At 42.8% G+C, this 114409-nt stretch overlaps 3 protein-coding genes and 1 long non-coding RNA gene across 10 annotated transcripts; 3 read left to right on the forward strand and 1 right to left on the reverse strand.

Moving 5' to 3' along the window:
* The first annotated feature begins 3622 nt into the window (after positions 1-3622).
* Positions 3623-19364, forward strand: LOC132579717 (A-kinase anchor protein 17B-like). 3 transcript variants are annotated; one of them, XM_060250302.1, is made up of 6 exons: positions 6112-6655; positions 7704-8484; positions 10166-10296; positions 13153-13396; positions 14487-16023; positions 16301-19364. In XM_060250302.1, the coding sequence occupies exons 1-6, from the start codon at positions 6576-6578 to the stop codon at positions 16384-16386; spliced, it is 2859 nt and encodes a 952-aa protein (XP_060106285.1). In that variant the 5' UTR covers positions 6112-6575; the 3' UTR covers positions 16387-19364. The 3 variants fall into 3 exon arrangements, with proteins under 3 accessions (XP_060106286.1, XP_060106285.1, XP_060106284.1); XM_060250303.1 differs by lacking the exon at positions 6112-6655 and adding an exon at positions 3623-3770 and having other exon boundaries at positions 14487-19364; XM_060250301.1 differs by having other exon boundaries at positions 6113-6655; positions 14487-19364.
* A 1909-nt stretch (positions 19365-21273) lies between these two features.
* Positions 21274-30746, reverse strand: PGRMC1 (progesterone receptor membrane component 1). The gene is made up of 3 exons (XM_060250074.1): positions 30303-30746; positions 24300-24455; positions 21274-23604 (listed from the first exon to the last, which is right to left on the reverse strand). Exons 1-3 carry the CDS (start codon positions 30616-30618, stop codon positions 23501-23503), a joined length of 576 nt encoding a protein of 191 aa, XP_060106057.1. The 5' UTR covers positions 30619-30746; the 3' UTR covers positions 21274-23500.
* Positions 30747-38123: 7377 nt separating this feature from the next.
* LOC132579595 (uncharacterized) lies at positions 38124-39685 on the forward strand. The gene is made up of 2 exons (XR_009555979.1): positions 38124-38381; positions 39168-39685. It is a non-coding gene; the product is annotated as an uncharacterized LOC132579595 (long non-coding RNA).
* A 7628-nt stretch (positions 39686-47313) lies between these two features.
* KIAA1210 (KIAA1210 ortholog) lies at positions 47314-106240 on the forward strand. 5 transcript variants are annotated; one of them, XM_060249374.1, is made up of 13 exons: positions 63028-63271; positions 75506-75567; positions 79086-79257; positions 81243-81369; positions 85376-85534; positions 87359-87424; positions 88855-89064; positions 90227-90332; positions 90461-91990; positions 92721-92905; positions 95336-95441; positions 97198-97377; positions 106156-106240. In XM_060249374.1, the coding sequence occupies exons 1-12, from the start codon at positions 63237-63239 to the stop codon at positions 97359-97361; spliced, it is 2922 nt and encodes a 973-aa protein (XP_060105357.1). In that variant the 5' UTR covers positions 63028-63236; the 3' UTR covers positions 97362-97377; positions 106156-106240. The 5 variants fall into 5 exon arrangements, with proteins under 5 accessions (XP_060105358.1, XP_060105359.1, XP_060105357.1 ...); XM_060249375.1 differs by lacking the exons at positions 63028-63271; positions 106156-106240 and adding an exon at positions 47314-47446 and having other exon boundaries at positions 97198-98847; XM_060249373.1 differs by lacking the exon at positions 106156-106240 and having other exon boundaries at positions 63030-63271; positions 97198-98847.
* Positions 106241-114409: the final 8169 nt, after the last annotated feature.

The following is a 114409-nucleotide window of genomic DNA, read 5'->3' on the forward strand; positions in this document are numbered from 1 at the left end:
ACACATATTTCCCCACGGTTGTTTCTGGTCAAACGGGTTTTGCTGTTTTAAAAAAGCAAAACCCTGCAAACGCTTTTTACCAAAGTGGATGAGGGGTCCACGCTTGGAACAGCAATCTCTTCTTTCAGGCCACCTTCAAATACTGCCTACAGTAGACATTCTTACAACATTATAAGGTAGATTAGCATTATTATCCCAGTATTGCAAAGCCGGGGGAAGGGGGAGAGATTGAGGCTTGTTTTAGACTGCTGTCCTCCGACAGATGAAATTTAAACACCAGAATTCCTGGTTTAGAACATCAGGGGGCATTCTCTTAGCAGCACAATACAATGGCTGGATCATATGTCAAAGTTCTCATCAAGAATTGCAAGTGTACTGTACTACCTTATTCTGTATGCAGGAACTCACATGACTGACAGCTTCACTATACAAAACAAATCCATCTACATAGAAGATTTCAAGACTAGTTGGCCTAGTTTATGAGTGCAATCATGTGCATACTTATTCCACTGTAAGCCAACCAAAATCAATGGACTGGGACAGGAGCGATTCACCATAGCAATTCACCATAGGAACAATGCACTATTCTCCACAATGTGCTTGGTTTGTCTGTGAGGGGATTTTTAAAAAAAATCGGGAACATGCAACCATATGAGTCTCCACCTGCAAATGAAAGTAGTTCACCCAGACACAGGTTTACCACCACAGTGAGAACTAGGCATGTCTCTCTAAGAAAAATTATCCTTGATGGTTGCATGATCTGTCTGGTTCAGAGGTAGCACAAGATATTACAAGGGGAAACAATGCAGGGGCATGAACATTACTTTCCCCTCCTGTTTCCACATGTATCTCACTGGCTGAGACCAGTGACTGATAGGCCTTGGTTTGATCCCGCAAGACTTATTTTACCTGCTAAAAGCACTAGAGGGAAAAAAAGTATGGCTTTTCAGCACCTTCCCATAGACAGAAAAAGCTGCAAGAGTGTGGGTAGCAAAGTGCCCAGAGCACTGGAAAGCAGGAACAATTAGGGGTAGTATCTCAATTTGCAGCAGTTTACCCCTGCTAGAGCTTCAGCAGTAAAATATTTTGCTTTTGCAGTGGCTCCAGTTCAATGCCTCTGCACTTCTTACAGAAATGAATGACTTGATTGCTGATAACACAACAAAGAGTCTTGTGGCATCTTAAACATATTTTTCATTAACAAGCTTTTTTTTTCAGCTCAAGCCCACTTTGTGAGATACTGCATAAATGTTCAGTTAACAGAAATATATACACAAGGACATAAACTGGGAAGGCGGGGGGTGGGGGGTGGAGAGCAGGGGAAGCATTCCGAGCAGAGGCTACAAGGACCCATAGATGTAAAATGGTGCAGCAGTGTGTGAAGTTGAAAAAGGACACAGCTGTGCTACTTTGTAGACCACAGTTTAAAACAATCTGATGAAAAGAGTAAACAGTCAAATCAGCATGAGTGTGGATTACCCGCAATCTCTGATGAATTGCCAAATTCAGGGGTGGCCAAACTGTGGCTCAGGAGCCACATGTGGCTCTTTTACACATATTCTGTGGCTCTTGAAGCTCTCACCACCTCATTGGCCAGCTTAGAGAAGCCATTTCTCTCTTTAAATCACTTCTCCAAGCCAAGCTAGCCAGCAGCTTGGAGAATGCATTTAAAGTTAAAGTTGTTTTCTTTTCACTTCCCCTTTCCCATCTATTTCTCTTCCTTCCTGCTCTCAAACATCGACATTCATGCCTTGCAGCTCTCAACCATCTGACATTTATTCTATTTGCCTCTTACATTAAGCAAGTTTGGTCACCCTTTGTGTAGGCCATACTAGAGGTGCTATAATTATTTCATAAATGGGAACAATTTACAGTATAGAAAAGGGAATTGTTTCACAAAAAGAGAATTAAACAGAGTCTATATAACCTGCCTCCAGTATTAAAATCCCTTGCTATATTCAGGAAAAGGTTAAACTCAAATCAGAAGAGGATTGCTTCCAAATCCGTGATTTTGAACAGGGAATCTGCTTCCAGATATTAATACTCAATAACCTTTAAGGCAGTCTAGCTTTAATCTGCTGATGATGTTAGTATTTAGCATTACATAATATGAACATAATTGTATTTTTATCCAAACATATCCTAAGCATTGGTTTAGCAGCTGAATCTACTGAATATTGCCCTGTTCCTTCCAGTAAGGTGGTATACAGGGAAAGCTTGAGACTTGGTAAGTCTCTGGTTCAGCATTCTCAGGACTATTGAAAAGGACAGTCTTTAACAAAGCCACTGCTTCTGAACCTTGTAACTCAAAAATATGCATGATGATATTGACCTGTCTTACAGGATTGTTGTAAATATGACTTATATTGCTTTGAATATTTTGAAGTCTTAACTTCTGAATTTCTCCCTTGATTTGTTGAGACATAGCAACTGAAACTTGTATTATGTGCCATTATACCTGTATATCAAAATGAGTGCCCCAGCAGCACTAACTGTCATCCATCCATCCATGTGCAGGGAATCCATACAGGAGTAATCAGATATGGTATAACTGTTGATGTCATCAGTTATTATAATTGTTATTACTGCTATTTATTGATGTTTTATTGCAGTTTAATGTTTGGGTTGAAGTTTTATGTGTTCATTATTTGTTGTAACCTGCCCTGAACCTGTTTGCAGGGTAGAAGTCCAATGGTAAATAAATAAGAACATTAAAAGCCAACCATTAATTTGAAAACATTCAACAGTTTATCAGTTTCATCTTTTGAAGACCTACAGTTTCTGTGCTAAGTCATGTTGCTTGACACACTGAAACAACTGAGATTTCTAGTATCAAAAACTGATTCCTACCACCAAAAACATTTCCTACCACAATATTCAGAGTAAAAACAAAAAGGATGCTTATGGCACCCTAACAACTCATAGGTCAGTCCTATGTAGAATTACTCTAATCTGCATCCATTGATTTTGGTTGTGCATAGGACTGCAGGATTGTTGACAGTGGCAGAAACTCTTGTGGCAGAGCCTGCTTTAACATGTATGAAATATGCCTTCAGCGGGCAATCTCATGTAAAACAGTTTTTCACATTATTTTTGTTTTATTGGATTTTCAGTAATGGATATTACAAAACCAATTCAGCATTAAAATAATTCAAAGAGAATTCTGCCGTGTTTGATTGCTCCTTTCTGCAAAGCAAACTGAAAAACAGCCCTCTTTACCCTTACAAATAATTATTTGCACATCTGGAAGAAAGATCCTCTAGCGAATGTATCGTATTTCAGTTTCCAGAATCACTAGGCACGGGATGGAAAAAAGATGCAGAAAATCACTTAAAGAAGCAACAGAATAGAGCTGCATTTAACATGGGAGCAGGTCCCGCTTAACACAGTGGGGCTGACTTCCGAGTAAAAGACAGCGGGGGCGGGTGCAGCCCTAAACACTCACAAGGGTCCATAAGTGAGACTTCCCTCTGAGTAAACACGCTCTAGGATCCCGGCTGCTCAACCCGGCTCGCTTACTTAGGACTAAATCCCCTGGACTCCTCTGAGATTTACTTCTGAGTAAACACGCCTGAGGGACTAGGCTAGAAAGGAGAGACGGAAAAGGAAGGAAAACCCTGGAAACAGGCGCGAAGCAGAAAAGGCAGGCCGGAGGGTCCCGCAACGGCTCCGCGGTCGGAAGCGGCTGAGTCTGCCGTGCTCCGCCCCGGGGAGGCCGGACCAGGAAGCGTGTGTGGCCGGCGGGGGCTGCTGGAGCCGCGGCCTGAACGGTAAGAGAGGCAGGGCTCGGAGGACAGCTCGCCCTAGCAAGGCCCAGCCGGGGCTGCTGCTGCTGGCTTGTCGGCAGAGGGAAGGATGGTGTGTAGGGTAGGCGACGGAGCACTCGCGGCCTATGGCGTGCTTGTTTTTTTGGCGGGAGGGGTTGGCTTTTCGCGGGGGGGGGGTCGAGCGCTGCACCTTGCTTACGGGCATATGGGGGGAGCGAGGCCTGCTCGTGGGGTGGGGCGAGGGTGGCTTTCCCGCTAGGGCAGGTATGGGGGGGTGGGGGGAGCAGTATGTCGGCTGCGTGAGGAAAGCTCAGTGTGGAAAAGCAGAGGCTGCTTTGTGGGGTGAGGAGGAAGGAAGGGGCATTCTGGAAGGCATGACTGGGAGGTGGGCAGAACTACGTGGATTGAGCCGAGGGAATCCGAGGCCTATACTTGCGTGGTGGTAGCGATGGGGTTGTTTGTGTGGGATAACAATGCTGTTTCGCGCGGTGTGGGGGCGGGGAGAGAAGGGACGTTGGGGAAAGCACAGGGTGTGTCTTTATTGTGGGGTGTATGCGAAGTGTCTGTCTGTGGGGTTTGGATGAATTGTGTTTGGGTCAGAGGTGCCTGTATGGCATCTTGAAGGCAGAGAGAAAACCAAGCCAGGAGCCCAGTGGGACCTTAAAGGCTCACAAAATTTAATTCTAGGGAGTCAGAATTCAAGGGGCTGGTTGAAGAGTCAGTAATGTGGAGGGCTCTAGGGGTGGGGAGGGAAGCAGAATGTTATGGAAAGGCGGAGTTGGTCAGAGGCCTCTGCTTGGGGCCAGGTAACTCTTGGGTGGGATGGAAGAGCAGATAAGGTGTAGGAAGCCTCTGGGGGCTTTCTGTGGGTCACAATGAGTGGCCCAGTTCTATTTAATTCTGATATAACTAGTTAAAAGGTTTCAGACAGCAGGGCTGAGGGGAAAAAACTATTTTTGCCTGAGCCCATGAAAACCAACTGAGCCAGATGGCTCAACCATCAGATTCAATATGGCAGCTTCCTGTGGGTTGCAGGAAGCTGCCAGAAGCCTGCCTGTGCTGGTGAAGGGATGAGTGAGCTTGGGATGGGAGTGGGGAGAAAGAAGAGTGTTTATGAAGACCATTACATGGCAATTCTAGGGCAAGCCAGTATGGTGCATGGACACAAAGTGTTGAACTTTGCATAGAAACTGGTTCAGATCTCTGTGCATCCATGAAGTGACCGTGGGTTCTCTCAGCTTCTGGCATAATGTTGATCAATGCTGCTGCTCCATAAAAGTATATCTATTTATGCCAGTCTAACCTACTTCTTAGCTATTGTGATGGTAAAATAATAAAAACTCAGTACTATGCCCAAAGCTTGTTGGGAGAACAGCAAAATATAGATATAATGTAATGATATCTTGAGAAGGGCCTGAATATGGGATGGTGGAAAACAAACAGTAGGATCTTCTTTTACCAGTGCATCTTTCCAAGATTAAAAGTGATGTAAAAACAGTATACCAGTTACATGTGCACATAAGATTAAAATCGCCCTGCACTTGCTTAACCTCAGCTGTTCAAAGTCAGCTTGGCTACATTTCTGGAGGATGTCTAGGCTTGGACTTTCACAAACTTCTTGTGCAAATGGGATTGCAATTGGCAGCAAAATAGTCATCATTTGTATTTGCTAAGAAGAGGCTGAGTGTTAGTTCCACCTTTCAGTGGTGACATGATGATGCAGTTTCTCTATGCACTTTTGGCAAAAATGGTTGCATCAGTTGCATCATCCTGTGCCAAAAATGGGGCAGTTACTCATATTACCCCGTGAACAGGATTGCTCCTGTCTCTGTCAATTACATTTTTAAAATTTCACCCTTCTCCCCAGGAACTCAGGGTTCTTCTCTCCCTTATTTTCCTTACAGCCTTCCCGTGAGATAGGTTAGATGGAAAGGGAGTTACTGGATCAAAGTCACTTATTGAGCATCATGACAGGAAAGGTAACTGAATCCATATCTCTCAGATCCTGGTGACCTTGTCTAATATGCCAACCACTATATCACAGCTAAGGTACTGTGGTAAACCTTATCTGGGGCTTTTACCAGCTGCCCTCTTGTAGTCCATATCCCTGCCCTCTTGTAGTCCATATCCACTCTGTAAAGAGCAGCTTATACCATTTTGAGGCTTCATCAAAACTTCTGCTTTGATTAATTATTTACTTTTAGTCCAAATGTTGAGGCTTATCAAGCTAAATTTGACTGTGAGGATACAGTGATGAGCTTCATTGCTAAGTATCTGGCAGCTTACTCAGAATTTAAGATCTTATGTAGATGTGCCCCGATGTAGTTTTTTAAGATGCAATGCTCTTTGCTTGAACTTGAGAGTATTCATTGTATTTGGTTGTTTATCAAGAAAGAAACTAACAAAGGAAAAGTAATTCTCCAACAGCCACACAACTCATGGATGCACATTTGGGATCAAGCTGTTTTGTAAGAGATGGAAGGAAACAGGTGACAGCTTTGCCTGCGGCTTCATTTTATTATTTACTTCAGTCTCCCTTGAGTTCTGCAATTTGGGCCACAAGGTCTCAGAAGGAAGCTTTCTAGAACTTGCCATCCATCTTCCTCTGTTAATACAGAGAAAAGGCAAAGCAGAGGAGTATTTTGTTATCTCTTTCCTTGTGCACAAAAATACTGCCAAGAAACAATGTTCTGGGGAGAAACTGAAATATACAAATTGGAATATCATAAATTCCAATACAGAGCTTGAAGATGAAATTGGAAGACCAGGGAGGAGGGAAGCATACTAAAGCATGGAGGAACAAAATTCATGACTGATTCTGAAGAGCCAGAAAATGTCAAGACTCTTAACCCACTTTGGTTGTTTTTCAAAGTATGCTGTATCCAAAGGTGTGTAAATATATAATTTCTGTATATACTTTGAGGAATGGTGCTAAATTACAGGTTTATGTTAAGCGTAGACATTTTTTCCTGTACTTTATCTGTGAAATGAATTGAGCAAGAAATACAAGTGAGAGTCCTGAAATTTGGTTGTGGCCGAATTATATAACCATTTATATGCCACATTAATGAACAGTAAACTTTTTGGAAAGACATTATGATTATGTAGCTCTGTTTATCCTTAGGAAACAAGCTTTTCAAAAGTAAAGACTTTTGATTTGTGCTTTTCATTTTTTCTGAAATATCTAAAATTGCTAATTTGATATAGCCAGTTTCAGAAAGTTCAACTTTTGGCATGGATTTTTATACAGGTTTTTTTTAGGTTGTACTAACAGAATGTTCAGATACATTAATTAAATTGCTTTCGTAGCTGATGGAGTTTCAGTATGTATTATTTTGTTCTGCTATTGTTAAGAGGCCTTTAAAGCAGTTGTTGGGTAGTGTTCCATGGCATGCATAGTGATTTATCTGCCTGTGCTGTATTTTTCATCTGAAAATACATATTTGCTATTATTCACAGACACTGCTTGCTGTGAGTTTGGATTCAATTTCAGCCCCTCTTTGATTATTCAGTGAGAGATTCAATGGGTGTGTTTAGACAGTGTATAAGGAAGTTTTTTCCCCCAGCTCTCATTTCAAGTGATAGTCATTTAAAAGACAGATGTACTATTTGAAGTTTACTTTAAGGTAATTTTAAGAGGTTCAAATCCTATTTATATGGCAATAAATCCCATTGAAATAAGAGGAAATTACTTCCAAGTAAACATGGGCCCTGGCTTAGTTTGGAAATAACTGTACCTCACCTGTTAGAAGTCTTGAGAAATTCTGGAATGGACTTTTCCCCAGCCTGAAAGATAAATGGCAGCTGTGTTTATTGTCACCTTAGAACTGAATGCCATGTTTGTTGGGGGCAAGCAGCGATTCCTTGTAACCCTGTAGGATATAAGGAACTTTATTTGCTCTTTAGCATAACTTCCTTTTAATTGTTTTTCTAAAGGGCATTGGACGTCATGACTGTCACTCTAGTATGTGATCCTTCGGAAGCTATGGAGCTCTGTGCCTCTCAGCAACTCTATCTTAAGCCAATAGCAAAATTAACTATCAGTGTGGTGCTTCCAGAACACACCGGATCTACCCGGGCATTCTCTAAATGGGAAGTGATGGACAAGCTGAAGAATATGATTTGTCCAGACCAGTTCATCAGTGTTAAGGTTTCAAAAAGAACAAAAGGTTTCATTCGGTTTGAGGGAGAGGCAGAAACCAAGCATTTGGTATGTAGCCTTAAGGAAAAGCTCCATGGCAAGATGATAAAACTGAATGGTTTTAAAGATGACTTGCAAGTGGTTGCTACAGAGGCATCTCCTGATTTACCAACTCCTCAGGAGTCGGAAGCCATTTTGACTGATAGAGAAATGATGGAGGAAGATCTTGCTGAGCAAAGCAGTGATGTTCCCAATTGCATCCATTTGGAAGGATTGCCGTGCAAATGGTTTGCCCTAAGAGGCTCAGGTAGTGAAACACCAAACGAAGATATCTTGAGAGCAGTGTTTGAAAGTTTTGGAAAGATCAAGAATGTAGATATTCCCATGCTTGATCCTTATAGGCAAGAAATGGTGGGAGGAAACATGACTAATTTCATTTTTCGTGGCCTGCGAACATTTGAAGCTTATATCCAGTACCAGGAGTCCACAGCTTTTGCAAAAGCTATGGAGACACTTAAGGGAATGAAGCTGATGTTTAAAGGGGATGATGGAAAAGCTCTGGCATGTAATATTAAGGTAAGAAGCATCATGCAGGTTCCAGTGTCTCTTACCACCTTAAAGGATAATAGATTTATTGTAGCATATTTCATGGATTAGAGTACATGTTATTAGCTGCAAGTGGGTGTTGAAGTGGGTCTTACTCCATGAAACTTTGTACCTCAGTCTGGCATGAGAATCTTCGTTGCTGTCACACTCTTCTAAGGATTTACTGAGTTTGGTCTTCCTTGCATGGAATGTCTGCTCCTGCGTATTGAAAGTTTGGTTGGTTATTAGAAATTATTCTTGCATTATGCAGTCTCTTAAAATATACCTTAGCACAGGGATGGCCAAACTTGCTTAAAATTAGAGCCACATAGAATAAACATCAGATGTTTGAGAGCCGCAAGGCATGAACATCAAATGTTTGAGAGCCGCAAGGCATGAACATCAAATGTTTGAGAGCCACAAGTCATGAAAGAAGGAAGGGAGGGAGGGAGGGAGGAAGGAAGGAACAAATAGATGGGGGAGGGAGAGGTGGAAAGAAAGCAACTGAATTTTAAATGCATTTTCCAAGCCACTAGGTGGCTTCACTTGGATAAGTGATTTAAAGAGAGAAATGTCTTTTCCAAGTTGGCTGACGGGTGGTGGGGGCTTTGAGAGCCACACAATATGTGTGAAAGAGCCACAGTTTGGCCACCCCTGCCTTAGCACATCTAATTACTATGCTTTCTGATATTATAGTCATGTTTAATTATGTGAATAATTTGCCTTTGTGTATTTTCTGTAAAATTATTTATTTTTATGCTGTGATATCATTATACATGATCCTTTACAGAATTACATAGGGTAATGTAGACAGGCCCCCTGCTCCAGGGAATTTATAATCTAAGATAGCTGGGAAATTATATTACAACTGACTTTAAAATAAAGGGTTTAAAAAAAAAGTTTGTAAAGTACAAATGACCCCACAAATTTCTTATGAATGCTACTTGAATAGATTTAATTTAATTTTTAAATTATTAATTAATGTTGTTTAGTTTCCTGGACAATCTTAAGAAGAGAGTTTCAGTCATATCAAATTACTAACCTAAAAAACTAATTTTTATGGGTTTTGCCTTCTTGAATTGTATTGGTATGTAAAAAAATATAGTTCTGAATGTTTAAGAGACATCTGAGCTAATGAAGACAAATACCCTAAGTAGTCACATTTAGAATGTAAAACTTAATAACAATTTTTAAGACATTGTCCATCTGTATTCTTTTCAACAAGTCTTGCAGTGGAACCTATCAGTTGCATTTTTAACTTGTTCCTTCCTCCTCCCAGTAAAAAGTGATTTGCAGTTTGGTAAATGGATCAACTGAAGTTGAAATAGGTGGAGATTCTTGGGCTGGAGCATGCTGCCAGTCATGGATATATCATTGCTGTTTCATGGTCACTGGCATTTGTTTCTCTTGAGACAAATAAAATTGACTTTATTGAAAACAGCTGGATTTTAGTGTTTCAATAGAATTGTGTGGAAGAAGAGAATGAATTTGCCAGCAGTCAATTGTCTACATTGGGTTTCTTGGAAAGGTCTGTACTGGACATATGTGAGCCAAAATAGTTTGAAGGACAGAAGGATCTCTGTTTATAACTTTGAGACTGGATCTGTAGACTCTGAGTTTTATCTGAGACAGTGAACAATACTACATTTTTGTTCTTCTTATTTTGAAACAGGTATCAGCTGATACTACCAATCATTTCAGTGAGAGTGCTATAAACCAGAGGAACCTGGAACGATTAACCCTGCAAGGGCTAGAGCGAGAAAGAAAGAGGGAGGAAAACAGAGGTAAAAGAGGTACTGAAAGGTGAGGAACTTGACTTCTTCAAAGTTGACTGAAAGAAGAAAAAATTGCCCAGGGTGCATGAGTGCCATATAGAAAAACAAAATAAAATAAAATTATGTTCAAATGCTGTACCAAGACAGGATAAATTGAATAAATGTGCATAATTTCCCTGTTTTTGCCACTCTGCATAATTTGCGTTGCGTTTACGAGTCATTGGGAGTGGTTGCAAGCTCTGCCAGGCATTGCAGCCTTGCCTCCAACTACTGAACTCTCATTTAGCCAACTTGCTGGTTTCTGAGATTCTGGCAGATTTGCCTACAGAATGTATACTTGGACAGCCATAAGGAAGCTTATTACTGCTTTTTTAAAAAATGAAAGCTGTCCTGCACTCAGAATCAAATTCTGTTTGGTTTGGATGTATTGTTAACTAAGGTTGTTATCTAAGACTGCTTTTTACTTGTCTAGCCAATCAAAACATTTTGTTTGTGAGCCCTGACCTGGAAGCGCAGGCAAGCCCGATGTCATCATATCTCAGAAGCTAAGCAGGGTCAACTGTGGTTAGTATTTGGATGGGAGACTTCCTTGAAATACCCAGTTGAGAGGACAGGGGCAGGCTTTAGGAGCCAGTTTGGTGTAATGGTTAAGTGTGTGGACTCTTATCTGGGAGAACCGGGTTTGATTCCCCACTCCTCCACTTGCACCTGCTGGATTGGCCTTGGGTCAGCGATAGCTCTGGCAGAGGTTGTCCTTGAAAGGGCAGCTGCTGTGAGAGCTCTCTCAGCCTCACCCACCTCACAGGGTGTCTGTTGTGGGGGGAGACGATATGGGAGATTGTAAGCTGCTCTGAGTCTCTGATTCAGAGAGAAGGGCGGGGTATAAATCTGCAATTCTTCTTCTTTATTCAGCCACCTCTCTAAATATCCTCCAGGACCCCAGTAGGGATCAGTCATCAGAGGTCAACATGATTTCCAGGTGCAGACACACACACACAAAATATACAAAATACCAAAAAGCCCCCACTTTTTTATGAGATAATGGCAGCGTGGCTTCAAATTCTGCCTTAATTCCATCCTGACTCTGACCTAAACAATAATACAATGAGGTCATTGTTAAACTTTCAATTGTTTTCTGTGTAAGTTTCTGAATAATACAGCAGTGCTAAATTTTGTCAATAACCTTTGCTTAATCATTAACCAACGAAAGGTTGCCTATGATGAAAGTGCAATATATCTTTTATTTCTAATCTCTGACAAAGCAATCAGTTGTAAATATGGAAATAAGATGAGGATGAATGGCAAGAAAGTAGTTATTTAGTATCTTTTTTGCAGTTCACTTTGTTTTTTGTTGCTGCAATTTGGTAAGACAGTGTTACATTTGCCTTAAAACAAAATTAATTTCTGAGAAAGTACATGTTGTAGTTTGGGTTCCAGTGTTGGTTGCTGAGCCAAATGTAAATGTGTGTCCCTAATTGTTTTTTCAACCTTCTTTAGTTCTCAAGAGAGCTTCTTCAGTGCCAGAGTACACCTGAGCACCAAGTACACCTGAGCCAATGTTTTAGTTCCATAGGGAGGTCTAGGCTCCACCTACTCTGTTATATTTGAAACAAAAGTTATTATGCTAAGGATAGACATTGTAACTGGATTTTTTAAAAAATCTTTCAAGGTATTTAGCTCCTGCAAGATTTCTCCCCCTCTAAAAATAATAAAATAAAGAACACTATAGCTGTGGGATTTCCAAGCATCTACTTAAAGGGGGGTTGCATACTCTACCTCCTAGAAAATAAATAGGAATACAGTTTATATTCCTCAGGATTGTTCTGTTTCTATAGAAACCTTACTATGGGCAAAATTCCTGTTGCAGTGTTTCTAGACTTTTTATAGCTGAAGCATGCTTCCGCCCCCCTTAAAACTAATGTTCTCCAGAAGATTTACTTTTAGTGTGTGTGTGCAATTACTTAATTTCAGAAAATCTCTCTTCTCTGCACTAATCTCTGATTGGAAGGCAACTATCATAGAGCAGTAACTTGTGGGGAAATGCATCTGACAGCCTGCTTTGTGAGCTGAGTGTCAGAATGATTAAATTGTACCCAATGCAGAGAATTATCCACTCCCAGCAGAAGCTGCTGGATAAAGCAGGAAGCCACCTCTGGTTGGTTACTATGAATTAGATTACTATGACACACTAGTACTTTTCACAGCATCCTAGAATACCTCGGCTCCTCAGTTTCTGTGTTACTGGCCTATTTAATAGGAAATTATCACATTTATTCCTTGTTTTTCTTCAGATATGCTGAGAGCTGCTTACATATGGTCCCCAGGAGATCCCCCTTCCAGGCAGTTTTCAAGGCCAAACCTGCTTACAACTGCAGACCGTTCTCTGAGTCAGTACTAAAATGTGGGAGATTTGAATGTTGGATGGCAGTTAGGACACCACATAACTGTGAAATCAAAGTGAAACAAATGAGTCAGTAGGTCGTCTGGGAAAAGAAGAGTTAAATTCTGTATTCATTCAGTGCAGTCTACCCACAGATGTGTTCGTCCCATTAATAGAACTGGGAGTTAACATACATGTAATTATGAGATAGTTGCTGCTGCAGTGCATGACTTTAGATTTTAATATTGTGAAAGTTTTAGAAACATAAGACATTTCAGGATCTCATAAAATATTTTCGATTGCCCTGAAAATATATGATGTTTTGGTTTGAAACAGACATTTCTAGGAACTGCTAGCCTCTTGTTTGTAACCACAAATAGATTCTGAGAGTGAACGTACTTAATATTAATACCTTTAAAGAAAATCATCCCTCCTACCCTCCAAGGGTTAAAACTATCTGAAATGATTTTTCATCTAAATTGTCCCATATTAATAATTGCCTAGAAAAAGACGTGATGATGGTGATGAAAAAAAAGTTGGAGAAGGAAAGAGGAAGTCTAAGATCAAGAGACGAGAAAAAAGACAGATAGATCGGGATGAAAAACGCCCAAGAAAGCAACAGAAGGTAACAGCTGAAGAAGAGCTGTGGCCAGAGAATATGCCTGAATGGGAAGAGAGGAAATACCTCCTAGCTCAGAGAAGAGTGGAGTCAATCAGGCTGCTTACAGTGCTGTTAAACCAAATAAAAGTAAGAATATTTTTAAAAATATTCTAAGTTCTAAACATTTTTGTCATGGACAATTATATAGGCACATATAAGAAGAGACTTTATCCATGTCCAGGGCACCTCATTTTGATGGGCCAGTCTATGCCTGCTGTGAGTTTGGGGTGGGATCACATGTTCAAGAGGCAAATAGAACATTGCTAGTGAGTCCTTGGCAAGATCAAGGGCTTTTGATTAATCGCTCTAGTTCTGGTTCACACCCTGTGATAAGTGATTATAGAAACTCTGGTAGAATTTTTTCTTCTGATCATTGGAGTTCCCATTACCATAGGGGACTCAGTAACCCACATTAGGATTCAATATGTCAGGATAATAATCCATAGCCATTGAAACTTGATGTTGAAATGTGTAATTTTTATGTGCAATAGAAGCTACAAAACCACAGCCCTTGAAAGGCAAGCCAAGTTACTTGATGTGATTTCGTGATCTTTTAAATACTGTTCCTTTAGAGTGAACTGGCAGTAAAAATGCATTTCCTAACAGAGAAATTGGGCTACCAGTTGAGAAAGCAGCTCCCAAAAGTTGTTCTGCCATGGAGGAAGGTTCTGTTTCTTGCCTCAGGATATGTGTACTGGGACCAGGAGACATTGACCCATGGGGCACAACCCACTCGGAAGCTTTCCTGTGCAAGCCTGTTTTGGGAGAGACAGGAAGGAATGGAGGGACCAGGAGTTGTGCATGAGCACAGCTGTGCTTTTACACAACTCCATTTGACTGTTTTCTTCCAAATGGATACTGCTCTGTTAATTGCCCAATTAACAGGTTTCATTTGGATTGTCTCCCTCTAGCACCAGAAGATCTTGAGGCTAACCTCAAATTCCATGGAACTTAAGAACATAAGAGCCATGCTGGATCAAACAAAAGACCCATTATGTGTGAGCAGCATTGTGTTCACACAGTGGCCAACCAGGTACCTCTAGGAAAACCACAAACAGGAAGACTGCAACAGCATTATAAACTTTGCTTATAGTTAGGCTTCTCTCAGTTGTTTACTTTCTGCTGGTATTGCTTGTTCAGTTTGTTGTAATTCTGTGTCTCTAATTTTATTTTGAAGGATTTTGTGCTATCATCCAGGCAACTAAGGGAGCCTCTATTGGAAAGTGAAAATGAAAGGGAAGATTGCTTTCCTTCACCTAAGATACAAAATGTGCTAAAAGAGACATCCAACTCTAGTAGTCTTGGATGCAAAGAAGCAAAGGATGAGAGAGACCCCCCTCATCAGTTAGGCCGGTTGGATAACGCCTATATTGAGGAGGAGGAGGAACAATATGTTTCATTTGGCTTGCCTAGATCACCTTGTCACCTTGTGAGAACTGTTTTGAATGAGCCAGCTGCAAGACCAGTTAGTAGACACATAACGGACAAGGCTACAGACTGCTATCAGGACAGTGGCTTGTTGCAAGTTACAGTCACTCAAGATTGCAAAGTCAAAAAATCTCCTGCCAGGGAGTACTGCCGAAGCCTGGACTTGGGGTGCTCCTCCAGAGTCTCTAGTGCAGGAAACTGCAAGAAGCAAAAGGTTTATGAAACAGAGGAATTCATACACTATTTACTAAACTACTACCAAACCCCAAGATATGCACGAATCTGTCCGGTGACACAAAACACAGGAACTGAGTCCTGGTGGCAGAGGGTGGTGTCCCATAATGGGAATAACTTTCAGGTCAGCCTGAAAAACAAAGATGGACAGTGTCTTACAGATGTGAGTTTTATACCAAACTTCGATGAGAGGGACTTTCGAGGCACTGATAGTTACGTGTGGGAAGTGGTAGATGAGGAACCTGAGCCAAAAGAGGTTGTGCCCAAAAGTCAGACCTGTACTAGAGAGTTCACTGGTCAATGTCTGGTGTGGTGTAGGGATTCACTGGATGAAGTCAGTCATAGACTTCCAGGTGATAAGCTGAATAGTCCTTTTCTAGTAAGCACCAGTACTAATTGTGATAACAGATCCCAAGAAGAGACTATGGGAATGAAAGTTTTACCACCACCGATCAAGTCATTTGGCCACGTTTATAAATTGAAGGATTTATTGGAAGAGATCAGCAGTGATTCTGAATATTTTAGTGATGCATTTGATGAGTCACAAACCAAAATGGAAAGAAGGAATGGGGGTTGCAGAAATAGTTGCAAGGCTTGGCCTCTCAGCCAGGAAAGAGCAAGAGAATTGCTGATTTGTGTCCAAAATGGTGATTGCAGCAAACGCAGTTTTTGTACAAACTCTGAGTGCTTTGACTTGGCGAAGCATCCCAAGCAAAGGCTTAAGACAGCATTCAAGAGATCTAGCAGCAAGTTAAGACATGAAGGGCAAAAATTCAAGTGCTCATCCAGTGAAGAGGAGCAAGCTAGCAGGAAGAAGAGGAGAAAGAAGAAAAAGTCCTCTGATAACTGTTTGCGTGACAATGAGCCACAATTTCTTGAAGCAAACCATTGCGGAGAGCTGGAGTCCCTCAGCAAGATACAGAGAAAATGTAGCAAGATTCTACACCACAAAATGAAATGTAAAACACTCCATGCCATGGCAGAAGAAGTAAAAGCAAGAGATGTCATTCATTTGAGTGACTCTCAGCTTCAGGAACCCCACCAGCAGGCAGGTAAGGGGAAAGCAGACACCAGTGTGATGGGTGAGAGATGGCGTGAAACTGAGGGGCAGCTGAGAGTTTGCAAAGTAAGAGTGAAAAGGTAATTGTCAGGTGAGTTCAGGGAAGTGGTAGAAATAGTGGAATGTACAAGTAGAGGATGACACAAGACAATGGGCATATAAGGGTGGAACTGCTTTCAATTCTGCAAGCTCCTTTTGGATGAGCAGCTGCTGTAACTTGGGCATTCCTGAGTCTTGAGATTCTGCTGCAACTCTTTCCCCGTTTCCAGGGAACTTGCTGTTAAGAAGAGAAGTGGAAACAGATTCTGATGAATGGCCTTTGTTTCCTGTTGAAATAGACAAATCAATACCCTGACTCTTTCCGTGGAGTAAAACTTGGAAGATGTTAATTTCACCAATTTTGGAGGACAATGGGGATCTTGAAACTGTTGAAGGTGGAAGATCAAGATGGGTCCTTTTTATACAACTTTTTGAAAACTTAACTATAAAGCTAGACTTACAATGATAGAGGTGTTTGCTTGGGCCCCTTTGTTTGCATGCTAGGAAAGCTAGGATAGCTCTAAACAACCTGCTTGGTAAAATAGGTGGCAAAAAGTCTCAGTGGTTTTGATGGCTACAACTAAGGACCAGAAACATGTTACTGGAGTGCATGATATAAGCCATTTTGAAGAATTTGCTAGAGGTTTGGACTGAGCAAAAATTAACAGTCCTCTCAGAGTTTGTGAAAAACCATGGAATCTGTGGGTTCTGCTCTGTAGTTCACTGTACAGTTAAAGGAGTTTTGCATAAGCTAATTGTATGCCAGTTGAGTAAACTTTAACTTTAAAAATTGAAAGATTTAAGGAAGTACTTCCTTAGTAAGAGGAAGGGGCTGATGGTGCAAGTAAAAAAAAACACATGATGGCCAAGACAGAAAAGGAACATATTTATAACTAACTGCACACTTTGCCATTTGAGACACACATTAGGTTGGGTATTATATGACTTTTGCCAGATGTCGTTTGCTGGTCCCGCTGTTATTGCCAGCCTCCATTGGGGTTTTTTGAATACAGTGTGTGACTAAGCCCAAGTAGTTACCATGGTTTCAAGGTTGTGCTCCCCTGTTATTCCACCTAAGTCTGTTGCCCCTTGGTGTACAGCTAAGTCATTGTCAATGTGTTATTTTTTGTTTGCTGCAGCTTACTAGAGCTTATCCACAATCAGTTGCTATATGTTCTGTTTGTTGAAAACCAGTGAAAGCCATGCCAGTTAGCCAAAATATTTCCACATTTAATTGGTTCACAAATGTTATAAAATGGATTACTCCTCCTTAAATTAGGTCTAAAAAATGAGAAGACCTCCAGATCTTGAGAGGCTAGTGACATTTTGCTCCACTTCTGCTGGGCTTAGTAGTGCTGAAATGCTGAATGGGGAATGATCCGAACAAACCTTTGAACCTCGGGAGAGGGTTTGAAATATTCTTTAGTGCTGGCTGGAATTTTGACCTTCAAGTAAGTGACCTTCTAAATTATAACTAGATTGTCTGAGCTACATAAGTTCATATTGTTGTTGTTTAACATTTGTATAGAAACCTGGAAATAGGTATGATACTGCTGATGCAGTCCATGGCTATAATTTGCAAATAACTTTACTACAGTTGGACTACTCAAGAGTAGGTAGTACTGAAACCCACAAGCAATGCTATCAAATTATCTTACCAGATGGCCAACAGTGCTGTGGAATACTATTCCATATGAAGAGGGACACAGTGACATATTTTAGTTAAATTTTAAAAACTGCATGGTTTTGCTTTCATTTTTACATACTTTTTATTACATGTCACAATAACTTTCACAATACACATTCCCTAGCATATCATCCATGTTTGTTAACTTCTGCTCTAATAAAGTAGTAATGAACCACAGTATGCAGGCAGTCTCTGTGTTTAATGTTAAAAGTTGGGCAGTGGTGGACATTTCCAAGGGTCTCTAAACCCACTCCTTCAGAACAATTCTTTGTGAATGCTTTTTCCCAGTGTAGCAAGCAAAGTGTTTTGATCTGAAAATTACACACTCCCCCCCCCTTTTTTTTTTGCACTTGGTTGCTTTTTGTTCTGGAATTTTTAAATGTTTACTTAGAAGTGTTTTATAGGAAAATCCATTCTGCAATTCTAGCTATATCACTAACATTTAGTGTTCACAGGAACAAAATCAATTTCCTGTGAGTTTTTTTGTATTTTTAAAACCAGTCTGTGCATGTGTGCATATATGTATCATCTTAAAATGTTGATGCTTAAAGGAACGGTATTCCTTCCAATGAAGAGACTTGCATTCATTTTATAGCTGTAAACAAGACAAGCAGTGCTAGGAAAATGCTATAGCTCTACTCTATGAACAGCATGTGAACTTTGACCCTCTGGATCGGAATATGGATTCAGACTTAATGGGTTTTGTGTACAGCAGTTCATGGCATCAGTATAGAGCTGCAACCCATGCTTTATATCACAGGGTAAATATGGGAATGAGTTTCCTCCCGTAGTGTGAAGGGACTCAAGTGAGAGGAGAATGCACCCCAAGGTAACCCCAAGCCTTGGAAAAACCACAACCATACTAAATCTATGGAAATACGACATACTTTGTTTGGAATTGAGGTTTTTTCCATTTAAATAAAAGCTTGACAATGAAATTGAGTGAATTTTCTACACCGCAGATATTAATGCTGCAAGCAAACAAAAGCTATCTGTTGCCTCTTGAAAAAAGCTCATGATAAATTTATCACAACTGTCAATGTCCCATGAATTCACTGGCCCTTGACTATACATGAGAAGAAAAAGTGGGGCCCCATTTATTCCTCCTTTGCCTTCACTAATGGAATAATGAAACAGGAAGATCTCATGTTTACATAAATAAAATTTCCCCACTTAATTTCCTCACTTCTCTGATGAGAGGTGTAGAGAGCTCACAAATGAGCTGAGGTAAATAGATTAGAGCTGACCATTTTGGGGGAGGGGGGGGGGTTAGTGATTTAGGAATATGAATTTCTCTCATTAAATGTCTTAATATTTCCCCCAGCCTTTCTCTTTGAACAACTTGCGCATAAGGACTGGCAGCATAAGTTTAAAATAAAACTAACTGATCAAATTCACATGAATAGATTTGTGGAAAAATACTATGGATGTTTCTAGTAAGCTTTCTCAAATTTTTGAAAAGCCAAGTTTGTAGACATGTTTCTGATTCAACTTGTACTGTTCAGGAAAAAAAATGTGACTTAATTATGAAAAACAAATAAAATGTATTTATTTTATGTAAAATTGTTTAAATGTTAATTTATGATGTATTAAACTGACAAGTAATATCCTCCTGGTTAATACTTTTGAAATTAAGCTTGTCTTGTGAACTAAGTTAAAATTGGGGAACATCTGTAAGATTGGATGAGGTAAATTCATCAAGTGTGATACTCATTCAGTTTTGGATTCTGCAGAACGTAGAGGGCTTCATCCTGTGTTCTGCCACATTGTGTCCACACAGGAGCTACCTCCCTAGCTGAGACTAGCAGTTGAAGGCCAGATCGGGATGTCCCATTGAAGCAGATGCTAGTGTTAATTTTATGCTTTGTCGGAGAGTCAGTTTGGTGTAGTGGTTAAGTGTGCGGACTCTTATCTGGAAGAACCGGGTTTGATTCCCCACTCCTCCACTTACACCTGCTGGCATGGCCTTGGGTCAGCCATAGCTCTGGCAGAGGTTGTCCTTGAAAGGGCAGCTGCTGTGAGAGCCCTCTCAGCCCCACCCACCTCACAGGGTGTCTGTTGTGGGGGAGGAAGGTAAAGGAGATTGTGAGCCGCTCTGAGACTCTTTGGAGTAGAGGGCGGGATATAAATCCAATATATTCTATCTTCTATGTCATCTTCTTCCTTGGCCTGAAATGCCTGGTTTGCTTAAAAATTAAGCTGGAGTCTGGCATGTGGTAGGGAAAGAGAACTCTGCCTCAAGCAGTCTGCCAGATGGTTGACTCTCAACAAAAAGATGTCTGAGCCTTGCTGGCCCCCGAGGCCACATGCCTGATTCAAAAGTCTTGTTCCCAGATGTGTAGGGGTTGCTGTCATGGTAGAAAGTTCATTCTGTATATATTCAAAAGTACTCTCTGATCTCTTGATGTTCTTAAACCAAGCTCTGGATTTGAAACTAATTCCTTAGAGTGGATACTCCTTCAAACTGCAGAGCTCACATACCTTTCCTAAATAATTTGCAGGGTAGCTTGGTAGGATGGTTTTTCATTTTTTTTTAAAAACCAAAATACAAAAATCCCTTATTTACTCACTAACTGCTGTGTGGGGATTGTTCAGCCCTTCAGTTTGCAACTGCTTACATAAATGTGCTAAAATCCACATTCCTGTAAAGACTGGTTATGTCAATAGTTGGTTACAGATAACTGATATACAGCGGCATTCCTGGAGGCTTCATTTATTTTCTGAATGGCTTGCAAAGAAATGACGTTGCTTTGGATTGTTACAGAAACTTATTAGCCACAGGAATCTGAGGCATAACTAAGCATCTTCCACACATTTCCATTAGGAAAAGAACTAAAAAAATTACTATAACACTGTACAAGTTGGAGAAATTGAGTAGTTTTTTGCTCTGATTTTGACTCTGTGATCTAGCACAGTCAGTATCGTAAGTGTTCTAGACTAGAACTGGGGCAACCTTGGTCCAATCACCACTTGCCAAAAAGTTCAGCAGGTGACTATGGGCCAGTCAGTCTTAGTCTCACTTATCTCACAGAGTTGTGAAGAGTTACACTGCTCTAAACTTCTTGGAAGAGCAGAATAAAATGTAATAATCTTTGTGGAGGAATTAATTCCCCGCGTTTAATCTCTACCTTTACCCCTTTAGCTGCAGTCAGGGGATGTGTGTGCATCCCAGGTTATAATAGAAACTCAAATAGGTCATTTTTATTTACCCTCCCTAATCTCTTTCCAACTGATTCCATATTCCATGGCTTTTGAAGGGCAATGAACAGGTGTTTCTGTATATTGCTTATGTTGGGCTACCTACCTGTAAACTCACACTTAACCTTGTTAGATTTGTCCCTTTCATGGAGTGTAAAATGAGAAGATGATTCCTAATACTTATTTTGCTGTTGATGGCAGGATCAAAAGTGAGAGAGACTATAATTAATGCATCACTTGCACACCTTCAGAGGACTGCAGGAATACTACGTTTTGCTTTTATCTCACACAAAGAGGCTCCATAGTCTAGGAAGATTGTTTTATTTATTTTAATCAAGTACAACCCTGTTGTCCTTGCTTTGAAACAAAGCGATCCAAAAGTTTGCAAGGATTACAAGTGACTTTTAAAGGAGGAATGCAGCAATACTAAAGATTTCATTAGCCTAGAATTTCCAGAGGTAGGTCATAACACTTCAGCCAATAAAATCTGTCTTTAAGGCGCAGTGTTACCAACAGACAAAAAAAATTCTGCAAAGTGTTTCTCATGTTAAGAATGAGCCAGTCAGCAGTTATCATTAGAAAAGTCATTTCTGAGCCAATGAAATTATTTCAAGAACAGTATTATTGCTTTATGAGAAGAAACTGGGAAGAGAAAGCAAAAGGACCCATTAAAACAACAAAACTTATTGCTATACCATAGTAACAAGTCACTTAATACAACTTCCACCACTGTGAGATTCCCTAGACTCACTTGCTATCTTGAGGATGGGGGTGGGGAAGAGATTATACTAATTTGTCATGTGAGCAACCACTGTGTAGGGTACACAGTGCATAGGTAACACCCATCTGTTGTACTGAACTCTCACAGTATGCTCTGGGGTTTCACAGTGCAGGCTACAATCCAATAATGGAGGACAAAAAAAAGCTTATTTGCATTATTCTCTTAAAAGAATGAGCTTTAAAGAACTGAAATCAATGCTCCCTTAACACCACTATCCTAGATCTAAACCAAATATAAAACCAGTGGTTACCCAGATGATTTAGCCACCAGCAAAGCAAGTTCTACAACTTACCTTGGCAATTTGTTCTGTTGCCCAACTAGTTCTCAGAAATATGTTCTTCCATCCAATCTGAATTGTCCCTACTGAATGTTTTGAGTTTGTGCCTCCTTTCTGACTCCACCCCCAGCTGCAGAATTTAATATCCGTGTTACAAGTCCAGTGCACACTTAACCTGTGCAAGTAAAACAAAAACGTAACTCTTAACTGGATCCCACACACCATGTTGAAGTGGTAACCATGCTTGCCTGATAGAAAGGATAAGGGATCTTGTGGCACCACTAGTCTCCTGTTTCCCCAAGGCTCAACTCATTTGCTTCCTTTCATCTCTTCTCAACTGTGTGTTTCAAGATGCTGGCAAGCAAAATCCAAGTGCTAACAGCAAAAGCAGAAAGAAACCACTCTAAGCATTCTGCTTTAGTGTACCATTTTTGGAATGTGTAACTGCTGTATATGACTTTTGAGTGAGAGAAACCATTTAAGGTTGACTTTAACTGGCTGACTGCTCTATGGCAATCCAGGCCCTTTGAACTTGGTGGACATTTTACTTTTTAAAATATGTATGCACATTATATTTGGCTGCATGCATCCATGTACTGCTTTAGCAGCCACTGATTATAAGGTCTTAGCAACAAGTATGTTCAAAGAAATGAAGCTATCACTCTCTGCTTAGTTTATATGGCTCTCTATGTCAGAGGCATTTAACCTCATTAAGCAAAAAAAGTTTAAAACCAGTCTGGTTGACTACACTAATGCTTCGATGTAAATTAAATTGCTATATTGAAAAATGGCAAGTTTAAAAATTAAAACCCCATATTCATTTTGTACATTATGAATAAACCATGTCATTCCTTCTCCAAAATATTTACAGTGATCTGTACTCTGCTTTAATCATACAGATTTTAAAAGGAACAAGTTGCAGACAGTATTCATTTAAGCATTTATGTAAGGGGAGAATGGAACAGCAGTTGATCAAATATTCCCTTGTAAAGAAATGTTAATTGTGATCCAGGATATTTCAGGAAAGTTGTCACCTCTATGAAGTCGTGTGTGAGTGTGTGAGAGAGAGGGGGAGAACTTCTTAGCATCCGCTTGTTTGGATGCCATCCTGCTTTGCAGTGACCCCTGTGGGTCATATGTGGAAGCCCCTTTGTCATGTACCAGCAAATGACTGGAAACTGCAGAGCATAGGGCAAATGTACTTTCTTACCATAATATTGTGTACTTTTTGGTTGACATTCCAATTTGGACCCATGCAGCTTGGATTTAAGTAGCTCAGCACTGTCTGGCAAAGTTTCTTGGAAATGAAGATTAAAATATGTTTAGTAAACAGCCAAATCAACAAAAAGTGCTCTCCATTTCTAAAAGAGAGCTGATGGTCAAATCAGTAAAACAAAACTGGAACCAGAATGTAAAATAGAACCGGAATGTGACAAAGAGTCCTTTAAAAATCCAAAAACTCTCCATATTTTTCTTTTGGGTGTTCACTAATCTTTCTTGCGTTGGTCAGGATCTTTTGTTGTTTCTTCATCTGAATAGACTGTGGGCTCTTCACCATCCTTCAACAGCTTGCCTACATAGTGGTATTTAACTGAACAAGACAAAAAGAAGGGGAAATCAAAATATTATTTTACTAAATACCAGGATTTTTTTTTAAAAAATGTTTCACTAATATCAAAGCAAATCAGAATGACTTCTATTTGGGTTTTAAAAGAAAATTTGGAGTTAGTGCATCTTCAAAGAAAAAGGCAGATAGTGTTTCTTATGCAAATAATTGTGTAAGATCATAGTGAGACTCACAGAAGTGACCTCTCAAATGAATAGTACCTATTAGTACTACTGTTTTACTAGGGAAATACAAATATTTCAGAACATTTTTTGTTTGTGCATCATTAAGAACTTTTCCATCCTACCCATTTTCTTTGCCAAATTCCTCATTTTCTTTTGTTTTAATGCCATTTTTATAATATGTATCAGTCTATGAATACCACTGAGGCAAAAACAGGCATAAAGGATCCACTTCTAGCAAATTTTGTTAAGAGGTTTTGGGGGAAAGGACAACTGCAATTTCAATCCAAGTGTTGAAACCCCACAACAGAAACTTGGAACTTTTGGACTGAAGCAGCGTTATTATGAAATTTTTAACATCCCTATTATCATTGCTGAAAGCATAATACAGCGTGTGTATAATATATGTGAATGAGTCACATTCAAGTCCTGATGTGTAATAATTATATGGATGTGATTTTGTAGATTTGAAAAAAGCACAAGATTAGGAATGCTTACATGTGAACTGCTGTTCCCAGTCATTCAAGGTCTCTCTCTGTGTGGCGTCCAGATCAGAAAGGTCATCGTATCCATCCTTCAATGCTTCTTTATCCAGGCAGAAAGTAGCAAGACCTCTGGATGCGTCCCTTCCAGCGAAAATTCCATAAGGGCCATCTTAAGAGAAGAATATTAGCTATTAGAACAGTATCTTCCTAACTTTAAGGACTTGATAAGATCAAAAACACATGATGTGCTCAAGTCCCTGCTTGGAGAAGAAGACCATTGATTTGACTTTCAAAACAGTCTCTTAACACTTTATACAAGGTAGTTTGCACCCCCCCCTAAGTGTTGTACATCCTGTACCCTGCATACACATCTCTGCCAAATATTGCTATACTTGGTTTCTAACCTTGGCATTTTTACACAAGATTACTTGTACAAGGAAAAGGAGAGGGGGGGGGAGGCATAGCGTTAGGAGGTGGAAAAGCAGACAGGAGAGAAAACAGACATGGGCCAGGAACTACACTGAGAGCCAGCATGGTATAGTGGATAAGAGCAGCAGACTCCAATCTAAGGAATCGGGTTTTCCCCACTCCCCCACGTGAGGCCTGCTAGGTGACCTTGGGCCATTCACAGTTCTCTCAGAACTCTGTCAGCCCCACCTACCTCACAAGGTGCCTGTTATAAGAGGAAGGGAATGTGATTGTAAGCTGCTTTGAGATTTCTTAAGGTAAAGCAGGGAATAAAACCCTATTTTTCTTGACAGAAATACCTGATCTGTGCTAAAATTTTACACTAATTGCTAAAAACTAAGTGGTAGGGACAGCCACTGAAACTGGTGATCTGCAGAAAGCCCAGTAACTTATACACACTATATTATTTACTTAGCTAAGGGTCATGGTGGAAGTCTGTGTGGAAGTCACACCTTCCTGAGCAGAAGGAAAGCGAGAAGCTTGCTGTCATATGAGAGACGCCACAACCTAAGCTCTTCCCATATGATCCTAGGCATCTCATGTTACCCCAGATCAGGGGAAAGAATGGCATTCTGGGAGCTCCCACACGGCCAAACTATGAGAACCAGAGCACTACAGTAAGAGACCCTGGTTTTTTTGTAGTGCTTAAGAGACATTGGAAACGTGATTAAGAATAAAGGATCCCATGCATGAAGACGGTTGAAGTTCTTTGAGTAGCCTTGCACATTTCCACCCATAGTTTATGACCATATTAAATGAAGCAACGGTCATTTCTGGTGCAGTTACTATGAAAGTCCTGGTTTAGGAATTGGTTTGGGATCAGATACAGCCAAGTCCTCTGTCCCCCCAGGCCTACACATGGGGACCACCCCCCATACCACAATTTACTGTTAAATGTGACTTTTGCTAACTGATTAAGAGTGCTCCTAAACTCAAACACAAAACTGTGGTTTAAACCAGAGTCCTGAAAGGAGTTAAAGAGCACTCTTTACCATGGTTTAGTGATGTTCAAATGTACTCTGGCACCAAGCCCAACAAGAACAAAGGAACTTTGGATACACATAGCAAAGTGAACAAATGAATTATTCCTAAACCATGGTTAGTGTTCTGTAGAAGAATATTTTTTTTGTTTTGGTTACCAACCTCCAGGTGGTACCCAGAGATCTGCTATTTCAACTGATCTACAGAGGACCAAGGTCAGTTCCCTGGAGAAAATGACTGCTTTGGAGAGTGGACTGTATGGCATTGAACCCTGCTGAGGCCCCTCCCCAAATCTCAGCGTCCTCCAGGCTCCACCTCCTAAATCTCTCAACCCTGAGCTGTCAGCCCCATGGTCACTCCTACGAAATCCTTTCAGAGAAAATCCCGAGACAGCAAATTTTTTGTCTGTTTCTATCACTGGGCTCCTCTAAGGACTTTAGACAGTAAAAAAGGAAAGTAAATCATTAACGTTATTTAGCTTGTCACTCTCTGCCTCCTACTAATAAAGCCGCTGGGACAAAGGAATTTTAATATCTTTAATATCCGTAGCAATCAAATTTTCTTTGCCAAAAAACAGAAGTCCTGCCCAATCTCCATTTTGACTTCTTCTCCCAAGACTCTTTAATTGTAAAAAAAATTTCAGTCCTCATGTTTAAAGTTCAGATTCTCGATAAAATGAACCAGCAAATGACTGGAAACTGTACCAAGTCACGTAGCACAACATCATTGTGGCCACTTCTTCCTTGCACAATGGCATAGCGCAGGGGCGAGGAACCTATTTTCTTCCAAGGGCCATTTGGATATAACATCATTCGCGGATCATACAATATTATCAACTTAAAAAACAATGCTCTGCCAAGGGAGAATGATTCAGACCAGCAAAATTAATGCAAATAACTGTTTTTCTATTTGAAGTCAGTTGGGTTAGCCTAATTTAGTGCACCCCACTCCCCAGCCTGCTGCCCTAGCCAAATGCCTAGGTTCAGGGCTTTTTGTTATAGAAAAAGCCCAGTAGAAACTCATTAGCATATTAGACCACATTCCCTAATTTTAGCATATTAGATCACACACTCATTAGCATTTTAGGCCACGCCATCTGGGATAATCAAGCGCATCCCTCCCTTCATGCAAAAACTGCAGCTGCTCCCAGCAGACCTTTAAAGGCACCCACATACCCCAGCAGCAGTCCTTCACAATGCCCACCACTCAGGCTCCACAGAGAGAAAGAGAGAGAGGAAGGAAGGAAGGAACAAAGAAATGGAGAAGAGGCCGTGCAGCGTGCTGGGGCCCTGCAATCCCTGCCAGCCAGCCAGGCCCTGTGGAGGGGGGTTGCTGCACAGCGCGGCTGGGTCCCACAATCCTCACCGGCCCCAGGGAGGCCGCCATGTGGTTCGGCTTGGCCCAGCAATCCCCAAGGGCCAGACCAAGTGATCTCGAGGGCTGCAAACGGCCCTTGAACCTGATGTTCCCCACCCCTGGCATAGTGAATGGCCAATTTGCAACACTGGGAGCAAGAAGGCTTTCTCCATTCCTGCTGCTTTTGTGCTCTACTTCTGAACTACTTCTTCCAAACTGGGTTTCAGATGTTTCCTGGCAACACACATTCCTAAAACCCTGTGTGTGGAACAGAAGAGTGGGAGCAGGAGACTTGGGCACCCCTTTCCTTTCCTCATTCCACCTCTACATAATCTCTAATATAATGTGCTACAGTGCTTCAAGCTCCTAAAGGAAGGTTGGGACTGAAATCTAGAGTTACACATAACGAGAGAGCTGCGCAAGAGAAACTGTTTGCTTAAGCTGCCATGTGTGCATCTATGTATCTGTTACTTCATACAAATCCCTCTGTTCTGGTCTTTAACCTTGCCAAAATATTATGGGGAAAAACCTCCAGAGGAACTTGGGTCTTGTGTAACCATATAAACTCTACTCCTACACAGACTGCATACAAAGCAAAGCAATCCTTTGCAATCTAGCTAGGAGGAGAGGCTGGGTCATTTCTCCCTCTTTCAGTGCCTGAGGTATCCTTTACAAACAAGATAGGCTGGTTGAGCAGGGAAGCAAGGTGGAAGGGGACTGGGAGGTGCCCTATGTCTCTCTCTCTCCCTCCTTCAGTCTACATGTCTCCAGTGTGTGCTGTGCTAGCTCTCTCACCTTTTCCCCAACTCTGATCATAAGATTTGTTTCATCTTTTAATTGTCCTCAACATGTTTAGAGCATTGCCTGTCTTGCATCCTTTGTTCTTTCCTTTCACAATGCAAGCACACATGTCCTACAAGCAGGAAAGAGACCCCCCCCCCAATACGTTTAGAGTCCACTATGACAATTTAGACAACCATGAGTATCCCAAAAAAGCACAGCTGTGTGAATCACCTATCATGCAGTGGATGCAGCTTTCTTTACTGGATAGACCAAGGCAGGCTCAGTTTCACCCTACAGCTACTATTGTATTAACTAAAAGCTAAACTAAAAAAGAAAAAAAAAGTTACCTGTGAGCCAGCAAATTCAAATCTCATCCACAAACTGAATGGAATGACATCACTATCTCTTCCCTGTCTCATATGGGAATGGTAATGCTGGCATATCTTGTGAGCATGAATAACGCCCTTTCAAACATCCCACGCTGAACGTACTATAGACTCTAATATGATCTCAAATGTGTGGTTTTACATTCCCCATAAACACCGTTGCCATTGTACTTTTGCCACACTAAATGTGCTATACACATGGCCAGCCCTAGACTGTCTGGCACCCTAGGGAAGGCTAACTTCTGGTGCCCCCCGCCCCCCCGCACTGATAACGTCACCAAGTCACATGGGGGCATGCAATCTAGGCTGGCACCCTAGGCGATTGTCTAGTTTGCCTAGTGGAAGGGCCAGCCCTGGCTATATAGACTCTAATACGATCTCAATTGTGCGGTTTTACATTCCCCATAAAAATTGTTGCCATTGTACTTTTGCTATAATCCTTTCTGTTTTCTAGTGTCAGAAAAAAAGGACAAAAAGAAAAGTTTAACCTTTCTACTTGAGTTTCATGCCCAGCCTTTGCCCCACTTCTCTTGGGAAGTCAAGATAGGGCCCGGAGCAAATTTCCAAAACCAAATGGATGATTGTTCAGCAAGTACTGAAAATTCAGACTGCAACCTTTTCAGGGCAGGGATCTTCCTCATTTGCTTATTAGTTAGCCCTTAGCATAATTAAACTCCCATGTACGCCACCAGGATGGCTGAAAAATGAAGAAAAGGGTCAGCTGTCCAGTTTCTATTCAATTATGCTTCTGCACTACTGCCCTTTTAGCACCAGCCAGTCAATGCTTTTCTGCAATCAGCTAACCATGCTTCACACCATACAGGAGATTTTGCAACACATTCCTGCAATGCCTGTCCACTCCATAAAGCTGTGACAAATGGGGAGTACAAAAGGCAGGGCCAACAATGCTGCTTCCTAGGGAACTGCCAGCTAAATAACCAACCTACTTGGTTTCAGTGAGGTTAGACTGGAGTAACACTGCAAAGAGTTGCATTTAGATAGTTTATCTTAAGAGTAATTACTGCACAAGATTGCATTAAGATTGGAGTAAGAACTGCAAAGGATTGCATTCAGATTGTTTAGACTGAAGTAACACTGCAGGGGGGTGCATTTAGATTAGAATAACACTACATAGGGTAGCACAGAACGCAAAAGACTTTCAGAAGAAAATTAGCTTGTTTTTCATAGATTACAGCAAACCTTTTGATTGTGGGGATCATGAAAAGCTATGAATGATTTTAAAAGAAATGGGTATGCCAAAACATGTGATTTTGATGCACAATCTATACTCTGAACCAGAGGTGACTATTAGTGCAGAATTTGGAGAAACGGCATAGTTTCCAATGGGCAATTGTTCAAATTATGGATCTGCCGTTCTGCAAATTACCACATGCAGAGTGGTGCACATGTGATCTCTCTACAGAGCACTGTGGCTAAAGTTGATTCCATACATGCTTACTCTGGAGCAAGTCCCACTGAAATTAATTCGGGGTTATTACAGGCGTGGGCATTTGGAGCTGCCAAGATCCCAGCTTCAAACCTCAGCCACCTACTCACTCTCTGGCTTTAAGCAAGTCCCACAGAAATTAATTTGGGGTTACATGCATGTGCACTTGGAGCTGCCAAGATCCCAGCTTCAACACCCAGCCACCCTCTGGTCTTAAGTAAGCCACTCCTTGCTTCATTTACAATACAGGGAATACTGGATGACTTGACACATATCACTAGATATTCCTTCCCCCATTTATCCCCCGCCCCCACCTGGCCCTGGCTTTGTTCGCCTTCGTAGCAGACCGTGCACCGGACAGAGCAGGCACCCCCCCCCTTGCACTAGGCCATGCGCACCAATGGACGCACTATTTAAATAAATATTTTCGAAGTCTTGGAAGGCTTTACGTTAGTGCAAAAAATCCTTACACCTCATAATCCCCGGGGATCTCGTGCCCCTGGAAAATAGGCCTGCATGCCTCAGTGTCACCACCCCCAGCCCCATCGGCCTCCTCGCACTCCACCCCCAGGCAATGCAGGAACCCCTCTCTCACCTGGCCCATAGAACTTCCTGCCGCGGCTCACGTCGAAGACTTTCCCGTTGATGGCCATCAGGATGCGGGGGTTCTGGATGCCGTCATAGGGGCTCAGTTCGGCCAGCGTGAAGTCGCGACGCTTGAGCTTGGGCAGCGGAGCGGGCTCTTCCTCGCCGTCGGTCTGGGCCCGAGGCCGGTCGCCCCGGACGATCTGGTAGAGGAGGAACAGGCAGAGGCCCAGCAGGCTGAGGTTGAGCGGGGAGCTCACGATCTCCATCAGCAGCCCCGGGCTGCTCGCCTCGGCCGTCTCGCTGGCGACGTCTTCTTGCGCCATGATGGCTTTGCTGCTAGAAAGCCCAGTCCTTGCTCGATAGGTTCCTGTCCAAGAGTCCAGGCCGAGCAACGCTACGAAGGAGGGAGGCGCTGCGGGGCGGAAGATGGAAGTGGGTGGGGCGAAGACAGGAGGGGGCGGGGGCAGAGCTGGAATCTCTGCTTTTCCCGCCGCCGGTAAGTCCAGTTTGCATAGCAAGGGAGGTGGTTTTGGTGGGTGCTTGGGCGAATTAACGCGCCCAGAATAACCAGCAGTGCTGCTGCGAGTGGCGCCTGTACGTTTCTTGATTACATTTGAATTTGACATAATTACGTCTCATCCTGTATTAATATTTCCAGCATTTCGTGGACCTATTTGCAATTGTTTTCTTTGGCAATCTCCTGTTTGCATGTGATGACGTGGGCACCGATTCACGAACGCTTAGAATATCCAGGTGGGTAGCCGTGTTGGTCTGAAGCAGCAGAACAAAGTTTGAGTCCAGTGGCAGCACCTTTAAAACAAACAAAGTTTTATTCAAGTTATTTTAAGGTGCCTGCCACTTGGCTCAAACTTTGTTCGGCTTAGAAGAACACGCTGCGTTTCTCTACCTTATGGGGTGTCAAAATGGCTTACAATCGCCTTTCCTATGTTCCCCCGCAACCAGCACCTTTGGGGCTGAGAGGGTTCTGAGAGGACTGTGACTGGCCCAAGGTCACCCAGCAGGCTTCATGTGGAGGAGTGGTTCTCCAGATCTGAGTCTGCTGCTCTTAACCTCTGCAGACTGCAGTACTCTGGAATAAATGCTTTTTTGAAGGTTGCCAACTTCCAGATTGTCAGGTACAATCAGAAAAGCAGGAGAGAGCTGTGCAGGAGCATGCAACATGATACAAAACGCAACTCTATATAACGAAATAAACTATACCCACTATCAACAGGTAATTTCAACTAACAACAGATAATTTCACTGAATAATAACATGTCAAACAGAATCAGTCTCTCTAGATAAATATCTTATGTGAAAAAGAGTAAGTCCAACCAGAATACCAAAGGACAAAATGAGTACTTACCTGGATGGGACACTAAATTTATGTGACTTTCTGACCTAAGGACTGCTCTGAGAAGGGACAATGTATTGAAAAATTTCTCCACCTAAGACTTCTTCACAGGAAGAAGGTTTTTTTCCTCATTTTGTCCTTTGGCATTCTGGTTGGAATTAACTGGACTTAATCTTTTTCACATAAGATATTTTCCTAGAGACTGATATATATATTTTGATATGGTGATATTCGGTCAAATTACCTGTTATAATTGATAGTTCATTTCATTATATAGAGTTGTGTTTTGTATCACGTGGCCAGAATTACAACTGATCTCCAGTCTATAGAAATCTGTTTCCCTGGAGAAAATGGCTGCTTTGGAAATCCATGGGAACATTTAAAAAAACAGTGGGGGAATATTTTAACCTTCCAGGACATTCAGTGGGTGGCCTAAAAGTAGCAGTTATTTCACAAAGGAATTCCAGAGAGATTAGAAAGAGAGACTGCTGAATTGCAACTGATAATGAAGCTCAAGACAATGCATCCACCCGGACTGAATTGAGACCTAGGTTTCCTGTCTCATTACCAATGCTGATTTCTCCATGCCTATTGTCCCTTTTTGACTCTTCAAAATCTTGATGGTCTCTGAAGTGCCTTTGTTGTTGTTCAGTCGCACAGTCGAGTCTAACTCGTTGCGACCCCATGGACAAGTCACGCCAGGCCCTCCTGTCTTCCACCATCCTTCGAAGTCCGCTCAAATTCATGTTAGTTACATCAGTAACGCTGTTCAGCCATCTCATCTTTTGCCGTTACTTTCCTCTTTTGCCTTTTGTCTTTCCCAGCATCAGGGTCTTCTCCAGTGAGTGCTCCCTTTTCATTTGGTGGCCAAAGTATTTGAGCTTCAGCTTCAGCATCTGACCTTCCAGGGAACAGTCTGGGTTGATTTCCCTTAGGACTGACTGATTTGATCTTCTTGCAGTCCAAGGGACTCTCAAGAGTCTTCTCCAACACCACAGCTTGAAAGCATCTATTCTTCTGCGCCTAACCTTCCTTATGGTCCAACTCTTACAGCCATACATTACTACTGAGAATACCATCGCTTTGACTATACGGGCTTTTGTTGGCAGGGTGATGTCTCTACTTTTTATTATACTGCCTAGGTTCACCATAGCTGTCCTTCCAAGGAGCAAACATCTTTTAATTTTATGGCTACAATCACCATTTGCAGTGATCTTGGATCCCAGGAATGTGAAGTCTGTCACTACTTCCATGTTTTCTCCTTCTATTTGCCAAGGAGTGATGGGACCGGATGCCATGATCTTAGTGCTACTCGACTCAAAGCTGGTTGTCCTTCAGGTTTGGAATTCTTGGCTTTAAAAACAAAGGTAGAAAGCCATCTTGGTTTTAATTTTAAAGCACTGAGCCTAAGGACAAGATTGTCTCTATCAAATGCTGAAATGAAGCATTATTAGCAGCAATGACTTTACTTTTCATTTTTAAATTCCACTTTTCTCCAAGGTTATCCAGTAAACAAATTTAATTGCCAACAAGGATTCAAACTCAGGTTTCTCCAGGTCTATACTTCTGACTCCTCGTGCAGCTGGAAGATGATTAGGGCTGCCATATGCGTAATTTTGATTGATTAATCTTATGTTTGATGTCATTAATATGTACATTGGCCAGAGTCTTGCAGTAGCAGGGATTGGGTGATTCACAAGTCTAATAAATAGTAATAATAATACATGCTTTATCTGAAATCTTAGTTGTTAATTTGCATGCGAAAAAACAATAGTTTTGAAGCAAAAAGTGGCACTTATTTACACCCCCCCCCCTAATTATCCATGCATATACAACTGCTCTTAGGCCTGGTTCACACATGCAAGACAGAGGCCTAGGGTTGTCAACTCTAGGTTAGGGAAATCCCTGGATATTTGGGGGTAGAGCCTGGGGGGTAAGGTTTAGGGAGGGGAGAGACCTCAGCATGGTATAATACTATAAAGTCCACCCTCCAAAGCAGCCATTTCTTCCACATGAACTGATCTCTGTAGTCTGGTGATCTGTTGTAATTCTGGGAGATCTCCAGGCCCCACCTGCAGGTTGGCAACTGTAGGCTGAAGGTGGTAGAAAGGATGGCACCATTTCAGACCATATTTTAGAATGCTCCCCTATGTTAAAAACAACAATAACAACTGCAAAGAGGGGGGGGAAAGCCCCCTACACAGCAGGAAGAGAGGAATCTGACTTGTCTTCTGTATTGGTTTTCTATTTTTCTGGATTCTTTTGTGGAGGAACAGCATTCAAAGCTGGAATTTACCACCTGTGCTCTAGAGCAGTACAGTCTATTCTTACAATCTCATTCTGCTACATCTGTGAACCAGGTGGACTTATGCAAGAGAATGAAGAGGTGGATCCTTGAGGTGTACCTGCTATCATTAATATATGGCATGCACAGCATTTCAAATGCTGAAAGCACTTCAGAGGTCTTTGCTACACTGCAGTATACAGTATAAAGAAAAAAAGAGAGACTGTGGCCCCACAGAGTTTATTGTCCCAAATGGTCAGGGAGGGAAGAGGTCAGGATCACATCCAATTGATTACAACGTGTATGTGTGTGTGGATTGCACAATGTGTTCTAAGGAGATAGGAATTGGTCATGGTGGAGTGAATGATTTGAAAGTTCATAAGGACACTGACTCTCACAGGAGTGCGGCAAGCCAAGCTGGAACTTCAAAATCCATCACAAGTTTTTTTGCCTACCAAAAAGACACCGCTGCTCAGGCCAAAATTGCGGCTGCTGAACTAACCTGGGCATACCACACGAACAGGCATGCGTTATCATACCGGTCTCTTGATTGCGGTGTCAAATTGTGCAAAGTCACATTTTCCGATTCCGAGACTGTGACCAAGATGACCTGTGGGAAAACAAAGGGCGCAGCTTTGATAAGCGATGTCTTGGCACCTTACTCTGTAGAACTGATTCTGTTAGATCTTGACACAGCACATTGTTTCTACAGCGTTTCCAGCGACGCATCAAATCATGGCAACAGGAAAATGTTCCCCCTATGCCTTAAATACTTCACTTTGAAGGACGGCATTTCAAATCGTCTTCTTGATTTCTATGAAGATGCCAATGAAACGGCAGAGAATGTCACACGAAGGATTTTGGATGTCTTGGCAAAATACCAGCTGGACTTAGCTCGTCTGTCTGCATACTCAGCAGACAGCGCGAATGTAAACTTTGGAAAATACCATTCTGTGTACACACTTCTGAGTAGAGGCCGTGAAGACATCGTGCCCGCCAGGTGCCCTGCACACATTGTGCACAATGCTGCCAAAAAAGGATGTGATATGCTCACCTGCGACATCGAGTCTCTCATACTGAAGGCTTTTGGTCATTTTTCTGTTTCTGCCAAACGCTCAGAGGAACTTCAGGAGATGTTTGATTTTTTGGAGATGGAGGGTGATCACCTGCTTCGACATGTACGCACAAGATGGCTATCTTTCTTGCCTGCCATAAACAAGATGTTGAAGTGTTGGCCAGCCGTTAAAGCGTACTTTCAAAAGCTGGGAGAGGACCACTGTCCTCCTCTGATATGGCGCCACATTGACGATGAGTCTGGAGAAAAGGACTACAGTACATCGCAAACTTACATGATGTTTCTCCAGACCACTCTGACGCCTATTGAGGAGACTGTACTGATTCTGGAGCGGGATGCACTGACAGCACCTGAATTGTTTGAGGCCATGCTCAGGTTGCTAAACAGCCTTAAGCAATGCAAAGCTGACTCCTTTTTTGGAACGGAGACAGATAAGGCGCTGCGCAAAATGCCACCTTCGAAGGCAAGGAAAGTGAAGCAGGACTTCCTCAAGTTCTTTGAAAGAACCACCACATATCTGGAAGAAAAGTTTGATTTCTCTGAGAAAAATCACCTGTGTGCTTTGACACCATTTTCTCTTTAAAAAACTGTGACTTATGACCACCTGCGGTGTGCTGCTGAGCAGCTGAAAATGGAGAAAATAATAAACCTGGATCACCTATACAGTGAATACACTGATGCCAAGAGCCTGCTGGATGAGCAAGTGGCCTGTGTTGACCCAGAAATCACTGTGGATAAAAAGTGGGTGGCCATATTCTCTGAGATGGGAACTCGGTCTCAGAAGTGCGAAAACCTCTTACTTCTTGTAAGCAAGATCCTGAGTATCCCATGCTCAAACGCTTTTGTGGAGAGGGTATTCAGCCTCATGTCAGCTCACTGGACGGACACCAGGAATCGTTGTAGCATAGACCTGGTGAAAGCAGAGCTGCAAGTCAAATTGAATTTTAATATGGATTGTGATCAATTTTATCACTTTATTAAGGAGAAGAAAGATATCCTCAAGGCTTCAGGGAAATCAGAGAAGTATAAATTCAGTAAAAAAGCGAAAGACTGAAACCTGTGTCGCTCCTTCCACACCACAGCCCTTCGTCCAGCGTGGGAGTCGGGATGGCCCACACCTGCGGGCCCACCGCCTGGGCCCACAGCACGCAAGTCCCATCCTACCAGCCGTGTTCTTTGTCCAGGGAGAAGTCGAGGTCCAAGAAGCTCCACTGTGCGGGCGTATGTTAATGTAAGACCAGAATTTAATAGTAATTATAAAATGAATACAAAACAAAACTGGGGATTAGGGCTAATGGCGATACCCCCCCCCCCAAAAAAAAACGACACTAGGCAGCCACCTCCTGGGTGTGTTGGAAGAGCTGCCAAGATGCAAAGTAATTTTAAACTGCTGACAGTGTGTTTCTTTTTTTTCCAGATAAGCTCCATTCAGGAAACTAGCAACCACAGACAACAGTAGATCGCTTCCATCACACAACAGAAGGTAAGGAACAAATTGGCTGTGACTTGACAACTCGTTCCATCGCTTTAATAATATGAAGAGAACTTGGTTTCCTTTCTCTTTTGCAATTTTTAGTATTTTAGTGACACCTGAACACCTTTTTCTTTTTGTGTGCTGCTTGGGGAGGACCTGCTTTTCTAGACCTGTATCCGCCTGCCTTCAGGCTGGGCTACGGGGCACAGACTGGCAGTGGTGGTTTTAGTTCTGATCTCAGTTTGATTGTAGATAAGGGTTGCTTTGTTGATCAAGACCCTTTGATATTGTGGACAGTCTTGTTGAAATGTTTGTGAGCACAAGCAGGTATCAAGGATAGTGGATTGTTTTCCTGTGAATCTGACTCAAGAGGGATTGCTGTTGGAGCCTTTTTTTCTTTAGCAGGGAACATCGTGAAGTTTCTCTTCTTTTTTAAAGTTGTATATTTTGGGGGTGGTAATATTTGGGGGAAATGACATCACAGGAAGTGCTGTCAAAGGAAGTGATGTCACTTCCTGCTTCCGGCAGGTGGCGTGGGGGAAATGATGTCACAGAAAGTGATGTCACTTCCTGCTTCCGGCAGGTGGCGCAGGGGAAATGATGTCACAGAAAGTGATGTCACTTCCTGCTTCCGGCAGGTGGCGCGGGGGAAATGATGTCACAGGAAGTGATGTCACTTCCTGCTTCCGGCAGGTGGCATGATGTCACCGGAAGTGCCGTCACCGGAAGTGACGTCACTTCCTGTTTCCGGCGGCGCGCACGCACCCCTACCTCCCCCCCCCCCAAAGTGTCCCTGGCTGGCCTTCAGACATTATGGCCACCCTAGTGTGGAAATTTGGGCTTGTTCTCAAGCCCCTCTGAAGGCAGCTCTGCATGTTTTCAGCCACAGGGACTTGTGTTACTGTCACTTTAAAACCAGACCCATGTTACAGAAAGTAGAGGACTTTTGCTCAGTTAAGACAGAGGAGGAGGAAGATGATAGGGAGAGCCATTTTGTCTGGTGTCTTAAATAAATGGCACCTAAAGCAACCTGCTTCAAATCTGATCTTTCAAATAATGGTAGATTGGAATAGTGATTGTAGTGTAATGCAATGAATAGTAGAATCATGTAATATCTTACTTGGCTCCCAATAGGGGATCTTCTTCACATGTGCTTTGCATGTGTGGTGCAATGATGTCACCCAGAAATGATGTTGTTGCACCAGGCACATCATGGGGGGAAGTTCTAGCATTTTGGAAAAAACTGATTATCATAAATTTTTTTCCAAATGCTAGAGCATCCCCCCACAACATGCTTGGCACGATAATGTCACTTCCAGGGGACATCAATAATGTCACTTCCAGGGCTCCCCCTGCCACCGAGTTCCATGGCAGTGAGTTGGAAGCTCCGAAATCAGGGTCGAAAGGCTGGGAACCCTAAATGTAACTTTGAATGGTAGATTGGAATGTATTTCTCTGATCTAGTGGCAAAGGAGACATAACATTGCACAACCAATTTCCCCAGAAAACGATGCTGTTAGTTATCTCCATGCTTGAGAGGAGATGGATGGAGTGTAACAACAGGGTTTCAGTTATTTACTCTCAACATTCCACAATTAAGGGTGTGGAGAAACGCCATTTTGTTTGTGTTTAGCTGTCAGTTGGGTGGGGAGAGACTGTCAAACTCTAGGTAGACCTTGGCCTAGTCTCCGCATTCCCCCCTCCCCTCCTGTGTGTAACCAGTAATCTGAGGGCAGCTGCCTGGAGAGAACAGGAAGTCCATCAGGAGGGTGGGCCAGTTCTTGGGCAGGAACTGCAGTTTATATTAGTGTTTTTTGGGGTGGGAAAGTACAGTTGTTGGTTGGTGCTTGCAAGAGGAGGAGCTTGCTCCTAAGCCAAAGGTGGTGGCCATGTTGGAAAGTAAGTGCAGTCATCTCATTCAGAGAAGTAACTAAGGTACCTTGCCCTGCATACAATCCAGTTAGGGTATGAGTTTAAAGAGGGAGAGAGATGGCTTGTGAAATTATGTTAGTTGTTAAAGAGTTTATTAATCCAGCTACGGGGGAAATTATAACGCTCAAAACTCTTACAAACTGGTTCTAGACAATTAGTGTGTGCTGCTATTTGTGGATGTGGTCTGTAGTATGCTGGAATGACAATGAGAGCTCGAAAAGTTAGGGTGCTGGAGCATGTCAAGATTAGAGAGGGAGGTGGTTGAATCCCCTATGTTTGCGCATTTTAAGGAGACATGCTATTAATGATTTGAGTTTTTTTGTATTATATAAATACCATTCTAAACAATTCATGAAGGAAGACATTACTAAAGTTCTATTACAACAAGAAACATATTGGATGTATAAGCTCCAGATAGAAACACCCAAAGGGTTAAATGCTAGTGTGGAATATTCATCCTTTCTTTGAATAGTAAGAGTTCTCTAAATTTGTAGTCATTGTGTAATTCAAGATAGTAGACTTGCTTTATAAAATGATATCACTTTAAGACAGGTGCTAAAAGGATCTATTTATTGAGCAGACATGGTATTTGGGTTAAAAGCCGGTTTGCAGAGACCTTGAAAGATATGCATTGATTTTTGCCAGAAAATATGTAATCTGTGGGTGAATGTTTTATTGGAAAGAGGGTATGTAAAGCATAATAGTAATCTTGGATGTATGTTTTCCATTATTATGTTTTTTACATTGCAATAGCTCCACCTGGAATGATTGTTTACTAATGAGAGATTGCTCAAGGAAGAACACCAAAACTGTCTTGAAGTTCCGGAAAGGACAAGTTTGAGCCTCTGTGAAAAAGCTTCTCAGTGGACAGTTCTAGAACAGGAGGCGAACTTTGAACTATTTTTATTGAAGTTACATTGCTTACAGTTAAAGAGCTTTGCAGCATGTGATTTAAAGAGATATTTAAAGAGACATTGACACAGAGTCCTGGAAGTCTGGCTATTGTAATTGTGATTTTTACATGAATTTTGGCACTTCATTGTGATACTGTATTATTTTGATAAGAATATATTGTTTCATTGTGACTTGGTGCAATTTGTTTCTATTGCTATTTACACTGAAGTCTGTCAGAGTTCTACAATCCAGTTTGGGCATGAGTTTAAAGAGGGAGAGAGATGGAGTGTTTTTGCCTGATTTTATTTAATTCTTCTGTTCACTTATAATATGCCTGTGTATAGTTATAATGTTTAAATAAATCTTTTGAATGTTAAGAGATTGAGTCCCTCTGTACCACATTGTTCCCACAACTGCTTGGAATGCTAGGAGTGGGGCAGAGAAACCCTAGGGTGGAGAAAAGTGGCAAAAGGGCCAGTTGCCAATGCTCCAGGGGAGCCCCAAGGCAGGTTCATGGTAACACGGGAGGGAGGTTAGGAGGCAAACTAGAGCTCAAGACAGGGATAGTGGTGGCAGCAATATGCTGAGGCAGTGAAGTGGAACAGCTCCTTCAGGTCAGAATCCCAGGAAGGAGTAGGCAGAGCCAGGGCCCACCAGCTGATGCAGGCCCAGTCCATCACAAAGGGTACAATTACACATCAGTATCTGACTTTGATATATTTATTTGCTTCACTTCCCCCTTCAAGAATTAAATCCAAACAAATGGTGACCCTATAAGCTAAACCTGCTATTCTTGTTTGGTCCTTACATGTGTTATGTCGTTTGCTAATATGCTGCTCACTCTCTACCTATATGGACTGGTAACTTTCATTTCAATATATCTGAAGGAGTGTGCACGCCCACAAAAGCTTATACTTTGAATATAACTTTGTTGGTCTTAAGTGCCACTGAACTTGAATTTTGTTCTATTGCTTCAGAACAACATTGCTACCACCTGAATCTACCTCAGTGTAATTGTGCCTAGCTCTCAGTAGTAATTGAGCTGCAAGCAACATATGGTATCAGCTGAAGTTTTTAGTTTGTCTCTGAGGGTAGACCCATGTAGAGTGCATCACAACAGCCTAGCCTCCAGCTTACTGCATATGAATCCATGTGACCTGATCAGCTGGTTCAAGGAAGGGAGCCATCTTGTGGACTAAATGAAGAGCTAAAACTATACCTCCTTTCTTTCAGAAATTGTATTTACTTTATTGTCTGCCTTTCAAGCAGGGGTCATTTTGTAGAAAGCAGTGCCAGAACACATTAGCACAACTTATTTGCATATGCTACACACTCCAACATCACTGGCAGGTATACTAAATTATATCAGCTCAGCATCTACTTTAAAATGCTTCTTGAATTATAATTGTTTTAAGACTTTACTCCCATCATACTTTTAAAATTACTTTCTCCTATGTGGCCACAATGGCATGATGAAGATTTCCATCTGTCTGCTTTATATGTTTTGGTTATTTCTCCATTTTTTGTGGAGAAAGGTATTTGAAAGTTTGTCAAATCGTAGAGTTCAGCAAAATTCTCACAGGGGGTTTGAACAATGGAGCCCAGAAAGGAGTATTTTTTGTGGGGCGGGGGGAAAGAAAGAGCACAATAAAATTTAGAGGTTCCGGAGCTCTGCTCCTGTGAACACCTGCCCCAAATTAGGCCTGCTTTCAAATCACACTGTCTGAAACCAGTGCAGAAATGGAACAGGATTTGATATATCTTAAAATACTTAATAGCCTGCTTTGGTAAAAACAACCACCACTTTTTAACCGTGTGATGAGATGAATTCATAATACATTTCAAGGCACTTCCCAGATAGACAAGCAAACAATCACTGTATTTTTTAAAATATAAAAGACACCCATTAAATTCTTTTTGCTTCTCTGTTACCGTTCCATGATGTATCCTTAAATGCCTTGCACCCAGCTCTATCTTATGTAATTAACTGAGGAATCCTGAACAAAGTTTTACCCTTCTAAACCCATTGACTTAAGTGGACTATAAATCCACAATAGCTCCTGGTACCCATTTCAGCAAAGTTACACATTGCTGTGTTTGGGCTTTTTTTTTTTATCATACTTTGACATATCGCTTATCCCTCATTTTCTATAGAACATCCACCCAGATGAAGAGGAAACTCAAATCTTGCTCACCACTTTGTGACAATGTGGTTGATCCTAAAAGCTTGCTCATTCATTGGGGAGAGGGAGCATGTTTATCATAGTCCAACATGGTTACCTGCAATGTTTGCTCACTCATTAGAGGAGTTAAGCATATTAATAACATGCAGATTTTACTTTATTAGATTTCTATTTGACATAAATATGTTTAACCTGTTCTTCCTGCATTCCATGACTCCCTCACCCTGATTTTTTTTTTCATAACCCTACATAAAATGACTGCATAGTGACAGTCAACTAAAGAAGTCAGCTGTAGTTCACACAAATTTACACTGGGATTTTTTTTAATCTTTAAAATGTAACACTCCAGTTTATATTTGCTACTCTGAGATCTGTAATTCTTGGTTCTATCTTTCACCATGTGGGGGAGTGCTTATACAAGGATTATCCACAGAAGAAAAGAGTAACAGTCCAGTAGCACAATCCAAATAGACAACCCTGTTGGTCTGAAGTAGAACAAAATAGGAGTCGATTTCACCTTTAAGACCAACTTAGTTTTATTCAGAATGCGAGCTTGCGTGTGCATGCACACTTCTTCAGACGAGGAATGAGGTACAGTAAGCAGAGCTACATATAGCTGATGGGGTTTGGAATGGCAAGTGGTACAAAGTTAAAAACCAATAGCAGAACAGTAAAATTAACAAATTCAGAAAACCTTTGATCTGGGTTGCCTTAGCGTGGGAAACCATAAAACAGTAACATATCAGAATGTGAGAATGCCTGTTAATTATTCTATTGCTAATAAACCTGGGTCATAATAATAAGCCTTTTTGACCCAGGTTAATTAGCAATAGAATAATTAACAGGCATTCTCATATTCTGACATGTTACTGTTTTATGGTTTCCCACGCTAAGGCAACCCAGATCAAAGGTTTTCTGAATTTGTTAATTTTACTATTCTGCTATTGGTTTTTAACTATTGGCATTCCAAACCCCACCAGCTATATGTAGCTTTGCTTACTGTACCTCATTCCTCGTCTGAAGAAGTGTGCATGCACTTGGAAGCTTACATTCTGAATAAAACTAAGTTGGTCTTAAAGGTGCAATCGACTCCTATTTAGTCCAGTAGCACCTTAAAGACTAATTTAAAGAAATCTTGTTAGTGTTTAAGGTACTACTAGATTCTTACTGCTTTCTACTGCTATGGACAGATTAACACGGCCATCGGCTACCCATCTTGATCTATAGCCATAGAAGAATTAGAGATTTCTAATGGGAATTAGGAATCTGTAAAACAGTATCTGTGTTCATCTTTTGATTTCTACAGTATTTCACAATTCTACAAAGCCTGCTGTTTCTGTCAATTAGACTAATTTAAGTTTTTTTCTGTTGCTCCACATCAACAGATTGACTAAAAATGCAATACCTTTCAATATATCCAAAATCTTACATAGGTATCTTTTTGAAATTCTGAAGGATGTATAATAAAATAACATACGTTAATAAATTGGTATAAGGAAAGGCCATCTTTATGGATTTTCTTTTAGCTTGTTCACATGTGCAAATATATAGCATGATTTCTTTATACCTGATTGCACATGAGACTGGAATGTGAATTGGAGTATACAGATGTTAATGATGTCAACAAAATTTAATTCCTCTCAAAGCTGCTTTGCACACACTGATTTTCAATGGAGGTGATGTGGCAGGGTTGGAAATTGTATCCTGTATTTCAGAAGCTCTGCTCTGTTGAATCCAGATGTGGGTTGGCTGTCAGTGAAACGGGAAAAGCTTTTTTCTTCCTTATAAGAATTTCACATGTTAGGGCTGAATCTTGTAACTGAAAACAACTTCTGGGACTAAAATCTGGTGATCTAAATAAGAACAAAAATGCTGTTAGTTTCACCCAGTGCTCCATAGAAAACATCTCAGCAACCTTTTCATTCTGTCTTGCCAAATTTCCTTCGTATTACATATCATGTCATATGACTTTGACTTTTGATCCGTAGCATAGTATTTTTGGATGGTCGAAGAAGATCTCGGCAGAAAAGCTGATTGGATTCTACCTATTAATGTGATACAGTGGGGTCAAAGGTAACCTATGTAATTGGTTCTTTTTTTCCTTTCAAGCTGCAGAGATGTCTTGGTGACATAATCATGATGGCAAGTGACAGGATGGAACTGATCAGTGACAGGACGGGGCTATGCTGCTGTCAGCCAAGGAAGGGTGAGATTGATAGGACAGGCCAGTGATGTTCACTGATAGGATAGAGTGGTGGTAGTCAGTGATGGATGGCCCTGTAAAAGGAAAAAGGATTCTTGTTTTAGTACCTAATTGCAAGGAAGGAATTTCTCTCCATGATATCAGGCTATTTTTTGAGGCTGCTTTTGTCCTGACATCTCCTGTATGTTAAATTTCTTTCCTGCCCCACAGGCACCTTGGCATTTCCCTCCCATTTTCAGTTTGTCATCATTATGTTGGACAGGATGTGTGAGGAGGACATTGCCCAATGTGACAATTTTCACCCTCCACCCTCATAGGCTCCCCAATAGGCTGTCCATTGCCAGGGATGACAGACAAGTTTTCCTGTAACTTCCTCATTATCTCCAAGTAAAATATTTGACTGCCTTCACCCTTAATTTTCCTCTACTTAGAGCTGAGAATAGAAGAGGCAGACATGCTGTCATCCTACCTTGAACAAAGGAGCAGCTAATGTTCAAGATCCTGACACAGCTGTTACTCAGTCATTAAGAGCATGGCACAAACATACCACATATAATTTTACTATTTCTTTAAGCAAAAAAAGTGGCAGCATACAGACAAGAGAGCTTAACCCCTCACAAGATTTTGCTGTTAATATACCAAAGTGCTTAATGAAAAATATTCCAACGTGTTGCAATTTGAGAGTGCCTGAGAACAGCACTGACACAACATATATTTTGCTTCCTTTGCAGGGAAGAATGTGGTAATTACAAATGGTAGATCCTGTGGCCTTTCTTGAAGGCCAGCTACCCTATTTTGCTGCTTCTGGGAGATATGGATTATGTTTCATGGATGAGATTGTGGCAGTTTGGTGTAGTGGTTACGTGTACAGCCTCTTATCTGGGAGAACTGGGTTTGATTCCCCACTCCTCCATTTGCATCTGCTGGGATGGCCTTGGGTCGGCCATAGCTCTGGCAGACGTCCTTGAAAGGGCAGCTGCTATGAGAGTCCTCTCAGCCCCACCCACCTCACAGGGTGTCTGTTGTGGGGGAGGAAGATAAAGGAGATTGTGAGCTGCTCTGAGACTGAGAGTGGAGGGCAGGATATAAATCCAATATCATTATCATCATCATCATGCTGCAGTGTTGTGGTTGACCCAGGAGAGAGGTTCAAGCCCACTGACAGTGTAATTTTGCTGCTTCTGAATAATAAAATATCATACACATAGTAGGCGCTGAAAAACAGGTCATATGGAAAGGCAGCTGCCAAATTTGCTAGAGAGGCAGATACATTCCAACTTCAGATAAGTTGGAAATCTGAAATAGCAGCCTCTCTGCTTTTCTGGCAGTTCAATTCAGGAAATGCACTCTAGCTAGTGTTGTGGTCTCTACAATAGAGGAAATTATCAATTTGGAACATCTGGAAGATTAGAAATCTCTGTCATATCATTCCCTCATGCAGGAAGCAATCCCTGTAGAACAGGTGCCTGCAACCTGTTACAAGCAGAGAGCCAAACCATGTCAACATTCAGAGCTGGACATCAACAATGAGCCAGCATAAAACAGCCTATTTGCATAACTGAAACTATGCAGTTTAAGATGTCATTTAATAATCCATAACTCTTCTGCAGCCCAAGTGTTGTGAGTTCTTTATTAGGAAGCAGCACACAGGAGATCTCACAATAAGTAATAAATATATATGATTGTTTTTTTATGCTCACATACATCCATGCATGGTCCAAACTTGGATTACTGGCAACTATTGGCCTGTATAATTTCCTTTCGTGTAAAGTGTCTCTAAAAAGCCAATAAAAATCTTTGCTTCCCATACTATCCTGCACATACTGGTTATCCCAGCACCTTACCTACCCTCCCCCTTATATCCTAACAAGGTTTTTGTCTTCTTTTTAAAAGAGCCACATTTGCGTCTGTATTAAGCCACGTTTGGCTCTATAGGTTGCAGACCACTTAGAAGATGTGACACATGCACATCTCTAACTGCTCATCAGTTTCTTTAGCTTTGACATCCCTGGGATGGAGAAGCTAATGGTCCAATTAAGAAATGTGGAAATGTGGCAACTTGTTAATAGTTCTTTGTAACTTCAAAGTAGACACTCCACCCTATTATTACTTGCTCTCCACTTCCCCAGCAGTGATCCAGGGCCAGTGCTTCCTGGACCGTCAGAAATTTCTGACTAACTGCTGCCTTTCATACTCACAAAGGAAGAAGTCTCACCATCGCCTTTGTCCCAGAAATATGGTGCAAGTTTATTACCTGTTTTTATTACATATTAGCATCTAAACAGACCTATTCTAATGTGCAGCACATCCTGTTTTCCATTTCAAGACCTCAACTGCCAATTTTGGGCTTAGCCATTAGCCCTGAAACAGTGATTTCCCACCACCCTTTTTGGATTTTTTTGCACTCAACCCGATGAAAAGTTCTACATTAGAGGACTCAAAAGCGTGTGTACTTTTTAATATTACACAAAGAAGCAAAACAAAGGTGCAGACTGGGTTAAAAGGCCTGTTTTATGGGGTTTCAAAGCAAAACTGAAAAGCACAGTAATAACCACCATGATTATTCCAAGCAAACGAGCGTCTGTGGCTCAGTGACAGAGCATCCATGCAGCATGCAGAAGGGCCTAGCTTCAGTCCTCAGCATCTTGAGCTAAGCGGATCACACAGAAGGTGCTGTAAAACCTGATTAATGAATGAATAGACACTCAGCCATCTTAAATACATCATTTTAGCACCTATTTTTATATCTTATATGTTTATATGTTTTTATGTATTTTAAATAATTTATTGTAATTAATGTTTAAGTTGTTATGTTTTATGAATCACGGGACTCCCATGTCTATTATTGTTTAATGTGAATCATGAGACTCCCGTGTCTGTTAGCCGCCCTGAGCCCGCCTAGCGGGGAGGGCGGGATATAAAAATAAAATATTATTATTATTATTATTATTAAAAGACCTCTACCCGAGAGACCCTGGAGAGATGCTGCCAATCTGAGTAGACAGTACTGACCTTGATGGACTAATGGTCTGATTCAGTATAAGGCCGTTTCAAGTGCAATTGGTGACAGCGCAGCCCTTTTTGCGACAGTTAAGCCGTTTATAAAGGCTGAGAAAATTATCAGGCCCGCTGAGCCCTTGGCTAAACCTAATTCAGCAGTTTCCCGTGGGAGTCTCTTTTGTTAACTCTCAGCTGCCATTGCTGAAACCTCGAGGGATCATCCTGGAGTCTCAGGGCAGGAGGTGGAAATTGGAAGGCACATGAATGATCCGGCAACCTTGCTGAGGCGCCGCTAAACAGGGCTGGGTCGGGGAGCTCTCCTAGAGTCCAAGAGGCCCGGTATAGCTGTGTCAGAAGCACACAATTTCGCCTCCAGATCAGCCTAACAACGGAACGGTTGGCCAGGAGCCCTGCTCTGGAAGCCCCTCCTCCACCTCCGCTTTCGGCTCGAAGCCGGACTTCCCGCGCTTCTTCAGCGTGGAGGGGAAGGCAAGACGCTCTGCACATGCCCGGAGGGCCCTTGGTCCCTCAAGTTCCGCTTCCCGCGGCCTCCTGCAAAGCAACCGTAGGGAGGAGCGCGACGAGTGGCTGGCTGCGCGCGCCTAACGGCTCCGCCTGCTCGGCTGCTTAGGAGGCCTGTGGGCGGCAACTGGCTGCGTGCGTGAGAAGCCCGGCTGGCCGGCAAGAGGGAGCTCCGAGGACCGGACTGGGAAGCACCTGGATGCTCTCGTCGTGTCAGTGGCAGCGTCGGGGTAAGGGAAGGCGGGGGAGTCGAGCCCCTCCGGAGGGAGGGAGGGAAAGCGGTGGGGGGAGGGGGATTGGCAGCCGTGGCTTTGCCTGGGAATTCTCTTGCAGAGCGGGCTGGAGGGCGCTTTCTGTCCCGTGATTTCTTTCTGTGGGGGGTCTCTGCCACAAGCCGACCCCGTCCCCCAAATGCTCATTTGGATTGCTCAGAACAGGATGTTGTAGTAGCGGCTAGAAAATGGGGGGATTTCCGAAGCAGAGCGGCGCGGGGGGCCCCTGACTGAGCTAAAAATCCTTTATACGTGCAAGAGGCGTGCGATCCGGTTGCCCACTGCGGAGGGAAATGCGCTCTGTACATGCTCCTGAGGCATGCTTTTGTTATTCCATCACTAATTCCAGGCTGCTCAGTTCTAGAATGAAGCTTGGTACAAATGAAATTGAAGGTAAGATGGAACGTGTGTGAGAGAGCTTGATTTGCAGAATTATTTAAAGCTTATTTTGCTGTGAGTTTAAAATCTAGTAGCCCTTCACAAGCCCTTGGGAACGAGTGGGCTGCACCTTTAAATAGACGCATGATGATGAACGGTAGAAAATGAATGCTGACAATATGAGCTTGGAATGCTTCAATCCAACATGGAACTCTCAAAGAGTAGTCCTGAAATGGTATTCAGCTGTAATTTTGTTGTGGGTACATGTGGTTATGATTCTTCAGAACAAGCAAGGCAGTGTAGAGGCAAAAAGAGAGTGTGGAGAGACTGGGGTTTGTTAGCAACAGATGAGGCTGGTGGACCTGGCTTTTCATCCCTAATAACATTCTCCAAATGGCCTTTCACAGTATAAGGAGAACCTTTGGGATCAGGCAATAGTCCATCTAGTCCAGGGGTGGCCAAACTGTGGCTCAGGAGCCACATGTGGCTCTTTTACACATATTATGTGGCTTTCAAGGCCCCCATTGCCCTATCAGCCAGCTTGGAGAAGACATTTGTCTCTTTAAATCACCTCTCCAAGCCAGCTGGCAGCTTGGAAAATATATTTAAAGTTGTTTTCTTTTCACATTTACCTTCCTCTCCCTATTTGCCTTCCTTCCGTCCTTCCTTCCCTTGAACATCTGATGTTCATGTCTTGTGGCTTACAAACATCTGACATTTATTCTATGTGGCTCTTATATTAAGCAAGTTTGTCCACCTCTGATCTAGTCCAATGTCCTGTTTCTCACAGATGCCCCCTGAAGGTCTAAGTAGGACACAGATGCCAAAGCCTCATCCTGTACTGAGGTGGATTGGACCCCTCATGGTGGATCGGACCTTTCATCCTAGGACAGGCAGCTTCTGTACGCACAACCAAGACAATTTGGTGTAGTGGTTAAGTGTGGGAGAGCTAGGTTTGATTCCACACTCCTCCACGTGCAGCTGTTGGTGTAACCTTCTCTCAGAAGCAGTTCTCAAAAGAGCTCTCTCAGCCCCACCTAGGCTTTCATACCTTATGTCCCACCAGTCAAAGAACCCGTGTGGCTCACCATGATAGAAACAGAAAGACCACTGTTTTTCCTGAGAAGGACATTTATATGTTTACAGGCTTTCTGTTATTATGGTTATCATTTACATTAACTTTTAAGGTCATTAAAAATTGCAGAAACACAATGAATGCTCTCTGGCAGGTAGACCTGGTAAGGCTGGCAGGTAGTGGCATATCAAAGATACTTGCTAGCCAGCAGGGGGAATGGGGGATTAGGAAAAACACTGAATGTCCAAGGTTACCACTAATATGCCAGAAGATCACAGATGGATAATCCATGGTGGCATGTAAGGTCATTGGGAGACAGCACATCATGCTTGCAAGCGGATATGGGGACTGAAGGAGAAAGAGTTCTGAGTATTTGTGATGAAGACCTTGCATCTCACCTAGACCACTTTGGCATCCCACTAGTGGTACATGTACCACTGGTTGAGAATCACTGCTGTAGTTGCTAGCCAAGGTTTCAGAACAAAGAGTGCTCTTTCCCTGAGTCCACAGTTTAGATCAGACAACGCAACAAATGTCAGAACACAGAATGATTTTCTTAAGAGCTTGAAAGCTCTTCCTCCAGTGGGGAGGGAGGAGGAGATGGCACCCCCTCCATGCCTTTGGGATTTAATCTTTGAGGCCCGGGGTGCTAATGCAGGAGGGAATGTCAAGTGCTCAAGATGTCAAAAGGCTCCATCTGTCTATTTTAAGAGAATGGGGAGGCGGAGGGATTAGTGAAGCCGGCTAGTTATACAGCCGAGCGTGCAACCATATGCTTTCTAATTTTCTCTGCCTGCCCCTCCTTTCTCTCTGTCATGTGTATGGATTTGATTGCCCCTGGACGTGGCTGCTGTTAATTTACAAGCACAATTTGAGTCAGTGCACAGCTTTCAGATTGCAAATCCTGTCTTTCTCCATCCCTTCTGTGATCTTCTCAGTAGCTCTGGGTATACTTGGAATGAACATAATAATCCTGCTGCAGCTGAAAATGATTGCTTCCACATGGAAGTTTTGATCTGGTTTGTCATCCAAACTGGTGCAGGTTGTTTTTTTTTTAAGCAGCTGCACAATATAGTCCATGTTGAGGGTTTTCTCCTGGTTTGATATAGTCTTTTTGGAAATATTGCAGTCCAGGCTTGTTTGCCCACTGTATGGATGAGAAGCTGTGCATTTTTTTAAGGCCTAGACCAGGGGTGTCGAACATGCAGTTTGGGGGCTGAGTCAGGCCCCTGGAGGGCTCCTATTAGGCCCCTGAGCAACTGGCTGTCATTTGTTTCCTTCTCCCTATATCTTGCTTCCTTCTGAATCAGCTTGCTTTGCAAGGCTTGCTCAATTGCACAGGAGCTACAGAGCAAAACCTCTATTTTTTCCATTGGCTGAGGCTCCTCCCTTAGGGAAGGAAGGGGGGAGAAACAGCTTGCTTTTCCAGGCTCTCTTGATTGCACAGCAGAGCTACTGAGCCAAGTCTCTCTTCGTTCTATTGGCTGAGGCTACTCCCCCCCCCCCCCGCAGCTCCGTGAGGAAGGAAAGAAAGAGCCAGAGCTTCCTTTGCCCAGTTCCCAGGTTCCCATGGGAGAAATACAAAGAAAGTATCTTTAAGACCAATAAGTGCTAACGTTTTAAGCATGTTTTAAGTTTTTTTTAAAGAATAAATTTGTGTTTGTCCATGTTCTATATAAAATGTATATCTCTGCTACCTAATCTTAAATAGGTACATACATGGCATGACCCGGCCCAACAAGGTCTCATTTATGTCAGATTCAGCCCTCATAATAAATGAGTTCGACACCCCTGGCCTAGACCATATTGGCACCATTTTCCTTGTCGCAGCACCCTGTCCCCATAGATTCCTTTCTCCCATGCAATAGAGGGCCTTTTCCTGCTTTTTAAATAAACTGGTGTTTGCTAAACCGATATAGTTTTATGGTGATGTATCACTATAGCATTGTAATGATAACAGAGGGAAGTGTCTCAAAACTCCTGTGTGTGTGTGTGCGGGGGTGTCTTTTGCCAGTGCAAATGCCTCTACATTCCCAGGGAAATGAAGAACCCTTGCTGTGCTGATGCAGTCCAAGTCTGCATCTGTTCAGTGTCTGGATGGGAGGCCTCCTGAGAATGTGTTCCTCTCCCTCACAATGTGTGTCACAATGGAAGAAAGGAGAAGTAACAGTATTATAAAATTAGCAGTGGTTTTAGATATTCTATCAGGAGTGAAGTTCTGGAGATTAGACCCCCACTATGCTAGTGGCTGGACAATCACAGCCTGGAATAACTATGAGTGGTTTATCTAGATCACTTTTGTTTCCTTTGGGGAGGAAATGTTCTGGAATAAGAACAGGCTAGAAACAAATACTTGGGTGGTCCTTTGCTCTGATATGACTGCTTCTACCATGGCAGATTTTGGTTATCAGAAATTAGGACAGAATGAGGAACAGGTCTAACCCATGTGGCCAGATAATGATGCTTACTGCTACTTAGTGCTTTAGATCATTGGACATTCATTTTATATACAAGGCACATGTATCATTCTTTCGTCTTCTATTTTATAATCATAATAACCCTGTAAAGTAGGTTAGGCAGAAAGAGAGTGGCTAGTCCAAGACAAAACGGGAATCCAGTGCCCCCTTAAAGACTAGTAAAATGGGGCGGGTGGGGTTGGAACTTGGGTCTCCCTGGGCCCAGACCAACAGTCTGCCTACTACGTTACACCATCTCTTTATAGATGCTACTGTTGTAATCTTATACAACAGCCCTGTAAGATAGATGAGTATTATTATTCACCTAGTGTAGAAAAGCAAGTCACTCTTTCTCAGCCTCCTGGCCTTCAAATTAAGGGCAGAGGTGAGGCTGGTGTATCAGGCTTGCTGTCCTAAGCAGAGTTACACCCTTCTAAATCCTTTGAAGTTAATGGGCTTTGAAAGAAGTAGCGCTGCTTAGGATGACACTGTTAGTCTCTTAGTTGATGTGCTGCATCTGCTTCTTCTGATCAGGCCCTCTGAAATGAACAGGATCTATATAAGACCATGACCATCCTTGAGTGCAGCCCTTGTTCATTCCAGTGAAGCTTGTGCAAGACAGGAGGATATCATGGCAGATAGTGCCATGTGCTCATTTGTAAGGAAAGGGATGGTGCCATCTGGAACTTTCTGCCTCTGGCATCAAAATGGCTTGGGTTTAGAACAGGGGTAGGCAACCTCCAGCACATGTGCTGACAGTGGCCATTCACTTTGATCTCTAGAACATAATTCACATCTGCTTATTTGTGCTTTTTTGTAATTCTGTGAACAACCCACATAAATGAATATAATATAGAATCTAGTTGTGTTGTTTTTCACAAGAGTAACTAACTTAGGTTTAGGGAAGTGGCATGAAATCTCTGCGTGGTGCAGTTCTACTAAATGAATGCTTTAAATATTTTGATGGTGGCGGCTGTCAAATCGCAGCTGACTTATAGTGACCCCATACAGTTTTTGAGGCAAGAGATGGTCAGAGGTGGTTTGCCACTGCCTTCCTCTGCGTAGCAACCCTGGACTTTTTGGTGGTCTCCCATCCAGTTACTAACCACGGCCAACTCTGCTTAGCGTCCAAGATCTGACAAGTTTATATGGTGGTAAAATGGCATGTTTTTGACTTCCTGGTATGTGAATATTAGCTTTTGAATACTTTGCACAATCCCAACTAAGAAACACTTTCACATCTCCAGTCAGTATTTTCCTAACATTTACTTCACTGTCTTAGACTTCCAGGTTTGCATATCACACTGTATAAATGTATGAGTTTTGATGGAGAAAAATCTACCAAAGGTCTAGTGAAGGGGCACAGCAGGCTGATTTTCTCCTCCTCTCCCTCGTCTTCCTCTGCTCTGTTGTTAATCTTTGTACTGGAGATGCTGTGTAGGCCATGGTTAGCTTTCACATTATTAGTTACATAATGTGGGCATCAAGCAATTTTTAAAAAGAAGTGGAGAGGAGTGTGCCATCTAGGGCCTGGTTCTCATACAGATGGTTTCTTTCAGACCTGGACCAAATATTGTACATAAATATTCTGGGGCAAATAAGCGTGCTTTCTGGAATGGTAGAGCCCTTCCCCCACCCCAAAAAATTATTCTGGGTTTTTTTTCACCCTGTTTTTAAGGACTGTTGACATCTTCATGGAACATACAATAAAGGCATGATTAATCTATTATGGCTTCTGTCTTCTCACTGCACATATAACCTAATCTATATTTGGTGGTTCTCTTTCTGAAGAGCATTCCTGCTGCATCAGACCAAGGTCCATCGAGTCCAACATTCACCACAAGAAGCTCAATAAAGAGCAAGTGCTAGGTGGTCAAATTTGGGGAGATGTCATCAGTGGACTGCAATCTATCTTCCGTCCACCCAGTTAGAAGATGCAGCTGACCTAACTGATTCTTCTTAGGGTGCTCCTAAACTTCTGCAAATGTCACTTTTATTAAACCTTTTACTCGTGCAGCTATGGTAGTAGTCTTTGCACATTTCCCATACATTTATGCTTTGTCTGCCCAAAATTCTGAGTTTATCACCCCCCACCTCAAAAACATAAACTTTGTGTTATTGTGAACTAAGATGTGATATGGTGAAGCACATTTGGTTGTAAAATGTGGGGTGGGGGTGTAGGATTTCTTGTGCTTCTGGGAGAAGGTGTAAGGGTAATTACCCATCAATGTTTCCAATACTCTTTAACTTCTACCCCAAGATTCTGCATAACTGAAGCCAGCTAACTAAACTTTCCTCTTGCTCAAAATCCAGATGCTATGAGTTGGATTCAAGGCAGTGTTTCTGCAGCTACAAGGAACTGAAGACACAGGACTCTCACAGAAAACTTAATTTCTGTGTCAGACTATCCCCAAATCATGTTGAGTGAAGCATCATGCTCTAGTTTCAGAGGGTAGGCATGTTGGTCTGTGAGTAGAACAGATTTGAGTTCACCTTAGAAGAATAAGCTTTTAAGAATCTAAGCCCCCTTTGTTAGACTACTCATGTCTGATGCAGGGAACTTTGACTCTCAAAAGCTTATATCCTGAAACTCTTGTTGGTCTCTAAGGTGTTACTGAACTCAAATCTCACGTTATCATGATCTGTGTGTTCTTATCCCCATCTGTCATGATCTGAGACCTAGTGCAGTCTAGAGAGCAGGGAGAAGCGTGCTTATGAGTAGATACAGGGGCCTAATCTCCCAGGATTCCTTCTGTCCCTCTGATTGGATGGCAGAGTTTTGGAGGGAAAACTGGCCAAGAGTTTTGGAGGGGAAACTTGGAGGAAAGCATAAAATGGGTGTCGAATCAGGCCCTTGGAGGGCTCCTATCAGGCCTCCGAGCAACTGGCTGTTGTCTGCTTCTCTCTCCCTCTCGTTTCCTTCTGCATCACTGCTTGCTTTGTCAGTCTTTCTCAATTTCACAGGAGCTACAGAGCAAAGCCTCTATTTTCTCCATTGGCCGCGAATCCTCCCTTGTTGAAGAAGGGGGGGGGGGAGATAGCTCGCTTTGCCAGCGTCTCTCAATTAAGAACATAAGAACATAAGAGAAGCCATGTTGGATCAGGCCAACGGCCCATCCAGTCCAACATTCTGTGTCACACAGTGGCAAAAATTTTTATATATGCACACACACTGTGGCTAATAGCCACTGATGGACCTGTGCTCCATATTTTTATCTAAACCCCTCTTGAAGGTGGCTATACTTGTGGCCACCACCAGCTCCTGTGGCAGTGAATTCCACATGTTAATCACCCTTTGGGTGAAGAAGTACCTCCTTTTATCCGTTTTAACCTGTCTGCTCAGCAATTTCATCGAATGCCCACGAGTTCTTGTATTGTGAGAAAGGGAGAAAAGTACTTCTTTCTCTACTTTCTCCATCTCATGCATTATCTTGTAAACCTCTATCATGTCACCCCACAGTCGATGTTTCTCCAAGCTAAAGAGTCCCAAGCGTTTCAACCTTTCTTCATAGGGAAAGTACTCCAGCCCTTTAATCATTCTAGTTGCCCTTCTCTGGACTTTCTCCAATGCTATAATATCCTTTTTGAGGTGCGGCGACCAGAACTGCACACAGTACTCCAAATGAGACCACACCATCGATTTATACAGGGGCATTATGATACTGGCTGATTTGTTTTCAATTCCCTAATAATTCCCAGCATGGCGTTGGCCTTTTTTATTGCAAACGCACACTGTCTTGACATTTTCAGTGAGTTATCTACCACGACCCCAAGATCTCTCTCTTGGTCAGTCTCTGCCAGTTCACACCCCATCAACTTGTATTTGTAGCTGGGATTTTTGGCCCCAATGTGCATTACTTTGCACTTGGCCACATTGAACCGCATCTGCCACGTTGACGCCCACTCACCCAGCCTCAACAGATCCCTTTGGAGTGCCTCACAATCCTCTCTGGTTCTCACCACCCTGAACAATTTAGTGTCATCTGCAAACTTGGCCATTTCACTACTCACTCCCAACTCTAAATCATTTATGAACAAGTTAAAGAGCATGGGAGCCAGTACCGAGCCCTGCGGCACCCCACTGCTTACCGTCCTCCACTGCGAAGACTGCCCATTTATACTCACTCTCTGCTTCCTATTACTCAGCCAGTTTTTGATCCACAAGAGGACCTGTCCTTTTACTCCATGACTCTCAAGCTTTCTAAGGAGCCTTTGATGAGGAACTTTATCAAAAGCTTTCTGGAAGTCAAGGTAAACAACATCTATCGGGTCTCCTTTGTCCACATGTTTGTTCACCCCCTCAAAGAAATGTAACAGGTTAGTGAGGCAAGATCTTCCCTTGCAGAACCCATGCTGAGTCTTCCTCAATAACCCGTGTTCATCAATGTGCCTTCCCATTCTGTCCTTGATAATGGTTTCTACCAACTTTCCCGGTATTGAAGTCAGACTGACTGGCCTGTAATTTCCCGGATCTCCTCTGGAGCCCTTTTTAAAGATGGGGGTGACATTTGCTACCTTCCAGTCCTCAGGAATGGAGGCAGATTTCAATGAAAGATTACAGATTTTTGCTAGAAGATCCACAAGTTCAACTTTGAGTTCTTTCAGAACTCTCGGATGTATGCCATCCGGACCCGGTGACTTTTAGTTTTTAATTTGTCTATCAGTTGTAGGACCTCCTCTTTTGTCACCTCAATCTGACTCAGGTCTTTCAACACCCCTTCCAAAATTAGTGGTTCTGGGGCGGGCAAAAAGTTCTCGTCTTCCACCGTGAAGACGGAGGCAAAAAATTCATTTAGCTTCTCAGCCATTTCCCTGTCCTCCTTCAGTAATCCTTTTACCCCATGGTCATCCAAGGGCCCCACTGCCTCCCTGGCTGGTTTCCTACTTCTAATATATTTGAAGAAATTTTTATTGTTGGTCTTTATGTTTTTTGCAATATGCTCCTCATAGTCCCTTTTTGCCTGCCTGATCACAGTCTTGCATTTGATTTGCCACAGCCTGTGTTCCCTTTTACTAATCTCACTTGGACTGGTTTTCCACCGCTTAAAGGAGTCCTTCTTACCTTTTACAGCTTCCATTACTTTGTTAGTTAACCATGCAGGCCTTTTCTTATGCCTGTTTGTGCCTTTCCTAACTTGTGGTATGTATTTTATCTGAGCTTCTAGGATTATAGTTTTAAATAGCGTCCAAGCTTCCCCAAGGGTTTTGACCGTATGTACCTTTCCTTTCAGTTTCCTCCTCACATGCCTCCTCATCTCAGTGTATTTACCACTTTTAAAGTTAAACGTGGTTGTGGCGGTCTTTTTGGACAGCTCCCTATTTATACAAACAGTGAAATCAATAACATTATGGTCACTGCTCCCAAGCGGTGCAATCACTTTTACATCTCTCACCAAGTCTCATCACTTTTACATCTCTCACCAATTGCACAGCAGAGCTACTGAGCCAAGCCTCTCTTCCTTCTATTGGCTGAAGCTCCTCCTCCTGGTCCCCTGGGGAGGGAAGGAAAGAGCCAGAGCTTCCTTTGGCCAGTTCCCTGGATACCACGGGAGAGATACAAAGAAAGCACCTTTAAGACCGAGTGCTAATGTTTTAAGTTTTTTTAAAAAATTGTGTTTGTCTCTGCCATTTCTAACGTTTATATCTCTGCTACCTAATCTTAAATAGGTACTCATATGGCCCAGCCCAACAAGGTCTCATTTATGTCAGATCTGGCCTCATAACAAATAAGTTTGACATCCCTGGCTTAAAAGGCCTGGCTGGAAAGGAAGTTTGTTCTCTCTAAAGAGACTTCAGACAGAGGAGGAGTGCTTTCTGGAACAGCTGCAACAGGAGGGTTCCCCCACTCAAGGAGGGTGAGTCTTCAGTATTAGAGGAAGGGAAACATATAGTTAGTCACGTTAGGACTGTTTATTAATTTGCATCAGCCTTTACTTCATTGTACTAATGTTTTACTATCCATTTGTCATTCTAGAGCACTTATATTAAACTTGTTGTTAAACTGCCTGGGTCCTCATGTCTCTTTGGTCATGGTTAAAAGGTGCTTTGGTCATGGTTAAAAGAAGAAACAAGTGGTTGAGTGGGTGCCCTGGGCCCTCCTAGACAGACCCTAACCAGAGTGGTGGCAGCCAGTAGAAGGCACCTCCTGGTCTCCCATTGTGTGACACTATCATTTAGCACCACTGGTGAGATCAAGTAAACTCAGTTTCATGAGCGGTTATAGGAGCAGGTGAGGGCAAATGTTATATTTCCAGTAGTGGCTTAATTTTTTTTCAAGAACCTTGGGAGCTGCCATTCACAAAATGGCAGCTTGTGCAAAAATGACAGTGTTTCAGAGCAGGTCTGTGGCTCTCGGGTGAGGAAACCTTTCCTCTGCTGTTTTTCCAACACAAAACGCTATCATGCCAGTGGTAATTTGCCCTGCAAAAAAAAAAAAGACAAGAATAGGCACTCTTTTGTGCTGAAGAAATGCATGGAGAAGGAGAGGCAGGTGGGAAAGGGTGCTGATGCTGTCATTTTCCCATTTTCCCTTCTGCTTTGCATGAAAGAGAAAGAGGAGAGAAGATGCTGCTGTAGCTTTAAAGGAAAGGGTAAGAAAATGAGTGCAGGGGCACTGGAGGAAGGGCAGAGAGGTACTTTGAATTGTTTGGAGAGTGATGGGTCACTCCGAAGTGACACCTGCCCACTCCTGGATTAGAGGATTAACAGTACAATCCTATGCAAAGCTATTTTAAGGTGGATGGATTTGCTAGAGAAACACTGCATAAGGTTGCACTACTAGCGCATGTTTTGTGAACCTGAGTACCTTGTACCTGGCTTCAGAATGCAGCATGAAAAGGTAACCTGTGATTATCATCCCACAGCTGTCAGTCAGTGTTAGATGAATGCAAGAACCCACACCAAGCTGTTTGCATGTCACTGATGTGTATAGATCTTCTTTGAGCACAGATAGTCTTCCTATTACAGGCAGTCCTCCTCCATAACCACATTTTATAAATTTGGGCTTTGTCTGAACTTGCCTCTTTTCTTCCCTGTGGATTTGTGTTGTTCTTTGGCATGTGTGCACGGAGAGCAGCATTTTGCCAGGTCCTTATAAACACCTTTTTGAAGATGAGCCTTGGCTGGGCAGGTTGCCAGCTCAGACTCCTCACTCGAGCCCCAGATGCAGAGACGGTGCACTCATGGGTCTTGGCATCTCTGCGGCAGCCAGCGTGATAGTGTCCAGGGCCAGATGTGCAGAAGCAACAGCGCCCATGGGGCAAAGTCCTGCCTTTTGTCTCTGTAAGACAAACAACAGTGCCCAAATGGAAACATGTCAAATGAATAGACTGTCATCTTTTGTTTACACTTAGGCACAGTGGTACTCAGCTGATGTTTCTGTGGTGAGCTGAAAAGCATTAAAAAAGCCCTAGTGAAATCTGACCAGTGGTTCATCTATCTAGTCCAGCATCTTGTTTCACACAGTGGCTACTCAGTTGCCTTGGAAAGCCAGTAAGGAGGGGATACAGGCCAAGGCCTTCCCCTGATATTCCCTCCTAGCATTAGTATGCAGAGGTTGGGTGCCTCTGAATGTGGAAATTCCCTTTAGTCACCTTGGTTAGTAGCCAGTGATGGACCTATCCTCTGTGCGTCTGTTCAGTCCCTTGTTAAAGCCATCTATGTTAGTAGCCATCACTTTTAACTAAGGAGTTTTTTTAGCTAGGTCTGTCCCTAGTCTGAGGACAGTTTTATCAGTATCTTTTTAGACTGTCCCATTTTATGTGATTTTATGCCCTGACTTGCTTTTATTGGTGGTCTTTATGGGCACTTTTTAAAATTATTGACCTGGATTGTTTCACTGTCTGGTTGGTTTTGTTTTATTGTGGTGTACCGTTTTTCTAAATTAATAATTGTCCAATGGCTGTGAATGCCACAATTTACTCACTGAGTTAAGAAGTATTCTCTTTTGGTGATCTTGAATCTATTGCCCATCAGCTTCTCTGCCTCTCAATTCTGGTAATATTGCCGGTGGGGGGGTTCTTTGTATGCTTGTTTTCTATCCCATGTATAATTTTATATAGCTCTATCACGTCTCCCCTTAGTTGTCTTTTTTTTCTAAACTGGGAAGTCTCAGACTCTTTAGCATTTCCTCATAGTAAAAGTGCTCCAACTTCTTAACTGCCTCAGTTGCCCTCTTCTGCACTTTTCCCAGCTTTGTCTTGTCTTTTTTATAGATATAACTAATAGAACTGTACTCAGACTTCCAGAAGAGGCCGCACTGTATATCTACACAGGGGTGCTACAGTATTGGTTATTTTATTTACAGTTCCTTTCCGAAGAATCCACAGAGTAGAATTTGGCTTTTTCACAACTGCCTCACACCAAGTCGATATTTTCATTGAGCTACGCTTTATAGCCCCAGGATCTGTTTCCCTCTCAGTCCTGGCATGGTCAAATCCAGTCAGCATATATTGCAAGTGTGTGTTTGTGTGTGAAGGGGGCGGGGGGGGGGTATGCCCTTCAAAAGCCTTTGAGCAAGCCAGGAGATGTTTCCTCATGGATGGTTGATGGTTTCTGGATTTAAACAAATATATCCTTTCTGACATTCAAAATGGCATGTGTTGTATGTCAACAGACCCTAACATATTGAAATATAACTTAGGGAATAATCTAGTATTACTGCAATAAAACCTGCAGCAGGAGTACCCTGTCTAAATTCTCCAAAAAGTCTTGCAAAAGAGAATCAATGGATATGCCAGATGGGGAGTATTGTAAGCAAGGACTGACAAGCAGACTTAGGTTGGCATATTGTTCTCAGATGAGGAGAGGCGGTCGGTCCTTCAGTGGCTAATGGCTGGTGAGTGAAGAGTAAGGACACACTGCAAATATTCATTAAGGGTTGGCCACCGGAGAAACAAGAAGGATTTGCAGTATGCCTAGTGAAGGTGAGATGGAGATTGGAATTTTGCGATGAGTAGATGAAGAGGGTTTTTTTTTTTGCAGTGTGTGTGTGTGCTTTTGTTTCCAAATGTATGCTGCTTAGATTTGGGGGCCCTGATGCTCTTTAGCCAAAGAAGTACAATGCCAAAACAACTCAAAAAAGTGGGTGATTTAGTAGATGTAAGAACTAGTGCAAAGAGTGCAAAAAACATGGGGACAGTGAACTTAGTGTGGTTGTACTGTTGAGCCCCTCTAGGATGATGTAAGTCAGAATACAAAAAAATGGGGGGAATGTCGGTTTGGGGGCTAGTGGTATGATTCGACTCCACCCCCTGACTCCCATTATGCAATGCCAGCTAGACCATGGGGAAAAAAAGATTTTCCTCTGGCCTTTTGTCTTCAGTTCACTGGGAAGAAGGGTTTGCCCCTGCTACCATATCCTTTTTTTTTTTTTAAATCTCTCTCTTCATGAATTTAACTGTATTTTTGGTGAGGTTCCCATATTAATCCTCTTTCACTGTTGGCAGTGTTGCAGTTGGCATTTTCCTCCCATTTAAATGCCAGAGGGATTTAGGACCTGAGTTTCATACAATAAGCCCTCAAATAATAGTAATCCTTGAGAATTCCTTCATGATTGATGTTAAACTTTATGGCTTCTGTTTTGATTTCATCTTTCTTGCGGGCGAACTTAGTCCACTGCAGAGTGGGAGACATTGCTGTGTCATTCCTGTCAAGTTTGCACTAGGAGTTCAGCTTAGCATCATGCAGACAGCAATGCTAATTCAGTTTAACAAGCGTTAGGCTTTCCCTGTTCATCTGTTTTCCTTTTTCTTTTTGCATCAAGAATGTTCATTTACAATAACATGTAGCATTTGTAAAGGGTGTTTAAGTGTTCAAAAAGCTTCGCTTGCATTGTCTTGCTGTAATTCTTACAGTGACCCTTTAAAGCAAGGGTGTTGAACTCATTTGTTATGTGGGATGGATTTGACATAAATGAGACCTTGTTGGGCTGGGCCACGTGTGACATAAAATGTAATGCCAGGTAACAAAGATATAAAGTTTATAAACGACACAAACAATTTTCTTTTTTTTAAAAGCTTAAAATAAAACATGCTTAAAACATTAGCACTTGTTGGTTTTCAAGGTGCTTTCTTTGTATCTCTCTGATGCTGGGCAAAGGAAGCTCTGGCTCTTTCCTTCCTTCCCTATGGGACCAGGAGGGGGAGGAGCCTTAGCCCATAGAAGGACAAGAGGCTTGGCTCAGTAGCTCTGCTGTGTGATTAAGAGAACCTGGCAAAGCAAGCTGTTCCTCCCTCCTTCCTTCTCCCTCTCTCTTGGTTGCTTCTGCATCACAACTTGCAGATGAGGAGGGTGGGACAGATGATACCACTGAAATGATAATCCTCGTCCCCAAAGTGACAACTATCTGGATCATCTAAGCCAAGGGTGTCGAACTCATTTGTTATGAGGGACAGCTCTTACATAAATGAGATCTTGTCAGGCTGGGTCATGTTTGTCATAAAATGTAATGCCTGGTAGTGGAGATATAAACTTTATAAAGGACACTGCCAAATACAATTAAAGATTTAAAAAAAACAACAACCCCTTAAAACATGCTTAAAAACACTCTTGCAATATTTTGTTAAACAGTCTCTGATAACTGATGCTTCTTGCTCTGAGTTATTGCATCAAAATCTGGAGACAATATCTGTACCATAGCAATTTTGAGTATGTTGTTCAGGTGTGTATCTGTAAGTTGCAAACCTACTTTTGATTCATTAAGATTCATTACAGAAATCTAATGATCAATGCTTTGAACCTAAGACCCAGAGAAAAACATGAAATGGCTAGGCATTTCAAGCTTTTGTACTTCATGTGCTGGTCAGCCAATGGAGAAAATAGAGGCTTTAAACTGTAGCCTGACTGAGCAAACCTGGCAAAACAAGCTGTGACACAGAAGGAAGCAAGAGAGGGAGCAGGCAACAGTGAGTTTTTCGGGGGCCTGATGAGTGCCTACTGGGGGCCTGATCAAGCCCACGGGCCACACGGTTGACACCCCTGATCTAAGCCCTTGTGTTCAAAAGTACCATTGTGGGATCATTGGTTTGTTTGTTTTGCTGCCACAGACTGAGTGCAGTTCCAGCTATCTTCTATTCCCCTCCCAGACAGGAGTTTTTCCCTAATGATAATATAGTACCAGTGGTGCTGAATCTCATCCTTGCATTATGTATCTCAGAGAACTAGCTCAGCAGAGTGAGAAGTTTTTTGTGGAGGAAAAGTCTGCTAAAATAAACAGATTTGTAAGCTAGAATGCAGGCAAGAGAAAATGTCTAGCCCAAAGAACTAAAAAAGAAAAGTACATCAAGCACCATATCATTGCCTCAGGTGATATTCATTCCTGTAGTATTTATTTGTTAGACCCCTAATTAGCAGAGGAAGTAACTTATACCAGAGTGCTGGAAAAAGTCACCATTTCCTCTTTGTGTCCTTTCTTTGCCCCCAGCATTAGCAATGATAACTTTAAAGCCATCCTCTTTGTGGCTTCTCCATTTTTCCAAATGACAGCAAAGTTCCTTATTAGCCTTGCAGAGGAGACAAACAGATGGTATTTTTGGGGCTTGAGATACTGTGGTTTTGCAGGGCTGGAGAGAGACAGGAAAAGGGGGAGTGAACAATTCATACCCATGTATGGAACAAGCACAACCTTCTTTGGATCTTGTTCAGCAGTGACTGTGGGCCTCAGATCAGGAACTTTATCTGGCTAGTAATCACATCGGCATGCTGGCTTTTGTGCGTGCGTCGGTGCTGGGCAACTGGCAAGTTGGACTCTTGAGTTTCACAACCTTGATGAAAGGAAGCATCTTTTATATACGTACATATTAGGAACCATTAAGTTGATATACAGTGTACATGGGTGATAATGGCAGGCTTCTACAGTTGTCTGAAGAGTAACAAGTAAGTGACTTTAATTATAAACCTTGTATCCTACTTCCTTTCTTTAAAAATGAGTAGCTTTAGAGGGAGTTGAATATAGACTCGGCATTTAACTTTGTTCTGTTTGTTTTACTGTTAAATATTGCACTGTAATGCATGCAAGAACAGAGAACTCCCATCCTTTACGGATCACTTTACATTGTAAATCTGCAACCAAGCTCTTTGGATTTTGGTTTTGCTCTGCTCAAACATCACCTGGGTTCTCAGAATAATAAAAACAATTGTAACAAGAGATGAACCACCCAGTAAAATATGCTGTTATCTGCAAATTTTCTGATTAAAAAAATGGGCAATGGTCATTGAGGCTGCAGTAGATTGGTCTTTAGGAAATCTGAAGGCTGTGCTTTTAGAATTTCCCAGATGCATGTTTTTTTCTCTGCATGATTAGTTTGAAAAAAAAGATGTTTGGATGAGTTAAATTGTTCAGCTATTGATAGAAGGAATACAGAAAGCACGTTAGTGATTTAAATCAGATGCATTTTAAATACTGGACATTCTTGAAAATTTGACTGCATTGCTTATAGAAAGAAGGTATGCTTACTCAAAAAGTGTGCACTATGCTATATAACAGTCCTTTCTGCTTTCAAAATAAGCGGACTTTATTTATTTTTGTGGGTGCTCTGGTGATGGAATCCATGCAACAAACTTAAAAGGGGAGTGGTTTTTTTAAATTATTAACTAAATAAAATTAAACAACTTGGCATGTTATACTTTTCCTCCCCATTTAGCTTCCCAGCTATTCCTCTTCCCTTCATTTAAACACAACCCTTGCAATTGGTTGTTCTAAGTAACAAGAATGAATATTATTAATTCTTTTTCCAGATCTACAATGAAGGGAATTGATTTAAAAAAATACTGTGCAGTAACTTAGGGTCTGACATTTATTATTTATTTATTTATAACGTTTACCCCCCTTTTCTGCCATCCTATGGGCTACTACGTTGGTTAACAGATTAAAAACATACATAATAAAATACATGTTAAAAACCATTAAAACAAAAAAAATCCATTAGAACAATTTAAACCAAGATCAAATATGCATGAATAAAAATATAACACAACATAGGATAGGAAGGAAGGATCAGTGAGGGAATGCCAAGTGAAGCGAAGAAGTCTTCATCTGTTCACGGAAGGCGGCAACAGAAGGGGTCAGGTGCAGTGTTCTCTCTAAGGCTAGCTGAGTTAGTGTGAGCTAGCTCACAGATTTTTAGCCTTCAGCTCACACATTTTTGTCTTAGCTCAGGAAAGATGCCCCAGAGCACACTAATTTATGTAGTAGCGCACAACTTTAATAACAGTGCTCACAAGTTTAATGTCAGTAGCTCACAAAGTAGAATTTTTGCTCACAAGACTCTGCAGCTGAGAGGGAACATTGGTCAGGTGAATCTCTCTAGGGAGATAGTTTTGGTGCCATGAATGAGAAGGCCCTCTACTGGTTGCCACCCATCTAATGTCAAAAGGCAGGGGCATCCAAAGCAGAACCTAGGAAGATGACCATAGTGGACAGGAGGCTTTGTAAGGGAGTTGGCAGTTCTTTTTATCTTAACTTTTCAGGAAGTTTAATGGTTGGCTCAGCAGTAGAGACTGTTCTTTGCATGTACAAGGTCCCAAGTTCAATACTTGGCATCTCCAACTTGATGGGGACCTCAAGAGAACTGAGGTCTCACCTTTGTGTGAGATACTGGGGAATGTATATCAGATGAATCTGTGGCTGGATAATTCATAATGGGGCAGCTTCATATGTTCGTATATAACCAGCTGATGGCAAGGAATGTTTATCTTTGCTTAGAACGCAAATACAAAATGAACAAACCATTTTGATGACGTAAGGCCTATCAGATTTAGGCAATAGGGTGGCTGTTGTTATTTTTATAATATCTCTTCTCTCCAGAAGTGTTTGAAGTCCAGAGAGACCAAACCCTGGGTTCACTGTAGCTATTATGGGACACCTGGAGTCCTCTTTGTTATAGCAGGCCACAGGGGAGGGGGTAACAAGGAAGGAATGAATAGTAGACACCATGGCTTTGGTGGGAAGTTTAAAAACACATGCATGTTTTCTGGATTACAGTTTAGCAATCCTAGTTGCAAGCCATGTTCTGTGAGAAGTTAGTTTCCTGATTGGACCAGTGTTCTCTTGGCATATATATATATATGCACAGTCTTTGGTGTCGAATAGTACTCCTAATTGTTCAGAAAACCTTTTGTTTGCCTGCTGAAGAGTTCTGTTTAACCCAAAAGCTAGTCTGCTTCTGTACCAGCAAAAAGTTGATCTTTTTGACAGTTTTTTTTTTTGGGGGGGGGACTTATGATATTTCCCTCACTCTTTTTTTCCTGGAAAGCAACTAGTTGTGCAAACTTCCTCCCACAATGTCTTTCCCCCTACCTCATATTAGGGTTGCATTGCCATGATTTCAACTTTTCAAATTATAGACTGCCCAGTTATTTGCCACACTGCTAGCACAAAGCAGATGTAACATCAGAGGGCTTATTGTGCCCACAGTGTAATCATGAACATCTAGTGACATCATGTTTAGTTACTTAAATTATTAAACCCAAAGGGTTGGATTTTACCAGTTTTTCAACTAGGGTAAGAAGGAAGTGGGACCTGTTTTGACTACCCAAAAGGATATGCTGGAGACTGTGAAATGTGTGGACAAAAGCTGTCTAGGATGGGAGCTGCAGTGAGGAAGAGGATCAGGAAAGAGCAAGCAGAAAAGTTAGTAAGGTCCAAAAGTATGGGAGGAGGGGGGATGCAATGCCTTTGCTCCCTGCCGTTTTGCATTGCTTTGCCTCGAAGAAGCCTAGAAAACAGTTATGGTTCATTCATTCTGTCTTTTAAATAGTTAGCGCACAGTGTTACTGTCTGTTTTCTTTAGATTAGAGAGAGCCTGAGTTCTAGACACCCTTCAAAGAACTCTAGTTCCCAAAGTTCTATGAAAAGAGGGAATGACTGTTAAATTGGCTTAAGCCTATAGTATGCTGTATGTTGTTATAAGCACACACATCTTTTATGGCAAACAGTGACTTTATCAGTTTGTATCAGCTCCAAAAGAAAATAGGTTATGTTATATTGGCTGTCCTGAAAGGATTTATTACTCCAGTGGTCCTCAAAGCCACTATTTGGATTTGCATTTTGAGGTCACCAGGAGATGTGCAAATGTTTTGTCTGAATTGATAATGCCCATCACTAACCACTCTTGAGAGCAGATGTTCTTCACTGGACTGTGGCAGAGTCAATGGACAGGGGTGGCCAATGGTAGCTCTCCAGATGTTTTTTGCCTACAACTTCCATCAGCCCCAGCGATTGGCTATGCTGGCTGGGGCTGATGGGGGTTGTAGGCAAAAAACATCTGGAGAGCTACCATTGGCCACCCCTGGTATATAATTTATTAAAAAATGTTAGAATTCAGTTCTGATTCCCCCGACCTGCTGTTCTTGCGAATGCATCGTCAGGGACATAGTTTCACTATAAATATGCATAACTTCAATACTATTTTAACTGGCAGGGCTTCCTCCAAAGAATCCTGAGTATTCTAGCTTGTTGAGGTGCTGAGTTTATTCTGTTAGAGATCCTTTTCCAGCTGCTGTTTCCAGGGTGAACAACTGGCTATTACAATCAGGTTACATCTAATCTGTATTGGGTGCTTGAGTGTAAGAAGCTGCCTCATACTGAATCAGATCACTTGGTCTGTTCAGGTACTTGATGAAGGGAGCTTTTGAAAGCTCATATCCCAAAAATCTTGTTGGTCTCAAAGGTGCTACTGGGCTCATATCTAGGTGTTCTGCTGCAGACCAGCATGGCTACCCTTTGAAACTGGTCTGTAAAGGCGAGTGTTGTCTTCTCAGACTGAAAGCAGCTCTCCAGAGTCTCAGGCAGAGAATTTTCCTCCACATCACCTACTGCCTGATTCTTTTTGCTGGAGATACGGGGGGTGGGTGGGGGGGGTGGGTGGGTGTTGAACCTGGGACCTTCTGTGTGCAAAGCAGCTGTTCTATCACTGAGCTACTGCTCCTCCCTTAATGTAAGCCCAGAAAGCATTGTCATCTGTTTTCTTTGCAAGATGGCTGAATAGTGGGTGGTAAAAGGACACCTGAAGAGCCAGCACTCACTTTCTTATCGGCACACTAATGGCTATAGGACGGCTGGTTGTTCTTTTACTTGGGGATGAATGTGGATGGCAAATAAAGCCCTCTAGAAAGTTATGCCAAGAGTGCCTTCCCTCTCCACCCTCTTGAATCCCTTGACTGCTAAACATCTGTATCAAATCCAGTTGGAATCGAGTGTGCCTGGGAAATTCAATCCCTATAAGCCGCCTCCCGCTCCCTGGTCCTCCTCTCCAAGCTATTTTTCTAACCTACCAATTGAAACATAATTGACTCTTTCAGAGGGAACCTCACAGCCTTCCCTGGCAATTTGAAAACCCCCAAGCATTTTATACTTAGCTCTGATCCAGCTTCAAAAGTACAATATTGTGTATTCTGTATAACTTGTGGGGAGGGGAATAACTTGACAAGTAGCAATAAACAAGTTGGTTTTGATTTTTTTTTAATTGAGAGATGGTTTTGCATGAATGAAGGAAGCACACATTTAAAAGATCCTAAATACAGTTTTCCTGGAATGACGGGTCAGTCGAGGAGGGAAGGGCCATACTGTGCTTTAAACTTAAAAGGGAAATAAGATATTGACACATGACTTTCTGTCTCCTCTGCCTAGCTCAGGGGTAGTCCACAAAGAATAATCAACTGTGTTGTTATTTATCCACAACATATCCACAACAGAAAACAGTTCCAAGGACAATTTACAACAAGGAGAGTACTAGTCCTGAAACAGTGTCCATAAGGCTTAAGCATTCAATATTTCTGTAGCTCTGTTCAAAGGGACATAAAATATTCAAATGGGATTGTAGAATGTTGTATAGTCTCTCTAAACATTGATGCTGCTCCCAGATCTGGTCAGCATTTTGAATCTTAATCAGACCTGGAACAAATTCTTAAAAACTGTCATAGAGTACATAAGTGATATTTGAAGCACCAGTCAAAAAGTGAAGTTGGCAGTAGTTCAAACAGTCCAATAATTGGACTTTAAGGAGAAGCTATACCAGTAATTGGATGGTTTGAACTATTGTCGACTACATTTTTTGACTGGTGCTTCAAATGCCACCTATGTCAGAGGTGTAGAACTCATTTGTTACGAGGGCTAGATCTGATATAAACGTCACTTTGCTGGAGCAGGCCATGCATGCCATAAAATGTAACAGAAGCTACTGGAGATATAAACTTTATAAAGGTAATTTCAGATGCTAAATGGCAATACCAGATGGATGACAATAACAGACTTGATTGGATTAGGTGTGATATGCAGAGAGGTAATAGGCATGAACAGGAAACCTAGGTCTCAATGCCATCCAGGAGGATGCAAAGGATAAATGGACATACAGCCTACATTAGAAACCACAACATTCAGTTGCTGACCTAAAAGTAGCAGGGCTCTTACAAAGGAATTTCAAAGGGAGATTGGAAAGAGAGACTATTGAATTGCAATTGATAGTGAAACTCAAGTCAATGCATTCTCCAGGACTGAACTGAGAGCTAGTTTTCCTGTCTCAATACCAATGTGTGCTGTTAACATTTGGCATCCGAAATCACTCCTATCTCCAAAATATAAGGACAAATCCAAGTGTTCTAATTCCTAATTCCTAATCAGAGTCTTTTTGAAAGAAAAGAAAATTAAGATAGCAATGGAGAAATCCAATCTTTTTTTTTAAACCTTTTCAGAATATGCCAAAATAATTTCCTCAGTGTAAATTGTGTTTGTCAGAAGAATCCATTCACCCTCCCTGTCTCCAAAGAAGTGTGCTTGCACATAGAAGCTTATACCTGGAATAAAATGTTGTTGGTCTTAAAGCTGCCATGGGATTCCAACTTTGTTTTCTCTCTCTCTTTCTTACCCCTGTTTTCCTCCCCAAAAGAGAAGGAGTAGCCCTGGAGAAGGAAGCAGAAGCTGTGTGTGCGTGAGGGGAAGCTTGTCTTTGTATCTCTCTTGCAGAAAGCAGGAAGCAGCCACTGAGGGAGCGGGGGTGGGGGGCAAGAGGCAGGAAGTAGGAAGTAGGAAGCAAAGAGCCATTGAGAGGCCTGGGGGGAAAAGTAAGCTTCAGTGCAGCTGCAGCAGCAACCATGGAAAAGGAAGCAGGAGAAGGAAGTTGCTAGTGGGCTGAATCTGAGCCCTGCAGGGGCTGAATTGATCCCATGGATCATATATTTGACATCCCTGACTTATGTACTATATGGAAGCTATTAAAAATTCATTCTGGGTCTGATGAAGATTTGAAATGTTGACCAAATCTGGAAACAGTGTCCATTTTTTGGAGAGACTGTACAACATTCTACGGTCCCATTGGAAGGTTTTATGTCTCATTGAGCAGGGCTACAGAAATACTAAATGCTTCAGTTCTATGTATGTCTGACATTAGAAGCTGTACTCTCTGTAAATTGTCGGAACTGTTTCCTGTTGTGGATATGGTTGTATAATAATCACACAGAAATGTTACAGGTAAATAATTTTATTCTAAGTGCTACACAGTTGATTATTCTTTGGGGATTAGCTGTATCAGGGGTTGTTTTGTAGAAAAATAGGTGGTGGAGCTCATCCAGGGATTGTTATGCAGCTGCACATACTATTCAATGGACAAAGAGGTGGAACTCTCAGAAGGAGGAGGAGGAACTCTCAGAAAGGTTCAGGAGCTGCGCTGTGAGGTCTCACTGAATCTGAGGCCTAAGCTGTATACAGCTCAGGGTTAGGGAGGGAAGATGGAGGAGGGCACTGTTGTGGTATGGGATGTAGCCATGCTTAGTCTGGAGAATGCATGAGTTGGAAAATTGACTTTTTGGGGGTCCTCTTTGACCATCCAAGCAAGGGTATGTTGGGAATCATGGGACCTGCATGGACAAGAGGCATGTTGGATGAGGGATATAATGAGGGGAAATGGGTGAGATTGATTGAAGAGCTGGCTAAATCTAACCCCTCACCTTCCCTCTTTCCCACTACTTAGCTTCCGCCTCCCATAGATATCAGTAGAACCTAGGGATGGTGATGGGGAGGGGGAAAGGTGTACTTTGCCAGTGCCAGTGTCTTGGAGGGATGGAAGTCTAGCCCAGGCTGCAAATTCATTAATATGAAATGATGTATTTATGACACTTCAGAAATGAAATAAATATTTCTTTTATGATGCACAAGATTGTGTTGGGAGGGATATGTTACAAGTTTGCGATGGGCCCAGAGAAGTTATGCTTGGTCTCTAGCAATGTCTGATCCCTTGAGGTGCCTTCCCTGGTGTGGAAAGACCAGACTAGAGAGTCATTGTGGCTTCTCCATCGCTGACCACTGTGAACATTCTGGTGTCTGTGCAAGCAGACGGTGGGCACTCTGCCAGAGAGTTCCTCTTCCTTTTAGAGGCATGGCTAACTCTTTGTGATGCACAGATTCTCTAATGCCTGTTCAGTGATTGGGATTTAGTATTGGAAGATGTGTGTGTGAATGGGGGGAACAGCAGGCTGCCTGAAGTCAGTAAGGGAGCTCAGCTGAAATTCAACCTCAGTGGCTCAAAGAGGCATTTGTTTCCTTTGCTTCAGTGTTACTTGCCAATCTACATATTTTCATTTCTTTAGCTCAAGTTGTTAGCCCTCTCTTTCATTCTCTTTGGCTTCTTTAACTAAGCCTGTATAGTTGTATGAAAAGCATTTCCTCCCATTACATTTTTTTTTGGAGAAATATCCCACAAAACCAGCTGTTTTCCATTAGATTTTGTTTCGCTTACACAAATACACACACACACTCACGCACGATAACAGTGGACGGTATTTCCAGAATAGTTTGCTGAATGTGAACTGCTATTAAATCACACAATGTCATCAAAACAGGGTTGGGGATTTTTTTGCAAATTATAGTGTGTATATCAAAGCCAATGCTGTCAGATTTTGAAATTTGGGGTCTGGAATCAAGCAGGCTTCAGTGAATACATGACCCTATCATGATCCTAACAGAATACTTTTATTGATATTAAATGTCATTTGGCTGCTAAGCAAGACTTCCTCAGCACCATTCTTATTTTATATGCAGTTAAGGGGGGAAACACAAGGCAGCCTGACCTTATCCCTGTGCAGAATGTGACTGTAGTTAGGGTTTTATATGCGCTGCATTTCTGTGGAGAAAACTAGATTGTGGTACTGGTGCAAAATTCAGTTTCTTAAGGACATCGTCGGCTTGTGTTGAAAAGAAGGGAAAGGTTCTAGCTTTATGGATTGCAAAGTTTGGCAAAAAATTGTACGAGCAAAATGTGGTGAATCCAAAGAAGCCAAAAATGTAACTTGGGTGTTGAACTCATTTGTTACGAAGGCCAGATTTGACACAAAGGTGACTTTGTGGGGCCGAGCCATGCGTGTCATAAAATGTATTGCAAGGTAGTGGAGATAAAAACTTTATAAAGGATACATATAAACACAATTAAAGATATTATTTTCAGTTTAAAATACAAACATGCTTAAAACTCTTTTGATATTTTGTTTAGAATGGAAAGGAGGAATACAGGGATTTGGCGATGCAATTTTAAAATAAAACATGAAGAAAAAGCACAAAGATCACAGCAGAAACTAAAAATAGAAAATGCTCTGAGCCTGGGAAAACATGAAATGGTTAGGTATTGCAAGCTTCTGCCCCCCCCCATCTATTCAGATTGGCAATGGCTCTCTCCAGCATAATATCCCCCTTTGGATGTGGGTTCCTAGGTTAGAGTACTCACTAGGCACCAGTTCATTCATCAGAGACAAGCTGGCTCAAAGGAACAACTTTTTATTTTCAAGGAGCTTCAACTGGCCATAAATGCTGCAAAAAGCTGCAAAACGCAGCCTTAGCTCCAGTTCATTGAAATACATTGCAGCACAAAGTTGCAAGGAAAACTTTTAAATCTGTGGGTGCATAGACCTCAATAGGAAATCCATTCCATGTTTTCCTTGCCGCTTTGGAAGCCCAGAAGCCAGCAAAGACAAGGCAGAAGGAGCTGGAAATGTTGTCTGAGGTTTGAGGACAGGAGGGGGGAGGGGGGGGGAGAAAAGAGCCCTGCCAGCCTGATTAAAATCCTGGGTGGGCTGGGTGTGGCCCCGCAGGCCAGGATTGGCCTGCGGGCCAGGAGTTTAACACCCCTGAAGTAACTGTGGATTAGCCTGTATAGTCCCTGTCCCCTCAAGAACAGCAGAAACAGAATAAATAATGCAGCCAATTTAAAAATGCTGAGTAACTCATGAAAAATAAGATAAATGAGGCATAATTTGCACACCATGTACAATTATTTGGCTTCAGTTGTTGTTGTAGGATGTTGGTTAATTTTGGTGCAGAATTATGAATTATTCTTTTTTTAAAATGTAGAGCTCACCCAGAAAACTTGCAAATGAGGAAGATAGAGTACCTACATGATACTGATTTTTAGAACAGATTTAACAAACAGGCCTCTGGATTTCTTTGAAAGTAAAATCTCATGTTTTTGTTGGAGATCTGTAAGCCTTGAAATTCACTTTTGATCTGGCTGCCAGATCAACATGTCATTGTTGCAGTCCTCCAAGAACACACTTTTGCTAATGCTGCGTTGTGCCTGTATTTCTGTCCTGATGACTTCCTGTGGCAAGAAGGGACATGGGAAAGGGAGGATGTAGCAGTTGATAATCTGCTGATGTCTCCTTGTGTGCATGTGAGAAAGGTGGTCCAGTGATTACATTCCTAAGGTGGAACTTTGAAGGCTCACTTGAGACCTTTTGTAGCCGATGTTATCATGCACTTCAACAGCCCGTCTTTACATGGGGCCATTCCTGCTTACTGGTATATCTCTCTGGTCAATTGCTGTCTCGTTTCTATTCCCATTTGTGTTGTTTTGTGGTTGCCTGACTAATATTTTGTATTCAGGAGCTTGCAAGCATTGTCTAGAATCTCACCCAAATTAAACCTCTGAGTGGTGAGTGGGGTGCCTCTTGTCTTTTCTGGCGCATGATCACTAAGACTTGATGCAGCTCACAGCTCTCTGTTTCATACTCTGAAGCTGCTAAGGTATATCTGGAACTTCTGATAAGTTATCATAAGAAACATATGTAAAATCTGTCCAGGACAGCTTCTTGCATAGTAATGGAATGTAGCATACACCAAGCAGAGAATAGTTTCAGCAGTATATAATGCTTCTCTGTGTGAATGTGGCAGCAACTCTTGGTGTGAGACTGGGGTGTTAAAAAGCTGTCCCTGTTGCAATGCTATGCTTCTAATGAAATATTGGAGGCTGTTTGTAGCTTTCTTTTTATTTTCCCACTTCACTGAATTGGGTTCCAATTACAGCTCTGTGAAGGGTATCCTCTGGTCCAAAACCATGAGACTTAGTCTTCATCCTTTACTGATCCTGGCAATTATACTAGCCAAGAATCCCATACCATAGGTAATATTTTAAAATAACTGATGCAGGCTTTTCACCAATTCAGAATGTGTGCTCTGACTGGGAACATGCCAATTATTTTGACTTCTGACCCATATGGAAATACCCCTCTTTCTTGTTCTGTTCCCAACTCATGTAGGCTGGGTGCTTTCTATCTCAACTGAAATTCCATTGCCACTGGTTGATTTACTTCATTTATAGTTCACCTTTTTTGTTAAGAAAATGTTCACATTCAGTATCTGTGCAGCAAAGAACTCATGGATATCTTGGAATGGAACTGCCTGGAGCAGACTGGGAGGGCAATTTAGGACTTTAAAATATTGGATGAGGAGAGTAGGTATTGGATAGAAAGCAAAAAAGCAAGGTAGAGGGAACAAGAACCAGTGTAATTTCTAAACTACTTCGGCATGATCCTAGGCCTAGTGAGGCCTACAAGCTCAATGGAAGCTTGTGTTAGCTTAATAACCAAGCCTACATTTTTCAGGATCCCTTCTGTCTCTCTGATTGGGTGGGCAGCAGTTTTGGAGGGAAAACTTTTCCCAGAGGGATGGGGCCTAGAAGGAAAGCATAAATAGGTGAGGTGTTTCTCAGGTGTTTCTCTCAGTAAAGGCAACAGTCAAAAGTGGTCTCTCTGGAAAGGCTAAGGTGGTGGTAGGTTGCAGCTGGAGAGGGATCCCTCATCCAAGGAGGGTGTGTTGGTTTGAAGGGAACATTTAGTTAGTTGTGTCAGGGCTTTTATTTCTTTGTACCAATCTTTACTGTTTTTGTATTCACAGTTGCATTAAAAGTTTTTAGACACCGCTTACTGTTTTTGAGCACTTATTGGAAACCTGTTGTTGCTATACTTCCTGGGTGCTCACATCTCTTTGGTCACACTTAGAAGGAGTTTGCTAATAAGGAAGACAGGAGTTGGATGGGTGCTCTGGGCCCTCCCAGACAGACCCTTTCCAGAGTGGTGGCAGCCAGTAGTAGACCCTTCCTGGTCCCCTACCAGTGTGACATACCTGTTCACATTTTCCTGACAATTGAGAGAGCTATAAACTTGGTCATATAATAAAACCCCAGTTTACTATGGGTCCATTTAAGCTGACGTGAGTAAAAGGCTACTTTCAAAATCCCTTAATACACCCAGGATCTTCTTCGTGGTCTCTGTGCATCACACTTGTGGGATACTGCGCCTGCGTGGGTCCCCGATCGGTATCTGTAAGAAAGCCCGGGAATTTTCTGCGGTCGGCGCCACTGGGCATGCGCAGGCGTCCGATTGCGCACGCCCAACGGCGCCATCGCGGTAATCCCGCCAGTTCCTTTCTGACCGCTGCGCGAAGAAGCTGCGTTTTCCTCGTGTTCCCGGTCAGTGAGCTTCGGGTTTTACCCTTTTACACAGTTTAAAAAACAACCTAATCATTTAATGACTTCTTTCGCTTAATGCAAACGTTGATCCCAACTTCCTGAGAAGTGGGATGTGTCTTCTTGAGAAGCAAGGCTGTTTGTTAGTTTTGGCTGGAGAATGGAGTGTTGTTGAAGAGTGAGGAAAAATCCATTTGGCTTCAGCACAAAAATATCTGTGAAATCCCTCTCCCTCCCCCCCTGTTTAGTATGCACAGTGTTTCTGTAGGAGAGCCTCAGACAGCATTTCTTGGCTGGCTAAGAGATTATCAAAGTCCTCCTCTTATTAGTACTGGACGGTGGATTGCATTGACTCTCATCAACTGTTTAAATTTGGGCTTTTCAGTGACTGCATCATGGCGACTGGACCAGTAGATGTCCTAGAGCCTCTCGAGGTTGAAGAAACAGGTGAGCAGTTTTTAAGCGAGTAAATGTGTTATAACTGTGAGATGGTTGATTCTGAAGATATCCTAGTCTAAAGATAGGCAGCTGGAATGGAGGTCCAGTCTGGCTTTATCTGTAAAGTGTAGCCGTTAATCCAAAGGACCCTACTTGCCCCTGTTACTTATTTCAGTCATTTTCTCTCACAGGACTCCAACTTTCTCCTCCTTCGGAGACCAGCAATAGTCTCTGTTAAGTGTTCTCTCCTCAGGTCCCTCAGTTGCTTACTTCTGTATGCCTTTTCTTTTTATCAGCTTGGCTTATAGATAGCCTTTATTAGCTCTAACAGCTCTTTTGGTTCTGTTTAGCCTGGGCAGGAAGAGGCTAAAGAGCCCTTTGCATTGGCTCATGAGGCAGCACCATAGGGGATGGGCCCTGGTCAGTTCAGAACTTGGCTGTTGTTAAAAACTAGGTGCCAGACAAGGCACTGGCTCTCAGATCCATAGCCAGACATTTTGTCATGAAAGGAATAAGGTACAGAAGGTGTCTGCTTGAATCAATGCAGTACAGTTAGCAACAAGATAAAGGCAGTTTGGTATGTGTAAAGTTAGTTAATTACATTGAAAATGGATAAAATAAAATTTAATATTGTAACATGAAAATGAGAGTCTTGTGCTTGTCAGTTATTGCAGGACTTTTCATTCATTGGCCAGAAATCTGGAAAATGGGAGCACATTTAATTCTTAGAGCCAGTTTGGTGTAGTGGTTAAGTGTGAGGACTCTTATCTGGGAGAACCGGGTTTGATTCCCCACTCCTCCACTTGAACCTGCTAGCATGGCCTTGGGTCAGCCATAGCTCTGGCAGAGGTTGTCCTTGAAAGGGCAGCTGCTGTGAGAGCCCTCTCCAGCCCCACCCACCTCACAGGGTGTCTGTTGTGGGGGAGGAAGGTAAAGGAGATTGTGAGCCACTCTGAGACTCTTCGGAGTGAAGGGTGGGATATAAATCCAATATCTTCTTCTTCTTAGGAAGCCAGTGGCTCGCCCTCTTCTTTAGTCTGTGCTACAAATATATTGAGTTCAGACCAGCAGAACTATCCTGGCTTCTCTCAAAGAATCCTAGTAATTGTAGCATGGTGAGAAAGTCTGTAGTGTGGATATTCCTATCATCTTCCTTCATTTAATTGATTTACTTCCTTTGTACCTTGCTTTTCTTCCCAGTGGGAACCCAAAACTGCTTACATAATTCTCTTCTCCATTTTATCATCACAACAACCCTGCAAAGTAGGTTAGGCTGAGTATGTGTGTCCCAAGGTCACACAGCAAGCTTTCATGGTAGCAGGGGTATTTTGTAGAAAAATAGATGCTGGAACTCATTAGCATAACCCATTTGCATATGCCACACACCCCTGACATCACCAGAAGGTGTACTAACTTATATCAGCTCAGCATCTACCTTAAAATGCTTCTTGAATTATAATTGTCATAATAAAATCCCATCATACTTTTTAAGTTACTTTCTCATCACTGGCATGATGAAGATTTCCATCTTTCTGCTTTAATTTTTTTTGTTATTTCCCCATTTTTTGTTGGGAGGAAATATTAAAAAGTTTGTCAAATCGTAGAGATCAGCAAAATTCTCCTAGGGGGTTTGAACAATGGAGCCCAGAAGCAAGTATTTTTTGGGGGGTGGGGGGAAGAGCACAATAAAATTTAGAGGATCCGGAGCTCCGCTCCTGTGAGCTCTTGCCCCAAATGAAGCCTGCATGGTAGAGTGGGGAATCTGAACTTGGGTCTCCCAGACCTTCATCAAACACTAACCACTGTACCGTGCTGGCTGTCCTACAGAAACAGAGAGCTTTCTTATCAAAGCTTTTCCTCAGCTCTCTTCTCTCAGCATCTGAAAGATATTTGAAACCAAAATTTGTCTCCAGATGCTGCACAGCCTGGGAGCCGTGGTCAGTCCCAGCTCCCTGGTGAGTATAACTACACCATAAATTCAGCTGCACACTTGCATTTCTTGCACCCAAACATTTATTTTTTCCATGTAATGCAAAAGCATGCATATTCATGAACAATCTGATGGAAAGCATCACTTTCCCTGTTTTCTGTCTCTTATTGTCTGGGACCCATAGTGCAACCATAATGCGACCACTGTCTGCATTCAGTGTGGCTGAAGTCATGCTGAGCACCTTGGTTGTGACTAACACCCCCTCCCACAGAGCAGAGAAAGGATGAGTCGCATTCTGGAGTCAATTGTTCTTTTCTCAAAGTGGCCACTGTCTGCCCTGCTTTGCAGTGGACTGTGGTGTCGTCTTGCCCCACACATGCTGGCATGGTAGAGAGAGAGCACTGGTGACAAAATTATCAGCGAGGGTGCAAGAGACAAATACCCACTGAAATGCTGCTTTGTTTACAAAGTTCTCCAGTAGTGGGTCTCTATTATGTTGGGTGCCTCCTTGTTCAGCCTGCATGTTGAGCAAATAATAGAACACGTGTTGAACCAGGCTCTGCTAACCACAGGACTTCTTTGTATCCCAGATGTGTGCATCACAGCAGGGTAGATGCTTCATCCTGTGAGACAATGCCATTATAGCATCTGTTTATTTACGCATACACAAGCTGAACATGGAGGAGGGGGAGCAGGCCAACATCCAGAATATGTTCAATATTCATTGTTTACTTGGGAGCCAGCATGGTGTAGTGTTAAAGTGTCAGACTAGGTTCTGGGAGATTCAGGTTCAAATCCCCATTTCTGCTGTGGAAGCTTGCTGGGTAACCTTGGGCCAATCACACATAGTTTAACCTACTTTACGGGGTTGTTGTGAGTATAAAATGGAGAAGAGGAGAATGATGTGACGTGTTTTGGGTCCCTATTGGGGAGAAAGGTGGAGTATAAATGCAGTAAATAATAAGTAAATAAAATTAGATTTTTCCAAGGGATACTAGTTCCCATGGAAAGCTAGCAGCATATCCTCTGGTCTTGAGAAATCATCTGCCTCTGCTAGCTGTTTTGTAGCTGCCAGCCTTTTAAGATCCTGTGTGCTTTTGAAAAGAAATTTCCATGACTATAAAGGGCCCCTAATGCCAGACTAGAGCAAAATGTTTATTTTTTTCATTTTGCAGAGCTAAAGTGGCACTTTGCAGTTGTACTGAAGCACACCGACAGTGAAGTCCTAACAACTCTTTCCTGAGAGTAGACCCTATTGAATAGACCTAAGTTGACTTATTTAGGATTGCTCCCTAAAGTGTGCAATTTAATCTTAATACAGGCCACTCAACCATTTTCTGATGGTAATTTACAATGGCAAACAGAGTTGCTTTATTTATTTTATTTACCTTAGATTTATATGCTGCCTACACAGCGAACGGACTCAGGGCGGCTAACAGTCATGTTAAAACCGCAATTTCAGTTACAATTTTTAAATGATAAAAATAATAACAATTGAAAACTCAATATTTGGTGCTATAGAAGAATTTTGATATAGGTTCACATTGGTGTTGATAAACTCCTTTGGCAAAGTACTTTTCCCCCATTCCTTTCACAGGAAAGAAAAAATCCAAGTTTCAGACTTTCAAGAACTTCTTTGCCAAGAAGAAGAAGAAGAAAGAGCCTTCCTCTCCGGGAGCTGAGAGCACACTGAAGCCAAGCCAATCGAGTAGCGACATCAGCACCCCTAATCTCGACTCCAGCATGCTACATTTACCAGCAGAGCCAGGGTAAAGTAGCCATCTTGTACCAACAGGTTAAAAGGCAGGAATTGTCCCATAGCAACATATTTCATTCAGGTTGATGTGAAAACAAATCCCACTGCCGTGACTGGAATGTCAGGAATTTCCCCTTTTCCCATTTGCAACGTGCCTCCCCGACAGCAGGCCTGGTGTCAAAACCCTCTGAGGCTGTTTCAGCTCACAGAAGTGCTGAGTGACAGGCTTTGACTGTCCCGCTGTTTGAAATACATCCAGACAGAATTAATTAGCACACAGTTTTCCTTTTTCCTTTTTGCTTACACAAGCAATGAAATTATGACTCCTGTAACGCCCTGAGCAGCTACCATAGACTGCTTGCACGAGCAGACTCAACCCCCCCCTTCCCTCCCCCACACGAGTAGAAGCTGGCAGAACTCTGCTGCAAATAAATAAAAACTTTTCCCAGTTCAAATGTTGTACTTGCATTAGACATATGAGTGGTGCAGATGTGCACAATGTTGCCTTTGTTTGCATAATATTTTTGCAAACTGTAATGTGAGAGCCTCTTGGTTTTCCCATTACATGCAAGATGAAATGTAAGGAATATTTCTAGTAGTAGAGTCTGTAGTAGAGTCAGTGGTGCAGCAGTTATAGTGCTGAACAGGGCTCAGTCCCCCAAACAAAACAAAAAATTAGTGGCACCTAAAAGACAACAATGTCTGTTTCAATATGAGCTTTCATGGGTCAGAGCCCACTTCATCAAATAGATACATGAGGGAAAACTGTACTGGAGAGTGCTTAGGCATCAATAGATACTTTTTTTTTATTTTGAGACAACAGATTAACACAGTGACTCAAATCTGCATCCCTTCACAAAGCCCCACTCAGAAGGGGGAAACCATAAACTGTTAGAAGCACACTGTAAAAATGTAAATGGCAGCTTGGTAGAAATGAGAAACTCAGAGAGGTATATTGGCAAGTGGGTTAAATTTAGGCAGGGGAGACAGATTCAGATTTACTTTCTCTCCATTGGGGGGACCCAAAAGCAGCCTAGATAGTTCTCCTGTCCTCCATTTCATCCTCACAACCCCACTGTGGAAAGCTAGGCTTGAGAGTATGTGACTGACCCAAGGTCAGCCAGCAAGCTTCCATAGCAGACGGAGGATTTGAACTGAGGTCAGTGGGCTTAGAAAGGTTGTAACTTTGCTTAGAAAGGCACTGAAAGTGCGGCACGATGGAAGTGGGGTACAAACGTGCCCCTGATCATGCTTGTGCCTGGTTCAGAAGCACTGTTTTTCTCTCTGAACTGGGTCTCTGACTGTACCCCAGGGAGCCCTGGAGAATCAAAGCCAGTTCCCTTATCCACTTAGCCTCGTAGCTCTGCCTTGCATTGGGGAAGGACCTTGTTAGAATACAGCAGAGACACATTTTATATTGTTCATGATGAAATACACATATGTAATGTCGTCTCCGGTTTTAGACTGTAAGCTGCTGAGGGTGGGGAACCTGGCTTCTTCTACTCTACACAGTGGGTGCTGCAGAAATAGCAGATACATAATTATTTATTAGGCCACTGGATAATGGCTTCTCTGTATGTCATGCTCCAAGCAGTTTCCAGTATTGCTTTAGAGTAAGACACAATCATATTGGACTCCCTGCAAATACTATAATTAACTGAAGCCATAAACATGATCCATAGCAATCCTTTTCACCCAGTGTGTATTCTAGCATGATGGTTACAGGCATGAACTAAGAGCCAGCTAGTTACTAGTTCTCATTTCTGCTTAGCTATCAACTCACTAGGTACATAAGCAACAATTTCTCTTTCACACACATGCCCATGCACACATATTTACAGTCCTTTATCCATAACATGGAGTTGAGATTGGCCTACAGGGCTCTTATAGAGGTTATTGTATACTTGGAGAATGCCCTGTGTAGTTTTTTGTAAGTATTGGGGGGATGGGGGTGGAAGGCCATTTTTCATCTGATGATGAACCAAGTTTTCCTTTCAGATCCAAAGGAATCATGGGAAATAAAGCCTTATCACACGACAGTGTTTTCATTTTTGAATCGCCACCAGATACAGCTAGCAAAACATCCTCACAGGAGAATCTTACTGGGAAAGTCAAAACTTTGCAGGTATGAGGTCCTTCAAGTCTTCTGCGGGTCCTTGCATGTTGTTCCACATTGAAGCACTTGGCACAAATTTTACAAAAATTGTCCTTCTATCTGTCCGTGCATCTGTGTGCGCCTGTTGAAAATGTCATTGGATAATTAACACGACACTTCCAGGCATTCCATCCACTGCAACAAATGCTTCCCTCTGAAAGGCTGCTGGCGCTTGTGTGCATAGAAATTGGGGTCAGGTTCTCGTAATGTAAATTTTCCTTCCCTTTAGACCCTGAATCCTGGTCCCTGTTGGTTCAAGGCTCATGGACATGTTCTTCTCCTTACTTTCAAAGCCACAAAGTATCATGAGTGTATTTGCATGCTCAGTTTTTTATTCTGGCCAGTTTTTGGAGGGAGAGAATTGGAAACATTTTGACACTTTCTCCCCAATATTTTCCTGCATATCTAGGCAGACCTTTTGTTTAGCTAGCTTTAAAAGGGTACTGTCATGGAGGCGAAGTCAGTCAATAATCAGTAGGTGCAATTGCTAAATGGGACTTCGATATTCTGAATATCCAAAAACCTTCTGAAAAGCAAGTGTAAAAGGGTGGTTGAAGAAACAGATAAATGTAAATAAATAGGAATGGCAGGTATTTTTGTTGGCCACACAAACAGGTTTGCTTTGTACCTAAGGTTTCAATAACATGAAAGTTCAAAAGAGATGCCATGGAGCTTTCAATATTCAAGAATGTGGGATAACTGAGGCTCAGATAAATCAGGTGCCAATTTAATCCAGGATAGTCTCAATGAGATCATTTTGGGAAAGCAAAAGTCAGGAAGGTACATATCTATTGTGGCCCAATGGCATCTTTAATGCCACTTTTATAAGAGAACTGCATATCTGAAATGGTACACTAAACACAACCCTTTCAGCTTCCACCCAGTGTGCATGTTTCCAGTCATGTGGATACCTTCAAAGGGTTATTAAAAAGATCCAATGAACCGATGGTTAGATATGTGGGGACCTTTGACTTTATTTTCAGAACTTACTTAGTGCAGCTAATCAGGTCTGAATCTGGACACCATCTGATGGGAGACTTCTGTACAGCTTAGGCACATTGTCTTGAGTTCAACAAGAAGGCAAATGAGGTATAAATGTAACTTATGACGTGTGCCTGAACTCTTGGACAGATAGTTTATCTCCACTCAGAAGGTCCTTGGTCTCTACATCGGCAGACTAGGCAAGCTTGCGTGGGTTTGTAGGAACAGCTTCAATGCTGCAAAGTACAATACAATTGTTCCATCCGACATGTGTTTTGAGCACTGTACTGATAGCAAGATTGGGAGTTTTTACAAGGCATGGAAGAAGACCACAAACTTCCCCCAGTTGTTGCTCTTGTCATTACTAAATCCCAAGTGGGCAAACAAAGTCCTCTCTGCTTGGGGCCTTAAGACAGTTTCTGAAGCATAATGTTTATTCTCAAACCCAGTTGGGTGTGTTAGCAAGACTGTGGCAACTGAGAGAAGAGATGGGACCTCTTATTTTCTAGAAGGCCATGCTGTCTGTGCAGTGGTGATTCTCCTGTGTGGAACTGCACAGAACTCTTCAGGGACTTGTCTGTATTTTATGAACATAATCACAGAGCTGGAAGGGCCATTATGACCATCTAGTCAATGCAAGATCAGCCTGCTCAATGCAAGATTAGTCTCAAGTATCCTGAACAAGTGTTCATCCAGCTGCTGCTTTAAGACTGCCAGTGAGGGGCAGCTCACCACCTCCCTAGACAGCTGATTCCAGTGCTAAACTAAAAAGGTAAAGGTGTGCAAGCGCCAGTCATTTCTGACTCTGGGATGACATTGCATCACAACATTTTCATGGCAGACTTTTTTTTTAATGGGGTGATTTGCCATTGCCTTCCCCAGTCATCTACACTTTACCCCCAGCAAGCTGGGGGGGTTTGGCCACTGTGTGACACAGTGTTGGACTGGATGGGCCATTGGCCTGATCCAACATGGCCTCTCTTATGTTCTTATTCATTTTACCAACCTCGGAAGGATGGAAGGCTGAGTCAACCTTGAGCCGGCTACCCAGGCCTGGGGCTAGGGGTGCCTGCGCCCCTAGAATGAATCTCCAACCTCCACCCCCCCAGGTTTTCAATGACATCGTAATGACGTCACTCCCCTCCCTGCAGCCACCCACCTGCTGGCTGCTGCCACTTACTTCCCCTCGCTCACCGCCATCCCCTGCTTACCGCTGTCCCCGCTCACCCCCTGTGCCGGCTGTCGGCTCGGCAAAGTCCAGGGGGGGCATGTGGCAGTGACATCATTATTAAGTCACTGCCATGTACCCCCCCGACTTTGATGAGGCATGGGAGGAGGTGGGGACAGCGGCAGGCAGGGGGGAAAGGGGTGGTGATGGATGAGGGAAAGTAAATGGCGACCAGTGGGTAGGCAGACAGGTGGCTGCAGGGAGAGTGGCGGCTGGCCACAGGGAAATGAATGGTGGTGGGTGGGGAAGTGAATGGCTGTGGGCAGCCATGGGGAGGGGAACGATGGTGGGCCACAAGCCGATGAGGGGAGGCAAACGGTGGCAGGCCGCAGGCTGATGTGGGGAGGCAAACGATGGCCAGTGGGCCGACGTGGGGAGAGGGGTTGCCTCATGGCACCCCTAGGCCAAGTGGTGCCCGAGGCACCCGCCTACTTGGCCTACTCCCACGTCCCGGTCCTGTGGCTACCTGAACCCAGCTTCCACCAGGATCGAACTCAGGTCATGAGCAGAGCTTGGACTGCAGTACTGCAGCTTACCACTCTGCACCACGAGGCTCCTACTGCGAAACGACTCTTACTGTAAAAAAAATAAAATCCTGAAACCAGTCCATTGAGATCATTATTATCTACTTAGCAGGCAATGGCTCTCCTAGCAGAAAAGGGTCTTTCCCAACACATTCTGTATGAAATTCTTTAGCTGGAGATGCTAGAGATAGGATTTGGGATTTCCATGTATGGCAAGAGAACTTCTTGTGCTAATAATAAGTTAACTGATTTTTTAAAAAAATATTTATTTATTATAAGTTTGTAGGCATGACTTCCAGGCTTCCATTGGTTTCTCACTCAAATTGCACTGTTATAGCATCTAGCATTCATAAACCACTCACTGGGCCCATAAACATCTTGGCTATATATTTTTGTCCTTCCTGTCATTATCAGGCAATGACATTGCACTCTGCCAGGCTCCGTCCTTCCTTCTATCTCCAGGAGATATGCCCATCTTTCCTTGACCATTGTCCTTATGTTCTTGAGAACAGCTGTATTCAGCTGGCTTAAAAACCCAAGGATAGAAGTTCAGAAGGTTGTGAACTACAAACTACTCTAAAAAACCCCCCACAAAGGCCATGAACTCATTTCTGCTGTTGCTGCCAAGCAAAAGACTTATTAGGCCCATTTTAAATTCAGAGTGGTTGTTTGCAATATAGTTTCCAAGCAAGGAGGAAAGATGGGAGAACTTTTTTGGAAGACTGGTTCTTGTAGCATGTTGAAGGCATGCTGATTACAGCAATTGTCATAGATAATCCACACATTCAAACTAGGGTGGGACACAGACAGAATCCACACATACACATAACTTACAATAGGTGGAAGCTGTATCATTTCCTTGCTGGATATGTTACAGGGATGTGTCTGAAAGAGATGTTATGCAACAAAAGCTGGCTCATTTCAGCCTCTTTTTGTTCTCTTTTATGAATCCAAATAGATGCAGATTTGCTTAATCAGTGTAGCCCCCACTGGTTGCAAAGACCGCTGGTGATGGTTCAAGAGCTTGAGGAAGGCCACACAGCAGATTCTGCCTATCTGCCAGGAATCCTTGGATGAGTTAAAGGTCAAAAGTGCAAGAGGTTGCCTGCTCCCAAACTTGTAGCAGAGCAGTGAATTTGCAAGAATGGGATGGAAGTCAAAGTCCTGGAGGCCATTTCCTCTAACAGTGTCCCCCCACCCAAGTCTGTGTGTTTTAATTCCCTTCCCTCCTTCCACCCAACAGCTTCAGTTCCAGCAGACTCTACAGCTCAGGTCACCACCTCTGGTTATTGCTAGCAAGAAGACAGAAGACACAGGTGCTGTTTCAGAAGATGATGGCTTACCCAGAAGCCCTCCAGAAATCTCCACTCTCCATGATGTTCTGACTTCTTCCACTAGTAAGGTATGCATGTTACAGTTTCCTTGTCAGAGGGGACAGTGAGGCAGCCCGATTTGATTTCTTGGCTTTTTTTGTTTGTGCAAAATGAAAGTTGGGGATATTTAAAGTAGATGCTATCAACAGCCTATATCACATTTTGGGCTTCTCTGGAATTGAAACAGCCACACAGCCTTGACAGTAGCGGACTCTGTCAGATCTGCAAGCCATTGCACACTGTGGGGACTTCTGAGGATTTCTGTTGCATTGTACATGTATATATGCAGGCCCATTTCAGATCTACCTCTGTCCTGTAGTTGTTTATATGAGTGGGTTCCTCCACCACAGCACCATACCTGCAACTAGTAACAAAGAGAGTCAGCCATTTTGACACACCACACTACAGCTGTGGGAAAAGTCTCAATGACAGATCTACAAATTTAACACTTCTATTTATTGCTCAGGCTCTGTATACAGGTCCCCTGTGATGGATTGCACTAGGAAAGCAGACTTTTAAAATACTGCTTGTTTCAGAGAGTCAGGGAGTTCAAGAGTTAGTCTTCCCTTGAGTGGAGAGCTATTGTGATTGGTTGGTCTACACACTCTGATTGGCTAGCATCACACTCTGCTTGGCTGAGCCTGCTTTGGCGGGGTGGGTGGGATATAAATGCGAAGAATAAATCAATCAATAAATCAGCTGCTAGAGAAATAAAAACAGTTGTTCTGGAAGAGAAAGGGTCTTTCGCATTTTATCTTTTGTCTGGCTTAGTAGCCAAAGAGTTGGTTTCTGAGGGTGGAGACATTTGGAGTCAGTATTTTCTGTCAGGGGATAGTCAGAAAAGTCCTTCTGAAAAGAGCTTCCTTTGTCTTTACCTATATTTTAGCTACTCTTGAGGGAGAATTCAATTTCTCAGTCAAGAAAGCTACTAAACTGCTATACTCAAACAATATTACTGGAAATAGACTTGGCAAGAGTTGACTGGGCAGATAGGTAGAAACTCCCAATCAAGCCATATAGGGTTATTATTGCTTCTTAGGGAAAAGAGGAATAATTCCTGCCAGTGAATAGAAGTTGTTCTGAGGAGAACATGGGTTTGGAGTAGAGAGGGATTAAGCTTTGGACAACCTTAGGAGTTACTTGGAAGCTGTAATGTCTAAAGAGAGAAACCAGATTTCTAAGAGGAGAAATCTAGGAACAAAAAGCAAATGCTGTTCTCCAGAAGAAATATTATTATGAACTGTATTAGAGCTGAACTGAATTACAGTTATACTCTGTTGAATGTTCTAAGTATTTAAATCTGTATATTATAGAAAGTTTTTACCTCAGCATTCTCTAAATCTTGACCCTTGCTAATTTATATATATTCCCTATTTGTTTAATAAAATCTTTCTTATGTTTATGAAAGCTGAAACTGCCTCAAGTGCCATTTCAGTAAGGGTTTAAATATAAGACAAGACAGTTCCTGTATTTTCCTGTGCCAAATAAAAGCCTAAACCAATATCTAAACAGAAGGGTGGGACAGTTTGAATCTATTTCAATATAGAAGATATACATACTACTGTAGGGTGACTCAGTCACTGTGGGGAACTGACTTTGGTAGGAAAAATCTGCCTGAGAGTTGGGGAGATATAGGGGTCTGTCATGCCCTTCCCATCATAATGGAGGTCATTTTGCTGCTACAAATAAGTGTTGTCACTTCTGTGAATGTGTGTGTTGCCGAGGGAGATGCTGTGTGGCCCCTCCTGCTTTTCCCTTGTACTTTGCTCATGACTTTCCTAGTATCTGCTACCCTGGAATACCATCCACTGTGCTTCCCTTGACTTACCCTTCTCCCTTATTTTATCCCGCAGTCCTCCAACCCTGTTCAGCGACATAGCTCTTTGAGTTTGGGTGGGACAGACAGTGAAGATGACCAGGTAAATGGCCACTTTTCCAGCTATCAAAATGAATGCAAGGAGCTTGCCATACTGAGACCGGAATCCTTTATTACCTGGGAGTAAACTGGGACTTATAGGTGAACGTACGCAGAATTGCACTGCAAGTCAAACCTTTAGCTATGTTGGGGCTGGCAGCAGCTCCCCAGGATCAAAGGCTGAACTGGGGAAGCTTCTTTGTATGAAAAGCATATACTCTGTCACCTCAGGATGGGCCCTCTGAAGGCCCAGGGGGGATCTTTACTACAGCCAAATGTCTGGCATGGAAAAGGACACCATCATTAAACAACTTGGGGGGTCGAAGTGCCTGCCAAGAAATGCATCTCAAGACATACTGAGCAAGGAGAAGAAATGTCAACATTAAATTAAAAACGCTCAGGAATGAACGTTTTTGGTATACCTGATCCATACACATGGATGCTTTTGCTCATGAAACACTGTATCCTCTTGTGAACTTAACGCAAATGCAGCATAACAACCCAAAAAACCCTGCCTTTCAGCTTGCTGAGTATGTGACTTCTTTTATGCTGCTGTTCTTAAAAATTATGCTTGTGCTGTTATTGTCCTGATTTTTATGGCTGCTTTAAGTGTGCGGTTTTTATGTGTACATGGTCCTGCGGCCTCAGTTTACCTCGGGGCTATGCAGTTAAAGTGGGGGCTGGGCCTTCATGTCCCAGGCAGTTTAGGGCTTTAAAGGTAAGAACCAACATTTTGCTTGTTTCTTGGGATCATACAGGTAGCCAGTAAAGATCTTTTAAGCACCAGCAAACAAAATCACATTTTGTCTCCCTCCCTCAATTGATATCCTGGCCACAACCTTTAAAACCAACCAGCATTTCCAGACGCTCTTCATAGGCAGCCTCAGGTATAACTCACTGTAGTAATCTAACTTAGTCCTGGTTCACACATGTGAGGTGGCCAAGACTGCCTGGCTTTGGGCAACAGGTGGATGATCACATTTTAGAATTCTCTTCTGTGTAGAAAAACTTCCTGCAAGTAGAAAATCAGCACAGCAGGCAAAGAGTGAGAGGAAACCCTTTCTGCTTAGTGTGCTATTTTTTTTGTTTGTATGTAGGTTTTGTTTTTTTCTACAAGAAGGAATGTTCACAGCCAAATGGTGCAGCCTATTCTGTCACCCTGTTTGCCTGCTTGTTTGAGCCTCACCTTAGATATTAAATCAAAGCATGGGTAACAGTGTCAAGATCAAATTTTCTTTGGAAGGGCACAGGCTGGTACACCAGCCAAAGTTAAACCTGTTAAGAGAAAATCCAAAGGGTCATCTGCTCGTAATGTTACATGTGTGCTTATGAATATTGTGATGTCAAAACTAGTCTATAGTGGTTTGATAGAGTACAATTTCCCAATGTCAGGGAAGCTAAAAGTAAATTAACGTGCCTGCCTGCGTTTTCCAGGTACCCTCGGAAGCTTCCTCCAGGCCTGTTAGTCCACTCTCTCCTAGCGTCCTTGTGAGCCCCATCTCACCAATGTGCCACTTGATTTCTGTCGATTTCAACACCCCAGCCACTCCTCTGGGCTGCCTGGATACCTCAGCTGCCAGGCACAAGATTGCACTTAATCCACGGAAGCAGAAAGTCTTTAACAACAAAACCCAGGCTTTGGCTGTAAGTGGCTTCTGAAGGTTCTCCCTTATGACCCTCCCCATTCATGTAAGACTTGGGTCTAGCAGTGTTCCGCCCCAGAATTAAGGTCAGGTCTGTACATGTAGTGCAATGAGCTGGTCAGCGCTGAGAAGGAGGAAAGAACTGTGGACTGCAGCAGGGTGATGGGGCATGGTTCCCACAGGGGACCATTCCAGAACCTCCCTGCAAGTAGGAAATTATTACAGCAAGGAGTGGGATAAGCCACTTGTCTGCTTGTTTTCTATTTGTAGGGAGGGTTTAAAAAAAACACCCATCCCCACCCAGCATTTTGAAGTGGTAGGATCCAACTCAAATGTTTCTCCTAGTGTCCATAAATATATTTCAGCTATGATGTCTTCTTCTTAGGGTGTCCTCTGTTAGGAAGTCCACAGGGCAGATTCCTTGTTGAATGTTAACATTTGAGCAAAGGTGTTTGGATTCTGCCAGGCCTTTGGAGGAGTGGGTGATTTGGTTTTGTACTGGTTAATTTCATGCTGCCGTTTCTGTGCCTGTAGTTCCAATTTTAAGCTAAGCACAGTCAAAAGATGGGACAAAACTGAGAGGGATTTTAAATAATTATCAAGCCTGCACACCTATACACTTCCTCTTTCCCTGCCATCCCATCAGCATCATTTTCTTTAGATGCTGCAAAGACTTCTTCACAAAATGATACCGCTGTGGGAAAGAAAGAAGCATTTGGGGTGTCAATTTTAATTCTTAATTTAAGAACCAGCTAGCTTGCCTTTTGAGGCTTTTATAGATTTCTGGTGAAATGAAATGGGAATATAAGCCAAAAACATTAAAAAGGGCTTTCTCCCCTAATTATGAGTATTGACTTTGGGTTAGATCCAAATGACTGGAGTTGAACTTTTTTGCAAGCTGGAGGGCTGCTTTTAAAAGCAGGGGGATCTCTTTGGATTCGATGCCACTGTAATCCTGAATGTGTCCTTCACTGTTGCAAAAAGCTGCTTGTACTGTGATGTTTGGTAGTAGTCAGTTCATTAAATAATCTGTTAAAAAGCAGGCAGTTGATCAATTATAACTTCATTCAGTGGTTGGCCACTATTGTTTCTGTATTTATAATCTTCAAAAAAATAGCCTGTGCTTTGCAAATTCATCATATCGTCTTTCTGTGTAATGCCAGGTGGAAAAGCTAGAAAAGGAGTCAGGCCTTCTCCAAGCTGCTGAATGCAAAGCAAGCCATCCAAAATTACTTGAAGAAACTGACCACCCAAAGGAGGATTCAGAAGGTAAGGGCAGCAAGGTGTGGGGAGATGTGTTAGAGAAGGCGATGGTGTTAAGAGGGAGAGCTCTGTGTGTGTGTGTGCTGAATGTCATAAAACATTGTCTTCCTTTTTCTCCTCCTTTTTCTGCATAGGTTTATCAATCCAGAATACATATTGTTTAAATGAGATTTGGATTAACAATGCAGTGCCCAAAACAAGAACCTCCAATCCTTTGCGTTACTCTTGGAATTTTCTCCCTGGCCCAGATGGGACTTGTATCTCAGCACTTGAGGACTGCAGCATTACACAAACAGATTTCCAGAATGATGTAGTGGTGTCTTCCCCAGATGCAGAGTCTTCTTTTGAAGAGATTGAACTAAAAATGGAGGAGAAAGGGATAGAAATGACTCCGAATCATATGAATGGTCTCAAGCAAAATCCACAGAGTCCTGGGAAAGAAGAGTGTGAGATTTTGGAAACTTTTCAAACAGAAGCTGTCATGCCTTGTGATATGCTGTTCTCCGCCTCACATGGTAACGATGTACAAAAGGACTTGGATTCGCCAGCAGAATGTATCCAAGTGCAGCACCCAGAACATGCAGATCAAAAAGCAAAAGGCTCTGGGACTGACAGCAACACAATCCAGGTTGATGGAGCATGGGAAGGACCAGCTGGTGGGCACAGTGGTGTTGCCCTTGGATCAGATTCTCAGTTGTACATTCCACAGTTTTCTTCATCTGCTTCAGAAATTCCCCCAGAAGCAGGGAGATTTGTAGTCCCAGAACTTGAAAAGAACTCAGCGATCAAAGACGATACCGCAGATGTGGAACGTCAGGCATCTGAAGACCACATGAAACCAACAACATCCCTAGAGAAAGAATCTGTCATGTTGGACAGCAGCATAGACAGCACTGAGGATAAAATGCTGTATCTTCCAACAGAGTTTTGCTGCTCTGTTCATAACAATGACCTAGGCAATCAAGAGATAGAGCTCCTCAAAAAAACATGTGACTCAACTGTGAAAGATGAAATAATCTCCAGATCTGCTGAAGTTGCTTTTGAAAGCACCCATCCTTATGAGGATGCCAGAGAAGATCAGTCAGGTACTATAAAAATAAAAGAAGAAAGCACACCACCAGATGAAGTTGTCAAGAACCAACTGAAGTTCAGTTCTACTAAACCAGTCCGGTTCACTATTGCTCCTGCCTGGCAAAGGTCTCTCTCAGGGGGTTCAAGTTCTTTAGATGGTTCATGCACTAGAAGCTCTCCATCTTCACCAGTAAAACCAGAGTTTTTTGAAGGCATACCAGATACAGTCACACCAGGATGTATATCAAACAGCCAAGAAAGACTCAATGAGGATAACAGAAATGCTGTGGCTGTTGAGGAGCCATGGAGCCGTGAGAGCCCATTTGGGGTTAAGCTGAGAAGAACATCCTCATTGCTAAAATATCAGACGGAAAAACAACAATATGAGTCCCCAAAGCGAGGTCCATTAGTGACTTCTAGTATCTCCTTTGCCAAAGATGAGCCAAAGTCACCTGAGCCTGGGAAGCCACCCCAAAATCTTACCAGCAGTGCTAAATCTTTGATGATGAAATTCAGCTTCCAGAAAGAGAGAAATACCAGCAAGGCTAAACCTGAAGAAGTGGCAACTGAGCAGCAGATGAGCAGGCTTCCAGGTACTGATGAAAGAGGCTGGTTCAAACTAGTTGGTGTTGCCTTCTTGTGTGCACATTGAAACCTCGAGGCTGGGGTGACTCAGGCATGTTATAACTGCTGATAACAATGAGCTGGTATTTCCTGCAACAAATATGTAACCTGCAGAAGTAGCACATTTGTTGCATGCACATTTCCTGCACACACATCTGAGAATCTTATATATTTTAGGTCATAGCTGTGTTATAACCAGGGGTCATTTTGTAGAAAAAAAGGTGGTGGAGCTCATCCAGGGATTGTTATGCAGCTGCGCCTATTAGTCAGTGGACAAGGTGGGAAGGAGGAGGTGGAACTGTCAGAAAGAGTTAGGAACTGTGCTCCTGTGAGCTCCCGCTGAATCCAAGGCCTAGTTATAACATGTAGAATATTATGATGGTTGTATGCCTTCTCCCTAAAGAATTGTGGGAACTGGAGTTTGCAGGGAGTTTGCAATGGAGAATCCTAGATTTCTGCTCCGCTCCTCCCACTTACAGAACTACAGTTCTCTGAACAGAGGGAATGACTGTTATACCAACTTAAGCCTGTGGTATTGACATGGACAGTGATGTAAACTGATCATTCCATGTAACTCCTTTTCTTGATTGAGCCCTGAGAATGCCCCATTTTCCCAGCTGCCTTTCCTTGATGTGCAGTTTGCCCTTAAGAGGAAGACAAATAGATTCAAGTCCTGGTTTGGTCATCTCTTTCTCCTAGAGAAAATTCCACCAGCCCATTTAGAAACTCTGTCCTCAGAACCAGCTTGGATCTCCATGGCAAAACTCAAGCAGAGGGGCTTCCATGGCCTCCCTTTTGGTAAAGGACTGAAAAAGGAAGAGAAAGCTGTAGCCCGAACTGAGCCAGGGGAGGAGAAGAATGAGGGTATTTTGAAGCCTGAAAAGGTAAGGAGATGTATGAGAACCATTGGAGTGCTGCAGTGAAAGATGATCTTGTTCCAGTGATTGGATGATGTAAAATTGGATGTTTTTTTTAAATGTCCCAAGGCTAATAATGATTTGTTTCTTTGTTAGAGTGCTTTCAGTCTGCATAGCAGTTTGGTCTCTTAAGGTGTTTACAGTCTGAAATTTAACATGCAGGAAGCAGCAAAGGAAATGGAGGCCAGGATAGATAGGAAGAAATTGCATTTGTAAGGGGAAGGGAATTAAGTGGTTGTGCAAAAAAATACAGGGAGGTGGGTTCTGAGGAGAAATTTGAAGGATGTGTGAGATAGGATTCTGGAGGTGGTTGCAGTCAAGGGGCAGCACGGAGAAATGGTGGAGTTGTTTGAGTGACCAGGAGATCTTCAGCAGCTGAAAGTGGTGGGAGATAGAGGAGCAAAGGTCACTAGCAGGGATGTACTGGGGCATGAGGTCAGTGAAATTAGGGGAGGGCAAGGCCCTGGAGAGCTTTGAAGATAATGACAAGGTGTATGTGCTTGGATCAAGGCATCATCCAGGAAACCAATGTTGGGGTTTAAAGAGGGGTGATAATGTCTTATGGTCAGGGTGACCTCAAGTCTTTAAATTTTACCATTTTAGGACAGTTGTGTGGATGGAAGTAAACCATATTTAATTTTGGATGAGATCTAGGAATTAAAAGTTTGTTTTTAAGTCCTTGTGGTTGTAACTACTTGAGGTTGACCCTTCTGGGGAACTTTTAAGATGGTATCTGGGAATTTTGGTATTTGTGTTCTGTTTTGTAATGGCCAATGGCTATACACAATAAATTTTTACTGACTTAATAATTATGTTTGGGAGCCAGATGAGGGAATGGCATTGATAGGGCATCTTTAAAGCGTTCAAAGTGCTTCACAGTCCTTACAACAGTCTTATAAAGGTAGGTTAGTATTAGTCCCTATTGCAGGTGAAAAGATAAAGCAAAGAGACAGTAGCAGAGTTTAGGGACAGATATGAGGGGTTGCATGCATGTGCAGAATTCTAAGCCACTTGTTTTCAAGTCTGCATGTAATTTTGTTACCATGTTTGACATAGAAAGTGAAACAGACACTGCCTGGAATAGTATCCAGTTTAAAAATGTGCAAGCTTTAGAATGTCACTGAATGTTTTTTTCAGTCCCAAAGGCAGGGAATCTTTTTATTAGGAACTATCTTTGCAACTTTTGAATGAGCAAGCTCGCAACCCCTGTTCCCTCAAGTTTTAGGGTTAGAAAAACTCAGTGGCCATCTCTGTTCAGCAATGCCAAAACTTTCACTTACTAACAGGGGAGTTCCAAACTGGATATTAACTATGGTCACCAAAAATCTGAAAGCGTATCTCCCGCTAGATGGATTTGTACTTATAGTACTCTATGTTTGCATTGCTGTTCAGAGGCAATGGCATGATCAACTGCACCTTTGCAATAGGGGTGGTGTGCTATCTATTGCCCTTCCCCGTTACTGCTCTTTGAAAAGAGAGACTGAACAGGTGTGTTTCAGAGGTTAGACATGTTGGTCTGCAGTACAACAGCTAGAATAGAGTCTGGTAGCACCTTGGAGACCAACAAGATTTTGGGAGTATAAACTTTCAAGGGTCAAAACATCCTTTGTCAGATACTGATGAACCGCTTTGTCAGCTTTCTACCGATATATATAGAGTATAGCCCTAATTAATAAAATATTGAGGTGGTTTCTAGGGTGGAGGGTATTTCTCCACGTACCTTGATTTGTTGTTAAGAATCCAGACATGGTTCTTGATTGCATGTAATCTTTGCCTCAACAAAGGGATGAAAAACCCAACACTCTGGCTGACAGCCATTCATGCAGTAGCATTGTATCTTATCTCTGTCTTGATACAGAAGATTTGTAGCAGTCAGTTATGAAAGAAGAGAATAGACTATTTTGTCTTACATTTGACTATTGAAGGGAAGGCAACATTGAGGAGGGATTTCTACTTAGAAAGAAACAGGGAAGAACATAGAGTTTTAAATGGTTATAGATGGTATGGAGAAAAAGAACCCTTTTCACGTTTCCCATTACACTAGAAATTTCTAGAACTTGGTGAAGTTGACTTGATTTAAAATCAGAAGTACTTGTTGACATAATACATAATTAATTTGCTGGACTGACTGTCAACTGATAAAATAATGGCTTGGATGACTCTAAAAGGGGATGAGGCACATTCATTGTGGAGAGGGCATTTAATGGCTACTAGCCATGGTGACTGAATTTCAGTTGGGGGTAGCTTTGGAATCCATAACCTGTTTGTAGGGCATCCAGTGCATCTGGTTGGCCACTGTGGGAAACAAGATTCTGGATCAGATGGATCCTGCAGGATTCTTCTTATTCCCATAGGTCCTTATGCAACGTATAAACTAATTTTCTCTTTGCTTTTCAGCAATTGGACATTTCTTGTGAGAATTTACAAAAAAAGAGCAGCACTCCTCCTGTGTGTACCCGTGAGAATAAACTACAAATGAAGATGCCCACATCCTCTCCAACTGGTATGAGAAAGCAAGAGGGAAGGGGTGTGTTTGTGTGTGTGTGTGTGTGTGTAACCTTTTTTGCAAGCTCAGCTAACAGTCTGGGGTATTTAGCTTGTCATATTGTATCCTGCTTGTTCAAAAATCAGGGAGCTATGTTGGTTCATTAGAACAAAATTCACAGGGTCCACAGGCTTCAAATTAAAATTCAGGAAGCTGGATTCTGAATTATTATTAATAATAACAAAAACATTTATAGCCCACCTTTCTCCATGTGTCTCAGGGCGAATTACAGAGATCAAACAGCAGTGATAAACCAAAAAAAAAAATGCAGTGGGGCTTCACTTGAAGAATTGGAAAATAGTGCAAATAAACAAACAAAACTTGTTTAAGACAATGCTGTCTTGAGTTTGGCAGAAGAACACAAGAAGAACACGAGATCAGACCAATGGTCAATCTAGTCCAGTATCCGGTCTCACACAGTGACCAACCAATTGCTCTGGAGGGCCAACAACAGGGCATAAAGGACAAGGCCTTCCCCTGACACTGCTACCTCCTAGCTGTGGAATTTAGAGGTTTAGTGCCTCTGAATGTGGAGGTTCCTCTCAGTCACCATGGCTGCAAAATGACAGAAGTGTGGAGGCCTTCCTCAAGCAGGTCATTCCACAGCATGGGAACCACTGCAGAGAATGTGCTGGTGTGAAAGAAACATAGGAGAGGAAGTCCTGAATCTGACACCACATTCTTTCCTTTTGGGGTGCCCCCGTGGAACCGTGGCACATGACTCCAGTGTTGATTATTGGACAAGCTGGTTAAATATGCACCTCTGTGTAGTCCAGTATTACCCGTTAAGTAAATGTTTGTATCTATTTGGTTTGTGGTTTTGTTAGGGATGAATGTGTTTGTATTAGGTGTTTGTGTTTTATTCTCTCAGTCTCTCAGTTTTATTCTCTGTCATTCTTTTCTTTCTTTGGCCTATCAATTCTGTCTTTAAATAAAGCTTCTTATTCTTGTAAGTAAATGCAAAAGAAATCCATGGGACACAGATCAAAGCAAGATGTGGCATTCAGTAACAGCCTCCTGTAGATGGTTCTTTCCCTTGTGTACAGAATTTTCCAAAATTCAGCAATGCATTTCATGGAACTGGGATTTACTCTTGAATAGTTTAGTTACAAGCCCGCCTTTCTCTCTTAGACACAGGGTGGATTATGCAATGTAAAAAACTGCAGTCAAATAATAGGACTAAAAAGGTAAAGGTAGTCTGCTGTGCAAGCACCAGTTGTTTCTGACTCTGGGGTGATGTCACATCGTGACGTTTTCACGGCAGACCTTTTACGGGGTGGTTTGCCATTGCCTTCCCCAGTCATCTACACTTTCCCCTCAACAAGCTGGGTACTCATTTTACCGACCTCGGAAGGATGGAAGGCTGAGTCAACCTTGAGCCAGCTAACTGAACCCAGCTTCCGCTGGGATCGTACTCGGGTCATGAGCAGAGAGCTCAGACTGCAGTACTGCAGCTTTACCACTCTGCACCACGGACTAGGACTACATAAATTAGAAAACTGCAAAGAATGAAATTACAGAAGTAGAAAATAATGCAGTAAGAGCAAGATAATACCTATAATAAGTGGAATGGACTATAGTCCTGTGCCACATTATTATTAACAAAGTTCTTAAAGTTAGAGGTGGCTTAATGTTTCATTGGAAAGAAAAGGGGTAATCATTCTGTAGCACCTCTGTGCCTTCTGCTCACTGCACTGTATTTGTTTTTTTACAGCATCAATCAGAATGGTCCCTCAGGAAACCATGTGCGTGGAAAAGGAAATTAAAACATCGCTGAGCCTACCGATGTCCATATGTAGCCCTGCCGAACCACCGTGGCTGTCTCTGGCAAAGAAAAAAGCCAAAGCGTGGAGTGAAATGCCCCAGGTGGTTCAGTAGCAAAGCCATTCCGGAGGTCTGGTCCCCACTGCCAATAGCTGTATTAATAGTATCCACAGTGTTTTCAGTGTGAGCATTTTTAGTGGTTTGAAAGGAAAGGATGAGAAAGTCAGGAAACGCACCTTTTAACTTGAAGACAGTATCACAACCAAGCATTTAAGATGTGGCAGCCATTAGTATTAATACACTGAGTACTTTTCATTGTAAGACATTAAATGCTCCAGGAAACTTTGCTTTTGCGTTCTATGACTATTTTGGTTGTCAAAGACTGTGAGAAGGACCTTCTCTGTTCCCTGCAATGAGAAGCTTAACCTACGTCCTGTACAGTATTTCTACATCCTGGAAGGAACAGCCTGGGAAATCTGCAGGGCACTTTCTGAGTTTCTCTTTGTGTTTCTACAAAACCTGGGTCTGTGGTGGCTAAAAACGAGACTGGTTAGTTGGTGGTGGCTCTTCTTTGAAATTGAGAGCAACAGCAAAGACGATCCCAGTGCAGGTAGCTGCCTCTTCTTTCTCTCCTTTTGTACAGAGATGGTAGTGCCATGGGAGCCATTGTGCTAGCACATCCAGAGGTTTCCAGGCTTTAAGCAAGTCTTAGGAGCTTATTGTATAAAAAAGGGAAGGAGTTGCTACAAGCTGTAGTAGCTCTGCTCGCCACTCCATTTTGTTACTTTTGCTAACTTAAAACCCCCAAAATTGCTGAACAGTCAAATGCATTGTGGGATTATTTCCTTTTTTAATACCCCTGTCCAGCTGTGCAGGTGTGATCATATCTGTGCAAAGGATTGGATGGTGGTACCCTTTGAAATGATGTGCATACATGAGCTGTGCACTTCCCCCCATGAATCATCATGCGTTCCTTCTGTGTATTGCTCAACTTCAAAGTTCATCATTTAAAAAGAACACCTGGCTCAGTTTGCCAGAAGAGCCTTGATACTTGACCAGTGCAATCTACCAACCATTGGATCCAACAACACTAGTTTTGTGGGCTACACAGCGTAAATGTCAGAGCCAGTTATAAGTCCCAGAGGCTTTACAGGATGTGCTTGTTGCACACCCCAGCTCTAGGCAAGTGCTGCAGCTATGCCAGTATTTACTGCATCTTCTACCCTCACCACTGTCCAGAGCAATCAATGGCGATGGTTCTGTTTCCTACATGGAAAATTTATCTTACTTCCAAATGCTGGACTAGCCAGACTCTGCTGTCAGGCTCAGTGGATACCTGAGAAGAGATATAATATCCACTGTTACCTGTAACCCTGTCTCAGTGGACTTTCCTGGGAACAGGGAGCTTTACAGACATGTCCCAGTACCAAAGGCCCTAGAGTTCATCAGCCATGGAAAGGAGTCTCCCATGTGCTGAATGGATGCTATAAGCCTTTCTCTGATTTGTCTGTCTTTGGATATCCTCTAAATGGGGAGCAGAGTCTGGCTGGCTCAACCTTTGAAAAATTAAAAGACTTCCCCAATCAGCTCTTCTTGCTTGAATACCTCCCTCCCCACACACTATTGTTCTAGCTGTCTCCTGTTCCCAATGGCCTTTTGGCCACCAATCCAAGGAAGTGGCAGCACCATTCTAACTTGGAAATCACTCCCACAGATTCTGTGCAAGCCGTTTGTTGGCCTCACTTAATCTGGATTGCTGCCCTAACTCTTAATCCCCTCCAGTTTTACAAAGGACACCAAAAGCTATGCATTCCCCCCTCCCTTTTTAACATATGTTTTTCTCTACCTTTTAAACATACGGTATGTATATACATTTTTGTAACCCTCACAATTCAGTAACCCCCTTTTTTTGTACTTTGTTTTCATTTTTGTTTACTATTAAATGGTATTGTCATAAAGGAATTCTGGTGTGTCCGAGGTGATGGGAAGCAAGTGCATCCATGTTTTTTATTGAATGCCTTTAATGATGGCCTTTGTTACATCAACATATTGTTACATCAGCATATTAATACATATTGGGTGATAAAAGATGGACAGTTAGGGGCGATTCAGAGATGTCTCAGAAACCGACCCAAAAAATCCTTGTAAATGCAAACATCTGCCCCCCAGCCCCATCCCACGCTCACCCTGTCTTCCAGCAGCCTCAGAGCAGCTCAAACAGCTATCACTGTTGAAGTAGCAAATTTTTGAGCCACACACCAGTCGCCTCTACGTCTAGATGGGGAAGTGCACAAGCGAGGTGCCTTGGCAGTGTGAATCCACCAAGCTGCCCCAAGCCATTTCCGGCTTTTTGTTGTTGTAAAAACTACCCAGAGTGCATGAGTGTTTGACTCATTGAGGAAGAAAAAGAGCAGTCCAGCCTCTGAGGTACCCCCAGCTGATCACGCCAAGCTGCCTCACAGATGGGATGGGGCTGCCTCGCAGGAGAGCATGTGGAGGGTTCCGGATGGCTCTTTTTGAGCCGTCCCAATTTGGGATGCCTCCAATCCACCCCTAAATGCACATATGTTAACATCCGTTAAGTACTTTAACAGTGTTTAATTCCCAGCAAAAGACACCGAGTGGCTTTCTTCATAGGGAATTTAGAGTTAGGGAAGTGTAGTCAGATATTGTCAATCCAAAAAGTCAGATCAGGTTGGCTATACCTGAGGCAGTCTTACCAAAACAAATCTTAACATCACAAATTAATTAATGGGAATTTCACAGAGCCAGCTTGCCCCTTATTTTAATGTTTTCTCTCCATCCGTCTGGAAATAGTGCTTTTTTATAAACAAAGAGGAATGTAACCTTATATATGACTGAAGTCATATATAAGATTGCACTGATTTCCTCCAGTTGCCCCCTCTGGACTTGGGAGAGCCTCAAACAAAAGGTGCTGGTACTCAGTACTGGAGAGTACCATCACCCCACCAAAAAAAAAAAAGCCTTGAAAATAGCATTTCTTTCTGCCAGTCTTAGTCCAATCACAGTCTTTCTTGGAGGGGAGGAAAATTTTAAAATGCAGCTGTCCAGGGGGTCATTTGCACTGCATGTGTGCTGTGTGCATGCTGTGCTCATTTCAGATTGATTGGGTCAATATGTGTTCTTGTCGAGAGAAAGAGATTGAGTTTCTTGATGCTCTCAATGACTGTGCTATGGAGCAGATGGTCTCAGAACCTACCAGGGGTGGAGTGATCCTGGATTTGGTTCTAAATAATGCCCAAGACTTGGTGAGAGATGTAAAAGTGATTGCGCCACTTGGGAGCAGTGACCATAATGTTATTGATTTCACCATTTGTATAAATAGGGAGTTGCCCAAAAAGACCGCCACAACCATGTTTAACTTTAAAAGGGGTAAATTCACTGAGATGAGGAGGCATGTGAGGAGGAAACTGAAAGGAAAGGTAAATAAGGCCAAAACCCTTGGGGAAGCTTGGAGACTATTTAAAACTATAATCCCAGAAGCTCAGATAAAATAGTTAGGAAAGGCACAAACAGGCATAAGAAAAGGCCTGCATGGTTAACAAACAAAGTAATGGAAGCTGTAAAAGGACTCCTTTAAGCGGTGGAAAACCAGTCCAAGTGAGATTAGTAAAAGGGAACACAGACTGTGGCAAATCAAATGCAAGACTGTGATCAGGCAGACAAAAAGGGACTATGAGGAGCATATTGCAAAAAACATAAAGACCAACAATAAAAATTTCTTCAAATATATTAGAAGTAGGAATCCAGCCAGGGAGGCAGTGGGGCCCTTGGATGACCATGGGGTAAAAGGATTACTGAAGGAGGATAGGGAAATGGCTGAGAAGCTGAATGAATTTTTTGCCTCCGTCTTCACTGTGAAAGATGAGAACTTTTTGCCTGCCCCAGAACCACTAATTTTGGAAGGGTTGTTGAAAGACCTGAGTCAGATTGAGGTAACAAAAGAGGAGGTCCTACAACTGATAGACAAATTAAAAACTAATAAGTCACCGGGTCCGGATGGCATACATCCGAGAGTTCTGAAAGAACTCAAAGTTGAACTTGTGGATCTTCTAACAAAAATCTGTAATCTTTCATTGAAATCTGCCTCCGTTCCTGAGGACTGGAAGGTAGCAAATGTCACCCCCATCTTTAAAAAGGGTTCCAGAGGAGATCCGGGAAATTACAGGCCAGTCAGTCTGACTTCAATACCGGGAAAGTTGGTAGAAAGCATTATCAAGGACAGAATGAGTAGGCACATTGATGAACACGGCTTATTGAGGAAGACTCAGCATGGGTTCTGTAAGGGAAGATCTTGCCTCACTAACCTGTTACATTTCTTTGAGGGGGTGAACAAACATGTGGACAAAGGCGACCCGATAGATGTTGTTTACCTTGACTTCCAGAAAGCTTTTGATAAAGTTCCTCATCAAAGGCTCCTTAGAAAGCTTGAGAGTCATGGAGTAAAAGGACAGGTCCTCTTGTGGATCAAAAACTGGCTGAGTAATAGGAAGCAGAGAGTGAGTATAAATGGGCAGTCTTCGCAATGGAGGACGGTAAGCAGTGGGGTGCCGCAGGGCTCGGTACTGGGTCCCATGCTCTTTAACTTCTTCATAAATGATTTAGAGTTGGGAGTGAGCAGTGAAGTGGCCAAGTTTGCAGATGACACTAAATTGTTCAGGGTGGTGAGAACCAGAGAGGATTGTGAGGAACTCCAAAGGGATCTGTTGAGGCTGGGTGAGTGGGCGTCAACGTGGCAGATGCGGTTCAATGTGGCCAAGTGCAAAGTAATGCACATTGGGGCCAAGAATCCCAGCTACAAATACAAGTTGATGGGATGTGAACTGGCAGAGACTGACCAAGAGAGAGATCTTGGGGTCGTGGTAGATAACTCACTGAAAATGTCAAGACAGTGCGTTTGCAATAAAAAAGGCCAACGCCATGCTGGGAATTATTAGGGAATTGAAAACAAATCAGCCAGTATCATAATGCCCCTGTATAAATCGATGGTGCGGTCTCATTTGGAGTACTGTGTGCAGTTCTGGTCGCCGCACCTCAAAAAGGATATTATAGGATTGGAGAAAGTCCAGAAAAGGGCAACTAGAATTATTAAAGGGCTGGAACACTTTCCCTATGAAGAAAGGTTGAAACGCTTGGGACTCTAGCTTGGAGAAATGTTGACTGCAGGGTGACATGATAGAGGTTTACAAGATAATGCATGGGATGGAGAAAGTAGAGAAAGAAGTACTTTTCTCCCTTTCTCACAATACAAGAACTCGTGGGCATTCGATGAAATTGCTGAGCAGACAGGTTAAAATGGATAAAAGGAAGTACTTCTTCACCCAAAGGGTGATTAACATGTGGAATTCACTGCCACAGGAGGTGGTGGTGGCCACAAGCATAGCCACCTTCAAGAGGGGTTTAGATAAAAATATGGAGCAGAGGTCCATCAGTGGCTATTAGCCACAGTGTGTGTGTGTGTGTGTATATGTGTGTATGTGTGTATATATATATATATTTGCCACTGTGTGACACAGAGTGTTGGACTGGATGGGCCATTGGCCTGATCTAACATGGCTTCTCTTATGTTCTTATGTTCCTAACATCTTGGGGAGAGACATCTTGCTTGGATTATGCTAGAACCAGGATGGATGGATTCTGCCTGGATAGCACTTCTTGGTAGACATAAGAATATAAGAAGAACCCTGCTGGATCAGACCAATGGTCCATCTAGTCCAGCATCCTGTCTCATACAGGGGTCCACCAGACTAGCCTGATTGATTTGTTATTACTATTAACTGGCTCTTCTAGCATCATTTTCCCAGGGGAAGAGCCGGCATGGTATAGTGGTTAAGAGTGGTGGGATCTAATCCGGATAACTGGGTTTGATTCCCCACTGGGGTTGCCAAGTCTCCAGGTCTTGGCTGGAAATCTCCCAGTATGACAGCTGGTCTCCAGGCAACAGAAACCAGTTCACATGGAGAAAATGACCACTTTGGAAGATGGATTCTATGGCATTATGTCCCACTGAAATCCCTCCCCATACCCTACTGTTCTAGGCTCTACCCCGCAAATTCCCAACCCAGAGCTGGCAATCCTATTCCCCACTCCTCCTCCGCATGAAATCTGTTGAGTGACCTTGGTCCAGTTACAATTCTCTCAGAACTCTCAGCCTTTCCTACCTCACAAGGTACCTGTTTTGGGAAGAGAAAGGGAAGGTGATTGTAAGCTGGTTTGAGACTCCTTATGATAGAAAAAAGAGGCAAATAAAAACCTTGATCACTGAGGGACAATTCAGGAGGTATTATTTTTGTTGCTTTGGGCTTTTTGCTGTTTAATATTCAGTTTGTTTTGATCCTCAGCCTTTCCTTTCTTGTGTTTCTGAAGCGTTAAGTAATAATAATAATAATAATAATAATAATAATAATAATAATAATAATAATAATAATATTTTATTTTTATATCCCGCCCTCCCTACCGGGGCGGGCTCAGGGCGGCTGACAGACATGGGAATCCCATGAATCATAAAACAACATAAACAATTTTAAATATCAGTTACAGTAAAAATTATTTAAAAGTTAAATATATAATAAAATAGGTGCTAAATGCTGTAGTCGTGATATCCACAAGATGACTAGTTGTCCATTCATCAAATTAGTCGGGTTCCATCTCAAAGGCCAGCTGAAAGAGACATGTTTTGCAAGCCCTGCGGAATTGGTTCAAGTCCCGCAGGGCTCGCACCATCTCCGGAAGGTCGTTCCACCAGCGAGGGGCTATCACCGAGAAGGCCTGCTCCCTAGTGGCCCTCAGCCTGGCTTCTCTTGGCCCAGGGATTGTCAGTAAGTTCTGTGAGCTGGATCTCAGTGCTCTCTGGGGCACATATGGGGAGAGGCGGTCCTTTAGGTAGGCAGGTCCTCGGCCATATAGGGCTTTAAAGGTGATAACCAGCACCTTATAGCGAACACGGTAGACAACCGGCAGCCAATGTAGATCCCGCAGCCCAGGCCGTGCAGTTTCCCACCGTGGTAGTCCCTCCAGCAGCCTGGCCGCCGCGTTCTGGACTACCTGAAGCCTCCGTGTTCGGTATAAGGGCAGCCCCATGTAGAGGGCATTGCAGTAGTCTAATCTCGAAGTGACCGTTGCGTGGATCACAGTTGCTAGGTCGGTGCGTTCCAGGAAGGGGGCCAACTGCCTCACTCTCCTAAGATGAAAGAAGGCGGATCTAGCAGTGGCAGCTACTTGGGCCTCCATTGATAAAGAGGATTCCAGTAGCACTCCCAGGCTCTTGACTTTGCGCACTGGTACCAGTGGCGCACCGTCAAAGGCCGGTAAGGTGATCTCCCCTCCCGGCCCGCCGCGGCCCACGCAAAGGACCTCAGTCTTCGCCGGATTCAGCTTCAGCCCGCTCAGCCTGAGCCAGTCAGCCACGGCTTGTAATGCCCGGTCCAAGTTTGTTGGGACATCACCAGTCCGGCCGTCCATCAGTAGATAGAGCTGGGTGTCATCTGCGTATTGATGACAGCCCAGCCCATACCTCCGTGCAATCTGGGCAAGGGGGCGCATAAAGATGTTAAACAACATCGGGGAGAGAACTGCTCCCTGAGGCACTCCACAATGAAGTGGGTGCCTCTGCGACAGCTCCCCCCCGATTGCCACCCTTTGTCCCCGACCGTCAATAAAGGAGGAGAGCCACTGTAAGGCTAGCCCCCGAATTCCTGCGTCGGCGAGGCGGCGGGTCAGCAGCTGATGGTCGACCATATCGAACGCAGCCGATAGGTCTAGCAACAGCAATACCGCCGAGCCGCCTCGATCCAGTTGTCGTCGGAGGTCATCCATGAGGGCGACCAGGACTGTTTCCGTCCCATGACCCGGGCGGAAGCCGGACTGGCATGGATCTAAGACGGAAGCGTCCTCCAGAAATTCCTGTAACTGCATCGCCACTGCCCTCTCGATAATCTTGCCCAAAAAGGGCAGATTTGAGACTGGCCGGTAGTGTGCCAATTCGGCCGGGTCTGATGGTTTTTTCAAGAGAGGGCGGACCAATGCCTCTTTCAGGGGTGTTGGAAAAACACCTTCTGAAAGGGATCGATTTATAATATCCCGTATAGGATATCTTAATTCCTCCTGGCAGGCCTTGATTAGCCAGGAGGGGCATGGGTCCAGGTCACAAGTCGTGGATCGTGCAGTGCCAAGAATTCTGTCGACTTTCTCCAAGCTGAGCGGGTCGAAGCAATCCAGAGTTAAATCCGAAGACACGCATTGGGCTTCGAGTCCACTTACTGCCTCTAAATTGGCGGGGCAGTCCTGGCGGAGCGATTGGACCTTATCCGCAAAGTATTTTGCAAAGGCCTCGCAGCCTATCTCCAATTCCTTAGCTTTTGAATTGCCTTGAGGCAATGTAGTCAGGTTCCGAATTATTCTAAATAATTGGGCTGGGCGCGAATTTGCAGATGCAATCTTAGCCGCAAAGTATGTTTTCTTTGCGGCCTTGATTGCCATCTCATAGGACTTCATAAACTTCCTATAGGATGTTCTAATCGCCTCGTCACGGGTACGCCGCCATTGCCTCTCTAGCCGTCTAAGGCCTTGTTTCAGCTGGCGTAATTCCGGGGTGTACCACGGAGCCAGCTTAGTCCGAGGTCGCAGAGGGCGCCGAGGTGCGATCTCCTCAATGGCCCTAGAGAGCCGGCTATTCCAAGTCTCAATCAGGCCATCGAGGGAGTCGCCAGAGGGCCAGGGATCCCGCAGAGCCATCTGGAACCGTTCCGGGTCCATTTGGCTCCGCGGGCGAGCCATAAGTATCTTGTTTTTCTTTTTCTTCCTCTTTGTAGATAGATTAATTAGTGATTTGGGGTAACATTTTTCATTTCTCAGGCTCAGAGAGGTAAACTCCTTTTCTTTTTCTTAGGTTACTCTCCAAAGAGACTGCATGCTCCATCTCCTGCTCCCAACAAACCCATTACAATGCAACACAACTTGCCTCAGTGTTAAAACCCTCCAGTTTCTCCACAACATGACTGGTGGGCAGGTGGGCACCTCATTAGACAGATTCTCTGGAAGGACTGCTTTTACTCCCGGTTACTAAGTTTGGCAACAAAACAACTAAGACTTCTCCAGAAGACCAGCAGCCATTTCCACACCTTTTGCTACTATTGCAGAGAGGATGGTTGGGGTGCTCATACAAGGTGCTGTAAAATCAGACCCCCTCCCTTTTGTCCAATTCACTTGAAAACGCGGGAGTCTTTAGAAGAGAAGGTTGACTAGATTGCCTGATATTTTGATACCATTTTGTGAAAAAAAAAATCCACTCAGGAAAATCTGCTGTTGTCCATACATAAAAAAAAATTGAACATATGAAGCTGCCTTATACTGAATCAGACTCTTGGTCCATCAAAGTCAGTATTGTCTACTCAGACTGGCAGCAGCTCTCCAGGGTCTCAAGCTGAGGTTTTTCACACCTACTTGCCTGGACTCTTTTTAGTTAGAGATGCCAGGAATTGAACCTGCGACGTTCTGCTTACCAAGCAGATGCTCTACCACTGAGCCACTGTCCCTCCTCTTTATTGGACAGATCTTAATAAAAATGGAAATGGAACTCGATGAGTCTTTTGAACGCAACAACAGTTCTGAGAATTCTTGAAACTGATACACCTTCCCTTAAATTTCAATACAAAATTAAAACAATTTTTTTCTTGCTGCACAACCCCATGTGGACTCTTGTTTTCTGACTGCCAGCAGAGGGCAATAGAACCTTAGCCAAGGATCAGAAGTAAATGAAGCTGGAGTTTTTCCCTACAGCCAACATAATTCCTCAAACAGCTTGTCCTGTGTTATGTTCACATGCTGGTCTTGATACAGGCAGAAATCCGAAGTACCAGTCAGTAAGCCTCATCTAATATATTGGAACCTGCTTCAAAGTACGGTATATATGCATGCAGTCCTGTACATGTGTACTTGGGAATAAGGCCCATTCAACATAGTAGTATTTAATTCTGAGAAAACAGATATCTCAGTTGCTGTTTATGTCAGATGTCAACAGCATACCCAACTTGTGTGTCTTGGGAATTTGACCATACGGCTTTGTTTTGTAGAATCCTGAACCAGTTTTCAAATACCACAGTGGGTGAGTTTCAAATGGTAGGACGTTGGGATAGTAACTTACTAACAAAAATGTCTTTGGTGTAGTCAAGATTATATGCAGCTGCTGGGATGTCTGTGACTTGCATATATGATACTGGTGCTGCATATGTTTCGGTGAACTCCAGTGACCTTCAAAATACTTTTAAAGGCCTTTCTACTCCACCCATACTCCAAAGAACTTAAGGTGGCCTACGTGGTTTTCTTCCCTTTTGTGATCACAACTACCCTATGAGGTAGGCTATGCTTAGAGAAGCTGACCAGCCCAAGGTCATTTTGTGAGAATCAGGGCTCAAGGGTGATTGTTGGGTGGATCCCAGTCCAAATCTCACTAACTGCTACAGCACATTAAGTTCCATTATGGCTTGCAGATGTGCGGTTGATGGTGCTGTGAGCCAAGCTGGGGAATTAAGGAAATAATTTCTGGCTGAAGGGTAGCTGTGGGTACCACTCTGGGCTGCTGACTGCACAGGGCCAGGTGTGGCATTTGAGCATGTACTCTGATGGTACTAATTGGTAGTTACCCTTTTGTGAAGCTTGGCCACATCATTAGATGGTGAACTTGGGTAGCCATGTGGGTCAACATGGAGTTGGTTGAAGGGTGCACACACAAAAAGTGCCAATTCCAGCATAAGTAAGGATTGCCACCTGGATTTTTTTAACAGAGGCTCAAAGTGTGGACAAGGCTGCAAACTCAGGGTTGGGAAATTCCTGAATATTTGGGGCCTGGAGCCTTGGGAACTTGTGGTGGGGAGGGACCTCAGCAAGGTATAATGCCAGAGTCCACCCTCCAAAGCAGCCATTTTCTCCAGGGCAACTAATCTCTGTAGTCTGGGAGAACTCCAGGGCCACACCAGGAGGAAAGCAACCCTAGGACATGGGGAACTGAAGCTTCTCAGGACATGAATGAAGTTAAATAGAAACAGATTGCTGGGAAGGACCTCAAGGGTCACCTAGTCCAACTCCCTGCACAACACAGGAAATTCACAACTACCTCCCCCACTCTATGACCAAAGGAAGGCACACACCCCGTTCAGGATCCTTGGGCCAATCTGGTCTGGAGCAAAATTCCTACCTGACCCCAAGGTGGCCCATCAACATTACTCTGGGAATGTAAGAAAGAGCCTCAAGAGCCAAGCACTGGCTCATCCCTCTCTTGATCTGCCTAAACAAACAGAATCTGCATGGCTGTCAAGATGGCCATCTAGCCTCTGCTTAAAAACCACTATAGAAGGAGAACCTGCCACCTCCCAAGGAAGCATGTTCCACTGAAGTACCACCTTAACTGTCAGGAAGTTTTTCTTAATGTTTAGCCAAAAACTCCTTTGATTTAATTTCAATTCACTAGTTCTGACCCAACCTTCTGGGGCAACAGAAAACAACTCTTCTCCATCCTCTATATGACAGTCCTTCAAATACTTGAAGTTGGCTTTCATATCACCTCTCAGTCATGTCCTCTCCAGGTTAAACATACCCAATTCCTTCAACCTTTCCTGATAGGATTTGGTCCCCAGACCCCCTCACCATCTTGCCCTCTAGACACATTCTAGTTTGTCCTGACCTGATCATTGCTTGCAGATCAAATTTCTATCAAGGGGACAGCTAGAGGGACCAGTTTACAAGTTAGCAGCTCTGAGCACGAGCCCTAATTTGCTGTCTTGCAGTTCTCCAGGTAGGGCAGGTGGATTAAGGAGAGCAGATGTAAATTTGTCTCACCCTTGCAAATTTGCAGATTCTGTAGTTTGGGGTCCTACAGAGGCTTAGTAGCTGGCCATGGTAAGGCCCCCAGCTCACCCACCAGTTCTGGATTCCCTGTCCTCAAGCTAGGCCCCCCATCTAGGACTCTAGCATTCAGACTTCGGCCATTCTGTATTCCTAAACTTAGCAAAAACACATTATAACCCAAAGATTAAAACCTTCAGTGCAGCGAAATAAAATGCATCCTCATGCAAAGACAGAAAAACAGAACAGCTGCCTTTAAATCTGTGGAAGAGGCAGTGCTGCCCTCTCTCTGAGTCCTGGGCTGCTGTGTCGCCAGCTCTGAAAACAGGATTACATAATACTGTTATAAAACCTCTTCTTGCTGATCCAAATGCCTTACGTGATCTGTACTGAAGTATACATTTCCAAACCCAGTGAGATGCTGCTGCTTATTTTGTGACCATCTCAAGGGCTTAATTTGAGAAGTATGTTTTGTGCTGGAGAAAAAAAACCCCCACACAGTATCACTCTATTCAAACAAGAAGGCAGAGCGAATACTGTTCTTGCAGCCTTTTTAAAAAAATATGCATTTAACTCTTCTTGAAACCCATCTAGAAAAATCAGGCCAGAGAAACAGCCAGTCAGCCATTAACTCTTCTGTGACCTTGATCAGTAGTGGTCATCAGGACCTGGTTTTCAGAACAATTCATTTATATCCCTCCCTTTTTGCTGAGTGTGGCATACATAGGCGTGTGGGGTTTTTTTTAAATCATTCCAACAGCTCTGTGAGGTAGGACTGACTGCTGGAAAGTTTCATATTTATGAAGGACTTGAACACAAGCCTCGCTGTTCTAAGAACAGCAGCCTAACCTTTCTGACATTTATTTTCTACTTCTGTTTTCTTCCTTATCAGCTTAACACTTTAATACATAAGAACTTGTTTTAACAACAAACACATTTGTAACATTCAGTCACATTTTTATCATGCCCTTCCTTCTCACAGGATAACCTTGGGCAACTCACTCTCAGCTTAATCTCATGAAGGGATGCCAGCCTCCAGGTAGGAGCTGGGGATCCCCTGGAATTACAGCTCATCTCCAGATTACAGAAATCAGTTCCCCTGGGGAAAAGGGATGCTTTGGAGGGTGGACTTTATGGCATTGTACTTCACTGAGGTCCCTGTCCTCCCCAGACTCCATCCCCCAAATTTCCAGAAGTTTCCAAACTTGGATCTGACAGCTGTACACCCCCCCCCACCCCCACCAATGGCCAGGGAAGACCTGACACCCCTGCCTCACAGGGTTTTTCTAAGGATAAAATGGAGGAGTAGAGAACTGTGTACATTGTCCCATGTTCCTTGGAATGAAGGTGAGATAGACAGGGATTAAACAAATCCATAGATGGCTAGCCCCAGGTGAGCTTGGTGGAAGACTCTGAACCCAGAACTTCCAAGTTATGGTTCCAACTTGCTAACAGCTGCGCCACAACAGCTTTTGTGCTCTCCTCTTCCCAGGTCAATTCTGATCTATGTCACTTCTCTCCCTTCTCTGCCTCCAGTTTTAATTTCATGTTGCTCTGTGAGAGAAAGTTAATTCCAAGAACTTTTGAACCGTTTGTCAACCAAGACTTGTTGCCTGGGGGTTTCAGAGACGTGCCCGTATGCATGAAACAACAAGATGAGATTTGACCTAGAAAACAAAAACCAATTTGACTGTAACATGTATCAACAATAAGGCAGATAGAGTGAGGGGGTGGGAACATCTTGAACTAAATAAGGAACTCATGAATGAAAGTAGGTTAGATATGATCCCGCACTGTAACCCAGTGACCAAACAACCCAGAGGGCGGGCGGGGGAGAGGGATTATTAATGAATATTAATACTGTGACTGAAATTAGAACAGGGCTTAGACTTAGAAATCCCCCCAGTGTCTTTTTCTGGAAATGGAACAATTATAGAGACATATTGAATAACCTGCCTTGCCCTGAATAGCCAAGGGTGCTAGCCTGATATTTTCAGATCTTGGAAGTTAAGCTGGGTTGACCCTGATTCATACTTAGATGAAAGACCACCAAGGCAGTCTGGGGCTCCATTTCATGGCTCTTTCCACTGCTACTGAATAACCTAGCACACAGAAATAGTTACTGACCTTTAAAAATCTTCTCTGCCTCCATACAAGATATCTCACTGCATTTGTTCTTAATATGTTGCAAAGCAAAATATGACTTCAGGAGTTTCATTTTGCCCTTCTCCCCCACCCTCATATTTTAAAAGTCAAACAGTCAAGGTTTGACTGGCTAGTGCCACAATTTGAGCCATCAAATTTCATGAGAATGCTGTTCAGTGTGCATGGTAGCTTGCAGCCGGCCTCTTGCAAAGCTCATCTTGGTCATTTTAATTGTGCAGAGAATCTCCTACCAGGCACACTCAGATATAATAAAAATGTGGCTAACTTCAAGTTGTTTAGCCAAGTCCTTTTGGAGACCTTCGGTAACTTGATAAGTAGGGAAGATAGGCAGGACTATATATGCCACCCTAAGGTCTCATTTTTGTCAGATCCAGCCCTCAGAGATTGAACAGAAGGGATGAGTAGGGAGCTGGGAGCAGCAGTTCACAGGTAGAATGTTCTGAAGCCCAGTAAAGTTTAGATTTCCAAATTATTAAAGTTATTATTGCTAGCAATCACAAGTCTTGTTAATTAAGGGATAGAACAACAGGTCCCACCCCCATCTCACCAGAGAAGTAAAGGTAAAATTCTATAGTCAGACCACCAAAATCCAAGGCATTAAGTTTTTTTTCCTTCTCAGACTATTCCACTTGCAGATGAGTGAAGACTTGCATGTTTGAATACACAGCTGTCTTGAACAGGAAGTTAGTATGTCTGGGAGAAAAATCAATTTTTGCTTTCTCTTTGATATTCCTCTTTTATTTACAAATACTCCCTCCACGAGGGATTATTAAAAAACATAACCTTCCCACACCGGCAGCTGGAAATGGTACACTCCACATAAAAAGTTTTCTTTCTTGACTTCTGCTGATTCCGTAAACCAGCCTCCCTCTTGTAAATTACTGAGAACAGCAAAGAACACGCTCTGCCTGTTTTCCAAGCCTCCAAAGCCATTCTAAATTTCACCAGCATTTAATAATAGGATTACTGTGTCTTCCTTCCTATCCTACTGCAAGCTGGTGGCAATAAAGAAAAATAAAAAAGTGATCTGTGAAAATATTTGGTTCAGGTCTCACTCTATGGCTTTAGACAAGGCAATTCCTCTCAACCTCTGCCTCCTGTCTACAGTCACAGTTCTCACTTGCCTACCTTACAGGGGTGTTGTAAGGATTACAAGAAGATATTGTATATAAAATGCTTTGAAAACACTATTTAAATTCTCAGTACAGTTTGTTGTGCCTGCTTTCTTGCCTGCCTGTTCTGTGTAGCATAAGGGAAACACAACATTTCATGGGAGTGCATAAAGCAGGACCCAGATGTCTCAGGCTTGAGTTTTTCAGCTTGCAGGGGAAATGGGTGGTTTGCCAATTGCCCTCCTTGTGCTGCATTGCATTAGTGTCTTGCAATTCAAAAGAATTTATGTTTTGTTTCCTGTTGTGATCAACGACAAACGTAGGAAGATCCTGATTTTAACATCAGTAAATACAGACTGATAAACTTTGAATCTTGAAGCATCACCTCTCATTGTCCTGCTGTGCACATTTACACTGAACCAGAACTCCAGGTGCTTCAGCCCATCCAGAATGCAAATGTATATAGCCCAAAGTCCCCCCCCTTGTTATTCTTCCATACAGTGCACTGGAACCATTAACCTAAAAGTTTTTAAAGTATCAAAAACTTATTTTTTAAAAAGTCAGTGTAATGGTTCAGTTAGGATGACTTGCTAAGATTCTAATAATTGTGAATTATGTTGTTTAAAAGCTTTAACCTGAAGCTATTGCAAATAATACTGCTTTTGTGATCTCTCTCTTTGTGTTCATTGAATTTCTGTGGCTCATAACTCTAATGCTTCAAGTCCTTTTTGCAATTTGTTTCTAAGTAGCCAGAAAAAGCTGAGAAGACAGCCTTTGGCAAGACTACGTATTTCTCAGTTATATTATTTCTGGGGTGAAAAAAATAGTTGTTTTCAGCTGGACTCTTTAACCTTTAGTTACCCATATTATATAACTGGGCCACCTCTCCTCCCACACATTGTCTCTAACCCACTTTTGATTTTCTACTAGGCAATGATTTCATGAGTTATGAAATGTGCTATTTGTTAGGTTTACAGAGTAGCTTTTACTCTACTGACCCAGTTGTTCTAAGTTAGGTAGGGTACACAACATAAACCAAAGAGGGTGTTTAAAAAAAGCCCAAACACCTCTGAATAGCTGACATCTGAGAAGTGTTGACTTACAACAGATTCTCAACATATATTTTGTTCCATAAATTCTGGAGTCAATCCAATAGAGCAGATGAAAGTGTGACGTTTACCTAGGTTAAAATCCCTGTGAAACTCAGGAGGAAGTTGGGGGCAAGAGGTACTCTCAGTCATCATGAGAGAGTTACTGGGCTGATTAAATGGTGACTCTAGAGTTGCCAGTTCTGACTCAGGAAATATCTGGGGCCTTTGTGGGGTGGGACCAAGGACAAGGTTGTGAGAAGAACGATTCAACTCCAAAGGGAGTTCTGGCCATCATATTTAAAGGGACTGTGCTCCTTTTAAATGCCTTCCCTTCAATTGAAATAATTGAGGATGGGGTACCTTCTTTTGGAGCTCATTGTGTTGCTTGGTTTTCTTAGGAGATGCACCAAATGCTATGCTGAAAATTTAGAGCCTCTACCTCAAAAAACAGCACCCCTCCCCAAAAGCCCTAGATACCCATGGCTTGTTTATCCATTATGCTCTATGGGAACAGGACTTGATAGGGTAAGCCCAGCGGACATTCAACCCCCTCCCTCCCTGAAGCAGGGGAGGGCCTCCAAACCAGGGGATCCCCTAGCCCCAACTGGAGATTGGCAGCCCTACCACATTCTGAGTTCGATTTAAAAAAAAAAGGCTAAAGGCATATGCTAGTGGGCACTGATAGCAGATATTATAGAATCACCAGCCCTATTTTTCCTTGGCTGCAAGCAACCCTCGGAGCTTATACCAACAGTATCCTGCAACATCACTTCTGGCTGCGAAGCTAAAATGATGTCACACGGCAGGTTGGTCTTAAAGGTGCAATCGACTCCTATTTTGTTCTACTGCTTCAGACCAACACGGCTGCCTACTTGGATCTATCCACATGGCAGGATGCTCAAGGTAAACACCATAGAGTTTTGGGTGAATCCCA

The sequence above is a fragment of the Heteronotia binoei genome, chromosome 11 (genome assembly GCF_032191835.1).
Source record: "Heteronotia binoei isolate CCM8104 ecotype False Entrance Well chromosome 11, APGP_CSIRO_Hbin_v1, whole genome shotgun sequence".
In the NCBI taxonomy this organism is placed as follows: Eukaryota; Metazoa; Chordata; class Lepidosauria; order Squamata; family Gekkonidae; genus Heteronotia; species Heteronotia binoei.

What these genes read in the sequence shown, in the direction of transcription:
- LOC132579717 (XM_060250301.1), top strand. Translation starts at nt 6,576, where the DNA reads ATGACTGATTCTGAAGAGCCAGAAAATGTCAAGACTCTTAACCCACTT. An exon ending in AAAGTATGCTGTATCCAAAG is followed by an intron (nt 6,656 to 7,703) that starts GTGTGTAAATAT and finishes GTTTTTCTAAAG; the next exon opens with GGCATTGGACGTCATGACTG. An exon ending in CTCTGGCATGTAATATTAAG is followed by an intron (nt 8,485 to 10,165) that starts GTAAGAAGCATC and finishes ATTTTGAAACAG; the next exon opens with GTATCAGCTGATACTACCAA.
- PGRMC1 (XM_060250074.1), bottom strand. Translation starts at nt 30,618, where the DNA reads ATGGCGCAAGAAGACGTCGCCAGCGAGACGGCCGAGGCGAGCAGCCCG. An exon ending in CAGGAAGTTCTATGGGCCAG is followed by an intron (nt 24,456 to 30,302) that starts GTGAGAGAGGGG and finishes TCTTCTCTTAAG; the next exon opens with ATGGCCCTTATGGAATTTTC. An exon ending in CTGGGAACAGCAGTTCACAT is followed by an intron (nt 23,605 to 24,299) that starts GTAAGCATTCCT and finishes TGTCTTGTTCAG; the next exon opens with TTAAATACCACTATGTAGGC.
- KIAA1210 (XM_060249374.1), top strand. Translation starts at nt 63,237, where the DNA reads ATGGCAGGCTTCTACAGTTGTCTGAAGAGTAACAA. An exon ending in AGTTGTCTGAAGAGTAACAA is followed by an intron (nt 63,272 to 75,505) that starts GTAAGTGACTTT and finishes TGGGCTTTTCAG; the next exon opens with TGACTGCATCATGGCGACTG. An exon ending in ACAAAACCCAGGCTTTGGCT is followed by an intron (nt 89,065 to 90,226) that starts GTAAGTGGCTTC and finishes GTGTAATGCCAG; the next exon opens with GTGGAAAAGCTAGAAAAGGA.